At 39.7% G+C, this 144,179-nt stretch overlaps 1 long non-coding RNA gene across 1 annotated transcript; it reads right to left on the bottom strand.

Moving 5' to 3' along the window:
- Positions 1-40,630: 40,630 nt before the first annotated feature.
- On the bottom strand, positions 40,631-142,515 carry LOC148127948 (uncharacterized). The gene is made up of 3 exons (XR_015741227.1): positions 142,223-142,515; positions 58,189-58,368; positions 40,631-40,734 (listed from the first exon to the last, which is right to left on the bottom strand). It is a non-coding gene; the product is annotated as an uncharacterized LOC148127948 (long non-coding RNA).
- Between the last annotated feature and the right edge of the window lie 1,664 nt (positions 142,516-144,179).

The raw sequence follows: 144,179 nt of genomic DNA, 5'->3' as shown, positions 1-144,179 counted from the left end.
TTGCTTCATGGTTTTATCCTCTTCCTCTTGGCTAAAGAGTAGATCTTCACAAATCCTATAAAAGAAATGTTTCTCGAAGTATAGGAGGAGGCAAAAAAAAAAAAAACCCTCCCCAATGCTTTAGAAATAAAGACTTTGTATCTTTATCCAGTCTCACATAGTTACTTCATAATCTGCTTCAAGCTGTCACCACATCTATTTACATAGGAGGACATTGAAACAGCTGGTAGAATCAGTTGTAAAAGTCTAAAAAAAGAGACTCGGCTGCTTTAATGCCTCCAAGAGAGATTATTTTATATCTGCTTCCATAATAGGTGGGTGGTGCTGCTCCCAGTTCTCAGTGCTCTGAATTCTAGTGGAAAATCAAATCAGCACCATCAAGCTCAAACTCAAATTCAAGAGAAGGGAATAAGTCCACAAGCAAGTTGTTTCTTGTGAAAATAAATGTCAGTGCCCCAGGAAGAACTGCATTCATGTCTCAGCATCTGAAAGTGGGTATAATAATAACATGTATTACATTCCCTGTGCATAAGAACTAGAATGAAATGACAACTTTAAATAATCTATTACATAGCTTTTGGGAATCAATCTGGGGAAGAAAGACTAGGTAGAAATATCTGAGCAATCATTTTATTTCACCCTCCCGTAAAAACAGACTCCTTCCCACTTTAATATATATATATTTAAAATATTCCATTTGCCTTCATCTTTAATCCTCAAAGCTATGCAGTTTATCTTTGTTTCCTCTTCATTTTACAACCTGAAGGACATCTTGAGTTAAAGGCTTGCATGTTAACTTGCAGACTAAATTTGTTAGAATTGATGGTGAGACAAGGCCAGAATCATTTTTCATTGAAAGAAGAACAAAACAACTATAGTTTTATGAACAACTCATGTTTGCATTTAGCTTAGAATTGGCTATGAGGAAGAATGCTTTATCTCCCCTTCTAAAAGTTCCTTGTAATTCTATACTTATAAGGAAAGCTATCTGATCAATTTTCAAGAATGCCAATCTGCTTTTACCATTCTTTACTCTGAAGATTTTTCTGATCTATTTTCAAATCACACCTGAGTTCCCTGAAACAGACTGATGTTCCTTCTTTTAGATATACTTACCCTCAAACATGTCAGGCTTTGCCACCAAATATCATCTGCATCCCCAGAAACTTTTTTTTTGGCAGAACCCAATGCTAGTATCTACCACATATGAATCTCTCATTCAACCATAAATAAAACAAGTCACATTTGAGAGCCTCTGTGCATACTTGCTTCAAAGGGAACCTTAACTTTCTCCCTTTCAAAGCAGGCTGTTTGAAAATCTTGATAACAGAGATGAGAAGAAGAAAAAAATAATTACTTGACTGGAAGTTACAAATGCATGCTTAGATTAGGCATACATCTTTAAAGTAATTGTACCTAATGAAGCTTTAAAGAAGTTATACAGTGCTTGTCACATGCATTTCTAGTGCAGACAATAAAATTTAAATAATGATGGCGAGTACTATTTGGTCATGTAGATAGTAAGTATCAAAAGTAATCAAAAGTTATGTCGTAGCTGCTTAGAATAAATAATATTGTTCCTAACTTACATTGCCATAAAAATGCAAGCATATAAATCAGTATCATTGCCCTATGAGCCTAGTTTTTTTTTGAAAGGATTTATCAATAGCTTAAAATGGGGATTATCCCATTTTACTGACCTTGGAAGGATGGAAGGATGAGCCAACCTTGAGCCAGTCACAATCAAACACCTGGCAGTGAGCAGTGAGTTTACCTGCAATACTGCATTCTAACCACTGCACCACCATCTTAGCCAAAATAGTTTCAATTTTCTTTAAATACCATCATATCAAAGGTCTTTTCCATATCTAACAAGATCACTTTGCCATGGCCATCTCACTGCTGGACCAGAGTTATTACACAAATACCAAAGAAATGGTGGAATAGAATCATTTAAGAAAAAATGCAAAAGGAGGGACTGAATGGAATGTGAATGGCAAAAATTAAAATAATTTATTTTAAATAATTAAATAGAACTGTTAAATGGTTCCACGGTGAGTTGTCCTGCAGAGAGTTGGCCATGATGAGTTGGCAAGTTGTCCCATTCCCATTTATAAAGGCTGCAAAATGTTTACTAGCCTTCCTAAATACATGAAATCAACCTAATAAAAAAAGTTAGGAAATTTTTTTTTCAAAATCATATCTGTAATCTTGTTACAATACAGGAGCAAAAAAAACTCAAATAACAATCAATAACTCATTCCTTTTTTCACAAATGTCATAGTATGTATTATTTTCTGAAAACATAAAGGTACAATTAGATTGGCAGTTTGATAATGAGTATCTTAATCTCAAGTAATGAGAATTTAAAACATGACTTTATTTCTCAACAACTTTGACCTAGTATTATAAAGTAGATTAGAAAACTAAATAAATAAATAGCTCATTTATACTTAAGAAACATTACATATTTTCTCCCAAACTTCCTTAATGGTAAAACTTTATTATTGTTGCTTCAATTGAGAATAATTACCTAGGCTGTCTATGTTAACTCCCAATAACTTTGTTTTATGCAATTCAGTAAAAACACAGGGATCATAGACAGAGTTACAATTTAGCAACCATAACAACTTTATACAGTTCTGGTATAGGATGTCTTGCATATGTTATTTATTTTATGTAAATAAAAACAATTAAAGATTCCTTACTATTATTTTCCATTTTTCTTTGATTCAAGGATTTTTTTCTTTTTCAATCTATTTTTTAAGTTTTTAAATATTTTTATTAAAAGTTTTTTAAAGAAAAAATACAGATAGATAAAAAAATACAAATAGAAATAAACAGTGGGGAAAAAGGAAAAAAGAAAGGTAGAGGAGAAAGAAAGGGGGAGGGAAACATCAGTGACTTCCAACCTTTTTTCAGTGCAGTGAGATATATATTGAAATTGTAATACCACTTTTTAGTTATGCCAAATAATAACTACTAGTCATTTCTATAGTGATAGGCCATTTAATTGTTAGAACCCAAAGTCAAATTTTCATTTTTTCCCCCTCTTTCACCAAGAAAGTCCAGAAAGATTCCAAATAACCACAAAATTATTTTGATTCTTGTCTCTAATAGTTAACTTCACCAACTCCATTTGTTTCAGTTCAGGTTTTTTATTCTTAAATTTTTCCCTGGTGAAGTATAAGACACAATATGGTCGTTGGATAACTAATACCAAACAATAAGTATTGCAGCAGGGAAACCATGGTGGGAGAAGGATGTATCTGTGTCACCTATTAGTAAGCATCCCAGAAGGCACCTTCATTATGGGCAATACAAGAATGGAAGAGGATGACCTTAGCATGATCCAGCAGTGCTGTTTCTAACCTTAATAATGTCTGGAAAGATTAATGGTCCCAGGTACCTTTTTGTAGCCTGACCATCTGGTTTTAAGCTGCCTTGCTCTGGTTGGATAAAATTGAACAGAATTAGATGTGATACTGGAAGAAGAGCCTCTATCCTATATCAACGAGGATGGAAAGAATTCTCTTGTGATTGTGGTGCTGATATGCAAAACATATTGTGCAACATTGCCTATGATGTATGTTTTCTAATTCCCTAGGTGATCTGCAGAAGATTCCTAGAAGATCCCTAGAAGAATACCAGAGATGATCACCTGGATAGCTGAATTGGACATCCAGTTATGAGGCCACTGCCATATCCTCATTAAATGTTTGTATATAATTATACAAAATTGTATAATTATGTGGATTGTGTGTATGTTTTCACATTTCTTTTGTCATGTTCTCCTAAATAATAATAAATAATAGTGCAAGAATCCAGATTAAAACATCTCCAACTGGTACTTGTTGAGCCTCCACTCAAATAAATCCAATGAAGGAAAGGCAATACTCTTTGGGGAATTAGTTTTACTCAAACCTGCTCTTATTCTTAGTGAGGTTTTTTAATATATATTAATGCAGAGTCCAGCTCTGTAACATCATTATTCTAGGTCTAACTTTCTTCTATGGGCTATTTCTTGAGTACTTTATCACCCCTTAATAATCTTTCATTAGGGTGAAACAAACTTGAATCCTTCGTTCTTCTCCATATTCCTTAGCTTCTACTCCCCTTATCATTTTTATTGCCACTTTTTGAATTTGTTCCAATATCTCTAAAGTCTTCTTTCAGTGTATGCCTGGAACTGGGCACAATACTTAAAATATGGTATGACCAGTATATTTCTTAACTTATAACTGAAGTAATAGGAAATCTCCTGTTATATTTTTGAACACCTTTGCACAAGAGGCTACATAAAGCAAAAAACAAATTGTCTTAGATCATGTATCATCCTAAGTTACCTTTTAATGATGGTTTATTGAACAAGGAATAAAACTGGGTTCACATATAACACTAAACTACAAATTAGGTTATACAACTACAAGGGTTGGTTTACATATCATAATAAACCACATTATAATATAATTCAATGTATGAACTTGCTTATAGAATAGTAGGAGACAGCTGGGATAAGGAATTGGATACATGATGGTCATCTGAATTTGCTGACTCCTGACCAGCCAGGTTATTCTGTGCCATGGAATTCCACTTATTGTATAAAAAACAGGGTGTTGAGATAACATTCAAAATATCTTTACTAACAAAAAAATCTTGCTTTAAGATTCTTTGTAAGTAAAGTTAAAGACATTTTATTTGCCTGAAAATTAATATCTTTTATACCCACTAATTTTATCTCAAAAATATTACACTAGGAAGAAGATTAAATAAAGTAATTCCAAGAAGTGTGTGAATTATGGTGTGGATGAATGGATGGAAGGGTAGATGTTTTTATCTTCTTTGCCCCCTCAAATGCTATTGTGTAACAGAAATATAAACACTCCAAGCTTCCTCTATATTCTACTGTTAAGCAGCATTTATTATGTTATGATTCATAATTCATACTATGGAGGAAATTTATTCATGCCTACTACTTATTAGGAAGACAAGGGGAAATAATTAAATCCTTCAGTTTCAGAGTTTGCACAATGATGTATTTATTCCATTACTGCTTATTATGTTACAGCAGCAAGCTCATTAATATTGAATCTTCAGCCCAATTTATTATTTGAAAAAAATATATTTTCCATTAGGATCAATTTTGACAACATGATAAGCATATTTTTCTTCTAAATGTTGGATTTAAGGAAGTGGCTCTCAGGTTTTCTCCCTAAAAAACTCCTAAATCAGTTTTTTTTTTTCCTTTTAAAGGGAAATGATCTGTCACTGAATTGTAGTCTTCTGGATGCATTGTAAACCAAATGTTACAGTCTTTAGATTTACAAGATTTTTGTTTTGGCTTTCACAAAACATGGAAAGCTACCAACCAGAGTTCCCAAAGTGGCAAAAATATCATCAGTAATCATTTATTGGGTATCATCTACTACGCAATATATCAACATTGTATATCATTACAAAATACAAAAAAAAATTATATGGTGTCACTTAATAAGTAGGTAAGTAGTTTAAATGATTTAGCCATGCCAATATGCAGTAGGAGACAATGATGTCTCTATCTTGAAAATTCTGAATAACAGAAACATACAGTAATTGAACCAAAACATGAATATTTTAGGCCAATTATTTTTGACATGAGAATTATTAGTTTTTTGATATAAAGAAGTAGAACATGAAAAGGAAGGCAGAGTTAGGGAAAATTCAGGGCTATCTATGGTTAGTTGAAGCTATACTTGGGTATTACTGAATCAGTCAAGCCAAAAGACCTATACAGGGAACTGTGTGCTGATATTGATAGAAGTTATGGCTAAATCATTATGTTCTTCTTTTCATGACTCAGCATAAGTTGCCGTGAACAAGGCACACAAAAGCACCTATTTTCTTCTATATGATTGTGCATCTGACTTTGGTGCTCAACAGTCAAGATATTCTAGTTTGTACATGTTTATTACATTATTCAGGCAAGTGCATTGAGTTTCATTAAACTACAAGGTAAGAGAAAAACAATAACAGTCCTATATTTAAATCAGCTTTGACTTATTAGAAATTTGGACACAGATCTAAACACATTAGATCAGATTTTATTTTTATTTGTTAGCAGCTCTAAATCAGTCTTGATAATGTTGCAATGATAAGCCAAGCTATATAAGGAATAACATATATTTAATTTTAAAGTTTGAGCATATTTGTTGTGAAGATGGAAAAAAAAAACCCACTCCCACCAGATCAAAGTGGGAGGCAGAACGCTAGGCAACCAATATACAGTATTTGCCTTTCAAGAGATTACACAGCTCAGCTGTAATAGAATTTATAAAGAAAATGGATAAGCAAATACCCACATAGACATATTTCCACAGCAACATGACTTTTCAAGATAATACTGATGTAAAACACAAAAAAACAAGTCAGTTAGCAATAATAATAAAATTAATAATAAAAATAAACTTACTTTATAATTAAACTATATAATTAGATGCTTATATACATAAATATACACAAATAAATATTTTAATATCATTGAAAACAACTTTATAAAATAAAAGTTTTCTTGAGAATTAAAAATAAACCCATCATATGCAAATCCATATTTTTAAAAAGATCTTGCTTATTTCTTTATTGCAGCCAGACTTTTTTTAAATGTACTTGAAGACATACAGGTATTATATTTTCATTTTTTAAAGTGAGGGTAAGATTGACATGTTTCTTTTTTTACTGTTTTTGAAAGGAAAGACAAATACAGGAAATGACTGTGTCAGATTAATGGGATGGTATGGGGAATCCAATAGATTTTGTAACAGTCAACCCACATACTTTACTACATGCTGTTGGGTATAACATTGATACACCAACTAAGTTTGGGTGAATAAATATATAAAACCAAGGTTTGGGTGTTTGTAACTTGTAGCTTTAAGCACCAAACTGCTTGTAATTAACTAATTAAGGGTGCGGTTACAAACGGCAATAAAAGGCAGTAAGAGAAACGTAACCTTTCTCTGCTTGTTTTGTCTGCTTACTACTGTTTGTTTGCTACTGTTTGCTACAACTGTTTGAATACCTGAACGAAAGGACTATTTCATTGATGTGCTGATATCCTGTGAATACTCAGCGTTGTCTTCAAAAGGAAAGGTATCAGAGGAGAAGATATCTTTACAAGCAGATAAGGATATAGAACTGACTAGTAAATGGACTAAGTTACTGAATGGATATATTTGTGAATGACATATGGACTGATTGACAATGTTTAAACTCTAATTGGATTAAACAACTATTTAAACTAAAAAAAACAGTGTTTGTCATCAGTGTGTGTAAACTCTAGGGCCCTTCCTCTCTCATTTGGCTGCCTGGCTTGACTGCTGCTGCACATTCTGTTTGGGGGTTTGTCCCCAATCACTAACACATGCAATTATTTAAACTCTCCAAATCCAGCCCTTTGCCAGAGTTGCTACAAACTTCAGTCAGAATACTATTCCTTGACTCAAATGAGATAACAGATAGTCCTCAACTTAAAACAATTCATTTAGTGACTGTTCAAATTTACAAATGACTAATGACCATTACTTGTTTCACTTGTAGTGAAACAAGTGACTAATGACCTTGTTTTCACAGTTACAACCTTTGCAGCATCCTCATAATCATGTGATCAAATTTCAGATGCTTGGCAATTGGTTCATACTTATGACCATTGCTATGTCCCAAGATCATGTGATCAGCTTTTGTGATCTTCTGACAAGCAAAGTCAATGGGGAAAGCCAGATTTACTTAACAACCAAGTAAGTAATTTATCAATTGTAGTGATTTACTTAACAACTGTGGCAAGAAAGGTCATAAATTGGGGGGAAACTCACTGAATGTCTCCCTTAACAACAGAAATTTTGGGCTCAATTGTGCCCATAAGTCAAGGACTAACTGTATTTTAAACTGCACTTAAAGTACAGTACAATAATAGTCAGAACACTGGTGGGCTGTTAGATGCTTGGTCAGAAAACCTTCCCTGAAATAGTGTCAAAGCAAAAGAAATCTCCTTCCATCCATGTGCTTGGTCCATATCTAGGAACATCTTCCTAGAGGTGTGTATCAAAATGTTATCCCTATACTCACACAGCTAAACCCCTCTCCTTATTAACATCTGCAGCTCACTTTGTATACCTCTATAAATTAATTAAATTTCTTCCTTGTTGTAATCTCATAATTTCTCTTTCATCATGATTTCCTCTGCAGATCAGATTATCTGGTCAGAATTCTGCACAAGGTCCAAATAATGAAACTGAATGAAGAGAATACGAGGTTCTGAAACCATCAAGTTGCTTTGTATTCAGAATGATTGTACATCAAACTGATCAGCCTGCTTGGAAAAAAAATTGCCAGGAAGGCATCACTTATGTTCCCTCACCTCCTGTCTTGTGACTCCAGGGGGGGTCACACCTCATATTTTGAAAAACAGTGGTCTAGACCAATTTAACCAAATCAATTTATAACAACATATAAATCCTTTTCTGAAATGTGATTAACCATATTTTACAAAGCAAATTCACAAACTACATTTTGACCTGAAAGCGTTTACGCTTTTAAATATTAAGATATGTACGGTTTTTGTAAAATAATGTGCAGAAAAGAAAAGACTGCATAGGCATTATGGGTTGTTGTTTTTTTCACAAAAGAAAAACACTCAACTTGAAAAGAACAAGTCAAAAATATTGGGCTTGTCCATCAGTTTGTTTTATGATATCATCCTTTGACTGCGGAGGGAATTTAAGTGCTACATTAACTGAAGTACAGAGAAGGAAACCTATTAAATCAAATAATAATATGACAACTTAATAAAGTAGAGCCATGAGAATGAAAGGCAAATGATGGGAATAATAGAATATGGAATAAGTGAAGATGAGAAAGGGAGGGAAAATAAGAGAAATGGTTTTACATGAACGACAAGGTACAAAATACAGACAATGGAATTTAAGTAAAAGACTGATGAAAACATCTGAAGCATCTGTGACATATTGCTACAAAAGCATCAAGCTAAAAATAATGCTCTCAAATTAAAGATGTAACAAGTTGTCTCTTTTAAAAAATCATTAAATAAACAGCAAGCAAGACAAAAAGTCAACTTCAGAGGAAATTCTTTGTCCAAAAGTTATGGGGGGTGGGGTGGGGTGGGGGAACTAGTGCTGAGAAACTGAAATTAATTGTCTTCCAATATCATTCTTAGCATGAGTGTTTGTGTGTCTGTGCCTTCGCTCTTGAGTCCCACCAGCTGCCTGAAGAAGTCTGCAGTTTTCTTGGCAAGATTTTCAGAAGACGCTTCCCTTTGCCTCCTTCCTAGAGTTGAAAGTCACACAGATGTTTCATGCTGTTAGCCCCTTTGAGGTAGTTCAAAAAAAGAAGTACAACCAGGGCTATGACCACTGTCTTTAATGTAAGTCCACATTAAATATAAGCTTGCAAAACTGAAACTATTTCTCTCTTCCTCTCTTTTTAAAAACACAAGGAAGGGTCCCTTCTGAAATGCTTCCAATGCTTCTCCTTCAAATAATTAAGAAGTGTTTTTCCCTTCAGTCACGTTCCCTACTTTGAGTTATTGATACAATAATAAATGTGGGATAAAAATGAAATAAATAAAATAACTATAAAAGGAGGGTGAACAATAGCAAAACAAGCAGACCCAATGCAAGATGGTGTTTAAATCTCAGGGGGAAAGTTGTTTTGAAGGAAGGTAATCTGCCTCGAGCAATTAAAACTAACATAAAACAACAACTACTCCCAAAATAAGAAATGTTACAGGAATAAACAAGGATTAAAAGGGAGAATGAAAAACATGGAAAACTACTCACAAGACTGAAAACAGAGGATATCTGGAACTATACTGTAGCTTAAGACATTTAGACTAAACATCTGTAGCTTAGACATCTAGGCTAAACTAGACACATACTACAGCAAGGATAACAAGATTTGAAGAACAACATTCCCCCTGAGATTCAGATAGCCCTGACTCAATGGCCTCCTGCATGGTTTTTGAAAACCTAGTTACTCTCTTGGGCAGAGTGTGGAATGAATTCATCCAGAAATATCAGATTGTAAAGGAAGACACTATGTAAACTTCAGTGAGCCTTAAGCAAGAAAGCCAATTTGGTGTAAGTGGTTAAAGCAGAGGTCCCAGGTCCCAGTACTGGGCCACAGCCTAATGGGAACTGGGTCACGCAAGCAGCAGGCAAGTGCACAAATGCAAAAGGCTGCATTTGATCAGGCAGCACATGCACATACTCGTCCCCTCTCCGCCACTGCCAAACCACCAGTCTACAGAGTTGGGCTAAAGCATCAGATTAGAATCTGGGAAACTGTGTCTTTTAGTCCTGCGTTAGGTACCCAATCAATTAGGTGATCTTGGGCCAGTCCGTCTCTCTCAATCCTAGGGAGAAGGCAATGTGAAGCCCTCCCAAAATTTTGCCAGGTAAACTTCAGGGACTAGTCCAGGCAATTACCATGATCTACATTGCCTCAAAGGCCCTTTTAAAATAGCTTCGGTTATACTGTTTTTTTTCCATGACCAAATTAACTTTTTTGCTTATCTACATTTATGTCTGACAGAAAACCCCTAATAGACTTTTTGCATAAAATAGAAAAAATACACTTAGGATTTGTGCTTTTGAGAGAAGGCAATTTGGATGACATTTTGATAGCTGTAATCTGAGTTCTGCCAGGTTACAGGCAAATTTTGGGTGGACTGTTTTTTCAGTTTTTCACTATGCAATCAGGAGGCTCTCAAACTTCCTCCTAAGTAATTAAATCTCCAGGGAAAACTTCTGAGAAAACACTGTCTCAGGGACATTTTTCAGATCAAGACATCCAAATCAATATCTAGTATGGTTGAACCTGTGGCATAGCTCTCATTTCCTTCAGTGCATGCAAGGTCCATAACCACATGAAGGCAGGGGTGGGATTCTACTGGTTCTGTCTGGCTCTGTAGAACCAGTAGCTCTGAAGAGCAGCAGACACAGAACTGGTTCTGTGTCTGCGGAGGGCGGAGCTGGCATCGTGACAATACGGCATGCGATCTTGGAGGTCTGAGATCGCTGCCGATATCTTTGCTCCTGGACAGTCCAAATGGATCTAAACCATCCTGAAGAGATGGTGAATGTAAAGAACGCATCCTGTTGATCCCAGGGATACCACAAAGTCCCTGGTAGATTCAGGAGAAGCTCTTCTTGTCAGCGGCAAAGAGGCACCCATTAAAGCTGCTGAAGTTGGGACAGCTCTGAAATGGAAGAGAACAGAAAGAGAGTGTGTGCCAGTTTGGTGAGAACTTTTTTTTTTATTCTAAGATCTGAAAGAACACCCTAAGGAAAAGAAAGAATCTGTAAAAGTTTTGACAGAAGTGATTAAGCATCGATTTTAAACAGGAATGTCAAAGTAATGTGGTTTTTTTCTCATTACTGGATTTTTTATATATGATCTTGTATTTTGAAACTGGACTGGTTTTTTCGTTTATATCTATTTTTTTCTTCTCCTTTTTGATTTTGTGATATTTTAGGCTAGAGGCTCCCTTTAGTTATTTCATTTTTTAAAAAAATATCTTTTTCTTTTTCTTATTAATTCTTATTATATCCTGCTCAGAGAAGGAGGGGAAAGTGAGAGTAAAGAAACTTAGTAACACTGCCAACTAGAGGCTTGAAAATATTCTATTTCCCTGTGACCAGACAAAGCTGAGAAAGAACTGAGACTCTTTTTCAGGGATTTGATAAGATAGAGGGAAGAGCATGGGAGAGTATTATTGCAGGTACTCTTCTGGGTTTCTATCAACAGCTGGAGTCTGGTGTTGAAACTTGGGGGGAGGAGGTGATAAGTTTTTGGAGAAGAGAGCTATAATAAGAGCCTTGGATAATTAAACAAAGTGCAGTGTGCCCTTTTTACTTTTTCTAAGTTGTGCTATCCCTCCTCACTAGCTTTATTGTATTTCTTTTTATCTTTTTTTTTTTTTGTCTGTGTAAGAACTATATGGGTTTTTGGCTTTGTTGGAGCTTGTCTTTGTTTTTCTTTTTTTCTTTGGAAGTCCAATCTCTATGTTTGCTTTTTATTTTAAAGGAAAAGCCTTAAAAGTCTTTTTTTTCCTTTCCTGGTATTTTTGTTTTTTCATCTACCTTTCTGGTTTATTCTTATGTACTTTTTTCTATTTGAGACCTTTCAATTGGATTAAGGTGTTGAAGAACCTGAAGAATTTTTCCTTTTCCTTTTTTTTTCTTTTTTTTAAGCCTTTTTTTCATCTAGCTATTGATTGGATTAAGGTATGAAAGAACCTGAAGAAATTTTGTCCTCCCTTCCTTTTTCTTTTTTTTATTATTATTATTGGGCTTCTTTTTTCTACTATTTTTATTTTGAACTATAATTGGTTACTTCACAATTGGATTAAGATTTAGAAGAACCTGAAGATTTGAATTGCTTAAAATGAGTAGGAAATTTACAGTTCCTGGTTCTTCAACTTCTACTTCTTCCTCTCCACCATTTGGAGGACAACGTTCAATACAGACAATGTTAAAGCAAGAAAAAGTGACTCTGCAGATGATTATGCAAGGAATTCAAAATATTCAAGAAAGATCAGAGAATATTGAAAAGAGAATAGAGAACATTGAACAAAGAACAGAGAACTTTGAACAAAGAACAGAGAACATTGAACAAAGAACAGGGAAAACTGATGAAAAAGTGGAGAACATCCAACAAATGATGTTGAAGTATGATGAGAAATTCCAAAAAATTGAAGAAGAAGATAAACAAAGATATAAGAAGATTGGAGATATTGATAATAGATTAATGATGGTTGAACAAGATAAAAGTGGTATGTTGAGATGGGAGATGGATAGATCAGAATTCTATCGTAGATTCCAAAACGTAGAGGAAGAAAAAGGACAAAACTTAGCTGAGATAATGATAGAAATACTGGCTGAAGCTTTGGAAATGACTCAAGAGAAGATGATGGATGGAATAGTTGAGGTTTATCGAGTTTTCACAAGATATGAGATGAGAAATAGCTTACCAAGAGAAGTTCACATTAGATTTACAAAGAAAGCCATTAAAACACAAATATTGCAAGTGGCAAAAGAGAAAACATTGAAATACAAAGACAAGGAGATTGTGGTCTTGAAACAAATACCCAGAAGAGTGAGAGAGATGAGAAGAGAATACCGATTCCTGAATAAAATGCTACTTTAAAAAGAGGTGAATTATAGATGGCTGATTTCAGAAGGTTTAATGTTCACATTGCAAGAACAGAGACATAGAATTGACTCAACTGAGAAAGTGGAATTATTTTATACAGAATTTTTTGGAGGGAAAGAGGAAGTGGCAGAAAAAGAGATCTCACTAATTGAATTCCAAGAGGACTGCCAAATGGCGACTGAAAAAGAAGAAGGTGCAGTAGGTGGAAAGGTGGAAGCCAAAGAACAATGTGAACTAAGATCTACGAGAGCTGCTAAACCTAACTATAAAATATAACCATGGAAGAGAAAAAATTGATTACAATTAATATAAATGGACTTAACTCAGCCATTAAAAAAAGGAAAACCTTTCACAAATTAGAGAAATTAAAATTTGATATAATTTGTCTATAAGAAGTACATATTAAAGAACAATATGAACAATTGTTGGTCCAGCCAAAATTAGGGAAAATATTTACTTTTTTGACTCAATGTAAGAAAAGAGGAGTGGTTTTATATATTAAAGAGACTACCCCAGCAAAATTGATCTATACCAATGATGATGGAAGAATACTAATGGTGGAAATAATGGACAATAATACAAAAACACTCCTGATTGCAATTTATGCTCTAAATGACAAACAAGAAGAATTCTATAAAAAATTACATATGAAAATAATCGAACTGGACTATGCCAATATAGTTATGATGGGAGATTTTAATGGAATTGTAGACAATAAATTGGACTATATAGCAAAGAAAACAATAAACCGAAACAGAAAGACGCTCCCTAAATCTTTTCTTTTAAATGGTAGATGAAATAAACTTAAAAGATACATGGAGAGAAGAAATGCTAAAACTAAACAATATACCTTCTATTCAAATAGACACCTATCATGGTCCAGAATAGATATGATATGGATGTCAACAGAATTAATAACTAACATTCAAAAAATAAATATTGAAACAAGTATTTGGGCAGATCACAATCCAATGACAATTAAATGGAAAGGACAAAAAAGAAGATCTAGATGGACGTTAAATAATACTATTTTAAAGGGAAAAGACTTCACACAGTGAATGGAAAAGAATTGCCTTTTTTCTTTAGAGAAAACAAAAAAGAAGATACGTCAATTTAGAATGTATGGGATACAATGAAGGCATATGTTAGAGGCTTGGTAATAGACTATATAAGGAAAAGGAATATTATGAAAAGACTAGCCTCTAAGGCCCTAGAGGATGAGCATAAAAGACTTGAAAAAGAGCTACAGAAAATGACTCAGAAAAAGGACATCAAGTTAAAAATGGATATAATTAAACACAAAATGGGTCAAATAGAAAAAGAAGAATTAGCACAGAAAATTAGTGGTGCTAAATAGAACTACTTTGAAGATGCAAACAAACCAGGTAGATGGTTAGCATACAAATTAAGAAAGGAGAAAGAATCAAGGAAAATATTGCAATTAATAGATGACCAAGGCCAAGTTTGCCATGGTAGCAAAGAGAAGAAGGAAATCATTGGAGACTTCTATGGGAAATTATATATGCAAGAGAATATTGATGAGGAAAGAGTTAAACAGTACTTACAGAATGCTAATTTACCTCAGATACCTAAAGAGACTGAAAAAATGTTAGAAAGCAATATAACAATGATGGAGTTAACTGAAGCACTCAAGAAGCAAAATAATGGAAAGGCACCAGGCCAAGATGGACTTCTGGCAGAATTTTATAAAACATTACAAGAATCGTTGAATCTTCCATTGCTAGAAGTTATGAATGAAGTTATGTTAAAGAAGAAGATACCTAAATCATGGTCAGAAGCCTATATTACACTTATTCCAAAAGAGGAGGCCGACCCATTAGAAAATTAAGAACTATAGACTATTTCTCTACTAAATGCAGATTATAAAATCTTTGCTTCAATATTGGCAGAAAGACCTAAAAAATATTTAAATAATTTTATCCATCCTGATCAAAATGGATTTCTGCCAAAGAGACAAATTAAAGACAATATGAGAGTAATCTTGGACACCTTGGAATACTACGAGGCACATCCTGAAAAACAAATGGCTCTGATATTTCTAGATGCACAGAAGGCATCTGATAATGTGAATTGGCGATTCATGTTATTACTGTTGGAACAGATGGGTTTTGCTAGAAAATTTATTCAAGCAATAGAAGCTATATACTATAAGCAGACAGCAAAGGTAATGATAGAGGGAGAACTGACAGACTCTATCAATATAAGAAAAGGAACAAGACAAGAGTGCCCACTATCACCTTTGTTATTTGTATTGACTTTGGAAGTGCTAAACAGAAATATTAGAGATGAAAAGAATATAAAAGGAATGAAAATCAAAAAGGAAGAATTTAAGCTGCAAGCATTTGCAGATGATCTGGTTTTCATCTTAGAAGACCCTTTAGAAACAGCATCAAAATTGATAGAAAAGATTGAGACATTTGGAAAGATGGCTGGTTTGAAAATAAATAAAGATAAGACAAAGATCTTGACAAAGAATATGCTATTAAGACAAAAGGAAGAACTGGCAGACCTATTGAAAATTCAGGTCATGAATAAGATTAAGTACTTGGAGATATATTTGACAGCAAGATGTAGTACATTAAAAGAGAATAATTATATCAAACTTAAACAGCAGATAGCGCTAGATTTGGCAAAATGGGAAAATTTACAACTGTCACTAATAGGGAGAATTTCAACAATCAAGATGAATATATTACCCAGAATTTTATATTTGTTTCAAACAGTTCCAATTAGGCTTGGAAAAGATTACTTTGAAGATTTAAATAAAATTGTGTTGAAATATATATAGCAAGGTAAGAAAGCGAGAATAAAGTTAAAACTTCTGCAAGATGCTAGAATTATTGGAGGATTTGGTTTGCCTAATTGGGAGTTGTACTACTAAGCTACAAATTTGATGGGGGTTAAGGAATGGATAACACTAAGAAATACTAGATTGTTGACATTAGAAGGACATGATTTCTTGTTGGGGTGGCATGCTTTTTATGGTATAAAGGAACTAAAACACGGGGCTATTTTAGAAGACATTATATACAGGAGTCTCTGTGGTTAAACTGGGAGAAGATTAAAAGACAATGTTATTTGAAAATTCCAGTCTGGTTATCGACTATTGAAGCATTTTCTTATCCTATAATATACAAAAAAGATCGAACAGTTAGATATGGTGAAATACTGAATGAAAAGGGTGAACTTAAATCTATGCAAAAACTAGAGGAACAAGGTATAAAGATGAATTGGTTTTCATATGCGCAAATACATTCAAGGTATGATAAAGATTCTAAAACAGAAGGTTTCTAGGATAAACTGACTGACTTAGATAAGATTTTGACAGGTACTGATGAAAAGGTGATTTAAAAAATTGTATGGATATTTATTAGAAATTAAACTAGAAGCAGAACAAGTTAAAGAAACTATGATTGCTTGGGGGAAGAATTTTGGATATGGGATTGATTTAGAGAAATGGCAAAAAATGTGGTCTCAAAATTATAAAATGACAATGTCAACAGCATATAAAGAAAATTTGTATAAGATGTTTTACAGCTGGCATTTTCCCCCCGACAAGAATAGCAAGAATGTTCAAGAATAAATCCGAAAAATGTTGGAAATGTCATCAGACACCTGGCTCATATTACCATATGTGGTGGACTTGTGCGGATGCTAAAAAATACTGGACTTAAAACTGGAAAAACTGGTTGGAAAAAATGACAAAAACTATATAGACTTGAAACCAGAGATATTTTTATTGGGAATTTTACCTGAAATATATAGTAAAGACTTGAAATACCTGATTGTAAATGTATTGACAGCGGCCAGGATTGTATTTGCTAAAAACTGGAAAAATGAGAAAATACTATCACATGGCACAGCTGTGGTTGAAAAAGCAGGAAAAAAGTGCCTTTTCAAATGCTGCGCACCTGCGCGCAGCACTGCTCTGCTGTTCAGGCAACACAGCTGACGACATTTCACAAGTGCGTGCAGCAAAACATAAATCACCAAATCAGTAGTTACACCGGTTGGATCCCACCCCTGCATGAAGGTAATGCCTCACTGGGGGTTGAGGAGGAGGAGGAGGAGGAGGAGGAGGAAGAGGAGGAGGAGGAGGAGGAGGAAAAGAGGAAGAGATATGACAATGGACAATATGTGTCTCTGTGTTTGGGGGGGAAAGGTGGGAAAGAAATAGCATTGTTGATTCTCCATGAGGAAGCAAAGAAAGGAAGTGATTTCCTAGAAGTCTGAACTGGAAGTCCCAATACTGGAAATGATAGAAGAGCTATTTGGAATAGGTATAGCAAGTGTGACCAAATTTGGACTGAAAAAAAATCAAATGATCATTAGGTGGCAGCAAGGAGACCTTACAACTGCTTTCTGGGGGTTTTCTGAATGGTTCTATCCCACAACAGCCATTGTGAAAAACTTTCAGGAATTGCTTTACTTCAGATTTTGCTAAAGCATATCTCAAAGACTGGATCCTGCTTACCAGGCATAGATATTTTTAGAAAGCAGGGAAAAAAATTTTTTTTACTCCCTCCCAGAGTTCTAAAAGAACTTTTGATGTCCCTCTAATACAGTGATTCCCAAACTTTTTCAGTCCACCACCCCCTTGGTACTACAAATTCATCCTCAATGCCTCCAACCCAGGGGCGGGATTCAAATTTCTGTGGGCATGGCCTAATTTGAGGGTGTGGTTTCCTGGTAACGTGATTGGGTGTCTGTGGCTTTCTGGTCACATGACTTGGGGGCGTGGCTTGCTGGTCATGTGACTGGGGGCGTGGCTTGCTGGTCACATGACTGGGTGAGCGTGGTTTGGTGACTGGCAAACCAAATATAAGTGGTCCTCAGTTAATGGTCGGTTGCTTAGCAAGTGTTCTAATTTATGACTGGCCTCCCCAGAGCTCCTTGACCTGTTTTGGGAGTTTTGACAGCCATGGACACACATATACACATACTCCCTTCCAACCTTGCTGGAGCAGGTCCTTAGACTAGAATCGGCAAAGCATCGCTGATTAGATTCTAGTAGTGAATAAAACCTAATCAGAGATGCTTTGCCAATTCTTGTTGATTTGTTTTATTTGTATTTCTTTATTTTATGTTGCTGAATTGCATTGACATGTGTGTCCCTTCTTGTGCACAACCCAGAAGCTTTTGTGATTCTTTGCAGCAAAAATTACCAACCTCTGGCTTTGATCTACTTTTCAAATGTGCCGGCACTGCCACATTCTAGGTACCGGCCCCTCAGGTCCACCCCATTGAGCCCGCTGCACTGGAGGGACCTGCCCAAGCAAGTCAAGTCAATGGGGTGAGCCTGAGAGGGAAAGAGAGAGAGATAAAAGAGAGAGAGAGAAAGAGAGAAGGAAGAAAAGAAAGAGAAAAGGGAAAGAAAGAAAAAGGGACAAAGAAAGGGGGATGGAGGAATGGAGAGGGAGGGGGAGAGAGGGAGGGAGGGAGGGAGAGCGAGAGAGAGCTGATGCATCAGATTGAAATGAGACCTAGTTTAGAGGCCCTTTTCCACATTGAAACATCTTTGCCAGCATCTTTGCCAGCACATTGAAATATCTTTGGCTTCTAAGGTGTTATGGACGAAACATGGCCAAGACTATCAGGAAGCTCTCACATTTTGTTGAGGCTTTAACCTGGATCCATTGGACCAGACCTCCACCCTAAAAAATTACTTTTCCCCAATGTATTACAGTGCCAATTCTGAAGAAGGCAAAACCAAAATGTATTGGTAAATTACGAGAACACACACACACACACTCCCTTCTAACCCTGCTGGAGCAGGTGATTGGACTAGAATAGATATCTCATTATCTTTCTTCTCCCTCCCTCCCTCCTTCTTTATTTCTTTTTCTTTCTGTCCCTTCCTTCCATCTCCCCTCTTTCTTTGTCCCTTTCTTTCTCTTTTCTCTTTCTCTTCTTCCTTCCTTCTTTCTCTCTCTCTCTCTCTCTTTCCTCTCTCTTTCCCTCTCTCAGGCTCACCCCATTGACTTTGTGCACCACTCTGTTCAGAGTTGCTTGGGCAGGTGCCTCTGGTGCAAGGGGCTCAATGGGGTGGAATGTGGCGGCGGCGGGATGTTTGAAAAGGAGAGCAGAGCCACTCTGGCTTTGTTCTCCTATTCCCAACACTGCATTCAGGGCAGAGCTCCTTGCACCAGAGTGTGCAAGTCAATGGGATGATCCTGCAGGGCCTTGCCTCAAACGCGGTGGTGGCAGGATTTTTTCTCACCCCTGAATTGTGCCCTGCTGCTCACCTCCAGCATCCCCCGGCCCCTCTTAGTGCCCCCCTGCCAGCCCCCTTGCCTCTCAGCACACCCTAAGGCAACCCACTGCCCCCCAGGGGGTGGTACCACCCACTTTGGGAACCACTGCTTTAATTCACTAATCATCGGAAGTCTACGGAGATTCTCAGTCATCCAGATCATGATTGTCCCAATGGTACTTTTTCGAGAGGCAACTGGACTTTCTGGGGTTTTTTTTGAAGATGTTTCACTTCTCATCCAGGAAGCTTCTTCAGCTCTGAAAGAAGCTGGAAGAGTTGAAGAAATTTTTGGGTGAGAAGCTAAACATTTTCAAAGAAAAACCAGAAAGTACAGTTGCTTCTTGAAAAAGCACCTTTGGGGTAATCATGGGAAGCCATGCATGTGGAAACCACATTATTGTTGTTAGAATATTGCCTGAATTGTATAGTATGGTTTGTCATTGGCTGGAAAAACAGAAATCTTAACATGACATGGGTTTGGAAGTCATGGTTTCTACTTTTCATTCTTTGATATTAGAAGAAAGCTATAGTTACACTTACTGTTCTGTCTCCAAAAGGAATATATGAAGCAGACTGTGGTGATTAAGAATATCTTTACATTACAGTTTACCTGTTATTTTGGGATTAAAATCAAGGTTTGGACTACTGAAATGATGGTTAGCACAGCACATGATTTGGTACACTATAAAATAAAATATTCTTATTTTAAGTGGGATTTCCAGTTGGATAAACATGTTTACCAAGCAAACACTAAGGACACAAATGTGTCTGAAAATTCTTACTATCTGGGAGGAGTCACCAGTCAACTCTATTGCACTCTGTGCTTCAAACTGCTGTTGATATGTGGCAGAGTTAGGTAAGGCAATTACTAATTTACCTTCAGAGGAGAGCACTCCTGCTGAGGTATTCTACAGAGATGTTCTGACAAATAAGTCAAGTGACAAGCATTGCTCCTCTCTGGATGCAATGAGATTTCTGGAGTCAAGCCTGGGTTTTTTTTTCCCAGCTCTTAGCAAAGCATTGAAGACAACCAGCTTATGGATACACACAGTGGCAAGTGATTACTTGGTAAGAGTTGTCACCGGTTCAAATACTACAACCAATTTCTGAAAAATTATCTCTCTGATTCTTAAGTGCAGAAGGAAGAGGAGGAGGAGGAGATGATTTTGGTGGTGAATTCTAAGGACATTTATGAGGTTGCATCAGCTAATTTTTGAACTTCACTAAGGCTATAATTCTCATGCATCATTTACTGAGACACAATAGGATTTTCTTCTGATTAGATATCTCTAATCAGAGTCTGCACCACCAGGCTGCAATTCTAGCCCTTCTGCAAGCGGCTGAGCTCCACAGGAATCCCTGGGATTTATTTCATGCCTAGGATTGCACTGAAAGACTTTTGGTGACTCTCCTATAATTCAGTTAGCTAAAAGGCAATCATAATGATGACACTGCTGTTTTCTGCTGCCACCCTGCTTATTAGAGTTTCAGATTTCTAAACCTCAAATAATGAATACATTGTAGGAAATCCTAATTAGGATACAGATATTGCTTAGGCAGAAAAAGCAGATTAAATAATAATTAGTTAGTAGAAGTTATTCATTCTGCTAAGCAGACAGCATGGTTTCTTTTTAAAGAAAAACTAGTAAGAAGCAAGGTCTATGAACATAGGCACAGATAATGACAGATCTGTGGCAAGTGTCTGGTAGGCTGGAATGGATTTGGGTTAAAATAATTACATTGTCATAGGGCTTACTATAGGGTAAGGAAAAAAAACAGGATTTAGAGTTTATATTTGTCTCATAAAGACCCTTGGATTAGTCAGTGTGACGTTTAAAAATATAATTTACATATTTGCTGGATCACAATTGTTCAAACTGATTGATTTGATCTATATCCTGATTTCTGCTACATTATACTTTCAAGGCACATATTTAAATATAATTGAATAATTAAACCAATTAAAATAATGATGAAATAAATGCCAAAATCATTTGGTATTTATTTTGAAAATCCTAGTGAAAGACAGTAACAAAACATTGGCAGCTAAACAGCAAGCTAGGAAAACAGACCCCTGCCAAAAATATGCTTACAGGGGGAGTTTGGAATGGGACAACTAGGCATGGCCAGCTTGATGTGGCCAGCTTATCACTGTCAACCCACTGCCACCAAGTCACCAGAGGACATATGGGGACTCGCTGTGGGGACAACACACTGTAGACAGCCAGAGAAAGAATGAGTGAGTGGGCAGAGTGCAGAGAGTGGCAGTGGCCACGGGGGATTCACATTTTCACACCCCCACCATTGGTCCTGCTGAGCTCCAGGACAAAGGGGTCAGGGTGGCTGGGGCAGGAGGCATCCCATTTTCACACACACACACACACACATACACACATACACCACTACTCTGTGTTCTGCCCATCTGCTCACTTATCTGCCCATCCAGATCTCCCTCTGGCTTCCTTTGGTGAGTTGCCCCGACAGCTAGTTGGCCGTGTGGAATTGGCTATGGCAACGTGGTGGCAGTGAGTTGGCAGAGGAGATTTGGTGGTGGTGAGCTGGCATCAGTGACTGTCTAGACACAGGGAGTTATGCTACTCTCAAAGAAGAACGTTCCATCACAAATTTCTTTTCCACATGCCAGAAACATTTTTTTTTAATGGGAAAGGTGGTTCTTCAGATTGTCCTGATTCCTAGGCAAGGAAGAAATATATTTTAAAAACTGTCTGTTATGAGTACTATTCTTCTGTGATAGAATAAAGATACAGTTTCTAGCCATATTCATTTTTGTCTAAATGGGAACCTGGCAGGGTTCCTCTCCTCTTGATTTCAAGCATTTCCCTTTCCCTTTTTCCCTTCAAGATAAGATAAGATAAGATAAGAAAAACTTAGTACATTGTACAAGTACAATGAAACTGTGGATGCACCCCAGCAACTGTTCGCAATACAATAAAACCAGAGCACTTAAAGATGAAGATAAGAAAAATAGAGTACCCGCGTCTCCATTTGCAATTAATGAGTACAATATCTATGAATATACACAAAATATACATCCAACACTGACTGTGACGCTTTGCCAAGTGGAATACACAAGAGATGGATTGTACTGTAATATGTTATTATACATCTGAATGAGGTATTGCGATTTCATATGTTTTCACATCTTAATAAGGTAGTGACTATGTATTTATTTGCAGTTCAGATGGCCCAGGGAAAGAAACTATTTGTTAGTCTAGTGGTGTGGGATTTTATTGACCTAAAGCACCATCCAGATGGCAGCAGGTCAAAAAAATAATTGCCAGGGTGTGAGGGGCTTCTATGATGGCCTTGATTCTGCTTTGACAACGGGACCTGGCTAAGTCTTCCAGGGAGGGCAGGGGGCAACCAATGATCTTTTGAGCTATGTTTATCACCCTCTGTACAGTTTTCCTGTCCTCAGCTCAGAAGCCTGCATACCACACACCCAGACAGTATGTCAGAGTGCTCTCCACAGAGGCTTTATAGAAAGCCAGCAACAGCTTCTTATCCATATTGTTTTTCCTGAGAACCCGCAGGAAGTGCAGCTTCTGCTGAGCCTTCTTCACTATGGCCTTGGTGTTAGGGGACCAGGAGATATCAGGTGAAATATGGATGCCATGGAATCCGATCATAGGGACAGTTTCTACTCATTCTCCATTGATGATGAGTGGGGTGTGGTCTTGTCCATGTTTTCTGAAGTCCATAATCAGTTCTTTGGTCTTATGGACATTCAGTGACAGATTGTTCTGTGAACACCATACAGACAGGTTCTCTATTTCTGCCCTATATGCCATCTCATCCTCTTCAGAGATGAGACCAATCACGGTCGTATCATCCACAAACGATAGTGTTTGTTGTGTGGCTTGGTGAGCAGTCAAAGGTGTACAAGGCATATAGCAGGGGGCTCAAGACACAACTCTGGGGGGGAACCAGTATTGAGTGTAATAGTGAAAGAAAAGTGGGGGTCAAGTCTAACAGACTATGGTCTGTTTGTCAAAAAGTTCTTAATCCAGGAGCACGTGGGGGTGGGGACCTGCAGATTATACAGTTTGGTTACTAGTGTATCTAGGATGATAGTGTTAAACACAGAGCTGTAGTCCACAAAGAGCATCCTCACATAGCTCTGTTGGTTCTCCAGATGACTCGGAGCTCTATGAAGTGTGATGGCCACAGCATCCTCTGTAGATTGGTTTGCTCTATAAGCAAACTGTTGTTGATCAAAGGAGGGCAGGAGGCAGTCTCTGATGTGCTGTGAAACTAGTCACTCAAAAACCTTCATAATGGAGCTTGTTAACGCTATGGGCCTATAGTCATTGAGAGTGTTTATATTTGTTTTTGGGGGAACGGGGATGATGGTTGCAGCCTTCAGGCATTGTGGGATGATGGCATGTGTTAAAGATAGATTGAACAGCTCTGTAAGTATTTCTGCCAACTGGTCAGCACACGCTTTAACTACTGCACCAGGAATGCCATCAGGCCCTGCAGTTTTCCTGGGATTTACTGCTCTCAGTGTTTTTCTCACCTCATGAACCTGAAGAGAAAGAGGTGCAGTGTCGTGGTCCTTGTGAGGCAGTATGTCCAGGTTCTTGGTGGTCTCAAAGTGTGTGAAAAAGCTGTTTAGCTCCTCTGCCAGAGTGCTACTGCTCTCACTGTTTGTTGGGCCCTGGCCTTTATAGTTGGTCAGGGCCTGTATTCCCCTCCACATCTGCCGTGGGTCACTGTCAGTAAAGTGGCCCTCGACCTTCCTCCTATACATCTCCTTAGCATGTTTGATGGCCCTTCTCAGCTCAGCTCTGGCAGTGCTGTACTGTGAGGTGTCACCTGCTCTGAAAGCCAGGTCACGGACCCTGATCAGAGTCTGGATTTCACTGGTCATCCAGGGTTTCCTGTTTGGGAAGGTCCGTATGCATTTGTCCACAGTGACATTTTCTACACAGGTCTTCATGTAGAAAAGCAGTCTCTGTGTATAACTCGAAGTCCTGTTGTTTGAAGATGCTCCAATCTGTGTGGGCAAAACAATCCTGAAGCTGGGAGAGGGCATTTTCAGGCAAGCATCTAATAGTTTGACTGCTAGGTTTTGTTCTCTTCCTAAGAGGAGTGTAGACTGGTAGTAAAAGCAGGGTGAAATGGTCTGATTGTCCTAAATGGGGAAGAGGTTTTGCTCTATAAGCATGCTTAATATTTGAGTACACATGATCAAGTGTGTTTTTTCCCCTGGTTGGGCACTTAACATGTTGGTAAAGTTTGGGGAGCACAGCTTTTAGGCATGCTCTGTTGAAATCCCCAGCAATGATGTGAACGCCCTCAGGATGAACCCTCTGTTGCGTGGTAATTATGTCTTGAAGGTGATTGAGCCCCATGCTAACATTAGCATCTGGAGGTAAATATACAGCAGTGATGGTAACTACTGTTAGCTCCCGTGGCAGATAAAACGGTCTACACTGAACAGTCATGGCCTCTAAATCTGGTGAGCAATGGCTGTTTGTTATTTTGCTGTCTGTGCACCAGTCTTTACGTACATAAATAATTAGGCCTCCTCCCCTTCTCTTACCGGAGACTACATTGTGATCTTGATGGTGCAAGGTCTGATCCGCTAGCTCCACTGTAGCATCAGGGATTTGCAGGTGCATCCAGGATTCTGTGACGATTAGTAGACAGCACTCACAAATTGTGTGATTGTGGGAGAACTGCAGCTGAAGTTCATCCACTTTGTTTACGAGGGATCTGGCATTTGTGAGGAACATAGATGGTAATGGGGGTTTCTGTGGTCTCTTCCTCAATTGGGTTAACAGACCCACTCTGCATCCCCGCTTCTGTTTTCTCTCCCTATGCTGTCTTCTACGCTTGCTTAATCCAACAACAATCCACGGAGCTCCCAGAGATTTTGCTAGCTCCAATGGGATATTGTGGGATTCTGTATAAGCATAGGTGACTTCAGTTTTGAGTTGCTGTCCTATACTTATCAGGTCTTCTGGACAGTACGTTAATCCATTGCAGGATGGAGTGAAATGCAGGAACAAAAAGAAGTAAAAACACAAAAAGAAGAACAGGAGCATTGAGCTGCTGTGACCATGAGTGCTGCCATCTTGTGGCCTGTGTAATCCACAAGAAGTAAACATTTTTTCTAATCCAAATTCTGCTGTCTTTTTCACTTTTTTACCTTTGCAGATATTATTATCTATTAGACTTTTAAACTTGTCTTTATTATTTTTATAAATAACTCAGCAGTGAACCTTCCTCCTCCTATTTTCCCCACAAAACCCTGTCAGGTGGGCTGGACCAAGAGAGATGGACTGGCCCAGAGACACCCAGCCAACTTTCAAGACTAAGGAGGGACTTGAATTCATGGTCTCTTGCTTTCTAGCCTGGTGCCTTAACCACTAAACCAAACTGGCTCTCTTGTATTATAGCTGCAAATGTCATCAAATGAATTTTTAAAAAACATTGTTTGTCTATTATCTAGAGACCCATCTTTAAATATATGCATTGAAAACCAGTTCATTTTACTGTCTATATTAGTAGGGCTATGTTCTCAATCATTTTGTTTTAAAGATCTTTTTAAAGTTATGTTTGGAATTATCCTGATAGGGAGATTTTGTATGCAACATTTCCTGATATATCTATTTGTAGAAATACTTCCTAAAACTGCTTTTCCAGAAAAAAAAATATTTGGGATTTTTGTTTGTTTATGTTATTTATCTTTTTTAAGACAGGATTTTTTTAAAAAAATTATCAGACGAATCCTAGGGAGAATCTGCCTGAGACCATCCCAGATGGGAAAAATACTCTTCAAAACAGCTGCGTTGTGCTTCCCTGGACTGGAATATACTGAATTTATCTGAAAGGAAATACAGCGGTGGAAGCTGATGAAGCTTTCTTTTTCTCCCAAACTAATGTTCTTTTGGGAAGGCTATATTAAATTTGTGGTGGCCTGGTTAAACATATGTGGAGCCATGAATAAAAGCAATATTGTGGTTGGCGTCTACTAATAAATGCCTAAACAAGCAGAAGATAGAAATGAACTTTCAATCAGAAGATGAAAGCAAACTTTCAGATTGATCTAACTTGCATGAGACGTATCAATGAGAGACTTTAATTACCATCACATATAGTGAGAGACAATTCGGCTGAGCGTGTTTCTCCCCAGGTAAATGCTGACTTGTTTTGCAGATAACTTTCTTCTTCAAAGGATAGGGGAAGGCACAAGAGGATCAGCTAACTTTGATAGAAATAGTCAGCAGAGAAGAGTTGACAAAGTGGAAAATACAGAAACACCAGGGAGAAATGACAGTGCAATGCTGGCATTCTTAGTCTGAGTTTTCAGAAAAAGTGAACTAACATAGAGTGTTGGCAAACTTCTCCACTCCAGTAAGATGTATGTATATTATAGTGTAGTATAATGTAGTATGGACTCAACTCGACTTGACTCTACTCTACTATACTCTACTCTACACACTCTTCTTATATTGCCTTCAAGTGAATGTTGCGACTATATGAACTATAGTTCCTGCAGTTTTATTGGCAAGATTTTTCAAAAGTGGTTTGCCATTGCCTTCTTCTTAGGGCTGAAGAATGTGACTGGCCCATGCTTACCCTACCATGCTCGCCTTTGTGCCTAAAATAGAAGTAGAGCTCACAGTCCCCTAGTTTTATATTTTATAGTTTGATGCCTTAACCCATACACCATGCTGGCTCTGGTTTTATGCAATTAAGCAACAAAATATATTTTGCAGCACAATAATCCTTTCATATGATAGATAGATAGATAGATAGATAGATAGATAGATAGATAGATAGATAGAGTGCTGTGAATGATTTTGAACTGAGAACAGGGTTAATATATTAGAGGCATCAGCCTTATTTGAATGATTTCAAAATTCCCACAAATGAGTTCAATCTTTGCCAAGAATATAGCTCTACTATAAACATTTACTGGTGGGGTGGTCTGCTTGTAATTCAGTGAGAAACAAATTAGAGTTTTGGCAGAAAGATGCCGGCAGAATCCATCTCATAAAGAAATATGTAGCAAATTTATTTTATGGTGCAACAAAAATCCTACCTCTTCACTTTGCTACGTCATTGTTCCCATTGTTGCATCCCCAGATGCTGGGATTCTTCTCTGCTCTACCCACATCAGGAAAAACAAAAAGTTAAGTCCAGCAACATCTAGAAACATGTTTAGAAACTAGTTATATTTATTAAAAGGATCCTAGATCAATTATGGATTGTCTCAAAAAAGTACTTCCCTGATGTCCAGATTGTGCAAGTGGAGGATGCAACAAACTGTTTACACTGCAAGAGGCAGCTGGATAATTAGAAATTCAATGAATTTGGTCCAAGCTGCATGACAATAACTATTTCACTCAATTGGTTGAAAATAGAAATGCTTTAAAAACAATAATGATATGTTTGTTCTCTTGGAAGGTTTGGGGTTCTGCTTCTATAAGGCTATGATTCAAAGTTTCAAACTGTAGAAAACAGTAGGAAAAACAACTTTTATATTAAAACAAGGAAACAGACCCAAATAATGAAATCACCATAGGGATGACTTCTCAGCATGACCCCAGATGTTAAGTATCACCTTAATTTCAGGGAGCTCTGCCTACTACTGTGACCCAAGGCAAGGCTTTATCTAAATGCACAGAATGACTGAACCTGGAATTGAGTGGGAGAGCAAAGAACATCATGAGGGGCAGCCATAGTAATGTGTTTACAGCTTCTGTAAAGCAATATTATTGCCATGCAGCCGTTTAATCCTGACAGCCTGGAATGCTTTAGAAGCATATCTACCTTCAGTGTCTCCCGGAGCCAGCTGATTTCACTCCAGCAACCATGGGGAATACAACACAAGGAATATAACTAATTTTAACACTTTCGTGGGCATCCCCTTCTGAGATAGAAATGTAAGCAGTGTGAACAGTCCCTATTCCTAGACATACTAGGAATACAGGCACAAATAATATATCCTACTTTCATATAAGATGCCGATAGGGGTGTCTCTAAGCCAATGATGGTTTTCCAGAATCAACAACTTCTCACAAGGGATGAGTGAGAGGCAGGTTCAAATGTGGCACTAATGGGCAGAGATCTAAAGACCTGGAGATCAGAAAGTTATCTTCAAGATGCAGATGCCATATTCCCAAGTCTTTTTCCTTCCATTGTTTCCATTCTTACTCATCCCCCTCCAAAGGGGTAACAATTTACTAAACAGGTGGAGCAGGGAGGAAAGTGGGGGAAGCAGTGGTACTATTCCACTGATTTGGTCCAGTTCTGGCATACTGGTAGCAGCAAAGATCAGCAGAGACCAAACCAGTTCTCTGCTGTTAGGCCCACCTGCCTGCCTGGGCTCCCATACTGACCTTTATTCCCTGCTTTTGAAGCGCAGCAGATTGCCACGCCTCAGCTGTTGAAGCTACAGGGAGAGTGCTGGATTGCAGGAGTTGAGTAGGAAAGCCTCTACGCATGCACAAAGTGTGTGCTTGGCACTCATGCGCAAAGCACGCCCACCAAGCCACGCCCACCAAACCGGTGGTAAACTACTTTGAAACCCACCACTGGGGGGAACGTCAATAGCAATAGCACTTAGCACTTAGACTTATATACTGCTTTACAGTGCTTTACAGTCCTCTGTAAGTGGTTTACAGAGTCAGCATATTGCCCCCAACAATCTGGGTCGTCATTTTACCCACCTCGGAAGGATGGAAGGCTGAGTCAACGTGAGTCAAATAACAAGTTGAATGTGAAATAGGATCCTGATGGTTGCACAGACAGAATGATGCAGGTGGTGCTAATTGATTACCAAGATAACCTACAGAATTCTATGGTCAATTGTTACATTGCAAGATCCAATCTGGGATGGTCACCAGGAAATGTCCCGGTGACTGACCTAGATTGGATCTTGCAACATTATCCTGGTACACATAAATTTATCTTCATTGAGTTCTTACCTCTTTGAATTACTTTGGCATTATCTCTCCATGTGATAACACAAAGGTATATACAAAGTACAATTATACAAAGTTGTTTAAAAGCACATACATCTAATAAAGAAATTTAGCTTAAAGTCACTCACAAATAAACAATGCACTTTAATAGTTGTATCAGTATGAGGAAATGCAAAGCAAAGCTAGTTTAAAATCCTTCTAATACCAACCATCATTTTGAATATTTCAAATGTGAAACCGCGTCTCAAGAGGTTTGCTTCCATGTCAAAACAAGGAAGGCATCCAGAAGCAAAGCAGCAATCAATGTGGCTCACAAAGTAGAGATGCTACATGAGCACACAGATGTCCATCACTGCCTATGCCACTGCATTCTGGACTAGCTGAAGCTTTCAAATGGTCTCAAGCCCTATATTGTAGTAGTCAAGACATGAGGGTACTAGGGCATGACTGACTGTCTGAAGGGCTCTCTGTTCTAGGAAACAGTGGCACACCAGATGAAGTGGGGAAATATCTTCCTGGCCAGAGCTACCACCTGCTCCTTGAACAAAAGGTGTGTGTTCAGGAAAGTCCCAAAATTGCACACCATCCTTTACAGGGAAAGTGCAACCCATCCAAAGTCAAAGTTGGAATATCCCCAGATCACATTCAAATTTCCCAAATCATTCTCTTTTTTTACACAAATTTCACAGGGGTGGACTTCAAATTTTTTAGCAAGGGGCTCCCTGCCCTAATGACTGGCTGGGTGGGCATGGCTGGGTAGCATGGCTAAGTAGTCATGTGATTGGGTGGTCATATGACTAGGTGGGTGTACCCAACTCTCCATTGCTTCTTTGTCCTAATTGTTTAAAAAAAGATATATATCAAAAAGTTGTTTATTATTTTGTGCATTTAATACTTAAATAAAAGACTGGGTGAAACCAGGCTTAATATCAGTGACTATGAGAGGGATCTTGGAGTCTGTAGAGTTTCTGGTGAATTACGTAATTCTTATTATTTGGGAATTAATGCCATTGGAGGCTAGTGGCTCTGTTATCTGGTTTTCTCAATGGCTCTCCCTCACAACCACTGAGCTTGCAACACTTCAAGTGTGAAATGCTCTTGGCTGAACACCCAGAAGTTCAATTAAGCTTACTAAGAGCTTTCCCTTGCTGCTTGTCTTTCTGAGGTTATTGGGGGCTCTCCGAACCCTGCAGAGTCTTAGCTTGGGGTTCTTCTGAGCCCCTGTGAGCCCCAGCAGCCTATCCCTGAAATTTCCCCATGTCATTTTATATGTATAGTTTAAAGCATTTTTTATATCTACTATATCATTTTAAAAACAAAGCATAATAGTTTGTGTTCAGAAACATTCACTGACTTCCAGATGCATGTGGGGAACAGAAGCTTCCATTCTCCCCATTTCAATTTGTATTCATGGCCTGCTGAAAGTATGAAATCTAAATGTCTCTTCAATGCCCAAGGTGCAGCATTACTGCACAGCAGTGCTACTTTGGGAACATCAGAGAAGGATAAAACATTTTACTCTATCTCTTGATGCAGTCACTGCAAGCATTTTGAGCACCAAAGTATAATGGGGAAAAGATCTTTCTGAAAACTAAGCCAGTAAAGAACAAGCAGCATCACTGGATTAGGCTATGGGATGAAAAGATTTGAGAGCAATTGAGGAAAATACTTCTCTTTTCATTCTACTCCATGTACCAAATAGAAAGGAATCTTCATTAAGCACACCAGGTAAGGATTAAACAAGCTTTCCTGGCCTGATGCCTTCCAGAGGTCTAAGGAGTAGAAATCTCCATTCAAGCAGGGGCAAGTCCTGCTAACTGGATGTTCTAAGAGTCAGAATTCTGACATATTTGAAAGAGTATCAGTCTGGAGAAGGTTGCTATAAATGAAAAGACTACTAATAAAAATAACAGGTTAAGAAGGTTGATGGCTATCCATAGCCAAAAATATGTAGGTGAAGGGCATTGCTCAACCTAGATTATTTCATTACTACACAACTAAAACTCTTGTATTTTTAAGTGGGAGAAATGATGGACCGTAGGGGAACATTTTGTCAACAAAGTTACTAAAATGGGTTAACTTACAGTATGCTGCAACCCTTTACCCCCGAGGGAAGGAAATTTGGGGAAGTTGTGGTACTTCAGGGCCACTGCCCCTTCAGCACCACCAGTGTGTTGCTGTAGTCATGTGATTCTCATTTTTAACATTGCCTGAGAACTTCCTGGGAATTCTTGCCTAATCCCTTGCTCTCTCTTCCATCCAGCAACAGTCACTTGCCTGACTGCAGGGAGGAAGCTTCCCACAAGGAAATTAAATGGAGAAACCAACAGCAAGTTGGAAGTCACACTCCCATTGATAATTTTGCCTGCCCAAAGTCATTCTGTTTCTCTGTCTAGCAAAGGAAATGTCTGTGAAATGATGATTCAACAGGACACAGATTGTCTACTATTACATCTAGTACCCAATGGGATGTAGGTTGTCTAGAAGGAGACCAGATTTGAGGGACTACTATATTCATTTTCTAAGACTGAGCCTTTAACTCTGGAATATAATATTCTCTCTCTCTCTCTCTCTCTCTCTCTCTCTCTCTCTCTCTCTCTCTCTCTCCACACACACACACACACACACACACACAATGTGATTCATTACCCCTGCAGTGTCTTCCATTCTGCTGCTTTCAAGGTCTCAGTAGACTATTATAGTAAAAGGCACCCCTACACACAGCAATTTTTCTCTCACAGCATGGAGACTGTGGTTTGAAATAAGGAAGTTATATTCATAGGCAATAAGGTTACAGGTGAAGGAGGGAGGATAAAACGCCCAATAGTATCTGTTTCATCAACCTTTTTCTTCCACACATGTCCTTTTGATATAGATCTGAAGGGAGGCATCTTTTTCATTTTAAAATAATTCCTATCCCCATAGAAAGAAAAGCAGCAGACATAAAAAAAAATGTATCTGTCATTAAAAGAAATATTTCAATGAGACAAAATTGTGCAAATTTTAAAAGAGATCATTGTTTTTTGGCTATCCCTGATAATGTTCATTCCTGTCTCCTTTTGGAATGAAAGAACTTGCTGCATGTATTATATCCACCAAGGTTTTATGGCTCAGGTCCAAGAATCCCTGAATGTAGTTGTGTTCTATGCCAAGCAATTGTCACATTAGGGGCAGGTGAATGCTTGTGATTCTGATTTAATGGATGAATACATGTATGGATGTTCTGTGCAACTGCCTTCTTTCCGACCACCATTAAAATATTGTAAACTCTGTAATAGAAAGGCTCTCAATAAATATGAATTTCATTCTTTCTTTTCTTGTTATACAACTTAATAATTATGAAAAAATAGAAGAATATCCACTGTGACCGAGAAAAGTCAGATCCATAACCATTTCCCCCCATTTAGGGAAGTCATTCCACGTTTTTTCTCCTTCTCCATAGTTTTCTGCAGATTCTCCTGACTATTTTTCATCAACCTGTGATTTCTTAGCATTTTTAGCCCCCATTAGGGTCTTCTGTGAGTAGCGATAGGTAGGTGGGGGTAATGTTGCTTCTGAACATCGAAGAGTTCCTGCAGATATTGCTGACGTGTTTTCCCCTTTTGTTTTTGTGGCCCATTTTTGCTTAAATTGCCACTGACATTCATCACCTAAGTTTGCTGCTTATTATCTTGGAATCTTCTTTTACAGTGATTCTCTTCAACTGATACTCAACCCAAGTCTTCTTTTATGTATTCATTTGTTTGAAATAATATTCAAGATTGCTGTCCGGAAGGTCTTGGGTGGGTTACAATTCATGCCCACAACGAGTTATAAATGTAAAACCAAGTAAAAGTATTAATAAAATCAGTAATAAAAAGGTAAAAATTCAATATACTGTTTAAAAGACATAACAGGGAGACACAATAATTGTGTCAAAAATAGTCAGGCTATGGGTGATACATCTAAAATGCAAGAGGAAAAGGCTGGTTTTCTCCTGGTGTGAAAGCCAGAAAACGTTCTATCTGGGCCTCTAGGGGAAAGGCCTTCCAAAGTCAGGTAGCCACAACAGATAAATCTTTGTTCTGTACTCCTATACTGCATATCTTTCTTAGCTGGGACATATGGAGGATTGCACAGGCATCACAAATCTTAACTTTCAAACAGATACATATTGGGATAGAACTTGTATCAGAATCTTAACTTCTTTGATAAATCCATGAAGCCCAACAGAGGTGGTATTCAGCAGGTTCTGACCAGCTCTGGAGAATCGGTAGCGGAAATTTTGAGTAGTTCGGAGAACCGGCAAATACCACCTCTGACTGGAGATTTTATAGTATCCTTCCCCTGCCACGCCCACCAAGCCATGCCCACAGAACCAGTAGTAAAAAAAAAATCGAATCCCACCACTGAAGCCCAACCAATAACACAACTTCCTGGAAGCTTCTACGTTGACTTTGCTAGTTGGAAGCCAATTGTGAAGGCTGTAAATAGTGAACACATGTCCATGGGATATTGTGATGTCATAAATGTGAGCCAGTCACTGAGCAAGTGACTGATCATGTGATTGAAAGGAGGCTGCAACGTCTGGCACTTTGAGGGCTAGACATAAGTACCATTCATTCAACACTATTGTAAGTTTAAATTATTGCTGTAGTGATTGCTAAGACCTCACCTGTAATTCAGGCTCTAAAGATAAAAGCCCTAGTAAGCAATGGCTAGAATAAAAATGAGAAAAACTCAGAATGCATAATTGAGCATACACAGCAATGAGGCTAGTCGAGAAACTTTTCTTCTCTGCCTCCATTGCATCTTCTTAGTGTCACTTAGCAGAGGGTTATTGTTGTTTTTTTCTGAGATGAGGAAACCGTTGCAATCTGGTGCAAAGAAACTGGTGTCTATAACCTTGGCACCATGCTATGAGAAATTTACAAGTCATTTTGAATTTAAAGTTGCTTGCCACAACTTGGATTCCACAGTTAATGCAATTCCAGAATGCAAGGGTCAAGAGCAACATCTTGACTTGCTTTATTAGATTTTTAAGTTGTTGAGACCTGTGGAAATAGATCCTTCTTGGCTTATGAAATTTAATAGAGAGAGGCTCATATTGGCATCGTTTTGGTACCAAGTGAATATATTTCTATTTTTCCATGCATTTTAATTGTCTTTTAATTGCATTTTTATTAATATTACTTTTGATTTTTATGGCCCCCCTTGGTAGTGCCTAACTTGTATGGTGCTTTCAATTAGCATTATAATTGATTTTATTGTATAAATCTTGAATCAAATTACATCTTTTAGTGTGTTTTATGATAAACCATCCAGAGGGCTGTCACTATTGGTGGTTTAAAAATTTAAATCAATAAATAAAATATGCAACTTCTGGATCATCTTCAAGGACAGATTCACTTATAGCACATTTCAGGACTTGAGACAGGAACTTACCTGAACATGAGATACTGCAGCTAGTCTAGGAAAGATTCCAGGCGTGAGACCAAGCAAAGTTGATTGAAGGCTGTTCAAGGCACCAGGGCTCTGAGCTCAGGTAAGTGGAGTCAGGTAAATTCAGGACTACAGCCAGACTTGTATATCTGCTTCTTCAGGGAAAATGAAGGAAGGAGATGGGTGGGCTAGAAGCATTAAATAAGTAAGTAAGTAAGTAAGTGCCCCAATTGATATATGGGATGGGAAAGAGGGTAAATCATAAATTGTGCATCATGATGCTGAGATATAATGCTCATACCTTCTTTACTTACATCAGAAAGTCATATGCATTGCTCATGTCATGATGTGCTCATGTCATGATGTGATCATTTTGGCAAAACTCCAGTGGTTACAGATATCCATTACTCTTGTCCAGTATTGTTAAGGGATACAACTCCCATAATGGCTAATTTTGAATGTTTTTTTTTAAATGGCAGACACAAACAAAGCAACTCCATCTTGAAAATTTAGATCACATATTACAAAGACACTTGAATATCATAAGCACTAAATTAGATAATGGAATAGTCCTTAAAAGCAGCACACCTGAAACACCAACACCTAATTTACAAAAGCAGTAGAAATTTCTCAAGGGGATTGAGATCATGTAATGGTTATAATGTCAGTAATTCATTTTTATTGGTCCTTGAATATTGCAAAGCAACCTAAAACTATTGTACAGATTATTCTGTTTATTTTATTTGTCTTATCATATGGCAAGAGAACTATAAAAGAAGTTTCTTTAAATACATTGATATTTGCTTTCTGAGCTTTCATATCCCTAGATAGTGCCTCAGGCACAAATCTGGGGCAAAATGTTCGCAACTATCATACTGTAGAAAATCACAAAAGAGAAATGAATGATCACAGCTTTTCCAGGCCTTATGTTATTGAAAATATATGCTTAGCATTCTGCCAATTAAAATTCCCTTCAAAGCAAACAAATGAGTGGTGATTTGAAAAACTTGTGAAGTTCTTGCTTTGGGATGAGTCCCAATGAGGGTAACACTGTGGTTTAGTGATGAATGAGTTATTTCAGGATTATAGTTTCCAATGACTAAAAACATTTTCAGGCCTCAGTTCTATGCATATTTTGCCAAGATACGTGGCTTACAGAATGGAACTGCTTAGACCTAGGCTACATTAGAATCAGCAAAGCAAATGGCTAAGGCTTTTCAAAAGGATCTCGTATTATTTGCAACAAGGCTTTTCTACAGGAACTGGTTTAAGATATCCCTTTCTGGATTTCAACCTTTTCCTTTTCCTCTGTTCTGTTCATGATTATAGCTAGATGTTCTTTCTGTACAAAATTTATCACAGCCCTTGATTGGTGGATCACTTTTCTTTTGTAGTCATTCAAGGAAGGAAGGAAGGAAGGAAGGAAGGGAAGGAAGGATTATTAAGCCTCATCAAGATATCATTAGGCCTAATATCATTTTACCACAATCCTGAAGAGAATATGCTGATTATATCTCATCACAATCTATATCAGGAATGACTTTTTCATTAAACCCATGCCATGTGACTATAAAATAAAAATAAAATAATTAAAGTTTTTAACATGTTTCCGTTCTGCATGTATGTTTTAAGATACTCAAGCCTTATAGATCAATGGTGGCTAACCTTTTTGGGCTCCTGTGCTGATAATTGTGCTCACACTCACGTTCCAGCACCCAGAAGGCAATGTGCTGGATCCCCTCCATGCCTCCTGTGCATGCACGTATGACCCCCCCCCCACGCCACATGATTCTGCACATGTGTGAATGACCCCCCCTGTGTACGCCCTGCATCTCTGTGCATGCACACACATCTCATGTGTGTCCCTGCCACCTGTGCATGCACGCCAGATAGCCAACAATCAGCTGGCGGGCGGGCAGCGTGTGCCTATGCAGAGTAGACCTGCTCTGGGTGAGGGCTCATGTGCCAGCAGTAATGGCTCTGCATGCCACTTCTGGCACATATGCCATAGGTTCGCCATCATGGTTATATTTTAACTAATTCTACAGTTTACAGTGATTTTTGTCAAGTACAGGTAGTCCCTAACTTACAACCCTTTGTTTAGTGACTGTTTGAAGTCATCAGTGGAAAAAAAAGTGAGTTATGACCATTTTTCATACAACTATTGCAGCATCCACATGGTCATGTGATCGAAATTTGGATTCCTTGGCAACTTTCTCATAAATATGATGGCTGCAGTATCCCAGAGTCATGTAATCACCTTTTATAATCTTCTGCCAAGCAAAGTCAATGGGGAAACTAGATTTACTTAAAAAACGTGTTAAACTTAGCAACTGCAGTGATTCACTTAACAATTGATTGGCAGGAAAGGTTGTAAAATGGTGCAAAACTCATTTAACATCCGTCTTTCCTCAGGAACATAAATTTGGGGCTGAGCTATGGTTGTGAGTTAAGGACTATTTGTATGTCAGTTATATGTGAAATTTTGCTCAGTTTTGTTAAGCACAATGAGAAAGTTCTACTCTATTTGTTAATTTATATATGGGATTTCTTCACTGGTTTTCAAAGTTATGTGCCCCAAATGTCAACATGGAAAGGTTCTGTTTTAAAATATATTTAACAAGAATGGATTTTGTCTCTGTTTTTGATTTTTTCTTTTTACAGTGGTATTTAGTCCTCTATTCAGTTTGATCGTAGAAGCGCCGTGTGCATAACCCTCAAATATTCTAAACCTTAGGAAATTATTCTTCATCTACATTTATACCTAAAGCTTGTATATCCTTCTATTCAAAGCAGCTAGGATCTGTCAGCTGCATATTCTTTTAGTAAATTAGTGCCCTGATTTATTAAACAGCATCTTAAAAGTTGGGTTGATGTAATACTTTCTTTATATTTGTCACCTTTTCAAATAATGGGCAACACTTTCTTCCAAGAGGAAGAATGAGCAAATGGAATGTTCTCCAGTCTGTTGCTCATAGTACACAGAAAATGTCATTATTTGCATTACTCAGCCTATAATTGGTTTCACCTGACTCTTTTGAAATGCTATCAGAGTGGCAATAATCCAAGTTGAATGTAGTATGTAAATTAATTAAGGGACCTTTGTTATTATATATTGTAACTGACTACATCAGAGCTCTTGCCTCCCTCAGGCATAGCAGTAGAGAAACAGCTGGTCATCTTTTCACCTTAAGAAGGAAAGTGGTGTTTGATAATGAAATCTTGATCACCTACCATCTGCCTGCTAATGTTCAAGCAGACCTGGTATAATTCGTCAATCTGCTCTATTCTAAGAGGAAAAAGGAAAGTTGGGCATCTAGTTTTATTAATATTTACTCAGAAAGATGATCCATGATGTTCAATGGAGTTGCACTCTAGTTAGCACACAAGCAAAGTCATCAATAGCAATCCTATAGATGTTTACAGAAGTAAAACCCCTTGAATTATTGAGACATACATCCAAGAGTGTTTCATCCCATCTGAACTCTGTGTAGAGTTAACTTTATTGAAATGTATTGTTTTAAGGCATAGAAAATACAGTGAAACTTCATTCTGCTTGAGTGTTTGTGAGAAGGGGGCACCCATTATTTTGGAACTTCGGTTCAACCAAAAAGTACATAAATTTGCACTGTTTGCATAATATAACTGCACAAATCACATCATTTGCATCAATTTACATAAGGTGCCTAAATGGAAGCCTTATGCAAATGCAAATTATGCAATTCACCTTTACTTCTTTAATTATAAAATTTGTCTGGCTGCCCATTTTAAATACATAATTCTGGTGGCTAACAAACCAGGTCACAAGACAAACAATACAGAACTACCAAAAAACAAATACAGTTAAAATAATCAAACAAGAACCAAGCCATCGCATAGCCTACTTACAATACAAATACACATATATTGGATTCTTCTAAAATGCTGGTTGTGTTGTATGGGAGAAAAGTCTTTATAGCCTTCTGGAATGACAAGGGGGTCTGGACCCCTTAAGTCTCAGAAAAAGAAAAGGATGTTTTATAGGGAAGGTGCCACAATAGAGAAGGCATGCCTCCTCAGTCCCATAAGATGATACTGTTTGAAAGAGGGACCTACAGCAGGCTCACATTGTTGGATGTGGCAAGAAAGGCAGAGACTCTCAAGGTAAATAACTTGGCTATGTGCCATGCCCAGCTCCTTGAATTCTCCCTGGAATCATAATGGAAGCCAGTGCAGCTCATGGAGAAGTGACCTCATGCAGGTACATTTTGATTCATTAAAAACTTCACACAATACTGAATCCTGGATCAATGGAAGCTTCTGAGTATTCTTCAAAGCTAATCCCATATATAGTGCATGGCAATAATGTAGTCAGGAAGTGACTAAAGTGTAATTCATGTCATTTCAACAATGACATTACACTATAAAAATTCTGCAAATGCAATCTTTTATGGAATTAGGGCACATTTATAATAAGCTTGCACCCCTATGTGATCTTATATGAATATATGCAGTTCCCCAAACAGCTGAAATCTTATTCAGAAGATTTTACAATGGTGTTCATGCCTGAAATAATATAATATCCTACACAACAACTCTAAACCATGCAAAAGATTTCAGCCAATTTTTAATATAGAGTATAATACTTACTTTTTTGATATGTAGGTTCTGTAGATACCATCTAGAATAGCCATCTATATTGCTGAGAATATACAATCTTGGTCTAATTTTACCATTATTTTAAATGTTATTGATAAGTTATTTATTTCCAGACAACATATTTGGGTTTCTGGTGTGAAAGAATAAAACAAAAAATTAGTTCTGGTGTGAAAGAATAAAACAAAAAATTATATTACAGAATGATTGCAGAGAAAATGGAGTAATGTTTTCTTTTTTGTTGAATTGTAGTCTGAATAGTGTAGAATAGTATATTGTGTATAATACAGTAGTAGACATTTAGAGTTATTTGTTGGAATTGATCTGTGAAACAGTTACTACTGCATGAAGTAAGAATTGATCTCTGTTCTAATTGTTATAGTTCTTTTTACTGTAGATTGTAACTCTGGAATTTAATGCAGCTTTTATATATTTTTTAATGTTTTAGTGATCTTGCTTTGCTGTAACTCTATTACTGCAATATGGAACCTCCATATTTCAGTTTAACAGGCAGCTAACTCATTGTATTTATGATACAATGAGAAATGATACAAAGTACATCAAACCATCTAACATGATAGAGAGATAAACAGATGCTTTATTTTGGCCATTGACCAGTAAAAGTACATTCAATAAAATGAATGACCCAAAACTATCCCCTAACAACCAGAACTATTGGCAACCACTTGTGGGCAAAGCTTACACATAATGTAGCAAAATTCTGCCACTTTTAGAGAAATATATTTATTTTAATCATTTAACAGAAAGTGAAAATAAGAATTTCCGGAGTGCCCTGGAAATTTCACCTAACCTGTTCATTAGGGATGGCAACCTTTTTGCACTGAGGAAGAAGTATGCTTTTCTTTAAAGAGATCACTTTTAGGGGGAAGAGCAGTGGGGGATAATAACAAAATAGAGCTACTTGAGCTTTAAATAATAGTTGTGAGGATGAACTTTACCTTAAAGAACTTCATTAAAGGTGCTTCCCATCCTTATCTTAGGCCTTAGTTTGTTCTTTTTCTAGTTGAAAAATTACCTCACTGAAAAAGGTCAAGTGGCCATCAAATGCCAGCAGTTTGTTCCTTAGAAACTCCAGAGGTTCCAAAAGCACAGACTGTGGAGCCCCTACCTCAGCTGTGACTTTTCACCTTCAGTGTAGCTTTTTCTCTGTTCTGAGGACCAAATGCATTACAGCTGAAAGTGTGGATGTTGTTGTTTTTTCTTCCTTTTTCCATATTTCTAGGGCAGAAAACAAAATTGCAGCTCTTGAGTCACAAAGCAAATTCTTCAACCAGGGCTCCTTCCAGGCAGTTGAGGAAAGGAAAATGGAGAGTGACTAGGACACCCCAAACACTCCACCCCATCTAAAGTGATTTCTTCTTCATCATCATCATCTTCTTTTAATGACACCATAATCCCTTGTAGGGTGGAGACTGGGCAACTGAATGGAACTAGCAGAGTGTTTAATGGTTTAAAGTGATTTCCTCTTGTAATGGGTTAAGTCAGGACTGTCAAACTTGCGGCCTGTGGGCCGGGTGTGTCACATGCTGGCCACAACCACTCCTGGTTTAGCAAAGGGGAAAAAAATATCATGTGATACCACCATGATGATATGAGTTTGATACCCCTGGATTAAGTGAAAGAGCACTTGACAAAATATTTTTTAAAAGAATAAAGGGTTTAATCACTCACCCTTACAGGGCAAGAGAGAGGGAAGCATTTCCCCCAAGATTGCAGTGTCATAAATATCTCAACTCCCCTGTCATCGGGAATGGGAAACACCAGTCTTTACTGAGATGAACTTCCAACACATTTAAGAAAAGGTCTGGTCTCAAGCAGGATCAGACCAAAGAGAATCTGTTCATATGTCAAAGGTAACAAATCTGCAATTTTTCTCTTTAGAGATTGCAGGAATCCTTCAGAATTCTTTCTGTTTTTTTTTCCCCCTCAAGGCTAGGAGAACTGTTAAAACGCCTAATCAAATCTTCCACTCCCGTAATAGAGCTCAAGCTTCTCTACTTTGGCAGGGCTTGATTAATCCATTCCATAACGGTAAAAACAATGGACCTTGAATTAAGTGTATGACACATAAATTTTGCACCATATTGGTATGAGGAGTATTAATGCATCATTAATACCTTGGCGGATCAGATAGCAGCCATTTTGCTGATGAGTTAATGTAGCTCCAAGCATGATACCACATCTACTTTTGGAAATGCTGTCTGTGGCATTCCTGCCCAAATGGTTGTAAAATGAGAAGGAAGGAAGGAAGGAAGGAAGGAAGGAAGGAAGGAAGGAAGGACCCAGAATTTGCTCATGTGCATTCAGATAACAGATCTATTTCTTTCTGCTCCCTATTCAGTGTCTCCATAATTTGCAGGCCTAAAAGTGGGATTTTTATGTGCAAAGTGAAACAGCTCAAAAGATTTGAGGAAGGGCTGTCGAGAATACATAACACAGTAGTTGTAGGAAAAGGTACATATCCATTTCACCCCTTCTTCATGAACCATCTATGCTTTTGGAAAGGAAGAAACATTTAACCCTTAAATGGCCATCACATTTATCCATTTTCCTGAAATGTGGCAAAACGATAGTGGCAGAACAGAAAAACAACCAGCATTGATTTGAAGGAACACTTTTAAAAAGCTGCAATAATGTACAATTCACCAGCTGTAGTATTTGACACTGGCTTTATATTACTGGTTTTTGTCATTAAAATTCAACCTTAGGAGATTCATCTTTTTTATATGTGGAATTTGAAATGTTTTACTTGCAGGGGGAAAAAACTTATTATCAAACTTAAGGAATGCAAAAATTAATGGAATGATATTCCTGAAGATATACAAGGAGACTATGGTAGGGCAATCTGTGGGAAAAAGAAAAGAATCATCAATTCAACCATCTATCATCACCCAGTCATTTGTCTATCTTGATATAATGATTATGTCTCAGGAACATGTTACTTAAAGTATCATTGCTGGGGAAGCCTCAACAGCATTGTTGAGAGAAAAGGAATGGACCATTTATTTAATTAATTAAACAGCACAAAAAACTCATGAATGGAACATAAAGAATTTTAAAAAATCAAGAATATTCAATAACCAAAGCAGCATAATGATGGCAAAGAGTAGGGCTTCTACTGAAGTATGAAAAATAGTTATATCCAAGATTTTTTCTCCTGATACCTGAATGATGACTGAATTCCAATGAAATTCACCTTTGTAAGGTATAAATTAATGCTAGATGTTGCAGCAAGCCAAGGGAGATGACAGCTGCTCTTTTATGCCTTACCTATGCTCGTCGCAAAAATATCTGGCAAATCAATATGGTTGGGTTATTGGAACAACTGAGTCTGATCCAGCTAGTCTCTTCCTTTATTTTATGTGACACACATCATACTTAGCAGAATGTAACAGCTTCAGCAAGATTATAGGCTATACTGGTAGTTTCACTGTATTTTTTTTTAAATATAGCCAGTAGCTATGCCATTTCTGTACTTTATTGTGAAATAATGAATAACTCAAAATCACCTACAGTATTTGGAATTGAGGAGTAACTTCCTAACAGTAAGAATTAAGGAGAAGCTTCCTCACAGGGAGAACAATCAACCAGTGGAACAGTTTGCCTACAGAGGTTGTGTGTGCTTCATCATTGGAGGTTTTTAAGAAGGGGCTGATAGTCACTTGTCAAAAATGATATAGATCCTCCTGATTGAGCAGGGGATTGGAATTAGAAAACCTCCAAGATCCATTCCAGCTCTGTTCTGATTGAAGTACTTATCTTTATAGAAAAATGAGATTTGGAATGCAGGTCTTAAATACGGATGTGTAGACCCTTCTTGTCTCCCCCAGAATCTGGCACATTTCCTGGCACAAACAGCTTTTTAGAAAAGCTGAGAAGATCCTGATATGCCCTCAGGTGTTGTCAGTGCTTTGAGGTAGTCCGGATAAGAAGCACAAGCCATAAATATTAACACTACCTTTGCTGTAAGGTTACAGTAAAAGAATCTTGCATGTCTGAAAATATTTCTCCCCTCCTTTCCATTTACACACCAGAAAACTAGAGAGGTCCCCTCTGAAATACTTCCCACATCCCTTCTGCAATCTTTATCCCAAAGCATTTTCTCTTTTCTGTCACTTCTTCCTGGACTGCCACTGTGACATGATGTCATGGTTATTCCAGAAAGCACAAGAAAGTATTTCTTACAATGGACTCTTGGGAATCTTGTATACAGTATATTTTTTTAAAAAGTCCAGTCTTCCAATTATTTTAAAAATATGTATTCTTTGATGGAATAATAAATGGTTGTGGCTAGCATTCAATTTTTATAGATTGTTCTGAGGCATCCATAACATTAATCTGGATTTAGATTTAGGGATGGGGAGATGGAGTAATCACAAATTGAGTTTTTGACTATACAACAGCATGGCTGGGAAACTTATTTACAGTTGGGAGTTTTCATTTTATTTACTTTACTATCTCAGGAACAGGAGTTGGGTGGTGACATGTAAGGAAATAGATATTTTAATATTTGTGGGGGAGGGGTTGAACTTTCCTTCTCAGTGCATTTTCATTTAAAAAATATCCAGGAGTTTAATGTTTTACTATGAAAATTCAATGCTACAATCAGGCATATAGGGGTGGGGGATGACAAAGAATTGCAAAATGGGGGTGATGAACTGCACAGTAAGATGCTCAGCCTTATGCCACATTAAACTAGCTCCTGCTCTAAAATAAACGATGAAGACAGAATTCCGTTCCTGAAAAACACTCTATTGAACTATGTAGACAGGCAGAAAACTGCATTACACATTTTATTGACCGCATAGCTTTACCATTCTATTAAAGTCGAGACTACATCATACTTTAAATATACTAGTATAGTACCAAAAAATATTGCTGCTCTCGTGCTCTTCTTATAGGTTTTTCAGAGCCATATGATTGACCACAGGAGGAACCTTCCATAAAAGTGTACCCCCGAAAACAGTGCTGGATGAGATCAGGAATAAGTCTAGTACAGCTTCCTATTTCATCCTGTGGCTCCCCCTCCATCCATCAAAGTGCACCTATAAAAACAATGCTGGATGAGATCAGGTGCAGGTCTAGTCCAGCTTCATATTTTAGCATTGGTTGAGCAAAGGAAGAAATTTCTGCTGCTGCTAATTCAAGGAAAAAAATCTTTCCCATATCCTGATTACAGTTCAGAGACAGGCTTTTTGGATAGCAGTCTCCACGTTCTGGAACTTCCTCTTTGCAGAGATTTGGTCAGCTCCATCCCTCTGGGTTTTAGGGAAGCTGTCAAGATCTAACACAGAAGAGTATGCTATAAATGAAAAATGGGTTTGCAAATACATGACTGTTGTATTTTCTCATTAGCTGCCTAGATTCTTCATTAGGCAGCATACCAATGAGGTAAATAAAACAGAACCGTTTTCCTAATTCTCTATGGCCCCAAACTCTCAGGTAATTTATGTGAGCTATGCAGCTGGTATTTATATACATTCCCTCTTCTTCATTTGGAGGGATTTCCTTCAAAAAATAGCAAGCCAGTGGGTTGAAGTTGACTGAAAATGGCAGCAAAGCAGGGGAGGGATTCTACTGGTTTTGACAGGTTCTATAGAACCGGTTGTTACAATTCTGCACAATTTGGAGAACCAGCAAATCGTGCCCTGGCTGGCCCTGCCCCCTCTCCACCTGCCCCTCCTTTCCCCGCCCAGTCAGTCCTTATCACACATGTGTGACATCGTGCGCATGCCCGACATCGCTGACTGCATTTTCCCCCACCCAGTGACTCGTTTTCCCCCTCCTGATCATCAGCTGTTCTGACGATCAGCTGTGCCATGATCCCCCTCTCTGCCTTACTGCTTCACCCGGGAGGCTTCCCTGAGGCCTCAGGGAAGCCTCCTGCACCCCTCCATGCTTCGTTTTTTGCCTTTCTGGGCCTCAGGGATGCCTTCTGGAAGCAAAAACACCCCCAGGAGGCTTCCCTGAGGCCCAGGAGGCCCAAAAATGGAGCACGGGGGATGCTGGAAAAAAAAAAGCCACACCCACCCAGTCTTTATGACCATGTCCACCTAGCCACACCCACAGATCCGGTTGTTACAAAAATTGAATCCCACCTCTGCAGCAAAGCCTATTCCTTCCTCATTTTGGTTCTACCAGAAGAAACCTATCCCACAAAGAATATATTGAGGGGCAAGTAGGACTCACTTGTCCAGAAAGGTTGTTAGAAAGTCATTCTGAGCCTTTTCCCCTCTCTTTTCATTTTTCACTCTGGAAAAGCACAGGCTAAATTAAAGTAAGGCTACAGAATTAAGGTAGATGGCTAAGGTAGATGGCTAAGAATCTCAGACAGATTCTTATCAGTATGAGCTATTTTTCTTTTCCCCCAAAAGCTTAGACAGCACAGATAGAGAATGGAATGATCCATTAAGTAAATAACTAAAACATGAGTACAATATAAATAGTCTGTCTTCTGCTGTTGACATCTGTCATTTGTGTGTGCGTGTGTGTGTGTGTGTGTGTGTGTGTGTGTGCATATGTTGAGAAAGCAGCATAATTTATTTCCACAGCTATGTCAACCTTATGAAGTAGAAACAGTCTAGATGGGAATAAATCCTCCATTCTATTACATGCACATACACAAGAATGAGAATATAGAGATGCAAACTCTTCACTTTCCTTTATCATTTGATCAAGTTTCTCAATCAAAACTGTAAGGCTGCATTTTCACTATCATTAAGCTGTTTCTTCAGGCACATCAAATGGACTTCAAAGAAATCTGTCTCTCCCACACTAATGTAAGTGGGCAGGACTGCCTTAGTTATAAACAGACAGAAAGAGAGAAGAAACAGTTTCACATTTAGACTATTTTAAAAAAACTGGCTCATATTAAAGGAAAATATAAATTTGGCATTTTAGAAACAATTCATGGTCAATTTACTCCAAATTGATTGGGAGGAATAGAAATGCTTATTGAAAATCAGTCTGTCATCTCTAGTTGTGCTTTTTCTTTGAAACCTAACAGTAAGTACAGTAAGTACTGAGTAGCAGTAAGTATTGAGGACCAAATCAGTTCTGTGTAAGGTAGCAGGAAGTTAATATGGGGCTGTCATTAAAAAAATAATGTTAATTTTAAGATTCCTAGGCATGGAACTGTTTTCTGTGATAAATTACAATTGTGATATTTAGTAGTAAAGCTAGAGATATGATAATGTTGCTGTTTGGCGTGGATGCATGCCATTTAACTGTACTGAATGCATGGAGTCAGCTTTGCAGAGAAATACTTCCAGATATTGTGGCTGCTCACACAGTCAGCCAGATGTTTAGACTGAATTTATAATTTATATATATTTATACATTTATATCCACCTATTCATTTATATCCACCTATTGAGCCCTTCCTAAGGACCTGGGACCATGTTGTCGTTTGATGGCATTAAAGGTATTGTCACAGGAGTAAGCCGTTCCAAGTAAAATGGCCTTTTACAATTGACTGCTGCTATGAATACTTTTAATACCAACAGTCAATTGTAAAAGTCAGCTTTATAATACTTGGAACAGCTTAGCTCTTAATGGGATGAACCCCAGTTCCTTGCTCCAGCTCCTACCCACCTAGCAATTTGAAAGCATGCAAATGCAAGTAGATTAATAGGTACCACTTCAGTGGGAAGGTAACAGCCTCCCATTCACTTTTGGTGTATAGCCATGCTGGCCACATGAGTATGGAAATTGTCTTCAGACAATTTGGCTCCTTCAGCCAAGAAGCGGAGATGAGCATCATGCTCTAGAGCAGGGGTGGGATTCAAATTTTTAACAACTCTGGGCATGGCTTAATTGATGGGTGTGGTTTGGTGGTCATGTGACTGGGTGGGCGTGGCCAACTCAGCATCACCTCATGTCAAGGGGCGCTTGTCCTCACCAGGCCTCTCATGACAGTGGGGATGCTGCAACAGTCATAAGTGTTAAAATGATCATAAGTCACTTTTTTCAATGCCATTGTAACTTTGAATGGTCACTAAATAAACTGTTGTAAGTCAAGGATTACCTGCACAAAAATACAAAAATCTTCTTTGCTTGCAAAATGCTGCTCTAAATAGCAATCATTAGATTAAAAATACCTGCAAGCCGGAGTTACAAATCAGGCAGGGTGCCAGAGCACCTTGAGGAATGAAAATAGTTAAAATGCAGTGATAACTATCAAGCAGCCATTTCTTGCTCATAAAGTGAAACCCTTTAGCAGAGAGGTCATTTAAACTCTCCAGAAAGAGCACACCCAGGAAAAGCAACCCTTAGATCCATCTGCGCCACTTAAAGATACCAGCTGATCTCACTCATCTCACAAGATATCCTAAGGAAATCATCCAGACTTAAGCAAAGGACACATGACCCCCAGAAAGGCAGTAACAAAAATCAGTGCCAAGCTTACATCCTGCCTCTTGGAAGTATACCCCAAAAGGACAGTGCCAGATACTATTAAAGCAGTAAAGGAAGACCCTCCCCCTCCCCAGATAGAAAAAGAAACTAGGAGGCAGGAAAAAATTCAAACACAATACAAATAATTAAATCACAATAGTAGCTGTTGCTTGTTAAACCAATTACCAGAACAAATAGACACAGGAACTAGCCAGATTTCTCAACCCAGTTTCTTTTCAGGAACAGAGATTATTATTTTTTCCTTCCAAACAAAGCTGAATAGGAAAAATTATCGCATCAATAAACACAGGATTAAATGTCACCAAGGACAGAATTAAACTTCACCAAAAACCAGCTTTAGACCAAAACTCAGAAAGGGTATGTAAACTCATGTTTGAATGTCCCTCTTTCTAGTTAGCCAAGAAGCCTTGCTGAATGTCAGTCATCTTGGTTCCTTGTCATTAAAAAGCTTCTTTCCCAACTCTGCTTCATTATTCAATTATTTCTTCAAAGTGCTGATCATTGCATGCCGGCTGGAAGGGGAGTATTTCCTCCCAAAGCAGTGTAAAAAGCTTAAAACAACTCTTCCCTTTTAAGAAAGTATCAGGAAAGGGGGGGAAAAAACTTTCTTCGGAAACAATAAGTCTAGGCATACTGCCAAGAATGTAATAAGGGTGGGAAAAAAACAAAAGGAGATTTCTTCTAACTACCGGTTCTCCGAACTGCTTAGAAAGTTAACAAGGGGTTCTACAGAGCTGGTCAGAACCAGTAGAATCCCACCCCTGCCCTAGAGTCAGACATGACTGACAGGGAATCTTTTATCTTTATTATTGATATTATTGTTGTTGTTATTATTATTACATAAACATTATTTGTCTTCCTGCTTATGTACAGCCAATTACACTATGGAACCGCAGTATGAACACAGGAGCATTTTCCTAATCAGAGAGCTTAGCATTATGAGCCTGATGCCTGGCTTGCCAATAGCTATGACAATTAATTAGTTCTGCTGCTGGGCAAAGGTTGTAGAAGTGAAGCCATAGCTGCTTCCAGAAGCATTTGATCCAAAGCAATGGGCAAACTGGGAAATCAATTTCTCCTACTGCTGACCAGAATGACTTACAGGAGATTCAGCTAAAGGGCTGAATATACCAATATGAATAACCCTAACCCCCTCCCCTGCTCATTGAGTTTTATGACTTGTACTTTTGCTATTTTAATGACAAATGGGAGAATTTGATCTGGAATAAGGTGGACTTTTTCTTCCCCACAAACTAAAAGATGTCCATTCTGGCCCAGTCGGAGTTCCAACTTGTTTAATATTCTTTTTTCTGAAACTAGCTGCTTAGATCAGGAAGTACAAAGGTAATGGTTAGGAACGGGTGAGAAATTTATGCAGTTGGCACTGTAATGTCCACTGACCCAATCTGTACATCTAGCAAATAGCAGTATTTCTCAATTACCATTTTGCCAGTGGTGTTTTTATTCCCTCCCAAAAAGACAAATATGAGGGAAAGTGAAACTGGCCCAACAGTCATTCTTAACACATAAAAATGCTTTCCCTCATCTTTGTCACGAATGCTTCCAGCTATAAATCTGAAAGTAGGCTTCTATGCCTCTCCTATTGTCAATCTTATTATGTAGATCAGACCAGGAAACTGAACCCATAGGAATTCTACTGCATGGACACAAGCTCTGGTAACAGAACCTTGCAAATCTGTATGCATTTTCTCTCACCTCTTTCATTCTCCTGGGAACCAAAGGGAGCCAGTCTGAGTCTCTCTCCTGTTTTCTTACCTTCTGGGCTTAGCTCATGCTTCTTCTGCACCTTTTATCCAAACAGCTTTTGGAATCAGTGGTGGGATTCAAATTGTTTTACTACCAGTTCTGTGGGTATGGCTTGGTGGGCGTGACAGTGGAAGAATACTATAAAATCTCCAGTCAGAGATGGTATTTGCTGGTTCTTTGAACTACTCAAAATATCCGCTACCCATTCTCCAGAACTAGTCAGAACCTACTGAATACCACCTCTGTTTGGAAGCTTTCTCCTAGATTTCCCAAAGGTTTTTTTCAGGAGGCAACTGGACTTTCTTGTTTTTGTTTTTTTTCATTTGAAGACATTTCACTTCTCATCCAAGAAACTTCTTCAGCTCTGACAGGATAGCAATAGCAATAACACGTAGACTTACCGTGTTTCTCAGAAAATAAGGCCAGGTTTTATTTTCTTTTGATTCCCGAAAAAACAGCTAGGCCATCTTTTTGGGGGTGACTTAATTTCTCCCCCCCGTGCACCCTCACCTAGAGCACCCCACAGGCAGCCACACCTCACCACCAGCTGCTCCTAACGGCGATCATAGGGGAGCGTGGAGAGCTCCCTACTCCCGCCAAGCACCTTTGCTGCAGCCCAATATATGATGTTGGGTGCAGGCGGGGTCAGCGGGTGTGTGGCAGCAGTGTGGATGTCGACCTCACTGGCAGTGGGGCACTTTGCATCACGCCCACCGCTGTTGCTTCCTCCACTGCTGTTGCTTTCCCTTTTGCCCGTGCACTGCCATGTTTGGAGTGCTGCGCATTCCTCCACCAGCAGTGTTTCAGCCATGTCTCAAGCGGGGAAGCTATAGCTTCCACGGTTGCCACTGGTGCTGGCACCTCTCTCTCCAGCGCCGTCTCTAACAACAGCAGCAGTGGTGAGACAGACCCCGCTGCCAACGAGAATCGCCTGCCCTTCCGCAGGGGCATCACTTTGACTGAGCTCTCTGCGCTCCACCATGATCAGCCATTAGGAGTGGCTGGTGGTGAGGCATGGCTGCCCGCGGGGTGCTACTAATGGCAAGTTCACCCCCGCTCCCCCAATTTCACATGTTTTAAACTAGGCCTAAATTTGGGGGGAGGGGCTTAATTTCACCTTATGCCTAGAAAACATGCTGGGTCTTCCTATTGGGAGGGCCGTATTGTTGGAGAAACATGGTATATACTGCTCTATAGTGCTTTATAGTCCTCTCTAAGTGGTTTAGAGAATCAGCATATTGCTCCCAACAATCTGGGTCATCATTTTACCCATCCCAGAAGGATGGAAGACTGAGTCAACCTTGAGCCCTTGAGTGGGATTTGAACTGCCAAATTGCAGGCATCTAATTACCAGTAGAGTGGGGAATGGAAGGATTTATACTTTATTTTCCTGTCAGAGCTGAAGAAGCTTCTTGGGTGAGAAGCGAAACATCTTTAAAAGGAATAAACAACAACAAGAAAGTCCAATTGTCTCCTGAAAAAGCACTTTTGGGATAACCATGACCTGGATGACTGGGAATGTCTACAGACCTTCTCATAGGTCTCCCTCATGTGTCCCTTAGCTAGCAGGAGAAGGAAAAGCTAAGTTAAACTCCCTGAAGCTTAGCACTGGCTCCCCACAGGGCTTTGTGCTCAGTCCCTACCTGTACTCACTGTACACACAGTGTATTGTCTGACCCATCCACTGTGATCATGAAGTTCTCAGATGATACTACCATATTGGGTCTCATTACAGGTGGAGGCGAAACAGCGTATGGAGGGGAGCTTCAAAAATTATCCTCATGGTGCCTAGACATCAGCAAGACAAAGGAGATGGTGTTAGACTTCCAGAAGAAGAAAGAGGAACCCACCCCACTTTAAATTGAGGGGGGCTGTGTGGAGAGTTTCCTCCTTTAAATTCCCGGGAGTCTACCTCAGCAAAGATCTTACCTGGAAAGTCAACACAACCCAGGTGGCCAGAAAGGCCCAATAGAGACTCCATTTCCTTAGGGTCTTTAAAAAGAATAAAGTGGAACAACAACCGATGACCTCCTTTTACTCCTTTCACAATCGAAAGCATCCTCACATATTGCATTATGGTGTGATATGCTGGTTTGACAGCCCCAGATAGAAAGACATTACAGAGGGTGGTGAGCACAGCACAAAACATCGTGGGCTGTTCACTGATACCACTAGATGACATCACTAGGACTCAATGCCTTAGAAGAGTGAGGGAAATTCTCAGGGATGACTCACATCCCAGTCAGCACTTCTTTACTCTCCTACCATCAGGTAGGAGATATAGAAGCATAGCCAGCCACACCATAACTCTCTGCTGCTCTTGCTCGACGTGAGCTACCTAGCAACATACTCTTCTCACCTGATGGGGCTGCAAACAGTTCAAAACTGGTCTCTCAACTAAACCCATCTATTGTATTTAACTGGCGATGTTTTGCAGCACTGAGAAGGAAAAGGCCCCCACCTTTTCCCTCCCAGTCAGCAGGAACCAATGTATCAACCTGCCCATGTACCTCATGCAGAGCTGTTTGTTTCCATGACAGCATTTCAGTGTTCAGAAGAACTGCAGGGCTCTAACCCAACAAAAGTTCTCTCTCGGTGGTCCATGTTTCCATTATGATTGAGCACAGAGAAAAGAGGAATTTGCCCTTGGTAAAATGTGAAGACTAGAGACTTTGGAATCTAAAGCCTCTGGTTTGCCCGCTAATTGTATTCAGCAGTCCGCATATTAATTAAGACAGTGGACTATGTCCTTCAGTGGAGAAAATGACCCCATTCAAATCTAGGCTGAAAATTGGGGATAGGAGCATCACAGAGTGTGAGTCACAGATGCAAAGCTCTGGGTTTGGGGTCTTTTTTTTCTAATTTAAGGTATCCATGCATAGCCTCCAAAACAGATAATTTTTCTCCCCAAAACTTGCAGAAGAATGCCTAGAATAGCCATATATACCTATATAGACATATATACCTGGGCAAGGAAAACTCTGAACCAATCATTGTATTGCCAGCTCCATTTACTGCCTACGTGATAATGCTCAGCTTGTTTCCTCTTTTTATGATTCTTTATCTTTAAACTGGACTTGGAGTTAAAATTACACACACACACACACACACACACACACACACACACACGGAGGGGGGAGTCAATTTGTACAGGTATTCCTAGACTTACAACTGTAATTGAGCTCAGAATTACAGCCATAAGCCATGGTGACCATTAAGCAGGTTCATACATCATCATGTTGATTTGATGACTTGTTTTGTGGAACTTGTTAAGTGGATAATGGAATCATTGAGTGAATATGTTTTTACCTATGTCATTTTTTTTGCCAAAAAACCAGAAGTAAATACTCCAAGCCAGCAAAAAAAAAAAAAAAGAAAGAAAGAAAAATTGCTGAAAATTGCAGTCGTGTAATCGTGGTGGGTGTACGACTATCAAAACCTTGATAGTGGGCCATAAGCAGTGGTGGGATTCAGTCAGTTTGCACTGGTTCAAGTGAACCAGTTGTTAAATTACACACACACACACACATGCTATCAAAGTGGGATCCTGGGCACTGCATTGCAATTGAGAAATGGCTGGCATGATGGAAGGAGAAGGCCACTTTCCCTCTTTCTTCTCCTTGCTTCTCTTCCTTCCCACATGTGGGCTGCTCCATTTCCCATTTCTCCATTGCAGCACAGCACCCAGGATCCACTGGGAGGGGAGGGTAATTTAACAACCAGTTCACCCAGGGTCAGGTTGGCCATAGCAAGAGGTTCCTCCCACATGTGCAGTGGAGCTGGAGGATGGGAATGGGCCATATCTCCCACAACAGCCAACCTGACCCTGGGCAAACCAGTGGTTAAATTAATTGAATTCCACCACTGGCCATAAGTTGCTCTGGGGAGATCCATCATAAACTTGAATGGTCGCTAAGTGACCAATCGTTAAGGGAGGACTACCTATAATGGGATAGGATGGAAAATAAATCTGGAAAGTTCTGAAGAAAGCTCAGGTTGGTGGGAGGAAAAGCATAGCAATGGATGCAATGGATGACAATACAGTCAGTGCTCTATGTGGTCTGATTCTAGAATGCTAATTTTTTCAAAATTCCTTAGGATTTCATCATGTATACTGTTGCATACAGGTAGTCCTCAACTTACAACAGTTCTTTTAGTAACTGTTCAAAGTTCATTGAAAGTTCACGACTTATGGCTGTTTTATGATCATTGCAGCATCCCTGTGCTCCCATGATCAAAATTCAAATGCTTGGCAATTAACTCGTATTTATGACAGTTACAGTGTCCTGCAGGGTCATGTTATCTCCTTTTGTGACCTTCTAACAAGCAAACTCAATGGGGAAGTCAGATTCACATAATAACCGTGTTACTAATGTAACAGTTGCAGTGATTCACTGTGTCAAGAAAGGTTGTAAATGGAGCAAAATTCACTTAACAACTGTTTCACTTAGCAACATAAATTTTGGGCTCAGTTATAATCAGAAGTTGAGGACTACTGGTACTACATTTAGGCATACTGTATCCTGAATGCATGCATGTAACATTGTGGCAGGGAGTGGAGCATCTGATCTAATATTAAACAATGTTTTTGTTCTTGTTGTTGTTAATTTTCTAGGACTCTGTTCATAGGATTTGTATATTATACTTAATATACATCTGTATATATACATCTGTATAATATACAAATATATTACCTGTAATACCCAGAGAAGTATGAATAATGTATGCAAATCTGAGATCTAAAAAGGATTTTTTAAAACTATGATTTCAAACAGGGGGGTTAACTTTTTTTCATACCTACCCAACTCACACTTTTTTTTTCTCAAATCCATGAAGCTATTACCTACTCACAGCAGGAACTTTAAGAATATTGGCTTTTACTTCTATATGGAACAGTGGAAGAATTCAAATTAGAAAATCAGAATGAAGCTGACCTGTCTTCACTCATAACCTCAGTGAACCTACCTCTAAATCAACTAGCTATGGGTGTTTTCTTTCTGCCCTCCCTTTTTTTTTTTGAACCTCTAGTGAATCTGTTCATGCCTTTCCAGCATCACACTTAGCTTAGCCCAATAATTCCTAGAGAGCCCTGATGATGTATTCATCTACACACACACACTAACAGCTGTCAACCACACTTTGCACATGAACCACACATCTTCAGACTTGATTGTGTTTTTTTTTCTTATTTAAAATTTTCCCCATTAGAAGAACTAAAGTATTTGAAATGCCTTCATAGCTGCCTTTCCCACCCTCCTAAACAGACTTATAATCATGTGACTTGTCAACATGTATATTTATACCCTCCAGCTGAGGTCAAAACCATAGAGCCATTTGTAAAATTAATGATGGATAATAGAGAAGGGGGGAAACAGCTTTAAATGGTTTCATGATACCTTGTAACTGGCTACACTTTGGATCTGTTTGGCACAGTGTGCAGTTCAGAGTATTTTATTGTGAAAATTAAAGGTGTTGGAGCATATATTAAATGTTAATGGCTGCTTATACACCGCACTGAAATTTTCATTCTCAGCAGGTTATTCCACACAAGCACTATAAAAACCCATGCTTTTGGGCAAAAGCTACCATAAATTTACATTCCACCTTCAGCTTTGTTTCCCTTTTAAATTGAAAAGTAATTAAAGGGAGAAATATGGATAATTTGTTGCAGTGCCTTTGTCGACATGCTTGGTAGTTAATAAAAATGATGCATGCAATCTATAGCTGCGTCTCGGTCTATGAGGATAGCTTGATCTTTAGTGAAGGCTATAGTCTAGATTTCCCCAGGTGACAACTCAAATATATACAACAGGATTGCAATTCCACAGTACGCTTTGGACCGGATTGCTTTTTCCACAATGTTACCCTGATCGCTTCTTAATAATATGGTGGTGACCTTTAACATTGAAGCAAAACAAATCAGAAGCTCATAATAAAAGAGGTGGCTAAACTTGACTCTGCATCATTTTAAACTTTTAGAGAACAAGTCAGTTATAAGTTGCCCAGAGTTGCTTTCTTGTTCTAAATGTGGTGGAGAAAAGTTCTGAGGCTACAGTTGCACTTCACATTAATATTAGAGAATGTGAAAATCTGTTTCAATTAAGCTGGGGGAGTGGGGTGGAGAGGACAGTCATTTCATCACATGGTGCATTTGACATATGATAAAGCCCCTACTTAAGGGTGTCTGCAGCATTTGGGTCCAAAGAAGGAGAGGTGCTTAAGAGTGTTCATGCAGCAAGTACAGTAAGAGCAACCACATTAGATCTAAAGTATCTTTTTTCCTTTAAATCTGAAGACAGCACCTTGATTTTTAGTCTGCTCAGCAAGGGGGAATTAGATGAAGACATTGTTTCTATTTTGAATTAATTTCTAATATTGCATTCATTTACAGACTGCCTTTATTTTTTGAAATACAACAGCCTAAACAGACTTTTACAGCATCAGCATTTTCATTACCTAAATCAGTATTTCTTTATTGAGTGGCCAAGGAGACACTTCCAGTCCATTTTTAACTCCCTAGGCAAAACTCTGCAATTTTCTTGGCAAGATTTTGGAAGTGATTTGTCCTTATTTGCTCCATAGGTCTGAGAGAGGGACTGACCCAAAGTCACCTAGCTGTCTTCATGTCTAAGGCAGGACTAGAACTCACAGTCTCCCAGTTTCTTATCTAGTGCTTTAACCACTATAGCAAACTGGTTTTCCTAATTTTCTGGCTGGAGAATTCTGGGGTCAAAATCTACATATCTTAAAAGTTGTTAAGATTAAGAAACACTGTCCTAAACACTACAAAAGTTTAAAGCTGATACATCTTTGTTCTCCTAGGAGATAACTGCAAACCCTACAGTGCTCGCTCCAGATGATCAGTTGGACAATGCATAAAGGGCAGCCAATGAGTTCTCCTCCCTTCACTCTGAATAAAGGAGTTCCTGTAGATTTTACTCCACTAGTTATTGCCAACTATAGGGAGCAGTGCTCATCTCCGTTTCAAGGCTACTGACCCAGCAAAATCCGAAGATGTTTCCATGGCTATGTGGCCCGCATTATGTCACAGAGTTCTGTTATCTTCCCATTAAAGTGGTACTTATTTATCTACTTGCATTTGTGTGCTTTCAAACAGGTAGGTTAGCAGGAGCTGGGATCAGGATGGGAGCTCATCTCATTGTGTGAGCTTAGGTCTTGAATCTGGGCTGTCAGCTTTGTAGCTGACAAGTCCACTATCTTAACTGGTGAGCCACCATGTTGCTCCCATTGTTTGAATGTTTTGTAAAAAAAAAAAAAAAGAATCACCATAGTTAGCATTGGGAGGGCTAAGAAACCACCATGCCATCATTCTGTCCAACTAAATGCAAACCATCAATCAAATGTCCTCAACAGTTCTCAAAATTCTAATGGGAGGGAAAAGAGACTAAAAGTGGGACACAGAAGGTGTGTGATATGAGAAAATGACCTACTCTTAAGCTCCAATTGGAGCTGATCTCACTTAGAACATTGAATAATTCATGTTGCAGCACACTGACATATTTCCTTTCCAGTGGCATGGCTTCAGAGAGTACAACTCTAATCTAGAAGCAGCATCAAATTCCTCCCATGTGAAAGTGCTCAAACTCTCCCACCAGTCACTTTTGTTTGTTATGAACATTTTAGGCAAAGGAAAAAGTATTGCAGGTAGAGTTCAGTACTGTACATAAGGCAAAAAAGATTACAACAGATGGAACCAATAGTAAGTAAAGCCAATTGTCAGTGGAATCGCATTGTGTGAAGTTGCCAGTCTTCAAAAGGCAATTTGTTTCAAGTGTATAAATGCAGAACAGATTGTCCTGGCTTGTACTAAAACATATAAGCATTTCTGTATAGACCAGTTTTCTTTTAAATTTTATTAGAATTTTAAAACAGAATGAAAATTACCAAAAGTTGATATTTAAAATAGAGAAAGAGGAAAAAAGAAAGAAAGGATAAAAGAACAAAGAACAAAAATTAATGAAAGGGCTATGAAGAAGCGAGTTCCAATTTTTTTTATGGCAGTTATAAGTATTAATGAAAATTAACCTCTTACTCTATGATTAAATAATATTGTTTATATTTTTCTAAAATCTATTTTTATTCTAATCATCAAAAATAAATATCATTTCATTTTTTCCTGTTTTCTGCAAAAACTAATTTCCTCCCCTTTTTCCATTTCAAATTTTCTTATTTCACCCTTGTTAAACCCTTTGCCAAGTAATTTTAAAAATATAAGTCTATAAATCTTATTTTTATATTTCATCTTGACTCCCCCCCACAATGACACTTACCAAGAGGACTTGCCTGCTATAAACAACAATCTCTCTCAGGTTGTAAAGTAATTATTTCAAAATGTACTTAAGAAATAAGTTGGCAGATCAGATTGCCTTAAAGAGCTGCATAATCTCAATTGCCTAACATAGCTGCAAACAAAAACCCTACATACCCCACCCATTCCACATGCTGCACAAATTTCCATCTCTAGTTTACCTGTGGGAAGCAGTTATCTGGAGATCAAATGGACTGATTTTGTGCTTTTTCCTTCATCTAGAAAGATTTCAGTCTCCAAAGCTGGTCTTCTGGGCATCAACCATCCCTCATGAGCCACAGTGGTGCAGTGGTTAGAGGGCGATACTGCAGACTAATTTTTTTAAAGTTCCTTGCAATTCACTAAAGAAAAAAAGTTAATACAAATTTAACTTAACCCCTTCACCTAGATACCTTCTTGCATGGCAATCATACAAACGAATATATAATATTTTGCTACTAAACAGACAGCTGAGATAGTAAAGTTGCTTTTGGTTGAGTAGCCAAAATTGATGCTAGAAAGTAGAACTACTTTTGAATCAAATTGACATGTTTCCTAGTGTTTTTTCAAGGAGGTCTAGTATTTCCATCTTGATGATGTTCATTTCTTTTAGCTTACATGTAACTTCATGAAAATCTGAAGTTGCAAAACCAGGTAGAATTTTCAGTTTGGCTCCCGTTGGATGATAAGAGGTGAGAAACAGACAAAGAGGTCAAGACTCCAAATTTAGCTTTTATTTGCAGGTTGGAAGCTGGTTTAATCTTAAATTTGACTGATTTTTTTAAATCCTTGTTTAATTCAGATTGCTGAAGATTCACTCATGAGCAAATTTGTGTACAATGACTTTGAATAGTTTGCAGCAGTGATGGGATTTAAAATTTTTTACTACCAGTTCTGTGGGTGTGGCTTGGTGGACGTGGTGTGGCTTGGTGGGCATGGCTTGATGGGCATGGCAGGGGAAGGATACTGCAAAAATCTCATTCCCTTCCCTCCCCACCCCACTAACCTGCTTTCCAGCTCTGTTCTCCTGTGCAGGGAAACCAAAGAACACCCAGCCAATCAGCTGGGACTCGGGAGGCAAAGAATAGATGGGGCGGGGCCAGTCAGAGGTAGGATTTGCCGGTTCTCCAAACTACTCAAAATTTCCGCTACCAGTTCTCCAAAACTGGTCCAAACCTGATGAATACCACCTCTGGTTTATAGTAATTACAGTTTTATAAATCTATAAGTCCAGCTGTACTTCTAAAGAGTACTTTTATAGAATAATTTGAGGTGGTGGCTTGATCTTGGCCTCTTCAATAATCAAGATGTTTCTTTTTCCTCATCATCATGATTATGATTATCCCAATATTATTTTTATAACCTAAAATGATATACATAATGCTCCCACTTCATATTCTAATCCAGGGGTGTCAAACTCAAGGCCCATGGGCTGGATCTGGCCTGCAGGGTGCTTAGATCTTGCCTGTGGGGCCACACTGCAAACAGCGAAGGCACCTGTGGTGCTTCTGCCAGCAAAAACAGAGCTCAGGAGGGCTGTGGGTGGCCTTCCTGATCTCCATTTTCACTGGCAGCAGGTTGCAGGAGGCCACCACAGCCAAAAACAGAGCTCGGGAGCTTGTTTTTGCTGGCAGAGTGCTTGGGTCGCTGCAGGCACACCCAACATGAATTATGTCAAGCTGGCCTACCCATCCTGGCCACGCCCCCTCAGCCCCCCCAAAGTCAAACACAACCCTGATGTAGCCTTTAATGAAATTGAGTTTGACACCGCTGTTCTAATCTCTTTATTGACATGCACTGCATGTAAGACTGTCCTTGAAGTAGGCCTAGGAACTCTAGTTGCTGCAAACTATTCTAAGACACTGCATATACATTTGCTCATGAGTGAATTTCAAGTAATAACGGCATAAATACAAAGATTTTTTTTAGCTTAGGGTCAGATGAAGCACCAGCAACCTTATATACCTCCTCATCAGCAAACCCTAGTGGAGATATCCTTTTGAAGAAGCCAATTGTCATGAGAAATCACTATTCAATTCTCTGAAAACTGCCACATTATACATATTTTCCCATTGTAGAATTCCATCCTCACTTAGTTATATTCCATCTTTTTAAAGAAAAATACTTCATCTCAACTTTCATTTAAATGGATGCAGTTGTGATTTTCTTCTCTAATTTGATAGCATTTACTTTTTTTAGGCTTTATTTTTTTGTTTTAGTTTGGTTAAATTTGTACTGGGTTTATTATTCCTGCTTTTTAAAACAGGAATTTATTGCAACTTGTCTTTTTTCCTGAGGTACTGTATTTCCTTTTGAAATTGTTTTTTTTTTTAACTATGAGAAAGCAGGCCCCAAAATTATAAATAAATAAAAACAACATTACACTTCACACTCAGACTTCGGTATCAGCCAAATTTCAGTTGCTTGTTGAAAAACCTGTGCTTCAGTTAAATGTAAACTTAATGTTTTATCTTCTATGAAGCATATCCCAGGAGTCCAGTACATGACAGGAGATGTATCTCATATTCTTTCTTTTCTGCTTGAAAGAGCATTTGTTTTTTGCTCTTTCTTTTTACAACTATGAAATAGGCATGATAAAATAGTTCTAGTCCATTTGGCTTGTAGAAAAAAAAATTAGAGGAGTCAAGCCATTTATTGTTACTCCCTCAAACAACATCCTTATTTATATGATCACCTTGTTGTTTATAGATGCATAAAAACACTTCTTGTTTATTTAGTGTCATGTTAATTCCATCCTGCAAGACAAAAGAAATGCAAAAGTAGGAATGATTCTTAAGAACCATTTTAAAAAAGTGGAGAGGATGATACTTTTCTTTTAAAAAATGCTATACTATGGAAATTCTACCATAAATATATTTTGGCGTTATTGTTTAACATAGCTTGGAAACTTTTCATTCATTTTTTTCCAGCACAAAAGTATTCTGCCAGCTTTCCTCCCTAGCCAGGAAAATATTTGAAGGATGAACCTTGTTATCATAGTAGTTGTGCAAGTTATGAATTAAATATAAATCTGCCTTGTATGAAGAAGCAATAGAATCTGTGAAAGGTTTTTACAAAAAATATTAAGAAAGAGAACTATCTGTATTGTTACTTGAGCTGTAGTATGTTGTACTGCATCTGTGATGCTACAGTCACTAAGGTTATTTCATATTTATATTTCATATCTACAGTATGATAGAGCAAGAATCAGTCAAATACCATAAAGACCAAAAGTCATTCTAGCTCTTGTATGTCATTTTCTGTCATTAATTTAATATGAAAGTGTGATAACTGAGTATGCTTCCTCATGAGATTGTTAGTCCCAGAATATATTGATATGTATTGATTGATTTAATATTGATTTAATATTACTAAGACCCTGGTGGCCCAGTGATTAGAATGCAGTGTTCCTTGCTAATTCTCTCCACAATCCAGGATTCGATCCTGATGGGGCTCAAGGTTGACACAGCCTTCCTTCCTTCCAAGCAGGGGTGGGATTCTACCGGTTCTATCCACTTCTATAGAACCCCTTGTTAATTTTCTAAGCAGTTAGGAGAACTGGTAGTAAGAAGCAATCTCCTTTTGTTTTTTTCCACACTTATTACATTCTTGCCAGTGCACCTAGACTTCCTGTCTCCGGAGCTTGTGAGACTTGGCTTTCTTAAAGGGGAAGGGTTGTTTTAAGATTTTTACACTGGTGTTGGGAGGAAATACTTCCCTGGACTATCAGCACTTTGAAGAAATCATTGAATAATGAAGCAAAACTTTTAGTGACAGGGAACCAAGATGAGTGACATTCAGCAAGGCTTCTTGGTGAGCTAGAAAGATTTACATTCAAATGTGAGTTTACATACCCTTTCTGAGTTTTGGTCTAAAACTGGTTTTTAGTGAAGGTTAATTCTGTGCTTGGTGAAGTTTAATCCTGTGTTTATTGATGGGATAATTTTCCCTATTCAGCTTCAACAAGCAACAGTTATTGTTGTGATTTAATTATTTGTATTGTGTTTGAATTTTTTCCTGCCTTGTGGTTTCTTTTTCATCTGGGAAAGGGGCGTCTTCCTCACTGCTTTAGTACTATCTGGCACTGTCCTTTTGGGGTATACTTCCAAGAGGCAGGATGTAAGCTTGGCACTGATTTTTTTTTACTGCCTTTCTGGGGGGCATGTGACCTTTCCTTAAATCTGGATGATTTCCTTAGGATATCTTGTGAGGTGAGTAAGATCATCTGGTATCTTTAAGTAGTGCAAATGGATCTAAGGATTGCTTTTCCTGGGTCTGCTTTTTCTGGAGAGCTTAAATGACCTCTCTGCTAAAGGGTTTTACTTTATGAGCAAGAAATGGCTGTTTGATAGTTATCACTGCATTTTAACTATTTTCATTCCTCAAGGTGCTCTGGCACCCTGCTTGATTTGTGACTCCAGCTTGCAGGTATTTTTAATCTAATGATTGGTATTTAGGGCAGCTTTTTGCAAGCAAAGAAGCTTTTTGTATTTTTGTACAGGTAATCCTTGACTTACAATAGTTCATTTAGTGACTATTCAAAGTTACAATGGCACTGAAAAAAGTGACTTATGACCATTTTTCACACTTATGACCATTGCAGCATCCCCACTGTCATGAAAGGCCAGGCGAGGAGAAGCACTTCTTGACATGAGTGATGTCGAGTTGGCCATGCCCACTCAATCACATGACCACCAAGCCACACCCACAGAACCAGTTGTTAAAAAAACTGAATCCCACCCCTGCTTCCAAGATCAATAAAATGAGGATCCAGATTGTTGGGGGCAATATACTGACATTGTAAACCACTCAGAGGATGCTATAAAACACTAGGCATGATATACTGTAGAAGTCTAAATGCTATTGCCCTTTCTATTATTGCCTTACCTTGCAACTATTCAAGGATCAGAATTCTAAAAGCCAACAGTAAAGCCTTCATTATTAAATTAAAGCCAAAGTTAAAATTAATCTCTGTTGAGGTAATTCCCCATTAGGAGAAAGAGCGCATACAGGGAAATGTAGTGAGAGTAATGTTGAATAATACACACACAGCACACAGATACACTGTACAGTAAATGTAGGTACAATAAATGTAGGTAAATGTAGGTTGAACTTTAAGCAAAGTTCAAACACAGTCCAAGTCATTCATGGTTAAATCAGTCAGTTTTCAGTCCAGGGATAATCCAATAACAAAGTCCAGTATCAAAAACAGTTCAGTAACAGACTTACATCAAATCCAAGAATAACAATCAATTAGGAGGAACGGCAATACTCTCCAACAGAAGAAACACTTGGTCTCAGAATATTCTAACTTCTGGACAGTTCAATGTGATAATTGAAGTTAGAGATTTTTTTGCATCAGAGGACTCTACTTTCACATTAATGATATTAGTCTGCCATTGAGTTATGTATTGATAACATTTCTACCTGTCATTTCTTGTCAGATTAAACACATTCATTAATCCATTCTCTAATCCTTAAATCAAACTGATCCCTGTAGGGTGCTTTTTGGATCATTCAAAATATTTTCACATAGGTTGGCCAATTGCAAAACACCATGAGTGAAAGTCAAGCATATTGTCAATGAGAGTAGACTTTTAATCAGATCATCCAGGCACAGAATGTCTATGCTAAAGCAGTCAGCATAGCTGAGTGCTGGGGAATGGTGTGGGGGGATGGACATTGGAGAACTAAGATGTGCATACTGCATATCTCAGTTTATGTCCCCTCAAGTAGTTCAAAACCCTGAAGATCAATGTGGGAACTGTATGAAATTAATGAATTGGGAGGAGCAAAAGGAAGTGAGAGATACTGTTTTGACAGGGGACTGAGGAAACAACAACAAAAAAGTAGTTGACCTTTGGCCCTACAATAGAAGTGATATAAGAAAGAACTCCATCCACTTATAGTTATTAATATGAGTGAAACTATAAAATCAGGATATATGGGGAAACCAATTGGTATTTTATAAAATATTTGGCTTCTTTTATTATTTTAAAGATCTTAGGAAGCTATTAAGCTGGCTTATACTTTAGTCACATTTGCTGTCCCTCCTTGGAAAATTGCTGTCATTTTATAAAGGACACTTACAAACCTGTTGGTGCTGCATTTATCACTCACATCACCTGCACCTTATTGTAGTGTAGCCTCTGCAAATACATTTACATGCTGCAGAAAGGAAGAGATCTGTTGTGATTTTGGTACAGAAAGATTTTTTTAAAAGTACACTTACTGATGGTAATGTAGTGTAGAGTTTACCAGCAGAATTATAGCAATAGCACCTAGACTTATATACTTAGAGTGCTTTACAGCCCTCTCTAAGTGGTTTTGCAGAGTTGCCCCCAACAATCTAGATCCTCATTTTACCCACCTCAGAAGGATGGAAGGCTGAGTCAACCTTGAGCCCGGTGGGATTTGAACTGCCAAATTGCAGGCAGTCAATAGTCAGCAGAAGTGGCCTGTAGTACAGCACTCTAGCCACTGCACCACTGAGGCTCTAACTCCAATTATGTAGTTGTTTCAGATTAAAAATTGGGTTGTTGCGAGAAAAGAAGCATAGCCCTGTTTCCTTCTGCTATAACATTGGACATTAGCCTGAGGGGAGGGGGATATTAGTTATTCTCCTTACTTACTAAAGTTTTTGCAACTTTCTTTGAAAGTGATCATCCATCCAACCAACTGAACAAATTAGCCCCGCCAAACAACTCCCATCATCTCAATCACTATATCCATTTAGCTATAAAAATCAAAGAACTCATATTAATTTGTATCCTGAAGAGAAAAAGAAGGTTGACAGTTATTGCTTTAAAAATACAAAACTGAAATAAATGATTTCACTTGTGAAAACAAAGTATAGCCTGCTCATCACCGAAACAATAAGGTGGGAATATTGCCTCAGCAACCTAGTCTGAAGATGACAGCCCAGTATGCAAGACAGTTTTTTTGTCTTGCATACAAAAAAAACCCCTTTAAAATGAAACAATATAAACTACAAAAAGTTGTTCTGCCAGCATTTTAGCCTAGGAAGGGGAGGTTTTTCTTATTGCAGTTAATGGGCCAAATACAAAAATAAAATTAATTTGGCGAGCATTAAGTTGCTGAATTCACAAAAGCAAGATCTATGTTTAGAGGATCCTTAGAACATATTTCTTCATGGAACTACTTCCAAAAGAAAAAAAAAATTAAAGCCCAAAGCACTATTTACACAAAGATATACAAGTGACCTAACACAGAATTAACCAGAGGAAAAGAATGAGTGATGGCTATATTGGAAAGAAATCTTTCCAGGGTTAGGGTTGAATCAAGAATACAACATGCAGGCAGTGGCTTGCAGTTCCCTCTAAGGAAATTTCAGTGTAGACCTCAAAGGCCTAGTATGATTATATTTTTGTAGAAGCTCAATGGCGAGTAATTCTGCATCGAACACTGGAAATCCATTCATTCATTCATTCATTCACCTTGGATACTATTAAAACTACAGGGACCCACAGCAGTTTGCAATAACAAATCAGTAAAACAATAACAATGTTACTAAATAAACAAATGCCCATAAATATAAGTTATTAAATAAACAATAATAACAACAATACCAGATGAAGTCATCCCTAACCAAAGCAAAGTTTTGTTTACCACAGAATACTGTTTTTAATGAAGCAATCCTAGCTTCTGAGGAAAGACTATCCATGACAGGTAAGGCTACAACAGAAAGGCAGAACCACTAGCAGATTTTGTGTGTGTGTGTGTGTGTGTGTGTGTGTGTGTGTGTGAACATACATATATATATACACACACATGCACATACAAATAATGTATGTTAGGTTAGGCTAGGTTAGATTATACTGTATTATACTATACTATACTATACTATACTATACTATACTATACTATATTACACTACACTACACTACACTACACTACACTACACTACACTACACTACACTATACTATACTATATTATCATCACAAAATCTCCAGAACCATAAAGCCTACAAACTTGAAATTTGGCCCATATGTTCCTCTTGGCTTCTAAGTCCTCACTAAGAAAGGATTTTTCAAAATGACCATCAAAACATTAGTATTTCCTATTTTATTATTAACACACTCTGATCAGTGGTGGGATTCAATTTTTTCTTACTAATGGTTCTGTGGGTGTGGCTTGATGGGCGTGTCAGGTGAAGGATACTGTAAAATCTCTAGTCAGAAGTGGTATTTGTTGGTTCTCTGAACTACTCAAAATTTCCACTACTGGTTCTCCCGAACTGGTCAGAACCTGCTGAATACCACCTCTGGCTCTGATGCTAAGGAGTTCTACTCCCCCTCCCCATTTGAAAAGAAATCTCTTCCAAATGCAAAACACAAGCAAAGGAGAGGAGTTTCAGTTTCAGTTTTACTTTCACAGCAGCAAACAGCTTTACTACAGAACGGTTGAGCTAAGCCCAGGCTCCTTGCTGTCTCCTTTTGCTCACATAGCAATTACTATTTGAGTTTCCAAACAGCCCTCAATTCTATCACTCCCCACCTGAAAAGAAATATGTTCCAACTGCAATTCAGCTACGCCACACCCAGGCTCCTTACTGTCTCCTTCTTGCTCGCACAGCAAATACTGTTTCAGTTTCCAAACAGCCCTGAACTCTCTCACACACTGACAGGACGCTAGCCACATGAATACTGATGGATGCTGGTAGGCAGAGGCACAATTTTTCCCCTTATTTTCCTCCCCAAAAACTTTTCCTCCCCAAAATTCATATAGTTTCATAGTGAAGCACGGGTACCCTGCTAGCACACACACACACACACATATACACATACACACAGAGGATTGGGATTTTTTTCATTCAAATAACTCCTTTCAAATGCTTTTCTGCCCTCAAAGATATAGTCAAAACAATTCTATGATCAATTAAAATAGTGTGCCAAGAATGAGAGCCAAATAAAAGAAAATTATTCTTCTGATCATTCTAAAAATTCTCAAAAGTTCCTAAACAGAATCTGTCCCTCTTTTACAATGATAATAGAGACTTTAGGGTTCTATGCAGATATGAAAATGTCCACTTTTTCTGTGCAATCTAATCTGCTAACTCTATGGGAATTTCACAGAATTTAAGGAACTAGGTACAAATAGAAAGATCATACCATACCATCTACAACTGGGGATGATTTTGACACTGTGGGGATATGTGACACTGAATTATTTTGTTTTGCATGTAACTCCAACTTCCTTGGGAAATATGGTGTAATAGAAAAAATACAACAGAGTTTCACATCTCCCAGTCTGAACTGCTTACCCATAAAATTTTGGAAACTTTGAAATTAGAACATAAGAACTTTGCATTGAATTGTGCAAAGAGCAAATCTCCAGAAACTTCAGAGGAAAATAATAGAAAGCGACACAATTGCATTCAACTAAAATAAATATAGGATTTCACCTGAAATTTTCAAGCTCAGAGCTACAGATGATAACTAAGCTAAAGAACTGAAGCTTCTTAACGAAGATCTAGTTGTGATATATATGTTGCATAAAAGGAATCCAGTTTGAATGCTAAAAACCATGTGAGGACAGATTTTCATCACATTTCTGTGACAAAAAAAAATCTCCAAAGGAATACACATTTCAGCAAAATCTGGTATAAATTGAGTTTTATTTCTCCCTGACCCGAAGGAAAACATTGTACCCAAAGCTAATGTATTGATTAGAGTAATGTTTCAGATCTCACTGATTCTGCTATAATATTGCTAGTTTTGTCCTCTATGGTGCTTATATTTGTATACTCTATGAATACCTAATATTCAAAATAACTTACTGTTGAACACTGAAACCTTTACAAAGTTGACAGCTGAGAGGATAACATTTGCAGGTCCAAAACCTTTAATTTGTTTTTTATCTCTGTTATTAGCAGTAATAATAGCAATACTAATAATACTAGCTGATCATATAAAAGCATGGAGAAAAAAATATTGAATAATGGAGAAGTGAATCAATATTTTAATTAAAATATTACCAGCTAAAAATATAGAATACTTATTGCTGAGTCTCAGCACGTTTACAGATTTGATATTTGATTGCATTTATTTTTTCAGCTGATGAGATGCTAGTTCTAATATTAAACTAGTAGTCTTAATTAGTGCTATACATTACTTACCATCCGATGGAATGCATCCAATTCAAAGTACCTTTAAAGTCTTGATAGCAATAGCATTTAGACTTATATAACTGCTTCACAGTTCTTTATAGCCCTCTTTAAGTGGTTTGGGTGCAGTGCAAGCTACCTCATAACAAACTTGGCAATAGCAGTTTTGAACAATGAGCCTTCAGTAACCATGTCACTGTTCATAAACATAATAATGTGAAGAAAGGGCAAAAGATGGAATTGGAAACTCTCACAAGGTTCACAAAGTCACAAAAAAAGTGCCATTTCCACAGTTACAGGAGTTCCCTACCCAGCCCTTTTTCTCTAAAAGAAACTGTTGTTTTCAATAACAGCCTGATGAAACCTAGAGAAACAGAATGGCACACCATGCAGCCCCACTTAGCAGAAGCAGAGCAAATGGCACAGCTGTATTTGTAACTATTCAGCAGCCTGGATAAGCAGTGATCCAAACCCCCCTAAATGGCAAGGCTGTTGGTGGCAAAGTGTTTCTCCATTACCCAGCAGGGTTTTAGCTGCACAGCTCATGCTGATATTCACAGGTGAATGACTCCCTGGGTTTTACTTTGTGAAACGCTTCTAGTCACCGCATAATGAGATTACCCACAAATTACAAAAATCTGATCACAACCTCTATAACAAAGTCAATTTTTCCCACAATGTTTCAGCTATTGGGGTTCTAGGTCAGTTTTATTTTTTGGCATCCTGAGCCTGGCTACGTGAAGGAGTGTAAAAGACCCCCACCTCCCTGCTTCTCAATTAACCTCCCATTTGAAAATCAGCAAGCAGTTTTTCTCAGAAGTTGTTCCTTCCCGTGTGGGGCACCTGCTTAGTGGCCTGCAACTCATCAGTCTCACTAAATCTGCACCCACTGAAGCAAAGCTTTTCTTTGTCAGAATCTCGGCTGCAAAATGGATGCTTTATGCGCTAATGACAGTTAGCAGCAGGGCACAATGAACCAGCAGATGCTTTAATAAAAGCATTTAGATAGTCACCAGGGAGAAAATGACTAATATTCTGTTGCATGTTTTATCTTCTTGCATCAGAATCCAGCCTCATAGTAAATGTTACCCTTCTTCCCCTAGTCTCTCATTTTGTCTTTACTGTCTCAGAGAAATTGCTTTCCCATGCAAAATGCAGCCAATTATTTTTGCTTGACAGCAACACCTTCCTCTAGAAGTAGCAAAATCAACCCAGTCCTTTGTGAACATATACAGCAAACAAGTGAAGAAGTTTTAGCATGTGCAGAATGATGCAAGTGATCACGTACACGGAGTTGCCAACACCTGTATCCAAACCCCAGAAATTGGTTTGATCAAGGATTTGGAAGGGGTGAATGGTAGGAATGAATGAATCATTTTCCATTACAAGCAAAACTAAGTTGAGCTTCCAGTGGCACTTCTGTTGAAGATGGACTGAAGACCGTGATCATGCATGGCTTTGATCCATGCTTATTCTGTTAGAGAGTCCCAATGGGACCAGATCTATCTTGGACCCACCTCAGAGGGGTGGGGGAAAAGTGGGAGACTGCCAGCTGGGTCGAGGGGAGCTGCATCTCCCCTCCCTGGCTAGGTATACCTTGAAGACAGGCAATCTTAATGGCTGCCCTGAAGACAGGAAGCTTCCAGGACTTAAGTCTGTGCTGGAGCAGTGAGGCAGTGAGTGGTGTGTAACCAGGCAAAGGATTCTGGACTTTTTTGACACCCCGGAGAAACAGAAGGAAAGAGCCCTCGTTCAAGGGTGTGGTAGTGGTGAATGGAAAATATGAGGAAACTATAAGGTAAATAAAAAATTGGCCATAAAAGGACTATAACGGAATTAGAGACCAAATTTGGAATAAGTTACAAAAATTGGCATTAATTAGGCATTGGACAGAATGCTAGACTTGCCCAGAATTAACTACATTTAAAAGAGTTAATGGTTGAAAATTAGCAGAATTAATACAACTGGAAAGAAAAAAAAAGAACTTTGCAAAATGGAAAGCGATGTTGAGCACCACCTAATGGTTAAAGGTATCTTTTTGTCTTATGATTTCATGGAAAATTACTGGTCTTACAAATGTGTGAATGAGAAATGAAATGAAATAAAAGACTTTATTATAACAATAACCCTGGATGCACCAAAAAGGGGGGCGATTGCAGGAAAGGGACAAGTGAAGATAATATTTTGAGACTGTTTGGTGTTGAGTGTGACAAGGAGACAGTAGGATTAATAAGAGGAATTGAGAAAAATGTATATTTTTGGCAAGGATTAAAATAAAAGACTGACTTTTAATAAAATAGACTCAACTGATTAAATAAAATGGAAGAAATATGCAAAGAATTCAAACTGGAACTGCAAACTGTGAGAGGAAAGTTAAAAGAACGAATGGAACTATTGGACATGCTGGCAGAAAAAATAATGGTGATGCAGTTCACAGAAGAACAAAGAAAGTTCAAAGAGAAGTTAAAGGAAGAGGAAAGCAGCTTAGAAGAGCACAAAGAACAAGGGACATTGCCAAAAGACATGAAAGGAATTAAAATTAAGAAATTGATGATAGATGTAATAAATAAAAGGGAAAATATTCCCAAGATTAAATAAAAGAAGAAGCTGTATAAGAAGAAATTGCAAAAGAAAGAACAGGAAAGGGTGGGTGAAAAAATAAGTGATTGGAAGATGAAAATAAAAACAATACTAGAGGAAAAAAGAGGAGTTAGAAGGAAAGACCGGAAAAACTTTAAAAAGGGAAAGCTAGTCAAAATTACAAGAAACTACAAGGCTGAGAGATTTAGCAATAAAGATAATAGAAAGGGGGTTACCACATGGAAATGTATTTTTTTGGTTTTTTTGGGGGGGGGTTTGTTGTTTTTTTAGAAATATAGATTAGGAAAATTTGAACTTCAAAACCTATTGGGAATTACCTTAAGATTATTATATAATTATATATGAGAAAAATGATGATAGAGTAAAAGAAATTGTAACTACATATATACTGTATATACACTGCTCAAAAAAATAAAGGGAACACTTAAACAACACAATGTAACTCCAAGTCAATCACACTTCTGTGAAATCAAACTGTCCACTTAGGTAGCAACACTGATTGACAGTCAATTTCACATGCTGTTGTGCAAATGGAATAGACAACACGTGGAAAGCATAGACAGTTAGCAAGACATCCCCAGTAAAGGAGTGGTTCTGCAGGTGGTGACCACAGACCACTTCTCGGTTCCTATGCTTTCTGGCTGATGGTTTGGTCACTTTTGAATGCTGGTGGTGCTTTCACTCTAGTGGTAGCATGAGACGGAGTCTACAACCCACACAAGTGGCTCAGGTAGTGCAGCTCATCCAGGATGGCACATCAATGCGAGCGGTGGCAAGAAGGCTTGGTGGGTCTATCAGCGTAGTGTCCAGAGCATGGAGGCATTACCAGGAGACAGGCCAATACATCAGGAGATGTGGAAGAGGCCATAGGAGGGCAAAAACCCAGCATCAGGACCGCTACCTCCACCTTTGTGCAAGGAGGACAGGAGGAGCACTGCCGGAGCCCTACAAAAAGACCTCCAATGGGCCACAAATGTGTATGTGGCTGCTCAAATGGTCAGAAACAGGCTGCATGAGGGTGGTATGAGGGTCCAACGTCCACAGGTAGGGGTTGTGCTTACAGCCCAACACCATGTAACACCGTTTGGTATTTGCCAGAGAACACCAAGATTGGCAAATTCACCACTGGTGCCCTGTGCTCTTCACAGATGAAAGCAGGTTCACACTGAGCACATGTGACAGACATGACAGGGTCTGGAGATGCCATGGAGAACGTTCTGCTGCCTGCAACATCCTCCAGCATGAACGGTTTGGCAGTGGGTCAGTTATGGTGTGGCGTGGCATTTCTTTAGGGGGCCGCACAGTCCTCCATGTGCTCACCAGAGGTAGCCTGATTACCATTAGGTGCCAAGATGAGATCCTCAGACCCCTTGTGAGACTATATGCTGGTATGATTGGCCCTGGGTTCCTCCTAATGCAAGACAATGCTAGACCTCATGTGGCTGGGGTGTGTCAGCAGTTCCTGCAAGATGAAGCCATTGATGCTATGGCCTGGCCTGCCTATTCCCCAGACCTGAATCCAATTGAGCACATCTGGGGCATCATGTCTTGCTCCATCCACCAATGCCACGTTGCACCACATACTGTCAAGGAGTTGGGGGATGTTTTAGTCCAAGTGTGGGAGGAGATCCCTCAGGAGACCATCCGCCACCTCATCAGGAGCATTCCCAGATGTTGTAGGGAGGTCATACAGGCACTTGGAGGACACACACACTACTGAGCCTCATTTTAATTTGTTTTAAGGACATTACATCAAAGTTGGATCAGCCTGTAGTATTTTTTTCCACTTTAATTTTGAGTGTAACTCCAAATCCAAACCTCCATGGGTTGCTAAACTTGATTTGATAATTTTTGTGAGGAAGGCATATTAGAGCAGCCCCTGACAGGGAGTCAAGAGGAAGAATGTTGGCTTGATCCTAGGCAGCGTCGTAGGGAGAAATGTGAGCAGCAACGTAGGAGGCATGGGAGGATGAGAGAGTGAGCTGAGTCATTGAGCCACACCCCACAAGGGATAAAAGTGGGTGTGTTGTCAGCTGGAACTTTGTACGGGACAAAGTTGGTTCTTACTTCAGGTTTTCTTTGTGAATGATTTTTGTGGTCTGCCTTGTAATTTTCTGTAAGTAGCTTTTTACTTGTTATCAGTTCGAACTTGGCAGGCAGAGCGTGTTGGAATGCCAAGGATGTTATCAGTTCCAAAGAATTAACTCTGTGAAGTTCGAGCCAGCCTGCCTGCCTGTGTTTGTGTGAGTTTGTACTCTTTCATCTTTTGGAAAGAAGAAAGGTGAGACAGAACAGTAACTGATTATTCAAATGATATTAGAAAAACAAAGAATATGGTAAACTAAAAAATATGGTTTTTTCTTAATTGTATACATATTATATTAGACATGAAATAGAAAACGTAATTGATTATATAAAGGGTTTGAGAAAACAGAGAATATGGTAAACAAGAGAGGATTATATTGTAAAGTAAAGTATTTGCAATGAGATTATTATAATGATTAAAAACGAGGGGAATGAAAACTTAATAAAATTTCATAGGTAAACTTGGCTAAGTGGAAACAAAGAGAAAATATGAAATGGTTATATGAATATCTCTGGAATAAAAGTAAGATTTATTGTAGATTGGAGGATATACCATGTGGATCCTGAATGTAATTGATTATCAAGTTTTATTTTATTTTTATTCTTTTTTTGTTTATTATATATTATCTTTGAGAAAGCTAATGAAGATAACAATGTAAAATAAAATAGGTGGTAAGCTGAAAATGGAAATAATAGGGGATAAAGAATGGAAAATATGTGAGGATGAAATGTTTTTGATATTGAATTTATGAATTGAAATATGAAGTGAGAACTTATTCAAATATCAGTAGAATAGATAGTGCCAGGCTTTGATGAACTCATGAGCATGGTGGGTGGTAGTAAGGCTGATGATTTCTGTGTTGCTCCAGTTGAACTGATGCTGTTTGCTGTCAGTGTGAGTACAGATTGGGGATTATGGTGTTTGACTGCCAGCCGGTTTTCATGGACCCTGGTTTTTAATTGACCTGATGTTTGTCCAATGTATAATTGATTACAATTGTTACAGCTGATGTTGTAGATCACACTGTTTCTTTCACCCTTCTGCATCTTGTCTTTGATTCTGTATAATTCTTGAAAGAGTGTGGCTGTGGGTTTGTGGGCTATTGCTATATTTTGGAGAATTCTGGCTGTCATTTCTAAAATATCCACTGAAGATATTATCTAGCCTGGTAATGAAATGTTCAGAAACCAACCCACAAGCTCTGAGAACAAACCTTCACCCACTACTGGCATTTGTTAGCATTTGTTAGACATCTCTATCTGTTACATTACATTTAGTAAATGGAAGAGTTTGAAGGAATGTTGCAGACCTCATTGATTCTTCTACAATATTTCTAGTTTTGGTGTCTGTGATGATTTTATTTATATGCTCTATGAATATATAATAATCAGAAAAACTTACTGTTGAGCACTGAAACCTTTACAAAGATTATACTTAAGAGATTGACATTGTTGGTCCAAAGTCTTTAATTTGTCTTTACCTCTGTGGTTAGCAGTAACAATAGTAATAGTACTAGCTAGTCATATAAAGACATGGAGAAAAGACATTGGAGAACAGAGAGGTGAATCAATATTTCAATTAAAACACTATCAATTTAAAAAATGGATACATTGCTGAGTCTCAGTATGTTTTCAGGGTGAGATTTGATTATGTTTATTTTTCAGCTGATGAGATGTTAGTTCTAATATAAAACCAGTAGTCTTAATTACTGTTATACTGTTATACATTTCCTTCAGATGAAATGCTTCCAATTCAAAGTGCCTTTAAAGTCTTAAAACCTTGGGGCCAGATTAGCTAAAAGAGTACTTTTGTAGAGTACTCCTGTATGTACTTACCCAGACCTCACAATTATTAATGAAGGCTTTCTTCAGGTCCTCCACCAAAGGAGGTGAGATGTTGTTCTACAAGGGAAGAACTTTTTTCTATGGTGGCTGTTGAGGTAATTCCCCGTTAGGAGAATGAGCGCATACAGGGAGACGTATAGAGAGTAGTGTTGGAATTACACACAGAGCACACAGATACACTGTACAGTAAATGTAGGTTTTTTACTTCCAGAAAAGTTTAAGCAAAGTCCAAAATAAGCAATCCCAAGTCATTCACAAGTAAATCAGTCAGTTTTTCAATCCAGGGATAATCCAAATATCAAAGTCCAGTGTCAAAAAACACTTCAGTATCAGACTTACATTAAATTCAGTAATATCAGTCAATTAGAAGAAATGGAGCAACAGCAATATTTTCCAACAGAAGGAAACAGAGATACTCATTCAGACACACTCTCTTCTGAGACTCAGACTAAACAACCCAGGTTTCTGGCTCCATCTTATGGCTGTTTGAGAAACCACACCCAATTGCATGCTCTTGCATTCCCTTAAAGATATAGTACTAAAATGTTTATCCTGGTTTATATATTTCTAACCCAAATACCTGTTAGGTGACTTATATTCCTAACAGTGGCACTCCATTTATGGAATTCCCTCTCCAGACAAGCTCACATGATGCCCACATCATTTTGGTAGCAGCTGAAGACCTTTCTATTTTCCCAGTTTCCGTAGCTGTCTTTTAACTGTCCATATCATTTCAATCATTGAATGGCTATTTGCAACTACCTCATATGTCTAGTGGTGGTGTTTTTTAACCTTTTTATTTTGTGGGTTTTTTAAAATTTTCAATTCGATTTTAGTGTTGTGTTTCGCTGGTAGCAGGTGTGGACAGCAGGTGTCATGCTGAGCTCCATTCAAAATCCAAGAAAGACATACTTAGATTCTTTTAGTTAGAGAAAAGATATATTTTACTGGAAATGAAGTGGTAGCTACAATAGAATTCTAAATCTGAGGAATTAGACGTGTAAATCACGTATACAAAGTGATGGAAATGATCCCACCCCCAATAGTTCAAATGATTCTTCCAATTAAAAGTTGTGAATATGATCATGTGGACATCTTCAGGGGGTGATGAGGCCTCTATCCTTTGACCTTGGCATACTTTGATAAAAATTTGCAGCTGCGCAGAGAGAAGAAAGCTAAGCAAGAAATAGAAACCTAAGCAAGAATGTGCTCTCCCCCCCTCCCAGTTTATACAATGCCAGTATGTACCACCTCCAGCTCGCTTCCCATACTTATCCCCCCTACTCCCCCCATTACTTATGGCAGCTGAAAGAGGCGAAGCAAAGGTAGAAGATCTTGAAGGCTGACATTCCGCCCTCCTAGAAAAAAAGACGTTAGTCCTATAAGAGAAAGAAATGTAAAAGATACTAATTAATAATCAGGTACACAAAATGAACACATTTTAAGGTTTATCAGGATACTTGGTATGAAAGGCTTTGATCAACTTAGAGGCTCTAACATCTTTTTCATTGACCCATTCAGCTTGGGAAGAAGGGAAATATTTCCAAGCAACCAAATATTGGAGCCGACCCCTCCACCTGCGAGAGTCCAGAATTTCTTTAACTTCAAAATATTGTTCTCCCTCAATTAGCAATGGTATAGGAGGATCAGTCTGAGTTGGTCTTAGACTGGAAGTATGTTCTGGTTTTAACAAACTAACATGGAAGACTGGGTGAATTCGTCGAAGAGTTTTTGGTAATTTCAGCTGGACTGTCACAGGGTTAATAATCCGTTCTATCAAGAAAGGACCAACATACTTAGGACCAAGATTCTTTGACTTTTGAGTGGTTTGTAGATATCTGGTGGACAAAAAACCTTGTCCCCTACTTGATATGATTTCTGTGCAGTTCTCTTTTTATCTGCAAACTTCTTATGAGCTTGATGTGCCTCATCTAATGCTTTACGAGTAACTGGCCAATTAAGCTGGAGTTGCATTATCCATTCATCTAATGACCGAATGTTAGGCCTTTCATGAGGAAGTTCAGGTATGGGTACAAAATCTTGTCCTGACGCCATCTTGAATGGGGTGAATCCAGTACTGCTATATACAGAATTGTTATATGCCACTGGCAAATAGATCACTTCAGCAAATGGCAATAGATCAGCCCAATTATCCTGTTGATAATTTATGTAACATCTAAGATATTGTTCCAGTACGGCGTTAGTTCTCTCACAGGCCCCATTGGTTTGGGGATGGTGGGTGGAGCTTAAGCCCTGGGCGGAACCCATTAATTTCAGGAACTCTTTCCAAAAGTTCGAGGTAAACTGAACACCCCTATCCGAGATTATGTGCTCAGGAACCCCATGTAATCTATAGATATGCAAAATAAACAGTTTAGCCAACATTTTTGCAGATGGAATCTTGGAGCAAGGTATGAAATGTGCTTGTTTGGAGAACAAATCGGTTACCACCCAAATAACTGTGTTTCCCTCGCTTTCGGGTAATTCCACTATAAAGTCCATAGCGATTTCCTTCCACGGAGCCATTGGTCTAGCTACACTTTGTAACAATCCTGATGGCTTATCAGGAGGCCTCTTTGCTGATGCACAAATGGAACAGCTAGCCACATAAGTTTCAATGTCCTTCTTCAAAGTGGGCCACCAGAATTTCCGCTTAACCAAGTGTGGTGTTTTGACAAAACCAAAGTGGCCAGCAGCTTTAGAATCATGAGCTTGTTGCAATATTTGGCTCCTCAGTTTCTCTGGCACATATAACTTGGTTCCCACCCAGGCCAATCCATCTCTAACTGTACAGTTATTTGAATGAGCCAGGAACCAATCATCAAGTTTTAGAGCCTCTTTTAATTGTGCAGTCAAATCATTTGATAAATCCACTTCTTGCTTCTTCTTTTGAGCTCTAGTAACTACTGGGGCTGCTAGCTGTTTAGTTGAGACAATTGGCCGTATGATTTCCTGGTGAGGGCTATTATATTGAGGTAGTCTAGATAGAGCATCCGCCATGAAATTCCTCCCTCCTGGAATGTACTTCAATGAGAAATTAAACCGCTTAAAATACTGGGACCAGCGAACTTGTTTGGGGGACAGCTTCTGAGGTGTTTTTAAGGCCTCCAAGTTCTTATGATCAGTCCATACCTCAAACAGGTGTTTTGCTCCTTCCAAAAAATGTCTCCAGGTCAGTAGAGCACAAAGGACTGCAAAAGCCTCTTTTTCCCAGATGGCCCACCTTCTTTCGGTTTCAGATAGTTTACGGGAGATATATGCACAGGTTTGTAACATCCCTTTCTTGTTGATTTGAAGTAACACTGCTCCAACGGCCACATCACTTGCATCGGCTTGGATCATGAAAGGAGCATCCATGTCCGGGTGCTAAAGCACTGGTACAGCAGCAAACAGTTGTTTCAGCTTTTCAAAGGCCGCTTGACATTCCATGGACCATTCCAATGGCTTACTAGGCTGTGGCTTCACCTCCCCTTTTGTTTTTAAGAGATTTGTGATAGGCAGTGCTATCTTAGAGAAAGACAGGATAAATTGCCGGTAGAAATTGGCAAATCCCAAGAAACTCTGAAGTTGTTTTCTGGTGCGGGGGGGAGGCATTCCAACACAGCACGCACTTTCCCTGGGTCCATTTCTATTCCCTAATGTGAGATGCAATGTCCCAAATAGTCAATTTTCTCTTGATGGAACTCACATTTGGACAATTTGGCATACAACTTAGCGGCTCGGAGTTTCTCTAAAACTGACCGCACCAATTTCACATGTTCATCCCAAGTCTCCAGGTAGATAAGGATGTCATCAAGGTAAACCAGAACCCCCTTGTATAAATGTTCATGTAACACCTGATTGATCATCTGCATGAATACTGCTGGGGGGCCCTGTAGGCCAAATGGGAGAAGGTTGAATTGGAAACAACCCATCAGGCAGTTAAAAGCAGTTTTCCATTCATCTCCTCCCTTAATTTGAACTCAGTACACTTCTCTCAAGTCTAGCTTCGTAAAAAATTTTCCCTTGGCCAGGTGGGCCAGCATGTCCTTCATCAAGGGGAGGGGGTACACGTTTTCTACAGAAATCGCATTCATGTTTCTATAGTCAACCACCAAGCACATGGAGCCATCTTTCTTTTCACGGAACAACACTGGGGCCACTACCCGGGGTCTAGTGGGTTGGATGAAACCACGTTCCAAATTTTTATTGATGAACGACCGCAGCTCTTCTAATTCCCGTGGTGTCATCAAGTATAATTTCGGTTTCGGGAGCTTCACCCCGGGTAAAATTTCAATACTACAATCAGTTGACCGATGAGGGGGAAGCTCATCCGAGACTTTCTCACTGAATACTTCTTTTAAATCCCAATATTCCTCCAGAATTTTCTCCTCCCCCTTCAGGGTTTCGGTACCTGTGGAGGCTAACTCAACCAGATTCTGAAGCTTTGGCTGAGATCGCCCCTCCCCTTCGGGCCACTGGTTGGTACATAACCACAATAACCCCTTCCACCAGTTTACGTGGAGATTCCACTTCCAGAGCCAGGGTAATCCCAGTATTAGTGGTTGCTCCATCCCAGGGGCCACAATAAAACACAGGGTCTCTTTATGCTCTCCCATGGTCATTTCTATGGGTTCCGTTATGAAATGTGCAGGGCAGCCCCCCCACCACTGATCCATCCAATTGGCAAGAAACTATGGGTGTTTTTAAAGGTTTTAGTCTTAAGCCCATTTTCTCTACTACTCCCGTGTTGATTACACACCTTGTGCACCCAGAGTCTAATAAGGCTAGCATTTCCCCTTCAGCCCCCAATGTGGGTACCCTTAACTTCATTGGAATGGTCATAGGGCCCTTGTTTGGATTTACCAGGGAGTCATCTTCCGAATCAGATTCACTCTCTTCAGAGGAGGCCGGAGGTCCCAGCTCCTCTCCTTCTGGAGGGGCGACCTCTACAACCTCCCTCGTCTTTAGCGCCATTTCGCGAGGTTTCCCTGGGGTTTTTTCAGGCTTCTTCCAACTTGGCCCTGCAGTCCGCAGCCTGGTGACCTTCCTTCCCACATCGGAAGCAAGCAGTGGGTTTGAGTCTTGCCGCCATCCCTCCCTTTTGGGGCTTGAGGACTTCTTGAGGATGTGAGGGGGAGGGCTTTCTCCAACCAGAGCCCCCCCGGCATCTGTTTCAGGTTAGGTCAATTTCCACCTCTTCTGCCAACAAGTACCACATCTGCAAATCATTTGGGTCCCTTCTGGCAATGCATCTCTGGTATACATCTTCATTTAATCCATCTTTAAATGCTTCTATCAGGGCTCCCTGGGACCAGCCTCGGATATGACATGCCAGCTCTCTAAATTCCTGGGCGTAGTCAGCCACTGATCTCCTCCCTTGATTTATGGTCTTCATCCTGATCCTGGCCTTAAGTTCCACCAGTGGGTCCTCAAATCTTGCCCTCAGCGCAGTCATGAACTGATCATAATTCAACAGCTGGGGAGCATTATCATTATGCAATGTCACCATCCACTTTGCAGCTGTTCCCTCCAGAGCCCTGGTAACACATCTCACTTTGGCTGCTTCTGAGGAAAAATCCCTTCTGTATTCTTCCATACAGTTCCAAACTTGTGCTAGGAAAAACCCTAGCTCTTTGGGATCTCCCCCATATTTTACTTCCAATGGAGGCAATTTGGGAGCTCTATGTCTTCTAAGAATTACAACTCCTGCTGGGGGCCCCGGGGCTGCTGCTGGCTATTGCGCCAGCCCAGGTTGATTAATGGAGGTGGCTGCTCGGCTTCTTCTGGCTGGGGCTGTCTCCCCCTCTCCCTCTCCCTCATACCTTTGTGCAGCATCATTGAGGAGGTGCCTGGCTTGGTTCAGCAAAAAGTCTCTCCTTTCCCTCTCTTGCCATGGCTCCTCTCTACCATGCCGGCAGGTCCTCCGGATCCTTCCAGAAAACTTCCAATGACCACTTGGGCTTCACAGCTGGGTTCTCTTCCAGATCGTGCCTTGCTAATAATTCAGCTTCCCGTGCCCCCTCCAACAGCAAAGACTCTTGCCCCCCAATGGCGCCCAGGTCTTCTTGGTCACTAGTTGGAGATGACAAGAAGTTCAGACCCCTTTGGAAGAAATTGGATTATTTTCTCCGGGTGGGCTGGTAGAGTGAGATTCAGAATAATGTCATGCTCAGCGCCATTCAAAATCCAAGAAATACTTAGACTCTTTTAGTTAGAGAAAAGGTATATTTTACTGGAAATGAAGTGGTAGCTATAATAGAATTTTGAATCTGAGGAATTAGGCACGTAAATCACATATACAAAGTGATGGAAATGATCCCACCCCCAATAGTTCAAATGATTCTTCCAATTAAAAGTTGTGAATATGATCATGTGGACATCTTCAGGGGGTGATGAGGCCTCTGTCCGTTGACCTTGGCATACTTTGATTAAAATTTGCAGCTACGCAGAGAGAGGAAAGCTAATCAAGAAATAGAAACCTAAGCAAGAATGTGCTCTCCCCCTCACCTCAGTTTATACAATGCCAGTATGTACCACCTCCAGCTCACTTCCTGTACTTATCCCCCTCCTCCCCCCATTACTTATGGCAGCCGAAAGGTGCAAAGCAAAGGTAGAAGATCTTGAAGGCTGACAGCAGGGGTCTCTGATAGCAAGGACTCAGATGAGGGGACCACGTGACATGCAGGGATGGGGCCAGGACCTTCGGAGTCTGGCAGCAGTGACGCAGAGGACCCCAGGGAGCCTGTACCCAGTGCGTGTGCGTGCAGGACTGCTCAAAGGAAAGAGCACCTGGAGCAGCAAGGGCGACTCAGGAGTAAGGCTGGAATATGATGGCCTCTCCCATAAGGGATAAAAACCAGCCCTCGGGGATGAGTTCTTTGCAGGAAGCAAAGAAGTTCTTTAGACTCATAGTCCTCATTGAAGTCCTGCTTACTCCAGTTTGTTTTTGAAACTTCTGATGGTGGATATTTAATCAGTAATTAATCTTCTGTTTTTGGCAGCCTTTTGCAACCTTGAAAGGCCTTGCTTTTGATATCGGACAATTAGGTTTAGATGTCTCTTGGCTGGGAATGCACTGAATTCCCAGCACTGCACTAAAAATGGTTTGCTTTTATATACAGTTTGTGTTTATTTAATTTGAACAAGGCTTGGGTCAGAACATTTAGGCACCTTTCATAATAAATAGAAAGTTTCAGCTATTGGATGGTTTAAAATATTTTAAATAAATATGACGGTAAAGAGAAGGCCATTTTCAATTTAATTTTTATTTAATGGCAAAGATGAGTTGATCCCATGTTATGTCTTCAGCAGTGCTACCAATATTTCTGAATCCAATGACCAGGAGTAATAATGAACAGGGAAGGAAAAGAGAAAGTGAAATTAAGTTCTAACATTAAATGCAGATTCAATACTCATTGTGTAAGCTTATAAGCAAGCAAGAAGGCACAATGAGAGGTAAAACACCCAACCCCAGCAATACTAGCATTCCTTCATTCACCTGATAACTTATGAAAATAAAATTCTTCATGGAGATCACAAGCATCTCTATCTGCCAAAGTGTGACCCCAAAAGAACCCAAATGCTTGTAACCTTGTAAGGTTAATAACATAGTCTGTAAGACTTTGTCCCCCTTTTGAGATTTCTGACACCACATCTAAAGTGTTCAAGTGATAATGATAGGTTAGAGTTTGGAGAGCTCTGACAGAGCCATTCAAAGTCTTGGAATGTGAGCTTCACAGGATCATAAGAGCAGTGAGAGTTTTCAGAAAGCTGTATGACATTGCTAGAAACAGTAACTAGCAATGTATCTGCCCACTTTTCATGGAGAATGTCATTTGTCGCAAGCCATCATTCAATTCTCCCTAAATAAGAATCAGACTCCTTTAGTATGTCAGAAAAGTCTGCCATAGTCAGCCATAGTCATTGTGGTCATTACTCACTACTGTGCTGAGAATATCCTTCTGAACAAATGTCCTGCAGCTTTCCACTCTTCTGCTGTGAACTGTACCAAGCTAAACAAAATCCCTGTTTAGTCAATGCTGTAAAAGTTTTGATTCCTGCTAGAAGTCATCCTAAGGTTGGTACTCTGTGTGAGGTATGGTGCTTCAAAATCACCAGTAAGACCACTCGATGAGAACAGCTCTACTGAAAATTGCAGTAACAACAGATTCTGCTAGGAATCACATTGCTAAATCTGTGTCTGCATCTAAAATGATGTTGGGAAACCCTGCAGATCTCATGACCTCTGGCAATAAATGAAGAGCTGCTCCTTACCAAACTAACTTCTCAAGCCAGAATGTGCTATAATAGGTAGTTCTCATTTAATGGCCACAATTGAGGCTCCCAGTTCTATCATTAAGTGAAGCAGCTGCTAGGTGGGAATTCATGTGATTGTGCTTTCCTTTTCCCCATTCTTCCCTCCTTTGGAATATTCACCCTGAATGGGTGCTGACATACTTACGAAGAAAGGAATTAATGTCTGTATTTGGAGAGAAAGGGTTTACAAGAGAGTAAGTAGGTACAAAATGGGCATTGGTTCTAAAGTTTTTTTTTTCCAGCATTGTTATAGCTTTGAATATCAGCATTGCTGAACTAGGCAGTTCATAAGTAAAGTTTACCTGTAGACTTTATATCCATAAGAGGAAATCGTTACAATAGCATAAATATGACCATAGTTCTCTTATTGATCACCAAATTTCCCACCTCAACTCATTTAACCCAATTGATTTCATAACTATCCTTACTCAAATCTTGTAGTTCAAGACTCAAAGAGCTATATGATATGTTCAAGGAACAGTAAAGAGAAGAATGCAATGATTATGCAAATGTATAAATGTTTAAAATATGTTTCCTTACAACTGTACATTTAGCAAATAGAAGAGATGAAAAGTGTTGAAATAAAAAAGAGAATGACACCTCAGCAGGTTCTACAATCTAAGTAAATGGTTTCATTTCTGCCTTGAGGTATAGTTTGTGTAAGCAGTTATGGTACCGCATTTGTCTAAGTTGTAATAATGTATACATATAACCACCAGGATACAACCAACAATTGCTCCTCATAGTCCTTATGTTTTCTCTGAATGTGAAAGCTGTTTTTAATCTCAAGATCTGTAAGTACATTGTGAAAAATTTTTGTCACCTAATTACATTTTTAAGTATGTGCACCGAAATTCATGTTTTATTGTATACATTTTTATCGCAGGACAGGAAGCTATAATAAGCCACTGGAGAAGTAAATGAAATATGTCTGGCTTGGCTGGAGTTGCTTTATGATTTCTACAGTAGTTCTGGCATGCCATTCTTTGCACTCATTTATTGTGACTCAAAAGTTTACAGGCTTGGGATCATGTTTGTCTATATGGGCTTAAAGAAATCCTTTTGAGAAAGACACAGCAGAAAGCCCATATAAAATATTTTATTGAATTTTTCTATTTTTTAATTAAGAGTTTTAACCTTCACACCTTCACACTTGTATAAAAACACCTTTTATTTGCTAGGAATCTGGAGGATGCTTTTAATGGGTAAGGTAGCAAAGTCAATCAAATTGTAAATAGTTCTGTTTTGTTCCGTTTCAGAAAATGAAGAAAGTATGGCAGACATTCCTCCATTGTTTTTTTCAAAAAAGAAAGTATGGCATCGGGCTTGTGTGTATATGTGTGTGGGGTGTGTGTGTGTGTGTGTGTGCATTTGAGTAAATTTTTCTCTTCTTGTGACTTCCTGGAAAAGCCTCTATAGTTTTCAAGGATTTTGGATGAAGTTTACCTTTGTCTACTTTTTAGGGCTGAAAGAGAATTACTAGTTCAGGGTCACCTGCTGGTTTTGTGCCCAAGCCAAGGCAAGAGTTCATGGTCTCCTAGTTTCTAGACTGATGCCTTAATCATTATACCACACTGATTTTTCCTGATCATTTGAGGGGCTTCCTATTTTTTGTAACTGCTGCCTGTCCTGTATGAGTCAGCAGAGTTGCATGTTCTCTATGTTCTGTATATTCTGTATCAATTGAGCAATGCCCCTTATGGACTCAGGAACAATACTGTCTCTATCCTGGCACCTGCCATCTGGAATGAAATTATTCCAGAAATTATACAGCTCCCACTCTGACCTGATTCAGATGAAACATACTATGTGGCTGGTTTCATCAGGATGTTGGGTGAGGCTAAATGGCAGATCCCTTATGGGTTGTCTGATGTGTGAAATTATCATATTCTCAAGGTGGATTTGCATTTGTATGGTATGTTTTGTTTTAGTTTAAATGTGAGATATTGTATATTCAAAAGAATGGCAACAAGTGGGTAAAATAAATAATTAGACAAAGCTAAATACACAAAGAAAGAAAATGAATTTACCTGTGACAAAGATTAATTTTCTGTGAAAGCTTATTGTATTGATTATTGTATCTACTAAAAATAAAGGATTCCTCTGAAAATATATGAAAAAGTGTCTGTTGGGAGGTAAAAGAATGTGTGGCTGAGTGTGTTTCAGGTCAGAAGAAACCTGGATTATATTGCAATACAAAGCATGTCATCTATGTACTGGCATCCATAGTTGAGGTACAAATTCAAATGTCCAGAAATGTCATTATGATATACTTGCAATTTGTACCAGAGAGCCATGAAAGCATACCAATTGGAAATGTTTCCTTAATTGAATATGAAATTCAAAATATTTTTGATTTCGATCTGAATCATTTTTTCTTTTTTAAAAATGTGATACTTGCAATGGTGATGGAATAACCTTGGAAATACAATATAACTCCCCTAGTTACCTCACAAGTAGGTTGACTTCAAATTTTTAAAATCAATTTCAATATGAGAACATCAAAGTTCACTACCTGAATTTAAGAATTCTTATTTTCCTCCTTAGTCATCAATAATTAGAAAATGCTGGCGATCTAAATTCAAGCTGCACTGTGGCACCTCATCAACTTTGGATCACAAGGTGGCCCCTTTTGCATTGTCACCCTGTTCTTTCTTCCCGCAAACACTCTTGCAAGGAGCATGTATTCTTTTGGCTCTTCTCCTGATGGAAAGTAGGCAATTAGGTGTTAAATTTTGCCAATGCTTGTAATGGATTTCCTTTAACAAATTTCTTTTGTTGTTGTTGTTTAATTATAAAACCTGCTTCACTGATCTTTGCCCACATTTTATCAATAAGACAATACAGATAGTCCTTGTTTAGCAACTGCCCCGTTTCATAACCATTTGATGATATGATGAGGAAAAAAAAGTAACATTATGACCAATTCTTTCATTTATAACCTTCACAGGTCTTTAAAGCAAAGGAAAACTAAACTAAAATCATAGCAGAGTTGTAGTTTCTCTTAGTGACCTCCTCTCTTAATAACAGGCCCCAAGTTGCAGGCCCCAATTTTGCTCCCTAAGGAGGGAGGGCCAGGGTGGGATTCTACCAATTCAGACCAGTTCTATAGAACCAGTTGTTATGATTCTGCACAGTTCAGAGAACTGGCATTGTGTCCCTGGCTGGCCCCGCCCTTCTCCTCCCACCCCTCTCCTGTCTACCCAGTCAGTCCTTATTGCACATGTGCAACATTGTGTGTACGCCCAACATCACTGACTGCATTCTCCCCTGCCCTGTCACTCCTTAAGGTTTTTCTTTCTTCCCGACAATCAGCTGTTCCGACCTCAGGGAAGCCTTCTGGGAGCAAAACACCCCCCCACCCCAGGAGGCTTCCTTGAGGCCCAGCAGGCCAAAAAATGGAGTGCAGGGGGTGCTGCGTGCTCTGTTTTTTGCCTTCCTGGGCCTCAGGGAAGCTTCCTAGGAGCAAAAACACGCCCCCAGTAGGCTTCCCTGAGGCCCAGGAAGCCAAAAAGAGAGAGTATGGGGGTGGGGGGAGGTGCTGCACAAAAAAAGAAGCCATGTCCACCCAGTCACATGGCCATAGCCACCTATCCACACCCACAGAAACGATTATTAAAAAAAATCTGAATCCACTCCCAGGGAGGGCTACCTCCTGTAAAAGGCTATGAGAAATGTTGCAAGTTTTTTCAAGATGTTATGGTTCTAATCTGTGAGGTACCTGTCAAATCTGTGTATCTGTCATTTCTTCAGTGGAAGAAGAAAAAGGGGGGGAAGGCTGATAAAGAAATCCTTTCTTGATGCAACCTGAATATATTTAATCTTATATCGAATTTGTATAACCCACACATGATACAATGGAGGGAGAAAAGCCAGATGGCCAGTACTATCACCTCTGAGAGGCACGACCAGGAGATGAGAAGGTCATAAAAATTCCACAGTGAGATTGTACTTTGGTAATCTCTTGAATAGTTTGTTCTAAAAGGGGAGGGGGGAATAGGTATGCCCTGGGAAACTGTGAAAAGATCGTTCCTTACAAGAGGGATGGGGAAGAATTAACATACTGGCTTTTGTTTCACTAAATACACATCGAGATAAGGGGAGGGGTTCTAAACTCCCTTATGTATCCCTGTATGCCTGAGAGACCTCAGACGCTGCTTTGAACTCCTACAGGAATTGTCTCATCTCAATAAAGAATTCCTTTGTGATACGTTTGGATACGTTTTCAGAAGTTCATTCTAGTTGAGTGAATGGGAAAAGTTCTGTAGCCTGACAGTACCACAGCATTAAGGCAACGAAGGTAAGCAAGCTTTGCTGGCTGATGCTTTACTGTTTTACTGTAAGTGGCTATTGCCATTTGCAACCTTGGACATTTATTATTTGGAGTGTTTAATTGAACTTTGTTCTGCCTCCCAAATATACTGCCATGGAAACAGGTGGCCGTATAAATTGTTTAAATAAACAAAACAGATGATATGGTGTAAAACAAATTAAACCATTCTCAGAAGAGGAGGCACTTCCTTTAGCAAGCAGATCTATGAGGGCAGAGGATAAGGTGCTATAGGAAAGACAATCAAGAGATCATTTTGCCTTCGTTTGTGACAATCAAGAGAACTTAGGGGTCAGAGGCTCCAATTCTTCTTAATCACAAGGGGCAGTTCACTTTGCAAAAGGGGCATCATTATACCTTCCCTCCAATCTCACGAAGACCAAACATTACCTCAGGCTAAACACAGGCTTTTACAGTATGTCATGCAGCCAATACTGTACAGACAATTTGCTGGAGAGAGAAGGAGGGGAGGGAGAGAAGAACAAGGAGAGGAGGGAGAGAGGGAGGACAGGAGAGGACAGGACAAGAGAGGAGAGCAGTTTGATATAGCAGTTAAGGTACCAGGCTAGAAAGCAGGAGAAAGCTGGCTGAGTGACTTTAGGCCACTCTCTCTCTCTCTCTCAGCCCAACCCACCTCACAGGTTGTTGCTATGGGGAAAAAAGGTGGAGACTGTGTTGGATATATTTATCACCTTGGGTTATTTATACAAATAATAAAGGCAGGATATAAATAAAACAAAATAAAAATAAAATCAATGCTGGGAGAAGTATCTCCAGTCCATTTTCCTTCCAAGCCTTCATGCTCTTGTATCTGCAATAGCCCATCCCCTGACCAAATAAGATTGGTAGCAGCCTGGCCAGATGGATAATAGTAGTGAATATGACTGTGATATTACCTTGAGGGTTCACAAGGGTGCTGGTTCTGACTGCTTTAAATTAGCATGAATGTTCAAAGCCCATGTAAGGCAAAAAAAAGTTGATGCTTCCCTCTATCTAAAGTGTGACAGAGGCCCATGGATTTTTTTAAAAAAAAAATATGTTTGTTGTATTTAATGTGTTCTTTATAGTCTTTAAAGCTATAGACTATATTGAAAATCCCAGGGATAAATTTCATTAAACAAATACTGTAACATACAATGCTTAAGTAAAGAATTGTGATGGAGCAGTGGTTAGAATGCAGTATTGCAGGCTAATTCTGCCAACTGCCAGAAGTTCAATCCTGATTGATTCAAAGTTGACTCAGCTTTTCAACATTCCATGGTCAGTAAAATGAGAACCCAGATTGTTGAGGATAATATGCTGAAACTGTAAATCACTTAGAGAGGGATACACTATAAAGCGGTGTATAAGTCTAAGTACTATTACTATTAAGTGGCATAGAGTCTTTGATATATATCTAAAATGCATTGCAAATGTGGACTGGGTATTTTCTTGATCCTGTCTTCAGTAGGGTCAAAAATTTCTCACAGCATGTTGTGGTCTGCCAGAGGCCTGCAGAGCTGGCAGCAGAGGTGCACAGTAGGGAGGAACATGGGCCAGTCCTGGAATCTGGGGAGGGCTCAGACAAGGGAGCTGCATCCGGCACAGAGATGGGGCCAGAGCTGTCTTAGAATTATATGCTGACTCCGGAGCCTCCAGAATCTGATATCAGTGAGGCAAAGGAATAGGGGGAGCCTGTTCCCAGTGTGCACTTGTGCAGAATTGCCAGAAGGCAAAAACAGTTAAGACAAAAGGGGTGACTCAGGAATAAGGCTTGGAGATATTTGGCTCCTCCCATAAGACATAAAGAAGGAACAAAAGGACATGAGCCTTTGCAGGAAGTAACTTTGTTCTTTCTGGTTGCTTTAAACTCTGAAGCTCCGTGTTGACTTTGTGCTCCATTTGGCCTTGTACAGCTAATTGGGAGATAAAGGTGGGTGCTAATCAGCCTTATCCCAAAAAGACTGTGGCAGACTTCTATTGAGCTATTCACAAACCGTTTGGGACTCATTAAGGGCTGTGAATGCATATAATTCAGAGCTGTTGAACTAAAAAGAGGGTTTGGGGGACTAAGCATGTGATTGTTACTGTCAGAACACACCACTTCTGTATCAGCATTACAATTAAATGAGAATATCCAGTAGGAGAAATCTGCCACAGAAGTTGACGATTGCTTGACTACATAGACTTTGCTTTGAATAATCAAGAGCCATGGTTCTTTTAATACAGAGTTTAAGCACACATATTAATTGAAGTTGAGATCCCAATAAAGGATTCATGCCTTACAAATTAGCAAAAAAAAAAAAAAAAAGCCAAAGCCAAATATTCTGCTGTATTCTACAAACAACAGGCTGCAGTTTTCAAAAAGCAAAATTGGCAACTTTTGTCACCAGTTGTACAGGTTGACTAGGTTTTTGTAAAATAAAACACACACACAAAAACTACACAGCAATAAGAGCAAGTTGGATTCTCATATACATGAGGCAAAATCATCACATCCTATCACCTTGAACATAAAATAAGTACCAGTCTATTTGGGGCTCTTATATAGCTGAGTGCTTTGAGATGCACTTGATTATTTTTAATGTATCATGTATTGACCTGAAAAATGAGGATTGAGTTACAGTCATCAAATGACTCAAACTGGTAGACTTGCTTAATCACTTCAGAGTCATACTACTACAGAGAAAGCACTTGATTGCATTTGACTCATGTTTCCAGCATTTTATTCCTTGAACTTCTATAAAAACCTCATTATTATGTGCCTGATGTAAATTACAAATGCTTTTAATCAGAGATACGCTAAACTATCCAAACACATTTTCAATATGAAGGACGGCTGAATTATTCTAATAAAATGGGTAGACGATTTGGTTGTTTACATAGCTAAGTAAGTGAAAAACATTCAGCCTGATAGATATTTTCTAGGTCCTTTTACTAAATGACATTCTTCCTCTGAAACTGGATTGTAATAATTATAAAAAAAAACCCTGCAAAAGGAAACATATGCAAAAAACATCCTTTTTGACTGGAGGTAGCAAAAAATGAATGAAAATAAATTGGGTGGGTTTTGAATTAATGTGCGGAAAAATAATGGCAAAATTCTTAAACAGAATCATGTACTTCTGCACAATTAGGCTTCATAAAGCTATCAGAATAAAAAGCTCAAAAACATTCTAAAATGAAATACACTACGCAACTAAATTTAGGCACTTGGGATAAGGCTAGAAGGAAGCCTTTCTCAAGAAAATGATAAACATTTGTCCTTCTGAATTTGGCAAAGCTTCCAAGATTTAATCCTTTGGCAGAACCTGACAGTTTCAGCTAAGCCTTTTAAGGCTAACCTGTGTATTATGAAACTGTAGATTGGCTTCATTTTCAAATGTACAGGAGCCAAAACATTCACAAAAGCTTTATGTACAGGTCTGTTTGGATGTCTGCTCTTGAAATCTTTTGGTTTTAAGAAATACTAAAAGCTATTACAGATGATTCTAGAAGTGTCAGCTTTGAGAATGTGGAGCAGCAGCTCACAGAAAAGAATACTGGAAATGATTTTGATAGACCTTTTTATTTAAGACCAGAGATGGACTCCCAAAGCTTTTGCCAAATTCTAATTTTTAATATGACAGGGGAAAGGAAAAGTTATTAAGCATGTTTATAGTAATCCTCTTAATTATGTTTATTTTTAACGTAAATTAAACATAATTTATTTTTCTTCCTGGTTCTGTCCAATTTCTCAAATGCAGTGTCTAGTCATGTGCTTAAAATGCCAAGTACAGCCCTGCCTGGGGCCTCAAAGTAATTCAGTTTTACATTAGAAGAATATGTAGGAGTGGAAGGATAATTTTTCCTTCATGCCTTGAAGTACTTATTACTGTTGGTGTTAGTCCCAAGCCCACACACATGACAGTGAGATCCAATCAAGTCCAAGCCTTCATTTGCTAATGGACAGAATCTTACCAAACTAAAGTTATAAACTTTCTAAGCTTCTAGATATATCCTGAGAGATTCTAGCATGTACTTACCTTGAACTTCAGCATTCCTCCCCCACTCATCTCTGTGTAGTCTCTTGATCCAGGTCTCTTTCTGGGAAAGCTCTCAGTTGGCCAAATTGTCTCCCTCTGCACATTTCATCACAGTTGCCATAATCTAAGCAAGCCAACCAATTTGTGCGACTGGAAACCGCACTTAGGAGTTTGGGCAAACAACATCTTTACTTTGCTTTTGTTAGCTTTGTTGTTGTTGTTGTTGTTGTTGTTGTTGTTCCCTTGAGTCTATGAATTAGGAAATCTTTTTTGTTGTATCTTTCAGACTTTCACACCAGAAAATGCAGTATAATAAGTAGTAAGATTTCAGTATGACCCAGGTAATGATGAGCACCTCTAAAACTTTATTTAGCCGAACGAAAGAGTTTTAATGCATAACTTTCTTATCAAAATCAAGAGGATTTGTTCATTTGGGCAAGAAATTTTTCATTTGTGATGAATACAACTTGCTGCTCAGTGTCTTTTGTTGTGAAGATAGGAAAATATAATAATAAATAAATGTAATAATGTGCTTATATTTGCTTCATTCCAGGCTAATTATTGCAGGTAGTTAATGAGAGGTGAATTTTAATTTATTTGAGAGTAGCATATTTTATGTAAACTTTGTAGGATAAACTTACTTTTAAGTAGGCTTTTACAACATTTTACAACATTTGTGCAAGAGTAACATGGTTCTGGAGCAGCTGATCTTGGCAGGTCAATTTTAATCTTCACTTTGAGAAATGTATCCAGCCTTGTTAAATGCCATCTGTAGTTCCTTTCATTTACACTTGAAAACAAAGGTTTTGACAAGGGTTGGGTGTTTTGTTTTGTTTTTAACTTAGCTCATGATGATATTGATTATTAGAAAAGGACATAGGAAAACCTCATCTAAAAACAGAAGGATAGTGAGTGATAGCTGTCATTCAGTGTGCTGAGACAGAAAAGATGAAGGTAGCTAATAGAGTAAAACAATCAAAGAGAGGAGATTGGGCCAGATTATCTTCAGCATTTGTCACTTCTGCTGCTGCTTCCTCCTTTTGCTTGAGTGATAGTTCTTGGCTTTAGAACAGCACTGTGAGCAGCATCCGGCAGTTTTAAATGCTTTACATCCTTCCAATCTTCCAACTAATAACACTCTCATTAAGAATGTCCATCTTGAATTTATCCCAAATATATCACATGCCACTTTAGAAGTTTAGCAACCAGAGAAGAGATTCTATGGAAATGGAAAGGAAGTGTCACTAAGAGTGTTTTGGTGAAGTTACGATTATGTGCTAGCAATGGCGGAGGGGAGCATAGAAACCAATCTATTTTTGCTGTGCATATAGTGCTCTCCACATCAGTTCAAGTATAAATACAAAACAAAATTGGAGGAAGTAATATGCATTACTATAGGGTTGATTAGTTGTTGGGCATATGATATGTTAAGAGTTTCAGTGGGGGGGGGGGGAAACCAGTTTACTTCTTGTACTTTTCCAGTTCATGCAAAATTAAATTCAGTGGAAGAAATTACTTTAATATAAGAGCCTTGGTGGCACAGTGCTTAAAATGCAGTACTGCAGGCTACTTCTGCTGACTGCCGGCTGACTGCAATTTGGCAGTTCAATTCTCACTAGCTCAAGGTTGACTCAGCCTTCCATCCTTCTGAGGTCGGTAAAACAAGGACTCAGATTGTTGGGGGCAATAAGCTGACTCTGTAAATCGCTTAAAGAGGGCTACAAAGCATTAGGAAGTGGTATATAAGTCTAAGTGCTATTGGTATTACATTTCAGGCTCTTTTTCATTTTTTAAAGTCACAGACATTGCATTAATACAGTACTTGAATTTTTCATAAATGATGTCTGAAGGCATTATCACTTTGAACAGTTGCAAACAAATGATTGTAAGTCTAGGACTACTTGTACAAGATGCATCTGTATAACAAGATGCATCTTGTACAAGTAGTCCTAGACTTACAATCATTTGTTTGCAACTGTTCAAAGTGATAATGGCATTGAAAAAATGTAAGCTACAACCAGTTCTCATAATTATGACCATCACAGCATTCCCATAGTCACATGATCAAAATTTGGGTGGTTGGCAACTGACATGTATTTACAAAGGTTGTAATGCCCTAAAATCATGTGATCACCATTTGTGACCTTCTCAGTTGGCTACCAAAGAACAGAGTCAACACAGATTTGCTTAATGTCTACCTGATTCACTTAAAAACTGCAGTGATTTGCTGAACAACTGTGGCAAAAAGTTCATAAGATTGGCTGCAACTCCACAACTTGCTTAGCCACAGAAATTCTCACCATTGTGGCCATTAGTTGAGCAGTACTTATATATATCTGCATTTTATTATAGAATCCATTTCCTCACACATATCACATTCAGAAAGCAGCCCAACTACTTCAAATTTCTTCAGCATTGATATCTTATTCTAGATCACATTTGCAATTAAGGGAGTCGCTAAAAATTCCCTGTTAAAGGATGAACAAAGAATGTTATTAACATGGATGTTACAATATTATCCAGCAAATTATTTGCAAAATAAGCATAACAATCATAAACAGTTGATTTAAGATCCAGGAGGAATATCTAACAAGTTGACTGAAAGCATGACAAATTTTAATACAATAATCATGGTTTTCTGAGAAGCTGGTAAATTCCTGTTACATTGGGAACCTCATGACATAATGGTTTTGCTGTGCCTCTGCTGCTGCATTAGGAATGATTTTGTCATTTGTCTTAAAATACATGTTTGTAACTCAGATCTCTGTATGTACCAGGATTTATCGGTGGGGGGATCTGCTCAATAAGCAATAGGAAACAATATTGTTTTAAATAGGGGATTGCCATTTCTTTCAGATTAATAATGGTAGCATTCAAACAAGTTTCCAGATTGTAGTGATTTGAACAAAAGCCTCCTCAAATGGAATAATATGCATACATACATACATGCATGCATGCATACACACACACACACACACACACACACATGTATATTTTCTTAAGTTTTCACGGGTACTTACATGTATGGTATTCAGCTTTGTTTGAGTATTTTCCCACATCATTATAGTTGTGCTTTTAAAGTTGTAGCAACGTTTTGGCAGAAGCTCATGTGCCATCATCAGGCTTCTGTATTGTGTTCGTCTGATATATATATGTAGGTCTAGGTGTGTTCGGGTCTTTTCTCGTGTAAGATTAAGAGTATCTTGGCAACATTTCAGTGAGGTCCCACTCGCCATCCTCAGGCTGGTGCTTTCGGCTTCATGCCAGTGCAAGCAGTGTGTGATTGGAGCTGCCGTCTCTCTATATATATACTGGTGGGGCGGGCTGATGTGCTGGGCTGGTTGGCTGCTCTGCTGCCTCTTGATTGTTTGATGGAGTTGATGTTGGTATAATGGGCTGTGTGATGGCCTTGTGAGTTTTGTTGTGGAGATATCCTGGATCTTGTGCTGTAATCTCCTGGGTTGTTTGTTTTGTAGTGATCTTTTTTCCATTAGCCTCTTGTGTTTTAACGGCTTGGGTAATGGGTTGTGTGATGGGCTTGTGAGTTCTTTTTTTGTGATATCCTGGGTCCTGCATTGTAATCTCCTGGATCTTTTGTGTTTTGATCTCTTTTCCATTAGCCTCCTGTGTAGTAACGGCTTGGGTAATGGGTTGTGTGATGACCTTGTGAGATTTATTGCTGTGGTATCCTTGGTCTTGTGCTGTGATATCCTGGGTCATTTGCTGTGTTGAAACTTCTTGAGTTTTTGTGGTGTAATTTCCTGAGTTTTCTGATGTGATATCCTGAGCGGGTGGCTGTGATGTAACATTCTGGGTTTTAGTCTGGCTTCAAGTTTGGGGTCTGGGTCTGTGTTTTTGCATGTGTCAGCTTGTTTGGTTTTGGAGTCGGGGGTGCGACAGCTGGCGAAGCAGCCGTGGTCTGGTTTCTGGACGGTGGTTGTCCTTCGTTTATAGGATGGGCTTGAGTCTGGGTCTGATGAGGGGGATTGGCAGTAGTGTCCCATGTTGTTTTGGGTCTGGTGTCAGTTTTCATGGCTGGGACTCGTTTGTTGGTGAGGGCTAGCTTCCAGATGTCTGGTAGGAGGGAGGTATCATCCCGTCTATTCATGTTATGGGGGTGTTTCTCTATCTTGATGGCTTCCCTGATTATTATCTTGCTGGAGTGTTCAGTGTTGGATATTAATTTAGTTCCTTCAAAATTAATTTCATGTCCTGTGGCTTTAAGGTGCTGGAAGAGGGAGGAAGTATTTTCTTCTCTTCTGACTGCGGTTTTGTGTTCTGCGATGCATGCATTTATTCTCCTGTTGGTTTGTCCAATGTATGTGGCTGGGCAATTGTTGCATGGTATTTTATAAACTCCTTGGTTTTCTAGCTGGATCTTGTCTTTGGGGTTTCTTAGGATGTTGGCTATTTTTTGGTCAGTGCCAAATTCTGTCCTGATGTTGGGTTTGTGAAGAATTTTGCTGATTTTGTCTGTGGTGCCCTTGATGTAGGGGAGGAGTGCAATACCGTTGTCTTGTTCTGTGTCTGGGTTTTTGGGGGGTATCTCTTTTCGGATTAGATTAGTGAAAGTGTTTCTTTGGAATCCGTTGGAAATTAATACGTTAGTGAGGGTGTGTAGTTCGGTTCTCAGGTGGTCTTTGTCAGCTAGGCGCTTGGTTCAGGAGATGAGGGTCTTGGCTATGGAGTTGATCTGTGCAGGGTGCTGATGGGGTTGTGCATTTAGGTAGTGGTTGGTGTGTGTTTTTTTCCGGTAGGTGTGTCCTAGGGAGCCATTGGGTTTTTTGTAAATTAGAACGTCCAGGAAGGGAAGTTGGTTGTTGGTTTCTGTTTTCATGGTGAATTGTATTTTGGGGTGTAAGTTGTTAAGTTGTGTGAGGAAGTTGTCCAGTTTTTCTTTCCTGTGTGGCCAAATTACAAAAGTGTCATCTACATATCTGAGCCAGAGTTTGAGTTTGTGTTTGGATTTGTCTAGAGCATTGGTTTCAAAGTGTTCCATGTGTAGGTTAGCGATGACAGGTGAGAGGGATGATCCCATGGGTGCTCCTTCTATATGTTTGTATCTTTGTCCATTGTGGATGAAGTATGTGATGGTTAGGCAGTGGTTGGTCAGATCTAGGATGTATTTAGGGGGAGGTTAGGGTTAGGGTTAGGGTTAGCCATCGAAAACAAATACAACAAATCCGAACAAATCCGAACATATTCAACACCTGGGATTGGCTCAATGTTGGGCTGGACATTGGGAGGGGCTATGCTTGCAATAGTTTAACTTACCGTTTTGAGCAGGAAATCTCAAATCCTGCCCAGATCTCTTTTGCTATCCGTATCTTTCAATAAAAGTTCCTTTTGAAATGCTAAATGTATGAAGAGTTCTGCTTTCTTGAGAAGACCGGCGGTACCTTACCGAATCCAAATTTTGATCACATGACCATGGGATGCTGTAATGGTCATAAGTGTGAAAACTGGTCATAAGTCACTTTTTTCAGTGCCAGTGTAACTTCATATGGTCACTAATGTATGGTTGTAAGTTGAGGGCTACCTGTATTATTCTGGGTATAAGGAGTAGCAAAAATCCCTCCCACCCTCCCAACCCTGGTAGGGGGGAAAATCCAGCAGAATAATGGCATTAGGCCCCAAATGCCTCCTAGGTGCTCTATCTTGAACCGCTTTTTGAACAAAAGTAGACCTAGTCTGATGTTCAAAAGGAGGCCATTCCAAAGAGTGGCCACTTCTGTCACTTGCCCACCACAACAAAAGTAACTTGTGCTGCCTCCTGAAAACAGGACACTACAAGTTAGTCAATTTGAATAGATCAAGCTAGTTCAAGTAGGTAAACCCATTCCTGAAGAGAGCTTACTAACCCCAGCACTTTCAGTTGCAACCAGAGGCCCTTAGGAATATATTGAGTAAGCCAACCACATATCAAAAACATAATTGAACACTAGAATAATGAAACATTTAAAAAGATATAATAAACAATAACAGCTGAAGTACAGAATAAACTCTGCAATCTTACAAAACTCTTCTAAATTCATTTCTAGTGACAACAGTACCATCTATTGGACAATAGCTAGTTTGTTACCTTTGAAATATTCCTCTCCTTCAGGCAAAAGAAAGTCTGAATTTCAAATTTATTGAGTTTAGAATTGTATGCGTTCATTGATCATTATATGACATATTCATGCTAATGTAAATCTTTGGCTATCCTGGAAAAATGTAAAATTGCCTATGAAAATCTGACCTTCATTAAAAGTATGACCTTCATAATAGAATACCCAGATTCAAGACAACTTAGAATGAATAAAAACATTTAGGTTTCTGTTAGGATCATTCTTAACTTCTGTTTAATAATTTTGATATTGAAATGTCAGCAACACAATAAGAAGACTACTCCAGAAGATGTATCAGAAAGTGAAAGGTTGGTCTCCTCTTCCTCCTCCTCCTCCTCCTCCTCCTCCTCCTCTTCTTCTTCTTCCTCCTCCTCCTCCTCCTCCTCCTCCTCCTCCTCCTCCTCCTCCTCCTCCTCCTCCATGAGAAGAAACCAAGAGACCAAGACTGCATAGAAACATTTTTACACAGTTTGGTTCGCACCTTTTTGTGGCAGGGATGTCATTATTTTTACTTATATTCCCACTTTTACATTTCTTCCCCCCCCTCCCCCCAAAAAAGTCATTTGGACACAAGTATCAGATAAGACAGGAACCAATTAGACTAGTTTACAACAATCCTAGATCTAATCAGCAATTACAAATTTTAAAAAGTTAGAAAGCTATAATCAGCCTTCAATTCTTTTGGAAGAATTTGAAAACTTTATACACAAATCACACCTTAAACTCTCTTGCAACAGAGTATCTGGTCTCCTTTGTGGCAGAACCCAGTTTCCATTTTGTTCTGGTTTTTTTGCAGCTGTCAGATTTACTATTAAGTTTCTTTTAAACAAGAACCCACTCTAAGAATTTAATAAAAGTAGAAAAATCAATCTTTAAAAGTGCCAAAGAATGTACATCAGTATAAATGTTTTTAAGCAAAATCAGGATAGAGGTAGTAAAAGTATACGGTGACATATATCATGGGATAAAAAGATCTTTGTGGCCTATTTAAAAGCAGAAAGAATTGAGGCTTCTCATATTTTTTGGCATTATACAATTTCAGACTAGAAAAGTGCTTTCCTTAGAAATTATGTGCAGATGCTGGGAGAGAAAGGGAAGTAGAACCCATCCTTCTACCATCCTAGGAAAGCCAAATATCCCTAGAGAATGTTTTAATTTAGCTACATATTATTGGGACCCATTCATATGCTGCAGATTTATCACCAACTCAGGGTTATCAACTTTGAACCTTTACAAAAAGAGGTCATTCCAGAGCTGTAGACATGCTGGTATTCTAGGCAAAGTCATATTCTGCCACCCCTATGATTATATTTAACCCTTGAGCAGGTATGCAACTAGGAAAGATGATCAGATTTTACACTCGCATTGTGAATTTTCAAACTCTTTTCAGTTGTAGCACTCCATAAAATTTGGTGCCCTAGGTGACTGCATGGTTGTTTAAGTCAAGACTAGCCAGTATTTTACCAAAAGAGAACCAGTTTTGTATGCTGCGAGACCTTGGTCCAGTCCTTATTTCTCAGCCCTCGGGAGAAGGCAAGGACAATACATTTTTGACACCTTGCCAAGAAAACTTCAGGGACTTGTCACACAAACTCACACACAAAATCCAGCTTACCACATTTAGGGCTTCATATTATTTCTCTCTCCTTCCCCAACCACTCCCTACCACCTTTATCCTACAGAGAAGGAAAAAAAGTTTTTGAGAAGTTTTCGCAATTACATTCCTGCTTTGAATTTGGATTCCTCTTATCTGATCTTTGTCTTGGCTGTAGATCCTTGTCCTGTATTTTAAGGTTATTCTTATAGTCTATTATAGTTATTGGCAGGCTAGGGCAGAACAGCTGGACAGGCATCACCAGCTGTTGAAAGTGCAATAAACCATGAAAACCATTCTATCATGTTCTGAAAGCACTCTTTCTCTTGGTGGTTTTAAAGAAGAGATTGGATGAATGTAAGCTTGTACAATGAAGAACTTTCAAGCCACCTCTTTCCTGAATGGAATATGCACAGGGAGGCTAGCAAGACATCAGGTCATTTGGCCATTTGACCCTAGTAGCTCTTTCATTCTCCCTCCTATTGCAAAGGTACACCACAGGCACGGTATTCTAAACTCTGCTTTGCTTAATAGTATGTTTTCAAATATACTGACAAGTGAGGATCATAAACTTTTTTTAAGAAATAAATATAACTACCTTAGTTTTAGCATGGTTATTCTCACCCTAGGGGTTTCATTGCTCTCCAGAGAGATTTTAAAGCAGACATTTCAATTTCTACCCAAAACAATATCTTAGTGAATTGGCACTCACTACTCTCACTTTCCTTCTATTCTAAATTTCCAATATATCTGGAAAATTGAAGCAATAACCTATTGAGGACCAGGGAGATTCTGAAAGTGGTAGGAGAGAATGAATGAATTGTATATAGATTCAAACACTAACATGTCTAAATGAAAAATATATACAACAGTCCTAGGTTTTATGAGAATCCTTTCTTTTCCAATTATCAATCAGCTTTTGCCTTGATTTGCTTAGCTCAAGTCATACATTTACTTTGTAAGTACTGTATATATTAGATATTTTACATTATAGAATTTACTGCATCTTATTAAACTTTTCTTACTGGAGCATTGAAATATTATAATCCAGTAAGTGAATGGTGCCATATCTGTGTCCAACTTGGTGCCATATGTATTTATTTTGTATTGTTTTAATTGTTTTACATGTTCATGGATATATGCTGCCCAGAGTCACTTGTTGAGATGGGCAGCTATAGAAATTAAATATATACAGTAAATCAAATAAATAAGAGTATATTTGTATAGCACTCAGTCCCTCTGCCAGGAAGATAGACTGTTTTTAAATTTGATAACTAATACATAAAATCCAAAAGTAAGCAAGGTTCCTTGGATCTTGCCTGTCATTGACCCCCAAAACACAGCATAAAATAAAATAAAATGGCTGCAAGCTCTGCCAATGAAATAACAAGAGCTGCCACCCTCTTCTTCTTAGCAGGACCACAAACACAGGAAAAGAAGTAAAACCAGATAAAAACAAGCTATTTCACAGATAAAAAAGTACAAAAGAGTACAAAAGGAAAAGTACAACCATGGAAGAAGAAAGCAGAAACCAAAAGTCAAATGAAATAGAAGGAAAGAAGACATAAAAGGCAAAGAAGATACTGGTCTCTGGGAGGGGGTGGAAAAGTTCTTCCCAGGAACATGGAAGCTGAAACTGCATACAAAGCAGCTAGTGAAAAGTTTGGGTTGTCTTTCAATCCTGCAAGTTTGATTGGTTTAGGATCAGAGGAAAGTGCAGAAAATATGGGTATGTCCTTCCTGCTTCCCATAATATGAGGAAGACTGCCATTCTGAAACAGCTACCCTACCCATAAAGAGGCTGCTTACCCATGTGAGGTTAGGTGATCCAGCATCCAGGGACATATGCTCTAGAATGAGACATAATATTTAATGTATATGAATACTATGTCAATATTATATTAATATATTAATAATGAATAGAATAGAACAGAACAGAATAGAATTATGCCCTTTCAGTTTAGGGGACAGAAATAATTCTAAGATGCTTGCCCTCATCTTTCAGAAAACCATATCTTTAGGCCAGTGCTAAAATACTGCCTCAATTCTAGTACATTAGGAAACCTATGATATCAGAACAGACTTTCAGAAAGTGTTGATAGATTCATTTTAATGACTCCCTTTAACAGTTTTAATGTTTTAATAATTTTGCCTATGGTCAAACACAGCAAGAGCTCTATTGAAAGTATCTATGTAAAATGTACATATGATGTATTTTCACACATGTATGTTTGATGTTAATCAAAAATGGCATCATGAATTTGTAGTCTCTTGGAATATCAATGACAGCAGGGCATAGGAGGACTAGAGGCAAAACATTACACTTTCTATGATCTTTACCAAAACATCTTTGCTTTTTAAGTCCTTAATCTAGATATTACAGCTGGAATTTATTTTGAATTTGTCAAATACTATGTATACTATTTTAGTAGTCTATATCAGCATTTCATTAAAAATCCATTCACCAATATTTTATTATAGAGGAAAAAATGTCTATATATGAGGCTTCCTGAAAAGTGAACCTAATCTGTTAGAAGCCAAAAGGATGTTTGTGGCGTTCGGAAAAGACTGAGCTGAAGTCTTCACTCTGGTCCATGTTTCCAGTGGGAACACGGACCGTTCCTATTGGCTGATGCCATTTGACAGCCGACTATAAAAGGGAGCTGTCAAACGGCATCAGCTGTTGTCCGCCAGCTGGCTGCCTTGTTAGTGCGGCAGCAGCAGCAACCCTTTATTGTTTCAATAAAGTAAAAGCTGAAGTTCGCTCCGAGTTTGCCTCAGATTATTCCGCCGCTCTACAACACTAGCGATGAAGGTAGGATCCCTATAAGAGGCAACCGGGCAAAGAATTGCTGAGCGAAGTCACTACAAAAAGAGCCGAAGTCACTACCAAGCTGAATGTCACTTTAAGAGCTACTGTCACTATTCACGAGTGCGAATTTCAACTTTCCTCGAAAGATCCGGCACCGCTGAGTCGAGATGACTGCGAACCCTGCATTCCTGCCTTTCAGACCGACAGCAGAGACATGGGAGTCTTACAGGAACCGATTTGACTATGTCCTAGATGCCATAGACCTTGCTGACATTTCCGACCACAGGAAAAAGTCCTACTTTTTAAGTTTTTACAGAGCCACAGTGTTTGACACTGCTACGGCATTATTGGCTCCACGTTCAATTAAGACTGTTCCATGGGAAGAATTGCAGGAAATTCTTTCCAACCACTATTCCCCTAAGCCATCCCAAATTGCCAGGCGTCATGCTTTTAGGAGACAGATTCAGGCTGAGGGAGAGACTATTAGTGGGTATATGGCTGCCCTATGAACAGCTGCATTGTGGGTTTAGAGACTATCTGGAAGACATGTTATTAGACCAACTAGTTTGTGGAGTCAGGGATTTAAGGCTACAAAGGCGTCTATTGGCTAAAAGAGATTTAACCCTTAAATTAGCAATTGAAGAGTCTCAAGCTGCTGAACTATCAGCACTTTCAGCAGCAGAAATTCAGGGAAATCCAATTAGCCAGGGCAGCTCAGCCATCCATTACAATGAAGCCTCCTCAGAAGAAGGCCATGAAGAGGCTAATGATGTAAATCACCTCAGGCAACAAAAAACCAGTCAAGGGGAAAACAGGCCAAACCCCAATCTACCTCCATGGCATCAGCCCATTTCTCTAAGCTGTGGGGGAAACCACCTCAGGGCATCCTGCAAGTTCAGGAATGCCGTTTGTCTAAAATGCCAAAGGAAGGGTCATTTAGCCAGGATCTGTCAAGCAGGAAAGACTTTTGCTCAAAAGCCTCAGACAACCCAACATTTCCAAAAACAAGTTGAAGACTGTTCTACCTGCTGTCAAGCCAAGCTGACTAACAAAGGCTCTAACAAAATTAGTGTTTTTGTTTCTATAGAAGGAAAACCTTGCAGGATGGAGGTTGACACAGGCTCAGCACTGTCCATCATCTCATGGAGCACCTTGAAACAACCACTTCCCAGAATGGCTGAGAAAAAGCTTCACGGCTGCCAGTTAACCCTACGTGACTACCAAGGCAGGACCATCCCAGTCATCGGAAAAGGCAAGTTTTTTGTACAATTTCAAAATTTTAAAGGTCATTTGCCCTTAGTGGTAGTGGATGGTGCCCTCCCTAGCCTGTTGGGATTAGACTGGTTCCCTGCCCTTGGCCTCCATATAAGCACAATCCACTCTATTACAAATGCTGAAGTGGACACCTTGTTTAATGACTATGCTGCTGTGTTCAGCGAGGGGCTGGGCTGTTATTCAGGAACCCCAATATCTTTCAACTTGGACCCTCAGGCAGTACCAATCCATTTAAAGCCTCGAAGGGTACCTTTTGCAGTCTGCCCCAAATTAGACATGGAGCTTGACAAATTAATTAAACAAGGTGTATTAGAGCCTGTGGACTTTGCAAAATGGGAAACCCCAATAGTGACACCCCTGAAGAAAGATGGGAGCATAAGAATCTGCGTGGATTACAAGACGTCATTGAACAAATATTTACAAATCAGCGTCTATCCAGTCCCTGTTATCCAGCACCTACTACATTCTTTTGAGCCAGGAACCATTTTTGCTAAATTAGACATGTCACAGGCCTATCAACAGTTCCCTGTTGATTACACAGCCGCTGAACTACAAACTATTGTAACGCACAGGGGTGCTTTCAAATGTAGGCACCTCCAATTTGGCATAAGTGTAGCTCCAGGAATTTTCCAATCCTTAATGGAAAGACTTCTTCAAGGATTACCGGGCATAGTTCCATATTTTGATGACATTTTAATATCTGCCCCTGACAAGCCTCAGTTACTGCAAAGAGTCGGAGGAGTCCTCAATCGTTTCAGACAGCATGGCCTTAAGTTAAAGAAAGACAAGTGCACTATTGCCACTCCACAGGTAGAATTTTTGGGATACAGAATTGACACCTCTGGTATTCACCCAATCGAATCCAAAGTAAGGGCTATTTACGAGGCACCCACGCCAACTAACAAAACTGAGCTCCACACCTTTTTAGGACTTCTTAACTTTTATGCTTCATTCTTGCCTCATAAAGCTTCTGTTGCAGAGCCTCTGCACAGACTCTTGGACAAGCAATCCCCCTGGCACTGGGGACCTAGGGAAGCCCATGCCTTCCATGCTGTCAAATCATTACTTACATCCAATGCTGTCCTGATACAATTTAATGAACATTTACCTTTAGTTTTAGCAGCAGATGCTTCTCCTTTTGGCATAGGTGCTGTTTTAAGTCATAGACTGCCTAACGGTTCTGAGGCACCCATTGCCTTTTTCTCCAGAACTTTTTCCCCAGCTGAGCACAATTACAGCCAAATTGACAAGGAGGCTTTGGCTACAGTTGCTTCTGTCAAAAAATTCCATGAGTTTCTATGGACACTATTTCGAGTTGATCACAGATCACAAGCCTCTGTTAGGCCTTCTGTCTGGCAAGAGACAAACTCCTCAGATTTTGTCTCCAAGAATGACCAGGTGGACCTTATTTCTGGCTGCCTATTCCTATACACTGGTTCATAACCTGGCAAGAGTCTCTGCCACGCTGATGCTCTTAGTCACTGCCCCCTGCCTGTTCCTGTGGAAGATCCTGCACCAACTAATGCTGTTTTCCAGATCAATGATCTCAAACTCCCCATCACTGCCCTCGATATCGCTGCCCACTCTTCCAGGGACAAGGTAATCGCCCAAGTTCTTGACTGGGTGGGAAGGGGATGGCCAGCAATTCCTTATGCCCCCCGAATTCGTGCCTTTCAAAATTCACCAGCAAGAACTATCTTCTTTGCAAGGCTGTTTACTTTGGGGAACGAGGGTAGTTATCCCTTCCAAGTTGCAAGACTCAGTTTTAAAGGTCCTGCATGAGGGCCATCCCAGCATTGTAAAGATGAAGGCCCTGGCTTGCAATTATGTATGGTGGCCAGGCATGGATGCTCAGATTACAAGTTGGGTGAATGCTTGTCAGCCATGCCAAGCTACCAGACCTGCTCCACCCACATCCACTCCAGGCAGGTGGGAAGATTCTATGGCCCCTTGGTCCCAGGTGCATATTGACCTGGCTGGCCCCGTTCATGGGCATATATTCCTGGTGATGGTTGATTCCTTTTCTAAATGGGTAGAACTGACCTTGATGACCACCACAACTTCAGAAGCTGTCACTAAGGCTCTATCAAGGATATTCGCTACCCATGGCCTCCCTGACACCATCGTGTCTGATAACAGCCCCCAGTTTACTTCCTGTGAGTTTGAGGTCTTCCTAGCCAACCTAGGAATAAGGCACGCACTTACAGCTCCTTTTCATTCCTGCCAGTAATGGCCTGGCTGAAGGGGCAATCAGATCAGTTAAGGAGGCCCTGGCAAGGTTTGGGCCTATAGATTGGCACTCTAGGCTCGCTAAGTACCTCCTGACCCAGCACACAACCCCCTGTGCCACCACTAATAGGTCTCCAGCTGAACTTCTCATGGGTAGACATTTGAGGACCACCCTACACAGACTCCATCTGCGTTATGCCCCAGTCACACCCCTAGGGTCAAAAAGCCAGGCAAGGGAGCTCGCTGAGAATGACCAGGTCTATGCCCGGAACTATGCAGAACACTCTTTGTGGATGCCTGGGAAAATTGTGGCGGTAACTGGTCCTAAGTCTTACAGGGTCCAACTGCAAGACGGGCGCATCTGGCGCCGCCATGTCAATCAGCTTAGAAGGTGTTGAAGTGCATCTGCAGATGGCCCTCAAGACGTTCCTGCAACAGAGAAACCTCCGGCACCCAAAGAAACTTCCCTCGGATCCGACAAAAATGCAAGCCTACCTGAACAGCCATCAGTCCCTCACCCAGAAATGCCTGAAGCCGAGACACCAGCTTAGTCAGCACCAGAAGTTGCCCAGCAAGCAGAAAAGTTCCTTCCAGCAGCAGCTTCGTCAGGACTTAGAAGATCTGGCCGCCTGCGCAAGCACCCGAGTTATCTAAAGGACTACGCATGCTCCATTCTGGGGGAAAGGAGTGTGGCATTCGCAATAGACTCAGTCGAAGTCTTCACTCCGGTCCGTGTTTCCAGTGGGAACACGGACTATTCCTATTGACTGATGCCGTTTGACAGCCGGCTATAAAAGGGAGCTGTCAAACGGCATCAGCTGTTGTCCGCCAGCTGGCTGCCTTGTTAGCGTGGCAGCCACGGAAACCCTTTATTGGTTCAATAAAGTAAAAGCTGAAGTTCGCTCCGAGTTTGCCTCAGGTTATTCTGCCGCTCTACAACAATGTTTATTCACAGAAAATTCTTTATAGAGATAGACAAACGTATATACCTAGCTGTATTCTGGAGAGAGAAAATGTTTCTCTCAAAGCCTTTCCCCAGGGCAGCCACCACATTGTGATCTTTGGTATGACCCCAAAATGGAAAATATTAAATGTATTCAGCATTTGATATTTGTTTTTCTCAAGTCTATTGGACACCCTAGCAGATGCATAACAAGCACTAGGCTGAAATATCTGTATGTTGGAAGTGTAATGTGTCAGAAGGGATAATGACTCATATGTTTGTGATTGTTCCATGTTGACACCATTTCAGCTTAATATTCAAAGTCTTCCATGCTATAAATAGGCCATTAGGAAAAAATAAAGGCCAAAGATGTGAATGTGATGTTAAAATATGTCTCTCTATACTTATATCAAGGCATGGAAGACTTTTAATTTATCCTGTGTGGGCAGATATTAAGAAGATCATTTTATTCAAGTGGAAAAAAACTCTAATGTAATTAATTTAAATCCTGGGTGTAAGATACATTTTCTACATATGTACCAGCCTTCTCCCAATGCTGCAGAAAATCAAAAGATTCCCATTTTAAAAGCATTAATTCCATCACATATATATTTGCTGTAACAGATATTCTTTGTTTGTTTGCTTGTTTTTGATGTCTTCAGTTATCCTTTAAATTTATATTCTGGTTATGGCTTTTCTTTTGTTATAAATTTAAAACAATGAAAAATAATAATAATAAAAGGAAGAGAAAGAAAATAAGATGGTAAACTAAGATGGTGATCATGTTTCCTGTTCCGGATTAGCAGGCTCGAAAGCCTGCAACTCTGATTGGCCCGCGAATAGCAGATCGTGATTGGTCACCACAGATTGATGCGATTGGCTAGTAAACAGGCTGCTGCGATTGGCCCTGCCAAGAGCGGCAAACTCAAATCACTTTCATTGGCTGCCTAGCCGCAGCCAGCCCTATATAAGGGGCTGCTGCGGCTGGGATATTTCGCTCAGATATGAAATCACTAATAAAGAGCTGTTGTTGTTATCTGAGTCTTGCCTCCGTTCTTGAACCATCCTCCCAGATCTAACACTGGCAATGTGGATGGGATACGGAGGCAATGAAGTCTACTAGAACTGAGCTAGCTGAAGGAGCACGTGGCTGACAGAGCGCAACGACGGCAACATGGCCAGCAGTGCTATACCACCCACCCCATTCAATCCAGCTAGCGAAGACTGGGACTCATATATGGACAGATTTCAAATGTTCCTAGAGTCCAACAACCTCAAAGATGCCACGCCCAGCAAGAAATGAGCCGTTTTTCTAACCCATTGTGGACCAGCCATTTTTAAGATGGCTAAAGCCTTAGCAAAACCAGCTGAAGTTAAAACTATGGATTGGGACACCCTTGCTCCCATCCTGCACAGCCATTACGCCCCAGCAGTACCAACTCTCATTCGCAGACACGAGTTCTATCAGAGGGACCAGCGTGAAGGTGAGAGCATTGGGGATTTCGTGGCAGACCTGAGGAACCTGGGCGGTTTATGTGGCTTCGCCAATCTCGAAGAAGCCATGAGAGACCAAATCATCCTTGGCCTTAGAGATCCAACTGTCCAGAGCAAGATCATGGCCAAGGGAGACATCTCGCTTACAGATGCCATAGCAGACACCACTGCAGCTGAAGCCACTCATAAATCAGCATCACAAATGCGCCGAACCAGCGGAACCAACCACCAACCCACCAACGATGCTGGGAAACCTTCAGACAAGTACACATCGACTACCCATCATGAAGATGTCGAGTCATCCTCAGACACGAGGAGGAAGAAGTCCACAGACTCCAGTCAGAATGTAAGCAACGGGACCAGTGGGGTCATAAATCCAACTACCAATGCGCCGGATGCGGGGGAAACCATCCTCGATCCGAATGCAGATTCTTAGACACCATGTTTCGTTTTTGCGAAAAACCAGGGCATATTGCGAAAGTATGCAGAAACAAAAGAAATTCCAGCCCCAGACGGAGAGGCAGCAGCCTTAAAAAGGAATGATGGCAACTCCACCACACAGAGGGACTGCCCTAGCAACCAGTGGAACCAGTACAGCAGACCCCAGAGGTTTAACGGCACACCCAGACGAGAAGAGGCTCATCAAACCATCGCCATTGGCCACGCTTCATCGCTTGACGCTAAAAAAGTCCGTGTAAAGGTCACCATTGAAAATAAACCGTGCATCATAGAAGTCGACTCTGGGTCATCACTATCCATGGTATCCTGGAAAACACTCAAGCAACTGATTCCCAACATCTGACGCCAAGACTTCATCAGTCAGAGACTCATACTGAAAGATTATCAAGGCAACCGGATTCCAGTCGCAGGTACCCGCCATTTCCAGGTCTCTTTCAAGGGACATAATGCAATTCTACCATGCACCATCGTAGACAGAGACCTGCCAAGTCTATTGGGCCTTCAGTGATTCATGCTATTAGGAATCGGAATGGCAGGCATCCATCATACTGAAGATGATGACTGGGAGGCAGCCCTCGTCCACGACTTCCAAGAAGTGTTCAGCGAAAGCTTAGGCAAGTACAAGGAGTCCCCTATTTCGTTTAATCTTCGCCCCGACATTGCGCCCATTCGCCTAAAGCCACGCCGAGTTCCCTTTGCTCTCAAACCCAAAATTGATGAGCAACTGGACAAATTAATTGCACAAGGCGTGTTAGAACCCATTGACCACGCCCGATGGGAGACACCAATTGTCACCCCCATAAAGCCTGACGGGTCCATAAGAATCTGCGGTGACTACAAGGCCACCCTCAATCACGCGTTACAGCAGAGCGCGTACCCAGTACCAGTTGTTCAACATCTCCTGCATTCACTTGGGGGTGGCAGAATATTTGCAAAATTAGATCTGGCCCAAGCGTATCAACAGCTGCCAGTTGATTCCGAGACTGCAGAAGCCCAAACTATAGTCACACATCGTGGTGCATTCAAATGCAACAGGCTCCAGTTTGGAGTAAGCGTAGCCCCAAGCATCTTTCAAAGCCTGATGGAGAGACTATTACAAGGTATAAAAGGGGTCGTGCCCTATTTTGATGACGTATTAATAGCAGCCCCAACAAAAAGTCAATTAGCGAAATGCCTCAGAACAGTCCTACAAAGGTTCAAAGATGCTGGCCTCAAGGTTAAGAAGAAAAAGTGCCAGCTATGCACAGAAAGGGTGGAGTTTCTTGGCTACCTTCTTGACAAACAAGGAATCCACCATACAGAAAAGAAATTGGCAGCTATCAAAAATGCCCCAATACCTAAAAACAAAACTGACCTCCAAGCCTTCCTGGGACTTATTAACTTTTATAACATTTTCCTACCCCAGAAGGCGACTGTTGCAGAGCCCCTTCATAGACTACTTGATAAAAGGGCCTCCTGGATTTGGGGACGTCAGGAGGAACATGCCTTCCAGCAAGTAAAAGTCCTCCTTACCTCTGATGCAGTGCTAATTCAATATAACGAGACACTCCCCTTGACTGTTACTTGTGATGCCTCACCATTTGGGGTGGGGGCCATCCTGAGCCACATCCTACCAAATGGCTCAGAGGCACCAATTGCATTTTTTTCAAGAACTCTGTCAAAAACAGAAAGAAACTATAGCCACTTAGATAAGGAAGCCCTTGCTATTGTCTCTGCAATTAAAAGATTTCATGAATATGTTTATGGGAGACCATTTTCTATTATCACGGATCATAAGCCATTACTTGGCATTCTGGCGGGCGACAAACCTACCCCACACATTCTCTCCCCCAGAATGATGCGATGGTCGGAATTTCTAGCTGCCTACGACTATCAATTAAAGTATCGCCCAGGGAAACCTATTCCTCACACAGATGCCTTGAGCCGCTCGCCACTACCCGAGCCACAGGAAGACCCAACTCCCACGCTCCCAATACTACAAATCGAGACAATTCCCTCACCTCCACTAATGGCCCAGGACATCGCCTTTGAAACCAAAACAGACTCTTGTTTGGCACGAGTTCTTGGCTGGGTAGAGAGGGGATGGCCAGAATGTGAGCCTAAGGAAACCTTTAAGCCATTCAAAAACAGACAGACAGAGCTTTTCTCACAAAGAGGGTGCGTTTTATGGGGAGAGCGAGTTGTTATACCAACTAAACTACAAATAAAAGTCCTGCAAATGCTACAAGATGGACACCCAGGCATCGTGCGTATGAAAGCGCTGGCAAGAAGTTACGCCTGGTGTCCAGGCATGGACAAACAAATTGAATCCTGGGTCGCCTCTTGTAACAGATGCCAGGAAAACCATTCAGCCCCACCAAAAGCTCCACCAGAAGAATGGGAAACACCCAGGGGTCCCTGGTCTCGCATTCATATTGACTTTGCGGGACCTACTAGAGGCCACACTTTCCTAATAACTGTAGATGCATATTCTAACTGGCTTGAGGTCAATAAAATGAAAGCAACCACTACTGAGGCAGTCATCAAGAAATTGAACAGACTCTTTGCCACACATGGCCTACCTGATGTCCTGGTTTCTGACAATGGGCCCCAATTTACTGCCTTAGCCTTTGAACAGTATTTAGTGGAACAGGGCATCTGACACGCACTCACATCGCCGGTTCATCCAGGGCGAATGGTAGGGCTGAACGAATGGTTCAGTTTACAAAGAAAACCCTACAGAAAATGGAACAAGGTAATATCCACGATAAAGTCACTAGAATGCTGCTTCTTCAACACATCACACCTAACAGCACGACTAACAAGGGCCCAGCTGAACTCCTGATGGCCAGGAAACTCAGATCGCCTCTAGACCGCTTGCACCCTGCCTATACCCCGGAAAAGCCCCTGGGTTCCAGCAGCAAGCACCGCGCCTTTAAGGTAGGAGACCTTGTATTTGCAAAAAAAATTTCTGGGGATCCCCTCTGGATTCCTGCTCAAGTAACTCAAGTTACGGGTCCCCGTTCCTACTGTCTACTCACCACTGATGGCAGAGCATGGAAACGCCATATTGACCAGCTACGCTCCAGACTGACCACAACTTCCATCCCTGATCCCAACCTTGACACCGGGGGGGAGGGGAAGCCGTGAGCCCGGAAATAGAACCAACACCTGTTTATTCTAAACTAAAACCAAGATCACCACACCATAACTTGCAATACTCACCAGCTGTAGTTGAACCTGGGCAGACGAACACTTCACCAAGAAGCAGCAGCCAAGCAGGTTCAGTGAGCCCGGGGAGCCATAGCAGTAGCAATGAAGCTGAGGACTCTATCACCCTGGGGGCATCAGAAGAGAGCCCTAACCATGGCACTGGTTCACCGTTCCTGCTAGATCCAGCAAACAGTCCATCTGAACCCAAATTTGAACATGGACAATTGGAATTGCATAAGTCAGGTAGACAGGTGCGAAGACCTGCCTACCTGCGAGACTATATTACTCCACCCCTTAAACGGAACCGAGAGGGGAGGGGTGTTCCGGACTAGCAGGCTTGAAAGCCTGCAACTCTGATTGGCCCGCGAATAGCAGATCATGATTGGTCGCCACAGACTGATGCGATTGGCTAGTAAACAGGCTGCTGCGATTGGCCCTGCCAAGAGCAGCAAACTCAAATCACTTTCATTGGCTGCCTAGCTGCAGCCAGCCCTATATAAGGGGCTGCTGCAGCTGGGATATTTCGCTCAGATCTGAAGTCACTAATAAAGAGCTGTTGTTGTTATCTGAGTCTTGCCTCCGTTCTTGAACCATCCTCCCAGATCTAACATTTCCCATGGCAACAATATATTTCTGGAAATGTTTTATTTCAGTCTTTCACTGTCAAAATGTCCTTGAGACCCCAGGTATGTTGCAGTTGCAACAAAAATATAGCACAGCCAATGGCCATGTCAAGCAACACAATCCTAACTTCTGATTTCTCCTTCGCATGAACAAATTATTGATTCTGTGATAAGCTAAGAAACCAGGTTTAACTCTTTAGATCCATAATAGTGAAAGAGTTATTAGACATAAATAAATTGGGTAACCTTATAACTGCTAGAAATCATGAGTGACATATGGTATGTTAATTTTTAAGCAGTTAGCAAATCATCAGAAATAACCTGAGACTATTAAAATAATCACATTATTATGATTCAGAAATAAATGAATATGCCCATATTAATTTTGCCCTGGAATATGAAAAAAAGTTCACCTAGTCTATGAAGCAGAGTATAATCAAATTACATATCAAGTGTTTTACAGGTCTGAAATAACAAAGCAATTTGCTACAAAATATAATATTTATAGGAGTAGAATTCATTTAAAATTTAAAATAGCTTCTCACGTTCAATAGCATGGACAGATTAAGCAGTAAGGATAAAATGCCAGGAAAAATAGAAAGTACCCATTTATAGCTCTCTGATTGCTTGAGAATTGCAACTTGAGTAATTCTGATAGAATTAAAGAAGAGCAACAGAAATAGACCTAAGGAAACCTTTAAAAAAAATTTCAGCAGTATTTGGGGAGCCAAATAACTAAACCATAAATGAACTCATCATTATGGCATTTGACCTGATTCTAGAGACCTATAGACTGGTTTATGCAACACTAACATTTGCACAAATTTAAAATATATATTAAGTACAAACAAAATCCAAACGTTAACTATGTACATTGCAAATAATTGTAGACTTCCATTTTGGCTAATGTACATTTGTTTCAGATGCTACTAGTTAGCCTCATAAGTCATTGTCATACCCTTTAACCTTGGAATGATTTTAGAAGCATCTGGGCTAACATCATTCTTCTTGCAAAAAAACCTCTTCCAGATTTAATGCCAGGCAGTATTCACTGCTCAACCCGCTTAGTAGTTTTCCTAGCCTCAAGTTCCCATACTGTTTCTCATTTTTGATATGCAGCCAGTTGTTTCAAGTCTGCTTATTGAATATCTGTTTAGTTGGATCTCTGCTTGAAGATGCTCTACTGTGCTGCCCGTTGGAAGCAAGCTTTACTATTTTCTGCTTTCCTAACCCAATGGCTCAGGTTCCTGGACTTCTCTCTACAGAGTTCTCTCAGACTCAAAGACTTCCTTCCACCTGGGCTGTGAGCCATTCCCAAATAAAATTTTCTATTTTTATGTTGTCAGCTTAAAACTCCTCTCCTTAGTGACTGTAATTAAAACAGGGATAAATCTGAACACTTGAGTTTGTCACTGGAAATTCGAACCAGAATAAGGTTTCTGGCAGAAGGTGGCTAGCCCACTGTCTTCATGTTTGTGTTTAGGGGTATATCTTTGATATACCAAAGTAAAAATGGCAGCCATGACCACACATTTGAAGCCCCACCTCTTTTTATTTGTCACACATGTAGTACCATAAAAGAAAAGGGAAGAGTTCATATAGGTACTGTTAGGGATACACCCCTAGCAAGATCTGCAGGGCAGTCAGGCAGGCAGGCAAAATATGTGAGATAAGTGTTGTGTAGCTTACACTCAGTAAAAGCAGATACAAGTGCCTATTAAATAGTTTTATTCCAGCAAGAGTTAAAACATAGTCAAAACAGTCCATATATCATTCACTTAGTTCAGTCCGTCCAGGGATTATTCATTTGCAAATTCCGGTGTCGAAAAAGAGAGGTCAGTACACTTACAAATCAGTCCGGTGATTTATCTTCTCGCAGTAAAGAGATAAACTCCTCTCTTCCTTGAGCTTTTCTTCAGTAGGGAAATACGCAGCTAACAAACATCAACGTAATCCAATCCAGTAAATTGTCAGTAATTGCCAGAAAACTGTCAGCGTCTCTTGCTCCCTATTATGGTGGTTTCACACCACACCCAAAAATACATGCTTTACAGTTAAAGTGACACACACTTAAACTAACAATCATAGCTTATATATATTATTTTACCCAAACTACATTAGGTGACCTATGTTATACCTAACATTCTCCCCTTTTGGGTAATATAATAATATATATATATATCTATTTACAATTTTAACCCATAGTCATCACAACTCTCTTTGTGTTTCACTGCACCTTGGGCTTTTGTGAACTGATCAGCAATATTTTGTTCAGTCATACAATATTCCAATCTTATTAAACCATCTTTTACAGATTGTCTTACATTCAGATATCTAAGATCTGTATGCTTAGATCTCGTTTTTACAGCAATATTTGTAGCCATCTGTATGGCTGCTTGATTGTCCTCATACACAACAATGGAATCATTAACAGTTAATCCCATATCCAACAACAACTGTTTATACAGAATTAAATCAGTACATAATAAAGATAGACATGAAAATTCTGCTTCCATTGTGGACATACTTATGTGTTGCTGTCTAATTGACCTCCAACCAATCAATGCTTTTCCTAATAGTATAGCCATTCCTGAAGTTGATTTCCTAGTGTTTATATCTGTTGCAAAACTTGCATCAGCATATGCACTTAGAATCAAATCATCTTTTGGCTCCAAATACAATGCATAGTGCATTGTCCTTTTAAGATATCTTAAGATACGTTTTGCTGCTTGCCAATGTCGTTCATCGGGTTCAGTGTTGAATCGAGCCAATTGATTAATGCTATAGGCAATATCTGGCCTTGACCAATTACTAATGTACGATAGACTGCCAATTAACGACTGATAGATAGTCTTATCGAATTTTGAACTCTGAGCATCAGTGCGGCAAAATTCCTGACTCATTGGAGTTTTTGCTGGTTTACAAAGTTCCATCTTATATGTTTTTAGTAATTGATAAATTTTATCCTCTTGAGATATCTTATAGCCACGATTGGTTTTATTTATTGTCAATCCTAGATACTGTTTTATCTCTCCTAATTGCTTTAATTTTATCCTCTTAATGATATTATTTCAGTAGCTTCATTATTAGTTTTTGTAATTAAAGCAATATCATCTGTAAACAACAATAATAATGACACTATTCCATTTTTCTCTCTTCTAAATAAACATGGATCAGCTAAACCTGCTTTAAACCCTATATTGTTTAACTCCTTAACAATATATTGGTTCCATTCGTAACCAGATTGTTTTAATCCATAGAGACTCTTTTTAAGCTTCCAACAGTCATTATTAGTTTTATCATCCTTTATCCCTACAGGTTTCTTTAGGTATATAGTGTGCTGCAAAGGTGCATGCAGATAGGCAGTTTCTACATCTAAATGATTTATGATATAGTTTTTCTTAGCTGCCCACACTAAAACTGCTCTCAAGGTTGTTGCTTTTAGACTCGGTGCAAACACTTCATCATAATCACATGCAGTTTGATTAAATCCTTGAGCTACCAACCTAGCCTTATGGGTAACAGTCCCATTTGTACCTGTTTTTAATTTAAATATCCATTTACAGCCAATGGACTTTTCACCTGGAGGTAATCTTGCATTCTCATAGACTCCCATCTGTTTTAGTGAATTCAGTTCCTTTTGCATTGCTGTATGCCAGTTCTCCTGATCCTTTGCAGGATACAATTTTAGTTCTTCCACAGTGGTTGGAATTTTACTAATCTGGCAAACCATACTTGCCTGATACCTATCAGGTGGTCTACTTACTCGTGTTGACCGTCTAGGTAGTACAGGACTCACAGGTGGACTCTTATCTATCACCTGTTCCTGATTATCTATTTCTTCTTCACTTATTTCTTCTTTAATTGGTCCTATTTTTTCTTCCTTTACTTTATCTTTAATTGGACTTTTACTAGTATGGTGGCTCGGGCCCCTGTAGGTTTCTATGATTACACTTTTATTCGAATCTTGTTCCAATTTGTGCCATCCTACATGTTCCAGGAATTGAGCACTAGCACTACAATGAATTCTAGTTGTGCCCTCTTCCCAGAACCTGTAAGATCTATGGTTTGATTCGTAACCTACAAAATATAATTTTTTAGCCCTATGCTGTCCCTTATGTCTCAGTTGTGTGGGAATATGCACCCATGCTGGTGCTCCAAATGTGTGCATATAGCTTAAGTCAGGTTTTCTACCATGCCACCGTGTGAATGGTAATTCACCTGTTGTTGAGTTAACAACATTATTCAATATATGATTACCACACATTGTTGCTTCTCCCCACAAACTCTCAGGTAATTCTGAATCTGACAACATAGTACGAGCCATTGCCTGCAGTGTTTGGCCTCGCCTTTCTATAAAGGAATTATGTTGTGGCCTATATGGTGCAGATTTTTTATGTTCTACACCTGCCATCTTCAGTCTATTTTGGAATTTATTATTTATAAATTCCGTACCATTATCAGTTACAAGAGTTACTAGTTTCCTTTTAGTTTTTCTCTCTGCAAACTTCAACCAATTAAAGAAATTTTGATATGTTTCCGTTTTACTCTTCATTAAATAACAGAAACCATATCTAGAATAATGATCCATTATACTTAATATATAACGAGCACCTCTCACACTTGGTTTTTTAGGACCTATAATATCAGCAAATACGACCTCTAGAGGCTCCTTTGTTTTAAATCCATTAATTCTATTTGCTGGTATTACCTTGCTTTTTTCTTGACTGCAAGCATTGCAGTGCAAATACTTACTGCAAGGCTTCAGTTTTATACCTTTAGACAGTTCAACAGTTTGCTTGAGCATTTTAAAATTTATATGCCCTAAACGTCTGTGTAACAAATATATGCATTCATCATGAGGTTTAACGTTATTATACACTGTGTTAGCCACCTCTAATTGATTATCATTTAACACATACAATTCACCTTTTAAAGTTGCAGTCACTTTTTTACCTTCTTTTTCTATTATGCAGTTTTCTCCCCTAAAGGTAACTACATAACCTAGTTTAATCAAAACTCTAACTGAAAGCAAATTAAACTTAAGTTGTGGTACATATAACATTTTTACATTTTCTTTTATGCAAGAACAATATGCTGTACCTTCAGCTTTTGCTTTCAGTTTCCAGCCATTAGGTAATGATATCTGCTGTGAACTCGTGGACATCTTAATAAATCTTTTCTTATCTTTTGTTATGCAGTGCGATGCTCCACTATCTACAACCCAAAAATTATTATTGTTCACAGTTTGGTTGCTATACATGGCTAACTCTAAGCATTTTTCATCCTTTTGATGCCTTTTAGCATTCTGGCTGGCATTTTGGCGTTTTGCTTTCTTGCAGAATCTGGCCAAATGTCTTTTTCTTCCACAATTAAAACATTTTCTAATTGTGTAGGCTGACGAAGATAATTCCTCTTCTTGTGGTTGTTCCCTTCTGAGTTGATCCCTTTCAAGCCTTCTCCTGGCTTCTTCAATTAATCTGCCAGTAATGTCAGTTAATGTGAGGTTATCCTTTGGCAACACTTCCAATGAAGTTACGTAATCATCATAGCTCTGATCTAATGAAGACAAAATTATATAAACCTGATGCAGTTCAGTGAAGATAAGCTCTTTTTCATGCAGCTCCTGAAAAATCCTCTTCATAGTGTTTATATGAGTCAACATGTCTCCATTCTTTTGAAGATGTGTTCTGAACAGCTTCCGTGTAAGATTTATATGAGCTCCTACACTGTCTCGAACATAAATCTTCTTTAAATTCTCCCAGCACTTAGCAGCTGTTTCTTCTCCATGAATATGGACAAGCTGCTGGTCACAGAGTGTCAGTCCTATTATACAGAGAGCTTGCTCATTCTTCAGTTTATATTCTTGTAACTTCTGGGCATCATCTTCATCCTCTGGATCCCAAGCATCTACCTCTGGTGGGTTTTGAATTATATTCCACAAACCTTCTCTACGTAGAAGTAGGCTGCATTTCATAGACCATGAAACATAGTTTGTTCCATCCAGTTTGGATATTAGAGACAAACTTGGTAAATTGACTTGTGCCATCTTTCTCTGGAATAAAACTACTTAATTAGCACTGTGCCCTCTGTTTTACTGTGTGTAAGCTAAAAAACACTTATCTCACATATTTTGCCTGCCTGCCTGCCTGCCCTGCAGATCCTTGCTAGGGTGTATCCCTAACACTAACGCAGCGGAAGCGTGCTGGGCCCATAACCAGTGTTAGGGATACACCCCTAGCAAGATCTGCAGGGCAGTCAGGCAGACAGGCAAAATATGTGAGATAAGTGTTGTGGGTAGCTTACACTCAGTAAAAGCAGATACAAGTGCCTATTAAATAGTTTTATTCCAGCAAGAGTTAAAACATAGTCAAAACAGTCCATATATCATTCACTTAGTTCAGTCCGTCCAGGGATTATTCATTTGCAAATTCCGGTGTCGAAAAAGAGAGGTCAGTACACTTACAAATCAGTCCGGTGATTTATCTTCTCGCAGTAGAGAGATAAACTCCTCTCTTCCTTGAGCTTTTCTTCAGTAGGGAAATACGCAGCTAACAAACATCAACGTAATCCAATCCAGTAAATTGTCAGTAATTGCCAGAAAACTGTCAGCGTCTCTTGCTCCCTATTATGGTGGTTTCACACCATACCCAAAAATACATGCTTTACAGTTAAAGTGACACACACTTAAACTAACAATCATAGCTTATATATATTATTTTACCCAAACTACGTTAGGTGACCTATGTTATACCTAACAGGTACATCTGCTGTGTTGACTGTTTTGATACTACCATCCACATTCGTGATCACCCTGGCTATGTTGTTGAATGGGAGCCCCCAAAGTTTGCTAGTCTTTGAGACTCGGTGTTCATTATCTTTATAGGAGCTGCTTACAATATCCAAGAGCTGTGAGTTCTAGTCCCACACATTTGTTTAATCTTATTTTGTGCAATCTGGCAAAGACAGAAAGCAAAACAGGCATGTCAAAAATAAACCCATATCTCTTAAGGGGTTATCTCCTTCCATATGTTCTTGTTGTTTTGTTATTTCATTTGATATCTGTCAGATTTATCAAATAAAGATCAACACTGTCAAATACTTACCTACCACAGAAAAGTCATCCATTATTTAGAAAAATTATTTTATGGCTCTTGTTGAAGCATCTATGGTAACACACTGGAAACCACATAAAGGAACCACACAAATAGAAATTGATCTATCTATGGAGAAAATCTGAATACGTTATATTAAAAGTATTATTAAATAACAATTACAGACCATATCAGTCCAACCTCAGCATATATCAGACATAAAACCTAGAGTGCTTTTGGACTAAGGTTACTCAGATTGTGTTGTCCTTTAAAATGTGTAAAGATCAAATACTACTACAAACAGCTAAAAACTGGTTCCACTAAGTTTAGCAAAAAGCTTAAATAGCATTTGAAGCCAATAAAGAAAAACCAAACTTTATTACTGGTATGTTTCTGAATTGTTCATGACAGAAAAACTAAAAAGGATTTTTTTTTTCCTGCTTTCTTATTGTGTCTAATTCTTCACCAAGTTAGACACAAATAAAAAAGCAAAAAAAAAATTCTTTTAATTTTTTTGGTAATTTTATATTTTTTTATTTTGCTTTTTTTTAATGAAATATTTCCAGTTGTTTTATAAGTTTATTTTCTACAAAGTTAATAATATGATTATACTGAATATTGAGCTATTGGAAAACTATTGGAAAGGACCAGCTCCTTGCCAAACCTATGGTCACTAGCCATGGTCATCCCCATCTTCAAAAAGGGAGACCCCAGCCTAGTTGAAAATTACAGACCAATATCTTTATGTTGTGTCACCTGTAAAAGTCATGGAATCAATTATTAACCAATCCATTATCCTTCACTTAGACACAAACAACCTACTCTCTAACAAACAATTTGGTTTAAAAAAAATTATCCTGTAATCTGCAACTCCTACATTGCAAAAACATATGGACTGTACAACTTGATCAGGGCAAAGCAATTGATGCTATTTACAGACTTCTGTAAAGCCTTTGATTCAGTGGTACACAACAAACTACTCCTAAAACTAAAATCTTGTGGTATCCAGACACTTGCATAACTGGATAGATGCATTCCTGTCAAACAGGCAACAAATGGTCAAAATAGGGAACACCCTATCAAATCCTGTACCTGTCAACAGTGGTGTCCCCCAAGACAGTGTTCTAGGACCAACTTTCTTTCTACTTTACATAAATGACCTCTGTGATCATATTAAGAGCAACTGCATTCTTTTTGCTGATGATGTAAAGCTATTCAACACCACTGACAATTCTGCTACCCTTCAAAATGACCTCAACTATGTGTCAGAATGGTCAAACAAATGGCAACTTCAAATCTCTACAAACAAATGCTCTGTCTTACATATCAGCAAAAAAAATCAGAAAATAAAATACAAGCTGAATAATCAAGACCTTGTTGATGACCCCAACTATGTCAAGGTCCTTGGAATACACATCACTAATGATCTAGTGCTAGAGCCCACTGTCAAGGTCCTTGGAGTACACATCACTAATGATCTAAGTGCTACATAGTATGCACAGTTACATATGTAACTACATAGCCAAAAAGCTCCTGAGTAGCTTTTCCTCTGGTAATATCACACTACTAACTAGAGCATACAAAACATTTACTAGACCAATACTTGAATACAGCTCATCAGTCTGGAATCCGCATTACATATTGGATATTATACAGTCAAGAAAGTCTAGAAATATTTCATGAGAAGAGTTCTCCTCTCCTCTACTCATAGCAAAATACCTGATGCCACCATATTTGAAATTTTAGACCTGACTCCACCAGACTGTCAATTATCTGGAAGCTTTCAATCTCAAACAAAAAAATCTCCATACCACAAGCCAGGCAAACACCTGGGCACAAACAGACCCCCCCCCCCGATACCTCCAGCTCAAACACATCCCAACCAGGCACCCAGATGAAACCTAGCTTCCTAACAAATGATAGCTATCCATTTACTCAGAGCCAAGCCGCACTAAAAGCCTCCAATACAGGAAACACAATGTTGCCAGCCAATCAAGACAAAAAAAGTTACAAAACGGACAGAAGATATTAGAAACACCAATCAAGCAGAACACAGCAAACTCCAAGACCAATAAACACAGACCAAGACTCCCAACCAATCAGGATGAAGCAAAAACCATTCTGGCACAACAGTAGGCTAGTATCAAATTTAAAACAGAAACGACTGTGAAAGCCTGATTCACAGACGAACACTATACAAAAACCTGATGATGGCAGATGAGATTCTGCCGAAACGTTGCTACAACTTTAAAAGCACAACTATAATGACGTGGGAAAATACTCAAACAAAGCTGAATACCATACATATAAATACCCGCGAAAACTTAAGAATGTATGTATGTATGTATGTATGTATGTATGTATGTATGTATGTATGCCATTCAGCTTTGTTCGGGTATTTTCCCACGTCATTGTAGTTGTGCTTTTAAAGTTGTAGCGACATTTCAGCAGAATCTCATCTGCCATCATCAGGCTTCTGTATAGTGTTCATCTGTGAGTCAGGCTTTTATAGTGGTTTCAGATTTAAATTTGGGGCAGTTTATTGCTGTGCCAGAATGGTTTTTTCTTCACCCTGATTGGTTGGGAGTCTTGGTCTGTGTTTATTGGTCTTGGAGTTTGCTGTGTTCTGCTTGATTGGTGTTTCTAATATCTCCTGTCTGTTTTTTGGCTCTTTTTGTCTCTTGATTGGCTGGAAACATTGTGTTACTTTATTGGAGGTCTTTAGTGCAGCTTGGCTCTGAAGATGATGAATGAGACTTCATCGAAACATTGCCTAGATACTTCCAATCTTACATGGGAGAAAACCCAAATAACCAAAGATCCACATACAAATACCCGTGAGAACCTCAGAAAACAAATATACATACATATACATATACATATACATATACATATACATATACATATACATATACATATACATATACATATACATATATATATATATATATATATATATATATATATATATATATATTTTTTCTGAGGTTCTCATGGTATTTATATGTGGATCTTTGTTGTTCGGTTTTCTCGCCGAAGACCGAAGTATCTAGGCAATGTTTCGATGAAGTCTCATTCATCATCTTCAGGCTTCTGTCTCCGGCTCTGTGCTTCTCAGAGAAGCACAGAGCCGGGAGACAAAGCCTGAAGATGATGAATGAGACTTCTGCCTAGATACTTGAATCTTACGTGGGAGAAACCCAACAACCAAAGATCCATATATATATATATATATATATATATATATATATATATATATATATCTTCTGTCCCACCTGTATCCACAGATGAAAACTTCAAGTTACAGAGTTCAAATACTTTACGTAAACAAAACCAGAGACAGAAGATTCAATTGCTCTGTTATCACAGTCCTTTGGCAATCCTCCTAGAATCTGTCCGGCAATTCTGTATAGTTCGTAAATCACAACACAGTAATCAGACACAAGTCTTTCCAAGGCAAAATTCACTTTGTTTTCCAGCAAAGATTACGAAGTCGTACGCTCCCTTATATCCTCTAAGAGAGGGCGTGTCAGTCTCATTAATTAATCCTTTGCTGGATGTCTCTTTTCTAATTGAGATTGACGTCTCAATCTTCTCCTAGTTCTGGCATCCCTCCAGCATCCGGCAGTTTCCTCACCTCTTGAAACCTCTGACACACTTTCCTGATTACAGTTAACACCTGAGGTGTAATTGGGGAAGTAGAGGGAGTGGACTCTGAAACCTCCAATAAATCAGGTTCATCTCTCAAATCCAACTCCTCTCCTCTATTTGACTCCCCTCTAAGTCACTTAATAATGCAGGCTTGAATCTCAGTGCCAGATCTTCTTCATCGCTCGAACCCACATCTACTGACTGATCAGATTCAAGTCTTGGAGTCACTACATACATACATACATACATACATACATATATATATGGATCTTTGGTTATTCGGGTTTTCTCCCACGTAAGATTGGAAGTATCTAGGCAACGTTTCGATGAAGTCTCATTCATCATCTTCAGGCTTGTGTCTTTGGCTCTGTGCTTCTCTCTTTTTTTAAAAAAATAGATTTTATTAAATTTACAATTTAAAAACACATCGACAATACATTTACAAAGTAGAAAGAAAGACGGGTAAGGGGAAAGAAGGAAAACACCCGGCCTAGCACACTGGATAAAGGCTGGTTGGGGGAAAGAGAAAGGATATAGAGGGAGAGAAGGGAAGGGGAGGGGAGGGAGAATAGGGTAGAAATACAATTAAAAACGAATGATATCTTTTTGTGACAGTCTGTAAGGATCATTACTCTTCATCATATCCAATCTACTCCTCTTTTCCATTATGTTTAAGTTACTTTTTATCATTTACATAATTTGTCTCTGTGTAAGCCAATTATACCATAAGTCCCAGTTGTCGTAAAATGTTGAGGACTCTTTGTTTTTTAATGCTATCGTTAATTTATCCATTTCAGCACACTCACAAATTTTCTGAATAACCATTTGCTCTGAAGGTGTACGAGGCAATTTCCAGCATTGAGCAAACACTAATCTAGCTGCGGTTAGAATATGGATTATTACGTATTTTGTTTTTTTGGATAAATATCTGTCAGAGATCCCTAGCAGGAAGAATTCTGGTTTATAGTCTATTTGTTCTTTAGTTATCTCCTCCAACCATTTTCTGATTTTTTGCCAAAATTTTTGGGTAGTTTTACAAGACCACCACGTGTGGAAAAATGTTCCTTCAGTGCTTTTGCATTTCCAACACCTTGAGCTCATGTTAGGGTTCATCTTCGCCAGCCTCGAAGGGGTAAGTGCCATCTATATAACATTTTATACATATTTTCTTTGTATGTCATGGATTTTGTAATCTTGATGTTTCTATTCCAGATCTTTTCCCATTCTGTTAATGTAATGCTTCTTCCAATATTCCTACTCCACGTTATCATGTTCCCTTTCACTATCTCTTGCTCTAATTCTACCTCCAATAAATATTTATAGAATTTGGAGATATTCTTTTTATTTGATCCTAATAAGATTTTATCTAAATATTGTAATTTGCTATAGATTCCAAACTCTTTGATATCTTGTTTGTATCTGCTATGGATTTGTATATATAACCACTGGTCAATTTTAAATCCCTGTTCCTGTAAGTCCTGTCGAGTTCTTAATTTTCCTAGAGGGTCTAATAAATCTTTATATTTAGTCGTTTTTGTTATATCCAAATTGTTGGGATGAACCATTGCCTCCATTGTTGAAAGCCAAATCGGAATTTTTGAATAATGTTTTTTGCATATTTTTTTCCAATTAGTTAATAATGAATCTCTAATAAGGTGTCTATGAAAATACGACTGTTTAGTTTTCCCCACATCCCATAGAAATGCATGCCACCCTCTCTGAAGATCGTGCCCTTCCAAGGCTAAAGTTCTTTTATTGAGTAAATTGACCCAGTCTTTTAACCATAATAAGTTGGCTGCCCAATAATATAATTCCCAATTTGGGAGCACTAGCCCCCCTCTACTTTTTGCATCTTGTAAAGCCTTAATATTGATTCTAGCTTTTTTCCCTTGCCAAATAAATTTAAGTGTTACCTTATTTATATCTTCAAAAAAAAATTTTGGTAATTTAATTGGGATTGTCTGGAATAAGTAAAAGAGTTTTGGTAAGATGTTCATTTTGATCGTGGCAATCCTGCCCAGTAGAGAAAGCTGCAGCTTATTCCAAGATTCTAGGTCTTTCTTAATTTGCTGTAATAGGCTCTGTGCTTCTCAAAGTGATGTGAACTTGCAGCTGCTTCTTCCTTTTAACTGCTAGTGTGGGTGTGACTTAATTGGGTGAGGGCTTGGCTGTGTTCTGATTGGGTGGGGGTGTGTTCTCATTGGTTGGGGTTTGGCTGTGTTCTGATTGGGTGGGGGGTTGGCCGTGTTCTGATTGTCTGGAGGTGTGCTCTGTTCAGGTGGGGGCTTGGTTGTGCTCACGTTAGTCTTAGTTGCTGGGGGATTTGAGCTGGTGAGCTGTGATCCTGCTGTTTGGCTTCGAGTTTGTGGTCGTGCCGCATCTTCATGGTGGGTGTCAGTTCGCTTCATGTATGGCTCGAAGGGGTTTGAAGTGGGTAGTGATGCAGCTGCAGTGTGGCTTCTGGTCATGTCTCATCTTCTGTATGGGTGTGAGTCTGCTTTCTACATGGAAGTGTGGTGGTGGCATCTTGTGTGGCCCTCATGGGTGTGGGTCTGGTGTCACTCTTCATGTTAGGTACTCATCTGTTCATGAGGACGGGTTTCCAAATGGCTGGTAGGCAGCCATTTTCACTACTATAAAAGTTAAAATGAGATTATAATAACATTCTTTTCTTTTAATCTGTTCATCTTCAAGAACAATAGCGATGGCTCCTTGTCATTTCTCTTCCTGTTACCCCTTGATTGTGATGATATTCAATCTATCCAATAAAAGCTTTTTCCACTAAAAGACAATCAGGCTCACCTGACAGCAGAAGGCCTCATTAGCATCCTGGCAGCCAGCTATGAAAGAGAGTCTTTAGGTTAATAATCACTTATATAAGAACATCAGGACTTCATAGAGAACACCTGGGAAGATTTTTCTCTCTATCCAAAAGGAATGAGGGGACAGAAATTAAGATTAAATCATTGGCACATCTTGTTCTTTAAGAAAAAAAATCAGCGCAAATCCATATAAAAGCATCCTGAAATTTGGAGAATTGAAAAAAAAAGTCCTGGTATTTATTGTTGCAAAGCCTTTGAAATAAAATTCAGGGAAAGCCTACTTAAAATTTATGGCCCGGTGGTAAAGCAATTTTAAAGCATTTTTCATGGTTCAATAAAAAAGTCCTCCAGGTCTGTTTCCTAATTGTTGCCTCACCAGGAAAAACAGATGAGTCTTCTGTGGTGGAATTCTGATAATTGGATAAGAACAAATGATAGCTGGTTGAACCTGTGTATCTCCATGCTACTGAAAAGATCAAGAGACATAATTACTTCACTGGATGTCCATCCACTGGACTTCACTGTGGATGTTTGCATGCATCATTCTACTGTGAACTTGACAATATTAAGGCCACCTTTGAAAAACAAAGAACAGTGGTGTTTTTTATCATCATGAGCATATTGCAAGATCTCTTTGTAGTAGATATAATTAGCGGCTTTTTTCCCCTATGGAATAAGACAGAAGCTTCTATCAAATTCATCTCATCACAACATTTGGTATCTGACAATTTAATTTTATGAACTGTAGGAGCTTGAAGCAAACAAGTGAATCTATGGCAGCCTTCTCAGCATTAAAGATGATATCATCAGAAAGAAATGTTACATTCTTGAGGCTATTCTCCATCCCACCTTTTTTTTGCAAGCTTTTGAAATGAGGGGGAAAAAATGAACAACACACTTACTCTTGGTATAAAAACCATTTAGTTCCATGGATCTGTGGCTTGCACTTTCCCTGACTTGGGGTGATCTCCTGAATTCATAACTTCTGTTGGAACAACAGGTGAAAGCTGAGGTCATGAAAGACTTTGTGGTTTGCCCTTTTGCATCAGAGGTGGTATTCAGCTAGTTCTGACAGGTTCTGGAGAATTGGTAGCGGAAATTTTGCGTAGTTTGGAGAACTGGTAAATACCACCTTTTGTTGGCCCTGCCCCCATCTATTCCCTGCCTCCCAAGTCCCAGCTGATTGGCTAGGTCTTCTTTTGTTGCCCTGCATAGGAGAATGGAGCTGGAAAGCAGGTTAGTGGGGCGGGGAGGGAATGGGGATTTTGCAGTAACCTTCCCCCAGGAGTGGGGAGGGAATTGAGATTTTGCAATATATCCTTCTACTGGAGTGGGGTGGAAATGGGGATTTTACAGTATTCTTCCCCTGCCATGCCCACCAAGCCACACCACACCCACCAAGCCACACCACGCCCACCAAGCCACACCAACAGAACCAGTAGTAAAAAAAATTAAATACCATCACTGTTTCGCATCCCTTCCTGGACCAGGAAGCACTGAAGACAGGGTGAGATTCTACCAGTTCGTACCTATTTGCTAGAACTGGTTGTTAACATTCTAAGCGGTTTGGAGAACCGGTTGTTAAAAGAAATTACTAGCCTAATCCTGTAAGGAAGGCAGGAAAGAAACATTCTGGTGTTGCTTACAGAAACTGCCCCTCTGTTAACCTTTATTACATTCTTGGCAGGTCTAGACTTCCTGTCTCAGGAACGTCTCTGGAGGTTTTTTTCCCCTTTCCTTTGCTGGTACTTTGCTTGTGTGGAGTGACCATTCAAAGTTACAATGGCACTGAAAAAAGTGACTTGTGACCATTTTTCACACTTACGACTGTTGCAGCATCCCCACAGTCATGAGAGGCCAGGCAAGGAGATGCGTGCCTCAATGTGAGTGATATTGAGTTGGCCACACCCAGCCAATAACATGACCACCAAGCCATGTCCACTCAGTCACATGACCACCTAAGCCACACCCACCAATTAAGCCACACCCACAGAACCGGTTGTTAAAAAAATTGAATCCTACCCCTGCTTCCAAGAATTATAAGTACCAAGACCATCTGTATACACAAGAGACAAACAAATAGATGAGAGTGACCCTGATATGTCAAGAACAAGAAAATTGCTAAACTAAGTATAAAATGAATTCTCAAATTTTGGCAAACCATGACCACTTTTCTCCAAGTAATAATTTCATCAGGATAAGATTGGACAAGACATACGTAAACCATTTACATTTAGTAATGAATTGTTATGGGAATACAGTACTAAATAAACAAAATGACAGAATTGTATACTATTTAAAATGTTGCACTTTGCTAAGGTGTATAAATATACAGACAATCCAAAAAGTACAAATTTACTACTATATTCAACACTGATGAAGAAACAAAAGTATTTTCATAAGTTGAACTCAAAAAATGGTGGACAATCTTAATGGTTGGCACTGATAATAGTGTACCATGTGAACAAAGTTGTTTCTTGCTTTAAAAATGAAACTGTCACCCATACAGAACCAGTTTTTTTGCAGTAGTTAAGAGAATGATTAAAATCTGAGGTTGGAAAGCTGAAGACCATGAGTTCAAGTTCTGCCTTAGTCATGAAAACTAGCTGGTTGACCTTGAGCCAGTCATTCTCTCTCTCAGCTCAGTCTACCTCACAGGATTGTTGTGGGAAAAATAAGAGGAGGAGATTCACCACCTTGATTTATTTATAAAAATAATAATGGTGGGATACAAATAAATACATTTCTGTTGTGTTAAAAATCCCAATCCACCAAATATATTACATTGTCATCTAAGCAAATTACAAATATTTTATCAACATTTTTAAATACCTTGAACTGTAATCATTAATCATTAACCCATAATAAAGAGATATGAAACAATTTTTAAAAAATTCATTTCAAGATAAGATTCTGTAACATAACAAAAATTCAAAAGATGCAGAATGGTTGGTGGGTCATAACAGAAAAAAAAAGCAGGAGGGAACTAATCAACAAACTTACTAATATTCAAGTCTGAACAAAATTATCATGCCTGGAGCAATTAAAAAAAATCAACCTTCTTCGAAGTTGCTAATAATACTTGTGGAGGTGACAATCCACAGCTTAAGAATTTCTACTATAGAGAATTGAACTCCCGCTGCCTTTGATAATCACTTTTTAATACTGGTATCTCAAGATGTTCAATCTTTTTGGGACCAGTTGAATTTCCATAATGTTATGTCCTGAGAACTCTAGGAGTTCTCACTCAGGTCCACTCACTTTGTGTGGGCGTTATTCCCCCATTCCCATTGGTTGGTTCTCTCCAGCAGCCAGCTATAAAAGCAGGCTGCGGGGGTCCAACCAGTTGCTGATTGCTGCGAGCCAGTTCCAGGCGTGGCAAGCACGGTCAGCCCTTTATTGTAAAATAAAGTATTGTTGCACTCATGCTCTGGTTCAGCCTCTCATTGCTCAAACTTAACACTGGCGACGAGGATGGGATGGCTACCAGAAGCACCATGCAACCGCTGAGTCACTAGCCACCGATCCGCAGCCCAGAGAGAGCGATCGGCTGGTGATAAGGAAACGCTGATCCGCAGCCAGAGAGAGCGGTCAGCCAACAAAACGAGCGATCAAAGAGCAAACGCTGATCCTCAGCCAGAGAAAGCGGTCTGGTTCAAAAGTTAGAAGCGTCTGTAGCCGCTTGTTAGCCCCTTACGGGAAAGTGAAGCGCTGCGAGCACGCAGCCGCTCTGTATTTGGCGCGAAATTCAAACAGGTGTCATTTGAATTTCGAGCCAGTAGGAGACACAGCACAGCGCTGTAGGAAGTCACTAACGCCCACTTTTGGCGCGAATCAAGACACCTCCAACGGCTAGCAGCCAACGTGGTAACCCAGAGAGAAAAGAGAGGGTAGCAAAAACCTCTCCAGAGCTGATATCACTAGTAACTCACGAGCGCCCGTTGTCCCAGAGAGATTTTTCCGCAGGTAGCCCAGCCGTTCCAGCACCATGAGTTCCAACCCAGTATTCCCGGCGTTTAAACCAGACGAAGAGAAGTGGGAATCGTATAAGAAACCGCTTCAATCATTACATCGATGCGGTCGGCCTGGCGGATGCGGGAGAGCATCGGAAAAATCCTATTTCCTAATCTACTGCGGAGCCACCGTTTACGATACCGCCGCAGCACTCGTGGCGCCGAGAGAATTGAAAAACGTTCCGTGGTCCGAGTTGCTTGAGATCCTCACTAACCACTACGCTCCCAGGCCTTCACAAATCACCAGGAGGTTCACGTCCGTATGAGGAAGCAATCAAGTAAGGTGACCATCAATCAATATATGGCCGCCCTCAGAACAGCAGCCCTGCACTGCGGGTTTGGAACATACCTGGAGGACATGCTCCTCGATCAATTAGTTTGTGGGGTCAAGGATCTCAACCTACAGAGGCGCCTGCTAGCAAAAAGACCTCAACCTCGCGCAAGCGGTCGAGGAGGCCCTAGCAGCCGAGCTAGCAACGAACTCAGCCACCGAAATTCAGGGCCCAAGTGCCAAGTTGGCATCGTTCCCAGTCCATTCCGAAGAGGTGGAAGCGGAGGAAACCCACAACGATGAAAACAACGTCCACCGCCTCGCCAACGACAGACAATCGCAGGTAGGGGCCAAACAAGAATACACCGGTCCACCCAGGCACATCACACTGTGCCTAGCCTGTGTGTCAGCCTCAAGATCTCTTCGGGTACCCCAACTATTATCCTTTATTTCTCCCTTAGTATCTCTACTACTGGGCTTACTTCTTTCGGCTGTCATTAGCAACGGGGGAGGGGTAATTGTGGGGGAAGAGAGCTGGAGGTGTTTTGCATTCTTTACTGTGGGCAGAAGAAGGGAAGATTTCTTCTTTCCAACTTTCCATTTCCTTGCTAGCCTCTATCCTTTTTGCGCAGCTGCGAGGTCTTATCAAAATATGTCAAGGTCAACGGACAGAGGCCTCATCACTACCTGAAGATGCTCACATGATCATATTCGGAACTTTTAATTGGCAGAGACTTCTGGACTTTGGGGGGTGGGAACAATTCCATTTCTTTGTATGTGTGATCTGCGCGCCAAATTCTCACTTTCGGAATTCCATTTGTAGCTTCCTTTTCATCTTCCAGTAAAAGAAGAACTTTGCTCTGAACCATGGAGTCTGAGTATTTCTTTCTTGGATTTTGAAAGGAGCTCATACCGACATTATTCCGAAAGTCTATGGACTTTATAGTAGATTTACCTGAGAGTGCTGGGCACACGGTGATCTGGGTGGTGACCGACTTGTTTTCCAAACAGGCACATTTCATACCTTGCACCAAGATTCCCTCGGCGAAGTCGTTAGCCAAACTGTTCATTATACACGTCTACAGACTGCATGGTGTTCCTGAACGTATAATATCAGATCGAGGAGTTCAATTTACCTCGAACTTCTGGAGGGAATTTTTGAAGTTGATAGGCTCCACCCAAGGGTTAAGCTCCGCCCACCACCCCCAAACTAATGGGGCCTGCGAGAGGACTAACGGGGTGCTAGAGCAATATCTCCGATGTTACATAAATTATCAGCAAGACAACTGGGTGGACCTGCTACCTTTTGCCGAAGTAGCGTATAACAACTCCGTTCACAGCAGCACTGGTTTTACCCCGTTCAAAGTGGCCACGGGACAAGATTTTGTACCCATACCTGAACTTCTCGCGAGAAACCCAATATCCAGTCATTGGATGACTGGATATCTCAACTACAACTCAATTGGCCAGTCGCTCGCAAAGCTCTGGACGAAGCGCATCAATCCCATAAGAAGTTTGCAGACAAGAAAAGAGCCCCACAACAGTCGTATCAAGTAGGCGACAAAGTATTCCTCTCAACCAAGTATCTGCAAACCACTCAGAGATCAAAGAAGTTAGGCCCTAAGTATGTGGGGCCCTTCCCTATTGAGCGAATTGTGAATCCCGTGACAGTTCAAGTGACGCTACCAAAGACTCTTCGTCGCATTCATCCTGTTTTCCATGTCAGCCTGCTAAAACCCGAGCACACCTGTACATTGAGACCGACCCAGACTGATCCCCCCCGTCCCATTGTTGATTGAGGGTGAACAACATTTTGAAGTTAAAGAGATTTTAGACTCTCGAAAAAGGAGGGGTCGCCTACAATATCTTGTAGCCTGGAAACATTTCCCCCTCTCATGCTGAGTGGGTGAACGAAAAAGACGTTAGGGCTCCTGACCTGCTAAAGAAATTTTATACTAAGTATCCTGATAAACCATAAGAATGTATGCAATGCTTAACATATCTTTTTATTTTCTTTTACAGGGACTAATGTCCTTTTCTAGGGGGTCCGAATGTCAGCCTCAAGATCTCTTGGGTACCCCAACTATTATCCTTTATTTCTCCCTTAGTATCTCTACTACTGGGCTTACTTCTTCGGCTGTCATTAGCAACGGGGGAGGGGTAATTGTGGGGGAAGAGAGCTGGAGGTGTTTTGCATTCTTTACTGTGGGCAGAAGAAGGGGGGATTTCTTCTTTCCAACTTTCCATTTCCTTGCTAGCCTCTATCCTTTTTGCGCAGCTGCGAGGTCTTATCAAAATATGTCAGGTCAACGGACAGAGGCCTCATCACTACCTGAAGATGCTCACATGATCATATTCGAACTTTTAATTGGCAGAGACTTCTGGACTTTGGGGGTGGGAACAATTCCATTTCTTTGTATGTGTGATCTGCGCGCCAAATTCTCACTTTCGAATTCCATTTGTAGCTTCCTTTTCATCTTCCAGTAAAGAAGAACTTTGCTCTGAACCATGGAGTCTGAGTATTTCTTTCTTGGATTTTGAAAGGAGCTCATACCGACACTGTGGGGGATCGCATCAAAGAGCCACCTGCAAGTTTAAAGGAGCCACTTGCAACAACTGCCATAAGAGGGGGCACATCGCGAGAGTCTGCCAAGCCCCTCAAAGCACTGCACACAGACCCCCGTCCTTGCACTCGGGACCACAGAGGCAAGTATTAAACTGTCGCACGCACCGCCTTGCCAGGCGTACTTGCCACACTGTTAGTAAAATTTCTCTCTCCGTTTCCCTAGAAGGTAAACCGTGCCACATGGAGGTTGACACAGGGTCAGCGCTCTCAATAATCTCGTGGAGCACCTCAAGAGACTCCATCCCAGCCTATCTACTACCCAGCTTCAGAGATGCCAGTTCGGTCTGAAGGACTACCAGGGAAGGCCATTCCCGTGATCGGCAGAGTCAAGTTCTTTGTCAGTTTTAGAGCTTTTAAAGGCCACCTACCTCTAGTGGTAGTTAACGGCAATCTACCCACCTTATTGGGGCTCGATTGGTTTCCCCACCTCGGCCTAGGGCTAACAGGAGTCCATGCTGTCTCAACCTCAGACACTGACTCCTTATTCGCTGACTACGCAGATGTGTTCAGTGAAGAGCTGGGGTGTTATAATGGAACCCCATCTGCGTTCACCGTTGACCCCAGGCAGTCCGAATCAGATTAAAACCACGTAGAGTTCCATTTGCTATTCGACCAAAACTAGACGCTGAATTGGATAAACTACTAAAACAAGGGGTCATTGAGCCAACAGATTTCGCCAAGTGGGAGACGCCCATTGTCACACCCTTAAAAAAGATGGTAGCCTGAGAATTTGCTCGGACTACAAGACAACAATCAATAAATATTTACAAGTTAGCGCCTACCCTGTGCCCGTCATTCAGCACTTATTACACACATTCGAGCCGGGCAGTATTTTTGCTAAATTGGACATGTCTCAAGCATATCAGCAGTTCCCTGTTGATAACCAAACAGCGGAACTTCAGACCATCGTCACTCACAGGGGTGCCTTCCGATGCAAGCGTCTCCAATTTGGCGTAAGTGTTGCCCCGGTATTTTTCAATCCCTCATGGAGCGGATTTTACAGGGCCTCCCTGGTGTAGTACCCTACTTGACGACATCTTGGTCTCGGCCAGGGACAGACCCCAACTCTTCCAGAGAGTGCGAGCAGTGTTAGAGAGGTTCAGACAGCATGGCCTCAAGTTAAAAAAAAAGAAAAATGCGCCATTGCCACTAGACAGGTGGACTTTCTGGGTTATAAAATTGACGCCTCTGGCATTCACCCCTGGAGTCCAAGGTTAGGGCAATCCACGAAGCTCCCACACCAACCTCCAAAACGGAGCTACAAGCTTTCTTGGGGCTGCTGAACTTTTATGCATCCTTCTTGCCCCATAAAGCCTCAGTAGCCGAACCCCTACACAGATTACTAGACAAAAAGTCACCGTGGCACTGGGGGCACAAAGAAGACCAGGCGTTTAACGCCGTCAAATCACTACTTACGTCAGAGGCAGTGCTCATCCAATTCGACCCCAACCTTCCTTTAGTACTGGCAGCAGATGCATCCCCTTTTGGAATTGGGGCGGTCCTTAGTCACAGACTCCCCAATGGCGCCGAGGCCCCCATCGCCTTTTTCTCCAGGACGCTCTCGGCCACGGAGCGAAACTACAGCCAAATAGACAAGGAAGCCCTAGCAGCTGTTGCGGCCGTGAAAAAGTTTCACGAATTCCTTTTTGGCCACTTCTTGAACTGGTCACCGACCATAAACCCCTCCTGGGCCTACTGGCCGGCGACAAACAGACACCTCAAGTCCTTTCCCCTAGGATGACAAGGTGGACACTTTTCCTAGCGGCCTACTCATACAAACTTATTCACCGCCGGGCAAAACTCTATCCCACGCCGACGCTCTCAGTCGCTGCCCCTTACCCGCTCCGGCTGAAGACCCAGCTCCTGTCAACGCCATTTTGAAATCACCCAGTTGGACCTGCCCATCACCGCCCTTGACATCGCCGCTAAAACCAAGGCAGACCAAGCGCTCGCCCAGGTGCTCGACTGGGTGAGGAGAAGGTGGCCGGGAGGCAACGTTGATAACAAATTCGCACCCTTTAAGACTCGCATGCAGGAACTGTCCAGTTTGCAGGGTTGTCTACTGTGGGGCACTCGAGTGGTCATTCCGACCTCGCTGCGTACCCGAGTCCTGGAGGCGTTGCACGAGGGACACCCGGCATCGTGAGAATGAAGTCATTAGCACACAGCTACGTGTGGTGGCCGGGTCTAGACGAGGACATTGTCAATTGGGTAAGTTCCTGCAGCATTTGCCAGGAATCCTGTCCTGCTCCCCCATCGCCACCCCTACCAGATGGGAGAGCGCCAGCGCCCCTTGGTCTAGAATCCATATCGATCTGGCCGGCCCGTGCATGGAAAGATGTTCCTAGTGGTCGTGGACGCTTATTCCAAATGGATAGACGTGGCACAGCTATCCACAACCACCACACTAGCAATCACCAATGTGTTAACGCGCCTGTTCGTTACACATGGACTACCCGACTCCATTGTCTCCGATAATGGCCCACAGTTCGCATCAGTAGAATTCAGCCGTTTTGCTGCCAACCTGGGCATTCGCCACATTTTCACAGCCCCATTTCACCCTGCCAGTAATGGGTTGGCTGAAAGGGCCGTCAGGACCACCAAAGAGGCCCTCGCTAGGTTTGGCAGGGATGACTGGCACCACAAACTCGCACGGTTCCTGATGAGCCAGCACTCAACCCCTGTACAGTCACCAATAAGTCCCCAGCGGAACTTCTAATGGGCCGGCGCCTGAGGACTGTATTGGACAGACTGCACCCTCAATACTGCCATGACTCTCCTCGCTTCTACTTCGGGGTTAGACATTTTATGTTACAGGAGCCAGTATTCGCAAGGAATTTCGCTGGGGACCCACTTTGGATTCCAGGCGAGGTCATCGCCGCCACCGGGCCGAGATCGTATAGGGTAAGGCTGGAGGATGGTCGCGTCTGGAGGAGACACATAGACCAGCTTAGAAGGCGCCCCAGCACCCTTGCCAACAAGAATCCAGAGTCTCCAGTCGAAGAGGAACCACCACATCCGCCGCCCAGCCACATCGCACCCAACGACCAGTCTGCACCAGCGGTTGCTCCGGTCAACCCAAACTCGGACAACAGCGCCCAGAGATTTGACCAGCCTGATCCAACCCACGAGAGCTCGACCCCAGTAACCAACCCGGTGGTTTCCGAGGATGCCCAGTCCGGAGGGAGCGTTGGCGACACTATGCCGGCTCAACTGTCACAGACTGATACCGAACAGACAGACAATGTTCCCGAGCTGCGCGTTCCGGGCGCCAACACAAACCCCCGTCTACCTCAAGGACTATGCATGTTCGCATCTGGGGGGAAGGGGTGTTATGTCCTGAGAACTCTAGGAGTTCTCACTCAGGTCCACTCACTTTGTGTGGGCGTTATTCCCCCATTCCCATTGGTTGGTTCTCTCCAGCAGCCAGCTATAAAAGCAGGCTGCGGGGTCCAACCAGTTGCTGATTGCTGCGAGCCAGTTCCAGGCGTGGCAAGCACGGTCAGCCCTTTATTGTAAAATAAAGTATTGTTGCACTCATGCTCTGGTTCAGCCTCTCATTGCTCAAACTTAACACATAATTTTCTTGCCCTTGTGGTCAATTGATACTTTCTGACATATGCTAATAAAATACTTGCTATTTGTTGTTCTTTGTGCTGATGAGGGGAATGTTCTAAAAATGGAACAAACAAATTATGAATTCCTGTTTCATTAGTTGACAAATATACTACTTTGGGAAGTGGAAGTTACAGCTGGCTACTTCAGTCTGTAACATCACTGAAAGCAAAGGACTTCGTCAAACTGGAAAAACTATCTTAGAAAAATATTATCACCAAGAAACACTCTTCGATTGTATTTAGAATTGAATGAATGGAATGGGAAGAAGGATGTTTTCTGGGTATAATACTCAAGGTAAAGTTTTTTATTTTGTTTTGGCCAAAAAGATTATGCAAAGAATGGTCTCCCATTATAACATATTCTGTATTTTTACAGTGCAGGAAGTCTGGTGATTTGATTCAGCAGGAGAAAATAAGCACACACCTCCACTGGGGATTGCAGAGGACCTTGGGCAACTAATCTGTAATTTATTGTTCCTCAGTGACAAAGGCCTGAGAAAAAGTTCAGAGTGATGAATGAAATTAACCAAATAGCTCTATAAGAGGAAGGCTATAATAGAAGGTTAATGCAAAGTTTTGCAAAGTTCAGAAAAGAGCAAATTGGCTTGAGAGAGAGGTTAGTGCCTTAAAGGTTAAGGTCATGAAGCTGAGGAATTATCTTGATTTATTATCAACTGAACATTACAAATGTAAATTCTCAGTAATTACAGGAGGTTATTCTACATTGTTATCGCCTGTAGGACATTGATAAAATATTTTAAAATTCTATCGATTTGAATTGAACTGGCATCAAATAGGAACATAATAAGCACATTTTCTAAGGATTTTTGGCACTCTAATAGGCTGAAGTAAAGTCTGAATGGTATCTGTGTTCATAAACTTTCCACTTGCTCTAGAAAATTATCTCTATAGGATATGGAAGGCTGAAAATCACAGAGTACAAAAGGTTGGCACCTGCAGTGTTGAGCTGTCATTGGAGATCTTTAGTGGTGTCTCCGGTTCTGCACTGTCTTCTAAACAAAGCTCAGTATTTTATTTTATTTTTGCAATGATTATTTAATGCTAGCAAGATTGTATTCTGCATATTTAGAACAGGAATGGGCACATGAGTCTCCATGGAATAAACATAGGATAAAATGTACATGCTGATATCATGTCATAATATAATTTGACATATCAACTTGATATGGATTCATCAGGATTCAATTACATAATGGCAATTTTTGTGCAGTTAACATCCTTGTATATTGCCTTGTTGGTATCACTACAGATACTGCTTATGCAAACACTGTTGAAAGAGCACTTTTTTTTTTTCTTGGAGAGTTGTACAGCCTCTGCAGAGACTACCTGGGACACAGGCAGACAAAACAGGAATAAAATTTGGTTACCTTCCTTCTCCTCTACTGTCCTCCGAATTGGACATGGTTTTTAATATGTGTTGTTTTCTTTGAAATGTAAGCCTCCAGAGTCATCAAGGAGTTGGGCAGCCTCAAAATGTGATTAGTAAAAGCAAGTGCTATGGGAGTTAACCTTCAAAAATGGCTCATGAGGTAGGCAAAATGGTGCCACCATCCCCAGAAGTAATAAACTTCTTTGAAATTTAGTTATTTCCACTAGGCTGCTTCTTGAAAAATGAGATCTTCTTGATATCAGAAGCTTGGGTAGAGAGATGAAGCTTATAATCCAATATAAGATTGTCCTCATGGTTATGGGAAGTCATTGGCATCTATACGCAGGAAAGATTGCTTCCCCACACTAAAGAGGGCTCCAAAATATTTTTAAAGTCACCAGAGAATAACTCTAAAATAAATCCATGGGCTACTTAGCTTCCCCTTCCAAGTTCAGCTATGTCTTCAGCATGTCCCTCTAAATCAGGCCTGCACTTTGATACTTTAAAAATAATCATGGGGTATTGTGTTCTACAGAAGTTCTATTTGTTGGTCCGCAATTTGAGTGGGAGTTTTGTTTGTTCTTATTGACTGAGCAGCCTGACAGTGAACTATAAAAGGGAGCAGTCAGACAGCATCAGCTGTTACCTGTCAGCTGGCCGATTCAGCAACATATTGGCAGACTAGGGTAACCTGTTTCTTTGGTTACAATAAACATTGTTTCATTCATCAATGCCTGCCTCTGCTCATTCTTAGAAAGAATATAATACTGGTGATGAAGGTGGGATGCCTGCCTCAAAGCTGAGGAAGAAAGAGCCAGAGGTATTGTGTTTCTTTTTTTTAACCTCAGGATAGACAAGATGTCAACTGCTCCAACATTTCCGTGTTTTCACCCATTGTCAGAAACTTGGGAATCTTACATTAATCGTTTTGACTGTTTCCTATATGCTGCTGATTTGTCTGAGATTTCAAACCATAGGGAAAAAGCATATTTCCTAAGCTTTTGCAGGGCTGTGGTTTTTGATACCGCCACAGCGCTGTTGGCACCTCAGACTGTTAAAGCGGTATCCTGGGAAGATTTACAAGAACTTTTAAGTAATCATTATTATCCTAAACCTTCAAGGATTGCGAGGTGGCACACATTCAGGAGAAGAGTACAGGCTGAGGGAGAGACTATCAGTACATACATGGCTAACCTCCGAAAAGCAGCACTACATTGCGGGTTCCAGGATCTCGAGGATCAATTACTGGATCAATTAGTATGCGGTTTACAAGACCTCAGGCTTCAAAGATGCTTGCTTGCCAAGGGCGCTTTAACCCTTAAGATGGCTGTTGAGGAGTCTCAAGCAGCAGAAATGTCAATTATCTCTGCTGCTGAGATACAAGGCTCTAATAGCACTGCTACATCCAACCCAAACGCTACTGTGCATTATGATGACAGTTTTCCTGACAAAAATTCTGAAGCCAATGAAGATGTAAATCGCCTCAGAGGACAGCCTCCACCACAGCAAAAGAATTGGATTCCTGATAACAAATCTATGCAACCGCAAACAACCTGCCTGAGTTGCGGTGATAATTGTTTTAGATCCACATGCAGATTTAGAAACGTAATTTGTTTAAAATGCCAAAGAAAGGGACACATAGCTAGGGTTTGCAAATCAGGAAAAAACTTTAATCCACAATATCAGCCTCAAGTTAGGTTACAAAAACAAAAAGAAAAATGTTTTACTATTACTAGGGCTTCTTACAATTCTAAGTCACCTAACTAATTTAACAGATCTATACTAACAAAATTCATGTGACTGTCTCCTTAGAAGGAAAGAGGTGTCCAATGGAAGCTGATACCGGCTCATCGCTATCCATTGTATCCTGGAGCACGTTAAAAAGGTTAGTTTCTGCTATCACAAAGAAACATCTCCAGCCATGCAAACTACCCTTAAAAGACTACCAAGGGCATTCCATTCCAGTAATGGGCACAGGTAAATTCAATATCCAGTTTCAAAACTTTGAGAGACTACTTCTTCTCACAATAGTAGAAGGCAACCTACCAAGCCTATTAGGGTTAGACTGGTTCACATTTTGGGGACTTACAATATCTGGAATACATTCCATTCAGGATCAGGATTTACAAGCATTATTAAATGATTTTAAGGAAGTATTTAGCAAAGAATTAGGTCAGTATGTAGGAACTCCAATCTCATTGGACCCCAATATAGCACCCATCAGGTTAAAACCTAGAAAAGTTCCTTTTGCATTACGGCCTAAAGTAGATGCTGAATTGAATAAATTAATAGCCCAAGGGGTTCTAGAACCCTTGGCAGACCCCTATTGTGACATCTTTGAAGCGTGATGGTTCTATCAGGATTTGTGCAGACTATATAAGTACCATAAATAAGACTTTGCAAACCAATGCTTACCCAGTGCCAATAATCCAGCATCTGTTGCATTCACTGGGAAAGGGGTCTATTTTTGCAAAACTCAATATGGCTTAGGCCTATCAACAGCTACCTGTTGACAACCTTACAGTGGAGGCACAGACAATTGTCACCCATCATGGTGCTTTTAAATGTGCTAGATTACAATTTGAAGTTTCAGTAGCACCAGGGTTATTTCAATGCCTGATAGAGAGACTGCTTCAGGGCATTCCAGGGGTAGTGCCATACTTTGATGACATTCTCATTTCTGCTTGCAACAAAGAACTTTTCAAACATCTCAGAAGGGTCCAAGCCTGTTTCAAAACAGCAGGCCTTAAATTGAAGGAAAACAAATGCAAATTTGCAGTCAGCCAAGTAGATTTCATGGGATACCACATAGATGCCAAAGGAATTCATCCCATTGAGTCAAAGGTAAGAGCTATTAAGGATACACCCTACACCATCCAATAAGACTAAACTGCAAGCATTTTTGGGACTCTTGAATTTCTATAGCTCTTTTCTTCTGCATAAGGCTTCTGTGGCAGAATCATTACATAGATTATTGGATGCGAAGGCTTCCTGGTTATGGGGGCCCAAATAAGATTTCTCTTTCAAGGCTGTCAAAGCTCTGTTACCATCTGACAGTGTGTTAATACAATTTGACAAGGATTTACCTTTGATACTTTGCTGCGATGCATCCCCTTTTGGGATAGGGGCTGTGTTGGCACACAAATTGCCAAATGGCCTGGAAGCACCGATAGCATATTTCTCCAGGACCTTATCAAGTACTGAGAGAAATTATGCACAGATCGATAAGGAAGCCTTAGCAGCAGTCGCTTCCATAAAAAAATTTCATGAGTTCCTTTATGGTCACCATTTCCAGCTTGTGACCAATCACAACCTTTATTAGGCATTTTGTCTGGAGATCATCCAAGTCCTACAGTGTTGTCTCAAAAAATGACTAGGTGGACAATATTCCTTGCTGCCTACTCATATAAATTAATATACAGAGCTGGGAAATACCTTAGTCATACAGATGCTTTAAGCCGTTGTCATTTACCAACCCCTGTAATTGACCCTGCACCATCATTAACTGTGTTCTCTTTGGATGATCAACAATTACCTCTGATTGCAGCAGATATTGCTCAATGTTCATCAAGAGACCAAATAATATTACAGGTTTTGTACTGGGTGAGAAGGGGATGGCCTGAAAGAAAATTAGACACCAAATTCTTACCATTTAGAGCCTGGCAGCATGAGATGTCCACCCAGCAGGGGTGTTTATTATGGGTTTGCAATGTTATTGTACCTAGCAGGTTGAGGCCTGGGATAATAGATAGTTTACATGAAGGACATCCGGGTATTGCCAGAATGAAGGCACTGACAAGGAGTTATGTCTGGTGGCCAGGCATAGATGCAGACAAAACTGCTAAGGTCAGGCATGTCAACTATTGAGGCCTGCCCAACCAGCTGCCAATCCAGGGGAATGGGAATTGGCTAAGTCCCCATGGTCACGAGTCCACATAGATTTAGCTGGCCCTTTCCATGGCCACATATTCTTAATTGTAGTGGACTCTTATTCCAAATGGGTTGAGTTGTCCCTCATACATTCTACTACTTCGACAGTTGTCATAAAAGCGTTAGACCATTTGTTTGCAACTCATGGTTTTCCAGATGTTCTTGTTTCAGACAATGGTCCACAATTTGCATCAGCTAGTTTCAAATTGTTTTTAGCTAAGAAGGGGTTCCTGCATACTCTGACAGCCCCTTTATCACCCAGCAGTGAATGGGTAAGCTGAAAGGGCCGTAAGGGCAGCCAAGGAGGTTTTAGGCAGACTTGAGGGAGAAGATTGGCACTCAAAATTAGCCACTTATTTACTATCACAACATATCACCCCTAGCTCAGTGACAAATCGTTCTCCAGCAGAGATGCTGATGGGAAGGAGGCTTAGGAATAATTTAGATAGGCTCCATCCAAGCTACTCTCCTTCAATTCCATTAGATTCTTTTAGCCTGGTGAGGTCATTCCAGGTAAACGACCCTGTGTATGCTAGGAATTTTGGGGGTAATCCCCTCTGGTTGCCCAGCCAAGTGGTGGCTGTCACAGGCTCCAGGTCTTATAAAATTGGATTACAGGATGGCAGAATATGGTGACGCCATATCGACCAATTGAGAGGTCACTGGGGCTCATCCCAGAGTAACTCAGAGGGGAACGAACAAACAGAGGGAATGTTTTGTGGGTTTGATGCACCAGAGTATGAGACACTGATGAGTGATACGTGTGCTGACACAAACTTACCTGATGAAGAGTTCTTGAGAGAGTCTGACTCATCTTCAGCGAGAAGTCCAGCGCTGCCATGTCCAGGGCATTTGGTGACAGCTGATCCATTCCAACCAGTTGCAAAGACTGAACTGCGCAGGTCAGGGTGAGAGAGACGACATCCCGCCTATTTAAATGATTATGCATGCTCCCAGCTGGGGGAAAGGAGTATTGTGTTCTACAGAAGTTCTATTTGTTGGTCCGCAATTTGAGTGGGAGTTTTGTTTGTTCTGATTGGCTGAGCAGCCTGACAGTGAACTATAAAAGGGAGCTGTCAGACAGCATCAGCTGTTACCTGTCAGTTGGCCAATTCAGCAACATATTGGCAGACTAGGGTAACCTGTTTCTTTGTTACAATAAACATTGTTTCATTCATCACTGCCTGCCTCAGCTCGTTCTTAGAAAGAATATAATATGGGGCACAAGAGAATAGTTCTGAGGGGAAACAAAAATGAAGAATATGACATTGCTGTTTATTTAAGAATAACAATGTGATATGATGCAACTTTTCTCAACAAGGTTTTGTATAGTAGGGTTAATTAAGAAGTCAGTATTCTTAAAGTGTCTTGCAAATGTTTGCTAGTGATGGAAGAACACTGTTCTTGTTTATGACTGAAAATATTTATTCCTGTATATATGGGCTTGCAAAAAAAGTTTCTAAGCATTTTCAATCAGCTTTTTAATTTCTTTTTTTCCTCTATAAATTTATAAAAGTCAATCAAACTGCTTTCCTTAACTTTTGTTTTATGAATTTCTGGTTATTGCAGTTCAACTATTCTATTTGGAAATCTAGCAATATTTCTTCTGGATTTGCAGAAAATGGATTTTCAGTTATATTTAATTGAATCTCTTCTGTGTTGGTCAAAGAAAATCTTTTGTCAAATTCTTCAGTTTGAAAGCTAAAAGGCTCTTCATTTTTTCCCCTAGCTCAATTCACTTACATTAAAGAATATGGTGAGAACAAATAGGAAAGTGACCCAGTTCTTTGTTGAATTGTCTCTTCCAGTTTCATTTTAAACACTGTTATTGAGCTATAGATTTTAAAAATTAGTTGATCTTTTGTTGAAACTCAAGATTAAGCTTATTTCGATGAGTAGTGACACTGCAAAAGAAAAAAAAGGTCATAGTTCCATCCTTCATCTTTTAACTCTTTGAATGTTCTTGATTCATTTGCAAGAATTTTGTTACTTTGTCTTTTAACAAAATAACAGAGTTGGAAGGAACCTTGGAAGTCTTTTAGTCCAATCCCCTTCTCAAGCAGGAAACTGTATAACATTTCAGACAAATGGTTGTCCAATATCTTCTTAAAAATCTCCAGTGTTGGAGTATTCACACCCTGTGGAAGCAAGTTGTTCCACTGATTAATTGTTCTCACTATCAGGAAATTTCTCCTTAGTTCTAGATGTTTCTGTCCTTGATTAGTTTCTGTCCACTGCTTCTTGTTCTGCCTTTTGATGCTTTGAAAAATAGGTTGATTCCCTCTTTCCCCTTTTATAGTAACACATGTTGAAGCATATGTCCTTGATTCAACAACCTTCCTTCTGTGTGATAAATTAGCTCATTACATTCCACATTTACTTTTTGAAGACATGCTTGGAATGTTTTGTGTGTTAGTCCACTACTGCAGAGATCATCAACAGTGGAGGAAGCTGGCATCACATGATCAAATTTTATAATTTTACCATACAAAATTAACAAATGAATAATGCAATGCTGTTTGGCTCTTTCTCATCTGATGCAGTACCTTCAAACTTTTTACATTTTACAACTGATGCCCCATCAGTGCCAATCACCATCAAATTCTTGTTTCAAGCTTCAATGTTTGTTTATTAGTTTCTCCAAGCCATTTATACAATTCATTCCAATTGTGGGGCCACTTATAGAATACAATCCAGCAAGCTTCTTCCTGATTTCAAAATTTGTAGTATTTCTTCTT

This window comes from Pseudonaja textilis, chromosome 1 (assembly GCF_049901715.1).
Source record: "Pseudonaja textilis isolate UNSWEBS1 chromosome 1, rPseTex1.2, whole genome shotgun sequence".
Classification (NCBI taxonomy): Eukaryota; Metazoa; Chordata; class Lepidosauria; order Squamata; family Elapidae; genus Pseudonaja; species Pseudonaja textilis.
Note: the sequence above shows the minus strand (reverse complement) of the source record. Positions and strands in the feature narration are given on the sequence as shown.